Source organism: Zonotrichia leucophrys, chromosome 2, assembly GCF_028769735.1.
Source record: "Zonotrichia leucophrys gambelii isolate GWCS_2022_RI chromosome 2, RI_Zleu_2.0, whole genome shotgun sequence".
NCBI lineage: Eukaryota > Metazoa > Chordata > Aves > Passeriformes > Passerellidae > Zonotrichia > Zonotrichia leucophrys.
The window spans coordinates 126,514,046-126,658,224 of NC_088171.1; the positions used below are offsets into that span (position 1 = coordinate 126,514,046).

General features: G+C 38.9%; 1 protein-coding gene across 2 annotated transcripts; it reads left to right on the forward strand.

The window, feature by feature from the left end:
- The first annotated feature begins 10,694 nt into the window (after window positions 1–10,694).
- Window positions 10,695–114,209, forward strand: RSPO2 (R-spondin 2). 2 transcript variants are annotated; one of them, XM_064703564.1, is made up of 5 exons: window positions 10,695–11,387; window positions 66,755–66,943; window positions 72,707–72,850; window positions 73,549–73,737; window positions 112,112–114,209. In XM_064703564.1, exons 1-5 carry the CDS (start codon window positions 11,294–11,296, stop codon window positions 112,219–112,221), a joined length of 726 nt encoding a protein of 241 aa, XP_064559634.1. In that variant the 5' UTR covers window positions 10,695–11,293; the 3' UTR covers window positions 112,222–114,209. The 2 variants fall into 2 exon arrangements, with proteins under 2 accessions (XP_064559634.1, XP_064559635.1); XM_064703565.1 differs by having other exon boundaries at window positions 73,552–73,737.
- The last annotated feature ends 29,970 nt before the right edge of the window (window positions 114,210–144,179 follow it).

Below are 144,179 nucleotides of genomic sequence, written 5' to 3' on the forward strand. Positions count from 1 at the left end.
GGTCGCTGTAAGCCAGTGATCATACACCTCTGCTCCCATCACATGTGCTCAAAAGCTGACACACGTCCAAGGCATCACATGGAGCTACTAAGGAAACTGTTAGGGGAGCTGGGTTCCTGCACCTCTCCAAAAAGCCACCATTAGGGAGATGCTGCTTTAACCAATGAAGAGGGTTGAAAAATATAGTCACAATGTGCACTTAGCTACAGCCATTTTGTCAAAGAACACACCCAAATCCACAATTTTCTTTTTAAAAAGCCCTTGTTAGGTCATGTCTCTCTTTGATACTGTCTCACACAGCTGGATAAACACATCATGTGATGGGCGAACAACTGGCTCACAGGTTGGGTACAAAGGGTTACAGAGAATGGGGTGACATCAGACTGGAGACCTGTCCCTAGTGGGTCTGCAGGGCTCCATCCTTGGCCCTGTGCTCTTCAACACCTTCATAAATTATTGGAAGGGACACTGAGCCAGTTCATAGACAATGCAAAACTGGAAGGAGCTGTTGAGACCCATGAAGGCAGGGAGGCCCACAGAGAGACCTCAAAAAATTACAGAACTGGGCAATCACCAACCACATGCTGTTCAACAAGGGACAATGCTGGATTCTGCTCCTGGGATGCAACTCCAGATGTATGGACAGGCTGGAGATTGAGATGCTAGAAAGCAGTGCCATGGAAAGGAATCTGGGGGTCCTGGTCAATGGCAAGATGAACATGAGCCAGCAGTGCCCTGGCAGCCAGAAGGGTCAAGAGTGTCCTGGGGGCACCAGGCACAGCATCACCAGCCAGGCAAGGGAGGGGATTGTCCTGCTCTGCTCTGCTCTGCTCTGGGCAGCCTCACCTCGAGTGCTGGGGGCAGTTTTGGGTGCCACAATATAAGACATTAAACCATTAGTGTCCAAGGGAGGGCAACAAAGATGGTGAAGGGCCTTGAGGGGAAGCTGTATGAGGAGCAGCTGAGGTCACTTGGTCTGTTCAACCTGGTGAAGAGGACATTGAGGAGAGACCTCACTGTGGTTACAACTTCTTCATGAGGGGAAGTGGAGGGACAGGCACTGTTCTCTGTGGTGCCCAGTGACAGGACCCGAGGGAATGGCCTGAAGCTGTGTCAGGGGAGGTTTAGGTTGGATATTAAAAAAGGTTCTTCACCCAGAGGGTGTCTGGGCGCTGGAACAGGATCCCCAGGGAAGTAGCCACAGCACTAGCCTGACAGAGTTCAAGAAAAGGGAAAGCATTGGACAATGCTCTCAGGTACATAGTGTGACTTTTGGGGATGGTGCTGTGCAAGGCTGGGAGCTGGACTCAGTGATCCTTGTGGGTTCCTTCCAACTCACCTTATTCTGTGATTCTGTGCAGTCATTTACAGGCTGAGCCATTCAGCTGAGAGGTGTGATATTGATACTCAAGAATGTCTTCAGCCTCAATGTACATTCAGATCCACATCTACTGCTCCCCATGCACTGGTAGATGTGTGCTTCCCTAGATGGAATCATCAAGAGATGCTTGATGGACAATGTTTGTGGACAGAGCTTGTCATGGGCTGATTGCTCCAAAGGCAATTTATAGGTGAAGGCTCTCAGCCCCCCATTCCAAGGTGGTTTTCTGTAGTGGGACACATGTCATATTTTAGGCAGTAATGGATGAATGCAAACATAAATCTTCTGGGGGACAGAAAACAGGGAGCCATGCATGGATCTTTCCTAGAATGCGGGCTTCTTTCTCCTGCTTCCTTCTGATTTCCTGGAATTGTTTAGATCACTTCATCCCCATTCTGTCTTCCACTACTAATTACTTAGGATACATTCAGAGATGTAGGTTTTGATATCATGAAGCAAATGGGAAATAGTCAGTTGTGAATGTTAGGGTACTGTTGCTGTCTAACAAAGTCACCACAGCTGTGTTTTGCAAGGACGCTGTTCCTGGATATTTTCTCAGAATGCATCTGATAAACTACACTGGGAGGCCTAGGGGCATAGATGGAAAATAATAATGCATATTTCATGTTTGCTTTGCAATTAAGGTTTGAGAATATGTTTGCTGAAGAGGATCCTACACTTCCATATTTACCATTTTGAGGTAGAAGCAGTTTCCAGGATCTTTGAAATCAAGCTAAATGATGCTATGGCATTTAAAATCTCCAGCTGAGAAGCAAGCCAAGCTTTATTTTATTTTATTTTATTTTATTTTTTGTTATTTCTATTTTGTATTTAGGTGCAGCAATTCAGGTAAAATTTAGTTGCAGACAATCAAATATGTTCTTCAGGGATTTAGCCCCTAGTTTCTATCCCATATGTATAAGGGGTATGAGACAAGGTACCTTATCTTCCCCTAATATTAAAAAAACATTTTAAGTTTTGAAGGTGACACTTTGTAAGGGGCCAGCAGTAACACAACACAAATTCCCTTTTAAAAATCCCTTGCCTGAAACTGTCCCAGCTACATCGCTCTGCATCCCTCAAGAGAGGCAGATAAAATGTGGATTTTGATACTTCAGCAATTGCTTACTATGCAAGATGCTGTTCCCCAGAAGTACAAAACAGCAGGGAGTGGACTTGGGCCCAGGGATATTATTAGTTGTACTCACCAAGCCAGCTATCAGTCAGAAGATATTCAGCTGCCAGCTGTGTGCCAAACCAGCACTGGCGTAAAAGAAGGTTTGGGACAGTCATGAGGGCATTGAAGATGATCAGTAGCTGTTTTTAGACTAAACCATGTGATTTGTAATATTCCCTTTGTTAATTTTCATGCTAGTTAAAAAAAACCCCTAACTTAGTATTTTCCCCAAGGAGATAAATCGACATTAAATAGTGAAAATCAACACAGAGGTTCAGCTGATCTGAAAATATCCCTCAAAGTGATGATAAAAAACTTCAGGATTGAGTTCAGGGAAAGGAGAGTGAAATATCTGCATTTGGCATGGCCTCACATACTCCTCTGCTTTAAAGGGCTCAGTGGACAGAGAAAAATGTCCAAAATAAAGTAGAAATGAAATCCTCCAGATTATCATATGTATTATTCTGCCAGTGCATGACTGAGCCCTTTAATACTTATTTAAGCCTTTCAGTCCCTAAGGAGCATGATTTATGGGCTTTGTGCTGATCATGAGAAGATAGGCATGGTTATAGGCTACAGCTCCTTATGTACTGTGGTTCATGCTTTTGGCTCCAGTAACCCTCTCAGCCCCTGGGGTGCTGTTGAAATGGCTGCCATCACAGTTTCTCTGCCCTATTCTCTAATTTAATTTTACTTTGAAGAATCGTTCTGAAGAATGATGACCTCAAATTTTCACTTTTTCCCCCTTATGGTTTATCTCTATTTTTTTTTAAGGAAAGAAATCAATCTAATTTTGGTTCCACAAGATAGATATGGTACACTTCTTCAAAACTTGCAATGAAGTAAAAGCTGACATTCAGCTCCCATCATGAGTGGCAGGGTATAAAGCTCAAACAAAACAATATTCTACAGTGGTTTATTGCACTTTTTTTAAATTAAAGGCTGTATTTTGTGGCTCTCACATTTTAAAAATATGTCTTCAGTTAAATCTGTACAATTCCTCTGAAAAAACTGAATGTAAGCTCTTTTGTTGCCCTTCCACCAAGACCCTTGGTTTCTGTATAGGTATTTGTACAAGGTCACGTAGGGGACTGGCACCCCAAGTGCACTGAGCTCATGCTCCCCCTTCCTGTTCCTGTCACTATTTGCTCCTTCAGTGCAGGATCACCTACTGCTCCAGATCTCTCCTGAGCTGGCCTAAAGGAGATGACAGTGTTCCAGAGGGAATGCTCATGAGTTCTCTTTTCATTTGTTTCCCTGAGCTGTTTGCTCAATTTATAAGACAAGGAGTAAGCAATGATGTGACAGTGGAAGAGTATAATATTTTGCAGATTATAAAACTGTCTTGAACACGTTTTTTTATTACTGGAGACAATTTTACTTTTGAAACTTGGTGTAGATTAACTTCACAAATTTCAGGATTTTATCTAAGAATTCTCAACTGTCCAAAATTCTTTAAAACTCCCTTCTTTATTATCATTTGGCAGAGATACTTCTTGTATATTCCAACAAGTATTGCAATCACTTTATTGCTAAATAGATATGCTGGAGAAAACATGCACTTACCATCACAACATTTAACACTTAGCCTTTATTAACATTAAATTAGAAATATCTCTAAATTATACTTGGAAGACATCTCCAAAGCCAGTTACTAAATTAGAAGGCTATTAAGAAAAGATGCTGAATACAACATGTATCTATGCTGAACAATGCTTCTGTTGCAACAAAATAAGTCACAAATTCTGACATTTCAATAAAAAAGTTTCCATCATATCACTTTTCTCATTTTGAAAGCCAGTTTTGATTGTCATTGCTTGTTGTGGTAACAATTCTGTGTTTACAGGTACACAATCATCTTTGCTCCCTTTCCTTCTGCAACCCACAGAAAGAGTGGGAAAACAAACTAGACATTTCAAGATGGTGGGGTTAGTCTCAGGGATATAATTTTTAAGAAATATCTTAAATATTTTCTCCATTAGATGCATAAGTGAAAAGAAAACAGAGGAAAAGCAAAGTAGAAATAAAAAGTAAACATACATTTAGAATATATTATAACTATATATAATTTTATACATATTTTATATATATAATTCAATATATATATATCTACAAACATATATATACATTCAGGTATAAGAGGGAGCTTATAGGAAGATGGGATTTGCAGAGAAAAGCAAAAGGGCAATAATTACAACTTTCAATGAGGAAAGTTTTCTCTGGAGATATGGCAAAAATTTTCACTATGAGGATGGTCAAGCACTGGAAGAAGTCACCCAGAGAACCGGTGGAATCTTCCACCTTGAACTCTTTCAACCCTCAGCTAGATAAGGCTCTCAGTAACCTGACCTAACTTTGAAGTTAGCTCTGCTTTGAGCAAGAGATGATCTTCCATGGTCCCTTCCAAATTCAGCTACTCTAAGATTTTTTGTGGAGGGAGGGGTGAGATAAAGCAGTGATTGCATAAATCTTAGGGTACATGATGTAAAATCTTTGTAAAAAAACTATGCAAATACCAGCTCACCATTTCATCTTTGCATTCCAGATCCTTGTGAAGCCATTTTGTTGAGGTCACATTAGAGCAAATTTAAACCCATATATGTGTGTTGCAAACAACCTCTGTAGCTGTAGTGCCATGAAAAGCATTGCAAAACAGAAAGCCTGAACTTTGGTATACAATAATTTTTCAGTAATTTTCTGACCTATATGTTGGCAAACTAAAATCACCATTCTCCAAAAGAAGTGGATTTTCTGCAGCTGCCAGGCTGGAATTTGAACTCTCACCTTTAGAATGCAGCATCCACACAGGAGGACACTGGCTCTTGCACACTCCAAGAGAAACACTGTGTCCAAAGCTGGCGGGCAGGAACTGTTCTGTGGTGCCAGTCCAAACTGAGAAAGGAGGGTACACACCATTTAGAATATATTTTTCTTACTATTTTTAGTATTTCTTTCTTTTTTTTTTTTCAGAAAGAACTGAAAATTATATTTGAGAGGCACAGAAGAGATGTTGGTATTTTAGAGATGTTGACCCCTTTTCTCCATCTTTTCTTCTCTGAGCCCTTAATAAAAACATACAGCTTTGATGACTTGAAGAATTTGTTCTTTAGGCAAAACACTCATGGACACTGTTGGAAGTTCTGCAAGAGCAAAGTCTGCATAAGGAGGTTAAAAATCCAGGAGTTTGATCATGTTTCAGGAGGGTGACAATGTTTGGATCTCCCCAGGGTTTGGATGGAAGGGATGTGGGTGTTCAGAGGTGGGCAGGGCAGTCCTCTCAGCCTGTTTTGGGAGCCCGTGGGTTTCATAGGACTGACAGATCATGAACCCTGGCAGGGACATTGGGGGGTCCTGAGTACAAGCCCTTGCTAAAAGCAAGCACAATCAGCAGAGGCCAGACCGGGCTGCTTAAGGCCTTGCTGTAGCAAGGACAGTCCACAACTTGTCTGGGCAAACTGCTTCCAGTTCTTGCTCATCCTCGGAAAAAATAATTTTCTATTATATCCAGCACAAATCTCCCCTGTTTCAGTGCATGACCACTGTCTCCTGTTCTTCTGTCCAGCATCTCCATAGGGATCCTGGCACTTCCTGCTCAGTAACCTCCTCATAGGTGTGGAAAGGCACTGTTTGGTCTCCTCTAAATCCTCTCCTTTAGGGTGAACAAGCCCAGCTTCTTCAGCTCTCCTTCACAGGACTAGTGCTCCAGCCCCCAAACATTGTGGTTCTCCAATTGTCTTGCTCTGATTTGGGGAGACAATATTCCATTATTGTTATTATTATTTCAGATGACATTTTGAAGAACTAATGAATTAAGTGTATTTTAAGAATTTAAAGAAGGTAAAAAATGACTTAGAAATAAAAAGTTTGAAGCTGGGTTTTATATATTATATAATTTCTTTTGGAAGGTTAGATATAAAGCTTGTCAGATTCGTTCATTTCTTTCACTGAAAATAAAGATATGTCTTCTCTACTGCAATTAAGGCTGCTAAGACTTATATGTTATTGCTGAGATTCTGGTCTTAGGAAAGATCATGACTTTCACATAGCAATGAGTTGCCCAGATATAAGAATATGGAGAAATTTCTTCTAAAGTAAACCTTAGTGTTGCTCATTTTGAGATGATGAAGTTAGAATACTTACAGATCAAATCTTAGGGAGCCAAATAAAGAATGGAAAGATTCAATTACAATTACTTTACATCACAAAAGCAGCAGTGCTTTGGCTTTAATACAGCTGAAATGTAGAAGGTAAGATATTTTACAGTCAGTGAAAACTCTGTGGAGCACAACACATAAAAATTAAAATTTTTTTATTATCTGAAATTTAGTTCTAGAAAATAATATGATTTCTGAACAGTGTGTAATGAATCATCTCAGCACTATTCAAATGCATTAATTTGGCTGCTTAGAGTTTTGACTGATCTATGTAAAATACACCTGTTCTTAGCTATCCCCATTGCTAAAGCTGTTGCCCAGACTGTCATCATCTGATATTTCAATCATTGCCACATCATCCACTTGGGCCTTGACTAAAGCATTCTTTCTATGACTGTTAATTGAACATGCTCAGATAATTCTCCCAGTTCCTGCCTGTGACAAAGCTGGCCTCAGAGTGAGTGCAGGGATCACTAGAGCTGCAGTACACAAGGTGCCATTGACCTACACTCAATTCCTCTCTGCTAACTGGCGTGAAGCTGCAGAGACAGAGGTCTACCATGCCCTACAGAACTCATCCCAGCACTCTTCTTTCCTCTGATTTTTAATCTCTTGGAGCCCCTGACTTTTTTTTTCCCTCTGACTGTGAAAGTGTTCTGGGCTCTGCAGACTCTGGTTTGGCTTCCAGGCCACTGACACCACACTTTGACAGACATCAGTCACCTTCAGTGCCAGCAGGACACCTGTCATAAAGTCCTTTCATGCTATTGTTTCAGACTCTTCCAGAAGTGGAGCTGTGTTAGTGAGGAGATCCTGATATCACTGTTTGCAAAAAGGACTCCAAAACTCTAGAAAGCTGTTGTAGAGTCAAAGACACATAATTACGGGTTTGTAGACATGAAACAGTAAAGGAGATTACTTCCTGGAGTCCTCACAAAAGTGTAGTTAACACCTATGTTTTGTTTCCCCCTCTTGTACTTTGATATCTCTCTCCTTGGCATTAAAACTTGGGAGATCTCTTGGGTTCTGGTACAATTCTTATTACTGCATCATAAAATTGCAAGCACATACTCTAAAGATAGTACTAGAGCAAAAAGGCTCACTTTTAGCTGTCTAGGGTACACAACATGTCACATGAAACATGAGTGGATACAGGGACTGCACATCTTGGAGAGCTCCAGCTGACACTAAACACACTTGACTGAAATAAATTATGGCATCAGTTGTGAAAGGTTTTACAGAAAAGTTTCTTTGTGTAAGCAGATTGGGGAGAATAAAGACCATAAACCACACATACACATGCCTTTTTTTGGCATTCTTGCCCTTACCATCCACTCCAAACCAGCTTGGATACCACTGACACTGAGCTAGACTGACCTTCACTGACAGAGTTCTTAGATCCGTGTTAATTAGTTGACAGGTCACATCTTTGTAATTCTTACATTATGACAACACTGAAAGATGTGGTGTTCTGCATAGCACAATGGAATCTCACACATTGTAACCCCATCATGACATTATAATAAATAAATATTTTGCATCAGAAAATACTCATATCATAGAATCAAAAAATGGCTTGGATTGGAAGGGACCTAAAAGAACATTTAGTTCCAACCTTTCTGCCATGAGCAGGGACACTAGACCAGGTTGATCAGAGTTCCATCCAACCTTGAGCATTTCCAGGGATGGGGCAGCCACAGTTTCTCTGGGCAATCTGTGTCAGTGTCTCACCACCCTCACAGTAAAAAATTTCTTCCTAATAACTAATATAGAACTACTATCTTTCAGTTTGAAGACATCCCTTCTTGTGTCACTACAGCCCCTTGTAAAAATTCTCTCTTTTCTTGTAGGCTCCCTTCAGGTATTGGAAGGCTGCAATTAGGTCACCCCAAAGCCTTCTCTCTTCTGGACTGAATAATTCCAATTCTCCTGGGGTTTCCTCAAAAAGTGCTCCATCCCTCTAATCATCGTGGTGGCCTCCTCTGGACTCACTCCAACAGGTCCATGTCTTTCCTGTGCTGAGGACCCCACAGCATTCCAGGTGAGTTCTCTTGAGAGCAGAGTAGAGGGATAAAATTGCCTCTGTTGCCCCGCTGCCCATGCTGCTTTTGATGCAGCCCAGGGCATGTTTGGCTTTCTGGGCTGCAAGTGCACATTGCTGTTGGATGTCCAGCCTCTCATCTGCCAGCACCCCCAAGTCCTTCTTGGCAGGACTGCTCTCATATTGGTACTGCCAATCCAGGGGGCACATTGCACTTGGTCTTGTTAAATCCCACGAGATTCCCATGTGCCCGCTTATTGAGCTTGTTCAAGTCCCTTTGGATGGATCCCATCCTTTAGGTGTGTCAGCTGCATCACTCAGCTTGGTATCTTCTGCAAAACTGCTGAGGATTAACTCAATTCCTACTGGAATGTGACTTTAAAAAATCTTTATAATTTATACTAGTGATTAAACTAATGTAGTGCTACTATTCTACACTAGAAAAATATAAAAAGTGTAGCACAGGGATTACAGAAATATCTGAGAACTTGGGAAATTCGGGGCTCAGTGTCATATGACCATTTTGATTTCAGTCAAGTCATTTATCCCCTTTGTAAACCAGTCTTCTGTATGGAAACTGATGATACTGATCCTTCTCTGCTCCAGAGGAATATTATACAATAAATGCAGTAAAAAATTCTGAGGTCTCAGGATGGTATGGCAAACACCATATAGTCAGACTTCACTTGTCTATGCTTAGACAGTTCCGGCCATGGATGAAAAACCAGCTTGGATCTAACACGGCGTATTAGCTCAGGCACAGTGCCACATGAATGCAGCTCTGCTCTTTCTAAGGCCAGCTGTGCTGTGGAAAGAGTACATCTGCTTTTGTGAGAACCTAGCTGGCTCCATCCCGAGGCAGCTCAGGTATTTCAGCACCAGAATTATCGGCGCGGGGTTTGGGGGGAGGGAGCAAGAAAGAGGAGCAGAAACACCCAGCACAGACCCAGCCTCCATCCCGGATCTAGCTGGGTTTATTGGACCTGGCTTTGCACCAGCCACACCAGATCCACGCTGCCTCCCAGCTTTTGCACCTGCTCCACAGAGCCCCAGGTCCTACGGGGCTCATTAGGTCAGGCGCAACGGGATGGGAACCACGAGCAAAGAGTCACGGTCTGTCCACACCTGGCTGGGGAACCGGCTGTGAGTGAGGAGCAGAGAAATAAATGGCACAGTGTAGTGGCTGTTATGAGGAATTAACAGATCTTCTTGTATCAAAACTAAATTAACTTGGAAAATCTTAGTTTCCCTCATTTCAGCCTTCCTTATCTGTACTATTGGGATTTCCATTTTACTAACTTTACAATACCTTTGCCAAGTAGAGATTTGGCTAGAACAAGTACAAATCTCTTACTGAAGTCATACTTTAGGACTTCCAGAGCTGTCTTGGCAACACAATGAAAGTGGTGTTTCAAGGAAGAGACTTCGAAATGTGTGAGATCAGACTTAACGAAGTCAGAAACAAGGAGGGGTGGGCAGAATAAATCAATCAAGGTCTTAAATCCAGGTTTGAAACACATAGTTAGCAAGAAGTAAAGAAAAGGGAAAGGAAAAATAAAAAAAAAAAAAAGAGAAAGAGCAGCGCGAGAAGTGAGGAGGACTAGGTTTCCCCAGGCTGTGAGCAGGGCAGAGAAAGAGAAAGGACGAGGAGGCTTTGCGGGCAGAGGGAGAAACCCGCTGAGGAAGAGCCTCCAGGCGAAAGCATCAGCGGCTCCGGGGCCGGCCGGCGTTAGGGCCCGGCGGAGGCGGGGGCGCGGGCCGGGCGGCGCCGGGGCCGTGCGGCGGGAGGGCCGGGCCGGCACCACCCACGTACCGGGCCCCGCGCCGCCGCCGCGCATCCCCGCGGAGCCCGCACGGCCCCGCCGCGCCGCATAAAGGGAGCGGGCGGAGGCGGGCGGCCGGGGGCCCGGCGCGGACACCGCCTGCATGTGCCCGGGAGCCCCCGCCGCCCGCCCCGCCGAACCCGCCCGGGGCTGCCCCGCGGCGCGGAGCCGCGCTCGGGAGCCGGCGGCGGGACGGGGCGGCCGCGGGAGGCAGGGGGGACGGCTTCGCCCCGCCGTGCCGCGACCTGAGCGCGTGTGGGCGGGGAGCGCCCCGCGCCGGGATAAATAGCGCTGTGCCCCGGCTGACAGCCCGTCCCGGGGAGCGCGGGGCCGGCGGCAGCGTTCGCTCTCCGCCGTGGGACGGGCTTGGGGCTCTCGGTGACTGCGCTCCGCGGTCCCGCTCCTGCCCCGACACGGGCTGTGATTTTTCTCTGTCTGTCTGTTTGTTTGTTTTTGGGGAGAGCCAGAGCAGTGGAGGACTAGGAGAGCCCGGGTCCAGGCTTTTCACCTCTCTCTCCCCGCAGCACAGGGGAGATGCTGGAAGCGGCGGTGAGTTTGCAGCGCCCGAGAAGGGCGGCGAGAAGCGTGTAAACTCCTGCGGTCCCCAGCGGCAGCCGCTGCCCCGCGACCCTCCGCCGGCCCCTCCTCGCCCCGCACGCCGCCGGCCTCGCCGCCCCTCGCTGCCGCCGGAGGAGGCTGCCCACCCAGCGGCCCAGGATGCAGTTTCGCCTCTTCTCCTTTGCCTTGGTCATCCTGAACTGCATGGATTACGGCCACTGCCAGCCCGGCCGCTGGAGACGCAGCAAAAGAGGTGAGTGAGTGGCGCCGGCGACTCAGCCGGGACGCCGGCCGGGGCAGCCGCGGGGCAGGGCCGCTCTCCGGCAGGTGAGCCGCGCTCCGGCTCCGCGGGCACCGGGCGGGCACGTGGGGCGGCGGCGGGGCCGAGCCGGGGCGCGGGGCCGTGCCCGCCTGGCCACCGCTCCGCGGGGCTGCTCGCCGCCGTCCTGTGCGGAGGGCGAGCCGGGAGCGGGAGGAGCGGCGTGGACGCGAGCTCCGATGGGAAGAGACCGGCCGGAGCCCGGGGCAGCCACGGACGAGAGTGCCGAGCGGTAGGCGCGCTGCCCCGGGCCCCGCGGCGTGTCCTCGCCCGGGGCCGGTGGAGCCGGGGTCTCGCTGGGAGCTGCCCGAGGCGGGCAGGGCACATCGCTGATGTCGCCGTCGCTCCTGGTCCAGCGGCTCGCGGCTGCCGGCGATCGCTGTTAGCCCGCGCAGTTAGAGTGGTGTGTCCACGGGACGGACTTGGAAGCTGCTTTCCGTGGACATTTCCAGGCAGAGAGGCGGCTTCTCCCCTCCATCCTCCGGTACCGCTCCCGCGGGGCTTGGAGAGCACCGCGCCGTGCCCAGCGCCCGGGGCAGTGCTGTGCCGCCAGCTCCGCTGAAAACGTGCGGATGCCTTTGAGGAAAAGACATAAACGGTGCGTTGGGGCTCCATCTGTTTCCCTAAACGCTGATGTCGGGATGCCGGAGCTTTGAGCCGGAGCGGTGCAATATGCCAGTACAGCTCCCGTGTGGACGGAGAGGTTACTGCAGCGCCTTCCGGCTGGCAGCCTGGCCGAAGCTTCGTCTGTTTCTTTTTTACTTTTTTTTTTTTTTTTTTTTTTGAGTGGTGGGGAGGTTCACCTTATTATAAAATGTTTCATTATCCACATATTATGTATTAATATTTTCTGTCCCTTTTGCTGCTATTTTCTTGGCCATGCATCCTCTTCACATTTCTAAAGTTCACTGAAAATCAGGTGGCTCAAGCTGCTGAGAAATTTCTGAAAGAATTGCACTTTTAGTGGTATTATTTGGAAGGGGAGGGACTTAACATCTCCAGTGTTAAGCTGCTACAAATAGTAATAAAACTGTGTGAAGAAAATAGTTTGCGCTTTTGTGCATATATCTCTTTCAGAGTAGGTGCAAATAAAATCGTAAGGCAGTTTGGTTTTGATGGTTTCCAGAGTTTAATTTATGTGTGTGTGGCTAAAACGATAGCAGTCCTTTAAAGTGACCAGACTATCTGTGCTAACAAAGGGTATACTGTGTCTTTAATTAAATGTGGAACTACTTAGAGTGCTGGCTAGACAGCGGAGGGTGATAGTGGTATTTCTGCTTTACAACAGAGCTTAAGGGCTGCATTGTGGGAGCACTGAAATGAATAGACATCTAACTCAAGTTGTGTGAATTGTCCTCTTACAAAAACTTAAGCTGGTTTTAATTGATCTCATGTTCACTGATTGATCCTAGACCAATTGTTGTGCTTGTTGAACAGTTGGCTTTTTCAAAGGAGATTGATTTAAATTAGTTTTTAGTTTAATTATTGGATAAATACGATCAGTATTGACAGTTGACTTACTGGCTCTATTTTGTGCTATCACCTATGGGTTTTGTTTTGGGCTTTGAAGAATGCAGACCTTTTCAGTTAATAAGTATAAAGAAGAAAGCATAGCTAGTTCTAAGCACTGAAAGCACAATCTAAGAATGTATTCAAATTATAATAGGTATTTGTCATGACACATCCAGTCTGAAGTAATGCTTTCGTACATGACTCAAAATTCCAATAATTTCACAATTTTTCCGTATCCCATCTGCAAATAATCAGGCAGTCACTGTGGGGTACTGGCAGTTAAAAGTTCTCTGGCATTCTGTTTTGTCTGTTACATGATCTCAGATGCTCCATAATATAGTTTTCTTAATGAAATACAATTTTTGGCATAGACTAGGTCTCGTGTGTGGTAGGAATCAATTACATTCAGTCTGGAATTATGGGCAAATATCATGTGTAGCTGATTTTTTTAAAGCAGCTAAATGTACAATAAAGTTTAAGTGTATATGCCTGTATTGACGTTTGCTTGGATTTGTTGCTGGTGTAGAATACTCAAGTAAAGAAGACTTAAGTAAAATTGGGGAGATGTTCCCAGGATTCCTCATTTTCCATCTGCTTGCAACCTTTTCCCAAATCAAGGCTTGCAACATTGCAGTAGAAGCAGTATAATAAAATAAGGTTTAGAAAGTGGTTCCTGCCTTGCACTGATTCGCGTTTTGTTAGTTAATGTCACTTCACTAAATTTTTTCTGATAAATACGTAGTAATCAACAGGCTCTACTTATTCCACTGCTGTTCTTAGTTACTTTTTCAGCTCGTTAGAATATTGCTTTGAATAGTTGGTCAGAACAGAACCTTACTTTCCTTAAAACACCTCACCAAATTCTCACTCTCGAAGTCGCTGCCCTGAGCAGAATTGAGGCCTTTTTGCCTTTCCTGCAGAAGATATTTGAAAAGCCATTTAAGGGTTGCCTAGCTGAAAGCTGGGTGGTGTAATATCACAGCTGGTTTAGCCTAATCTTTCCTTTTCTTCTTGAATTGTATAACTTGGCTTTTTGTTTCTCTTGTAAGCCTTCTTCAATGAAAATTTATATTTATTTTTCAGATTTCTCTTTAGCAATCATTATAAGATGGGCAGCTTCGTGTCTTAGCATTTCACTGAATATTACAGGGTACATGAAAGACCAGTGTTTTTTCCCTTTGAGATGTAATGAAAACAACTTTTCCAAAGAGTACCGCAGGGTAAAAGGGGGTACATGGAAATGGAGACTCTCAGGGAGGCATGATGGTATTCTGCTAAAGTTTTGACAGAAGAGAATATAGGGATCATTATAAACGGCCATCAAACACCAGATCCTAACAAGATTCACCAAGGGGGAAAAAGTCAATATGATAGCAGTCAGTGCCTGCATTGATGGGGAAACTCAGGAGTCCACAGAGAGGCTCTCTACAGTTTGTAAGACCAATGTTGGAGTAATAAAAAATGTGAATGGGACACATTCACACAGTTAAACCATAAGTTGTTTCTATCCAAGTGCTCAAAACCTGTGGCTGTAAAACCACAGTATCCAAGTACTCAAAACCTGTCTTTCCATTCAGTTCCTATTCATGGAGTGTCATGAGGGCTAAGGTGAATACTTATCTCCTACATGCTTACATCTCCTACATGCTTACACTCTGTGTTAGAGGTACATAAAAGTGGAACACCTGTGGCAATGAGTGACAGGGGTGATGGCAAAATATCCACAGGTGGAAACAGGAGGAGTACCTGGGGCAGGAAATTTCCCAAGTGTTTCTCAGACCTCAATACAGCTTTGTGCACAGCATTTATTGAAGAATATGAATATGTGGAGGGGTACATTCACTGAGTTCAAAATTATGTCAATTAAATTTTTATCATCTTAATATAAGATGGGAATCCTGACTACAAACCTTTTATTATTATAGGAAATTGTTACATGGATTTTCAGCTAGAAGAAAAACCTGCTTGGATATTGGGGATTGTGATTTATCTTTCCTATCAAGGTATCTACCTGAGATAATCTTGGAACCTGTCTCAGCTGGATTGTATGATCAGGCTTTGGGAAAGATAGATGATTTAAGCATTAGAGAAAAAGAAACTCTCTTGGATATACTTGACTGAAATAAATACCACATCTACTTTTACAAGGACTGTACTAACTCCTAAAGAGAAATTTATCTCAAAAATGTCATACTACATGACTTTTAATGTCTAGCATTATCCAAATATCCTAGCTGTTACTAGATATCTCCTCTCTTTGAGGTTGAAACATGTTTTATGTTTGAAGGACAGTTAACTTTTTCATCTCCAGGTTAAGACTTAAAATTCTATGTGGAAGCAGTACTTTGAGATACTTTTTTTTTCTCAGGTGTGACATTAAGCAGTTGTAACAGAACCTGTGAAAGAACTGAGTTGTGCTAACACAGGTGGTAATTTACCAGGCACTCATGGTCTGGAGAAACGCTTTGGAACATAGCTTCTGTTCCTCAGGCCTGTACTTAGGATAGTTACCGATCATTCTTTATGCATACATTGTTACTACAGCAATAGAATATCCGAACTCTGTAACCATTGAAAAGTTACAACTTTTAAACCTTTGGCTATTTACACTTATTACTGTCTTAAACTGACAGAAATCAAAATTTCTGTGTGAATGACTGAATACTAAACTAGCTAATGATGCAGTCAGTGTTACTGAGGATAAGCAATGCTCAAACAGATTGTGAAGATTTGCAGGAGAATGCTCAAAGCACCAAGAGCAGGATTCACTGTCAAAATAGACATCTAAGGTTAGGTGTTTCAGCTTCCCAAAGTTAGTTTTTAGTGCTGCTTATAATATTTAAAACATCTCCTTCTGGGCTTGGTATGTACATGACGCTCTTTAGCCAGCAGAGGCTGGGCAGGACATCTTGGGGCAGGTCCTGTGCATTTGGCACCTTTGGGTGTCCCAATACCTGTTACTGGGGGAGCTAGAATTGGGGAACATGTTCTGGCACAGTGTTGGGCTGTGTGTGCTTTTCCTTGCCTGCATCCACCCCTTTAGGTCCCATTATGGGTCACTTGGCTTTAGGATGCTGGGCTAGATGGGTGTGTCTGATCAGACCTTGAGGTCTGTGTCCATGCTTTTGTGTTAAAACCTGCTGTAAGATTTACACTTTGATAAAGAACTTAGATTTGTATGCTTGATAAACTTGTCTTAATTGTATATTTTCCCCTTTTAGGGGATGGAAGGGATTTTCTAAGGCTTGGATGAAAACTCTCACTAAAGCAGCTCAAAATGCATGACAGATACTGAAAGGGAGTTTTTACACTAATATGGGGACATTATGATGATAGAAGCAAGAATGCAGTTTCTCAATTCAATGTGTCATTTACAATATACAGGCCAGCATAATTACTGTGTTAAAGTATATTAGTATGGTGTTGTTTACATAAGCTGCTTTTAAAAATATGGAAATATGAAATTATTTAAAAGGTAGAAAGTGGAAGAGGTGTTTGGTATTAAAATTCAAAGAAAAAAAAATAAAGGACTGTTTGTTGGATTTTTTCTTTCTCTTGCTCTTTCTGCCAAGACTGATTACCCCATGGAGGCCTGCATTTCATTTCTGATAATCTAGCTTTTTTTAATAACAAAACCTTAAGCTAACTAGAGGGATTGTCTAGTCAAACCTGCAAATCATCACTGGCTGAAAACATTGCCCTACTTACCATATCTCCAACTTGAAAGCTTATAACTTACCATAACATCCTTTCCAAAAATGCATCCTTGATTTTGAATTCTGGGATGGGATTCATGTGACTACAGGTAACTATCTGGAACATGAAGGTCTATGTGTTCTTTTATGATTGATCTAGTTGGTGCGGTCCATCAAACCATTGGTACAATTTAACTTATACAATGGTAGATGCCTGCCTTTGATCAGATAAAGCATACCCCTAACTAAATAAAGTTGCATAATTACCTTTATCTGTAATTGAAGTGTAGTTCAGCTGTATGCATCTTCATTGTTAGCCCCTGAACGAAACTGAAATCAGCCTTTAATGAGAAAGGATCCACTACCTATATTAAAATTAAATGTTGGTGCAGCTCTTAACTTTAACAGATACAGTCCCTGAAAATTCTTATCTCCCCTGTGTTAGAGATTGATTTAGTTTCAGGTATTTTTTAATAAATTCAGTTCCTCAAGCATGCCTTTTCTTTTCACCTCAAAGTTTTGTTCAGGCACAGTTGGAGAACCTTCTGTATTTGTCTAGGCTCCAAGTGTTTGCTAATCCTTTTCTTAGTGAAGAGCATGACTTCATAAGTATTGGCTGTTGGTAAGGCACAAATGTAACAGCTTGATCCTTTCATCATGGACTGCTTTAGAAACTGAAATTAGGTGCTGCCATGGTTTGTATACTTGTTGTATTTGTAGTAATGCAGATGTAATGCTTTGGTGTCAGTGTGGTGCTGCAAAGCAATTTTGTGCAAGAGGAGTAAATCTATCACTTTTTGGGACAGCAGTGGTGGGTTTAAACCTGTTCCCAAGTTATTTTTGGTGTAGAAGATGGAATAGACTTGGTAGCACATTTTGATACTTGGATTCTAACAAATACATCTTAGGGAGGGAGGTGTTGAAGTGTCACTTGGATCTTGCTGCTGGTGAGCACCACAGGGCAGATGCAGAGCTCTCTTTCCTGCCTACTCGATGGCTTTGTCCGGGCAGCTCCACCCATGAAGAGCACTTACTGGTCAGACTTCCGTGTTACACTTGTTGAGCTTTGCACATCTGTGGGCAGTGAGGTCCCTTGTAAGTATGACTTGAATTCCAGCTGTGCCACTTTACTCTCTCTGTGTGGGGTTCCTGTCCATTTCTGCTAATACTTTTCAAAACTCTAAGGAGAAATGAAGTTGAAATGGATCAGGGTGGTGGTCTCTGCTGTGTTTGCCCCAAAAAGGCAGATGGTGATACAGCACAGTGTCAAGCACAGGAAAGGCAAGAGTGAAAGCATAAGTTTGCCAATTCTCTAATGTCACTTTTCTGATGAAGTTGCTGCAGTGGAGGGGGTGGGTGGGATGGAGGAATTAAAATAAATTGGTATTTATACATAATACTATTTCAAAATACCTAATTGGTGTGAAGCCTGTGTTCTGAACATGGAATGGAGATGACAAGTGTAACTCCTGTGAAATGATGGAATATGATATTTTCCTCTGTAGATTTTCCTCTGAGCCTAAAAGGATTTGAGACTTTAGTTGTATGTCCTTACTTTGGGATTTCTATGCCTTAGCACTTTGGTTTCAAAGAGCTGCACACATCTTTGACCTTTGTCTGTCAAACTGTGGTCCATGGAGCAGCTGCTAGCATCTTCTGGATATGTAGAGATGACACTGTCTCATCCATGTGTTTCTACCTAAATACCTTTGAATGAAACACTCCAGTGAACTTGTAGAGCTCTGCTTTAATCTTATCCTATCTTGATGCAAGTGCTTGTTACTTAAATTTGAATTTAAGCTTAAAGTTTTTTTTAGTGGACAGCATATGAAAGATTGGCAGTTAAATTTTCTGAAATTTCCTCTTGTTTGCGGACTTGAATGTGAAACAGGATATAAAAGAAGGAATAGAACTATAGTGTGGGGAAGAGATTAATTTTTATGGGAAAGCAGAGAAGCAATTAGTATTTAAGGTATCTTGATTATCTGATCAATGGGTGGTTTTTAAGATCCCATCTGTTAAGATCTGGTGAGAAGTACAAAAACCCTTCATGCTCTTTGTTTCAGTAATTAATCTGTTATGTATTTCTTTTTGAAATACAAATTTCAGTAGAGCCAAGTACTTGATGTATCTCTAAGATTTTGTCCTTCTGTGAGGAAATGTTGTCTCCATTCCTTCCTTTTTTGTTGATATTATGGGATGGCTATAAGACTGTAACTAGGGAAATGTAAGGAATTGCAAGTTACACACAGAATATTTAGAAGAGGTGTGCAGTTCTGTAATTTTGTTTCAAACACCACCCTCCCCGCCCCTCACACTTCCAGTGGAGTTGTGTGTCATTTAATAAGGATAATGGCAAATCTCATGTACAATTAACATAGATCCAAAAATGAAAGTACTTTACTGTGATTTTCTGTTTGTAAAAATATTTTTTCTCTCTAGGATTTAAATCTAAAAATAATCAAAAGCATATGGTTTAGGGACTGAGTACAAAATTTACCTTGCAGAAAATTTTATCAATTTTTTTTTTTTGTGAGTATGGTCAAGATTTTCTCCATTGTGATGAAAATTGAACCCAAACATGGATGTAGTGAGGTGGAGGAAGGGACATGGAAGATAAGTAATGTTTGTGATATTGGCTTTTAGGGTTTGTTTTTTTTTTTTCGATCGCTGGACAGTTGCATGAGCACTAACTGCAAAGCAGACTATGTGCAGCAAGGAAGACAGTGTTTGTGCCTTTTTATCTTGGAAGACTTGCACTGCTTTTACACTGCAAAGGGACAAGTGTATTTGTGTTAGAGAATTGCAGTGCTGCCATAAAATAAAAACTTCCTGATCCAAGCACATTATTTTCTTTTTTGAGTTGAAATGCTGGCTGAAATATGTTGCACCCAAACATATGCTCTGCAGTAATGCATGGTCTTCCCAGCGTATGGTTGCCACCTTTGGAATACCAAAAAAACCCCAAACTGGCCACATCAGACAAATGGCTGTTGTGCATGCACAGATTCATCTGCACGTGTATAGCAGCACTGACAACACCCATCACATCCATACCAAAACATTATGGGCAAGATGGAGACAACTGAAACAGCAGCTGTGCTTATTAAAGATAGATGTTACTGATTTGCTCTTCTTTCTGGAATTACTCAAAAATTTTGGTAGATACCATATGTTTTTATAATAAACCTTCCAACTTAGACAGTGTTTCCACTGCCAAGCATGTGGCTGTGACTCTTTTGAATGGGCACTAAAGTTCCATCATCTTTTGCTTTATCTATATTGAGATGGTACTTGAGCAGCCCAGCTGAGCTGAGGCCCTGCAGTGCTGATCCTGCTGACATGACAGACTCTGAACTAAGGTCACCAGAGCAGAAATCAGAAATCTGCCTGGATTCCCTTCCCATAGCAGGCATGTTCTTTGTCCCTTCATGTGAGCTAGTTCAGACTTGGTTCACATCTCATTTTACACAATGCACACAAATAATGTGATGGGCACAGGTTCAGTTTTGACTCAGCAAGAGTAACTGTAAGCTGGCACAATCACTTTGCACACGAGGTTCTGTTCACAGCACAACACCACAGCTGCTGGGTTCAGTTTTAATAAAGCTTTTAGCAGTTATTGTACAATACTTACAACCAGCCTCTGATCTGTGATGTTTCAGTCTTGCAAGAAAGCTAAACCTAAAGAGCGTTTCAGAGAGCATTTGCTTATTTATTAGTTGGCGTCAGGTTATGTGTTTTATTTTCTCTGGGGACATTCTCAGGAGGGGATTCTACCTCTAAATTTGCTCTCCTGTCTTCTCCAAAATGGTCAGCGTTCTCTCCCCTACTTTGTTGAGTGCAAGGAAAGCTGACTCTCTGAGGGACATCTGAGGGAAGGCACCTTTTGGAGTAGGGTAGCTGTGTGCCTTTGCTGTTGTGATGTACTCCTGTGGCAGCAGGACAGTTCTTCAACTTAAGTTTCTTTCCTGGGCCATGCAAAATATGCCTGGCCTGCATGCATCTGTCTTGGTCTTTTTGAAGTTGTTCAGCAAATAATGACTGTACATGCATACAGTCATTATTATACATTATATGTTTGGTTTTACCTGACATGGTTCAGTGTTGGGAATTCTGCCTCCCTGGTAGGAGGGTACCTTCAGGATGTCAGAAGCAAATCTTTCTGTTTTCTTAGTCTTCCTACCTGTAAAGCTTGTGGCTCATATGTTCATATGTATATTCATATACATACTCATCATATGTATATACATCTATGAAAATGGTAACAGAAGATAAATTCTTCCTTTCTGTAAATGCTAAGCAGCTTTCCAGTGTGAAATTTTATGGCAGTAGGGATGTAAATAATGTCAGTATCTAATTGAAGTGGTGCTTCTAGACAGGTGCTTTAGTTTCCAGCTCTATTTCTTACAGCACTATTGCAATATGCTGGAATGCAGCATCTTTGCTGATGCTGAGCTCACGCTGGGTCATGATTTCTTTTTTTAGCTATAATGGAACTGCAGAATTCCAAGTAGTTATCATAATTCTTTTATTAGTTGCAGAGTTTGCTGAATTTTGTCTGTGGCCTTCAAAGTTGTTTTGGAATTTAGTTTTAGGAAATGCTTATGGCTGTAGTTAGGAATTAAAATGAGAGGGATCTCCAATATTTTTTGTAGTGTTTAAAGTTACTTTTTTTGGTTTTCTGTAAAGCTTACTTTACTCCACTTTACTCTGTTTTTTTTCCTTTTTTTTTTTTTTGCTTGGTTTGGTTTTTTAATGGAGATTCTTATAGAAGTAGCAATTATGACTTTCTTTGATGCAAAATGTGTGGTGTGAAACTGAGAAGAAAATCTGCAAAATCTTATATTTAGGTGAACAGAACTTGTAGACCACCTAGTCTAGTGCTGTACAGATGTGAAGTAGTAAAAATATATATACTCCTTTTGAAGGATTCAGATAAACAAAACTGACACATGGAGAAGAAGAAGAGGCATACAATAACCTTTTTTATTAGTGCACAAAGTTGGGCATCTGATCTGTAGTTTTGATTCTCAGATTCATACATATCCCCTGGATTATTTAGCCCCTCTGTGCTGAGGGCATGTACTTGCACAAAAAATAAGTATTTTCTCTATTTCAGATTAGTGTTCATCCTCATCCATATCTCTTTGAGCAAGAAAGACCATTTTTTCTGTTATTGTTCTGCATTTGTGCTGTATATGCTCTATCCATCTCTTTTGCGACCCAAGACAAGGACTTGTGTATTATATCAAAGGGAATCTAGTTTTGCTCAGCTTTGAGTGCAAGAAGAGGATTATACTGTCTGTTCTTCTGCGAAAAATGTCTTGTTAATTGCATTTTGTGCCAGCAGTGTTCTGGAAAATACCACCAGCCCAGGGGACATCAACAAGCTGGAGAAATCAAAAGAAACCTCACAAAGTTCAACAAGATGTTCAAAGCCCTGCACCTGGGAAACAGCAGCCCCAGGCATCACTGGAGCCTGGGGGGCAATCAGCAGGAAAGGAGCTTGGCAGGAAGAGCCCTGGGGAACATGGTGGTGATGTGCTGAACATGAGCCAGCAATGTTCCCCTGCTGCAAGGAAGGCTCCTGGTGTTCTGGATTGCCAGCAGGGCATCATTCCCCCTGAGTCAGCTACGGTGACTATTTTGTAACCCCAGGACTCCATTTCCACACCTGTGAGACGGCCATCACTTCAGAGGGAAAACACTCTGAGCACTCTAAAACACTATCACAAAACAGAAGAACACATGATTTTCCAAGTCAGCCCTTCTCCAGGCTCCTCAGCACTAGAGAGAGTTCAACAAAAGAACACGAAGATGATTAAGGGACTGGAGCATCTCTCCTGTGAGGAAAGGTTGAGAGAGCTGGGACTGTTCAGCCCTGAGAAGGCACAAAGGGGTTCTGGTTCTCATCAATGTAGCTGAATGGGAGGGTGCAATTAGGTCAGGGCCAGGCTCTTGCCTGGTGCTCAGTGACAGAACAAGAAACAATGAGCACAAACTGAAACACAGAAGGTACCCTCTGAACATCAGGAAAGACTTTTTTACAGTGAGGGTGACTGAGGACTGATACGTGTTGTCCAGAGAGGTTGTGGAGTCTCTGTCCTTGGAGATACTCAAAAGTCATCCACATGTGGTCCTGGGCAGCTGCATTTGTTGGGCCCTACTTGAATAGGACAATTGGACCAAATGGTTCTTTTTGCCTCCAGAAGTTCCTTCCAACTTCAGCCATTCTGAGAAAGATAGTTTGGAAATATATTGGGTACCTGGCTTGAGCCTGCTTTTTTCTTTTTAGTAATAGCCAGCTGTGGAGAGGAACCAGACAATTCATTCCCTTTAGGAATTCTTAGGATAAGTGACAGAATCATGAACAGTTGCAATCCCCTTTATGTTGTTGGAATACTAAAATCAACCCAGAGAAGATTCTTGGTATTTAGCAGTAGCACTGGTTGTCATAAAAATGGGATTCTATGTCCGGGTGGTTTTCTATCTCATGAGTTCCTTGTTCCCCCAGTTTTCTTCTCTCAAATACTTACAGATAACAAAGAGTGTATTGTGAATGTAATAATTAAGATACAAGACCTAACTCTGGTCTCCCTCATTTTGTTGTAAATCTGGGGGTGATGTTAATGGCTATTCCTGAGATGGTGCTTGCTCTGGGATATTGTTGCCAATTTGCTGATGCTATATTTGAGAACTCTTTAATTTAACTCTTTCATCAGACTCCTGGAAAAAGTCTTGCTGCTTTCAACTTTTATTTCAGTTATTGTTATTAGCAGTGGCATCAATATCTAGGGGTTTATTTCAGCTTTGGAAGAGGCTTTTCTCTAACTGCTTTCCAAGCAGTAACTAAGTGAAACTGCTGCATATTGAGCCTTATGTAACATGAGGCTCATTGGGTAAAATAACATTAGTCTGTGCTACTTAAACACACTCTGCAAGGCTTAAGGAGGAGAGGAAGGAAAATATTTGAAGAGATCAACTGGATGTGGTTGAATACATGTAATGTCACCTGAGAAGGATTAGAATTTGCCAAAGCTTGACCTGAACGAAGACCTCCATTTAGGCCTTGTGTTCCTACCAGATCAACTACAGTGGTTTTTCTATGCACAGTTCTCTACCAGCAGAGTGGACTGAAAGAGTCCAGTGATTTACTTGGCTTCTGTGTCTCAGATGTAGTAAGTTTAAAAAAAAAAAAATTAAAAGGTCTCAGTTTAACATTCCTTCTCCTTATTAGCTGCAGCTGGCTTCTCCTAATTACTAAAGTCAACATTTTTTTCATCTGCATTCTGTCGCTTTTATCTTTGCTGGGAACTCAGTGTATGCACTCTGGCTGATAAGCAGCTACACGTGTAGTTCATATCCATAGATGTGGATAACTTCAAAAAAATTCATGCACTGACACTTCCAATTCCAAGAGAAGACCCAACTACTCCAAGTGGAGTAGTTAGTAGCAATGGTACTTCATCCACCATGGTATTTGCTTTCTGATTATGTGGTGTTAGCAAACCCAGTGACCTTATTCTTAATAACAGGATTACTGTGATTGTGTCTTTGAAAAATCATGTGTTCTTCTGTTTTGTGATAGTGTTTTAGAGTGCTCAGAGTGCTTTCCCATGCACCTCTCTGAAGTGATGGGTGTCTCTCAGAGGTGTGGAAATGAAGTCCTGGGGTTACAAAATGAAATAAAAGAGAATGACAACTGGAGATGCTTAGTAACTCTGAAAAAACAAGTCACAAGTGATATTCTTGTTTTATTCAAGTCTGCTACAGAATTGAGATATGGGTTGAAGAAAATTAAATGACTGCTGTACCAATATTATGCAGCTAGACAGATGTTCTCTGCAGCAGGCCCCTACAGCCATTCCTGCTAAATCTGAAGTGTGACTGTTGAAAGGTAAAGTAGGTAATACTTCTACATAGCAGTAAAAAATTACAAATTTTAAAACTAAGATTATAGGGTTTTTAGAGGAATTACTTAATCTCATGCTTCTAGATATAGACTTGAGTATCACAGACTGGGAATACTCTTAGTTGGGAGATTAATTTGCCTTTACCAACAGGAGGTTTCTGATACCTTCCTCTAAAGCATTGACTGCTGCTGGAGTGAGCAATGCTTTTGCTCAGTATAAAGATTTCCATGTGAAATTTTTGTTGAAAAGTTTCTTTTTCTATACAAAATGTTAATTGAGTTTATATTTTTGGGGTTCAGCATAGCATGGGCTTGATTTTAAAAATACCTTAAGTCACAGTTAAGTTTGCTGGATATGTAATGAGAAAAAGCACACAATGAAATGCACTGCTGTGGAGGAATAGCATGTCTCTCAAGAGACTTAGATTGCAATGATTAAATGTCAGAACTATTTAGAGTTAACCTTCTTTTGCATTTGCATCTCATACCACTAAATTATGAAATTGTTACTATGATTTAACCATTTTGTTTAGCCACAAACAAGGTTATCACTGCTTTTTATATATTTGTTTCTTTTTTTTTATTCATTTTTCATTTGTAACAGAAACACTGTCCTTGTAGTAATCATGTAGAGATCCCCATGATACTCTACTGTGTGGAATAATTTTTCTTTTGTTTATGTATTTTTAGCTAAGAAGAAATCTGATTAGTTGAATGCTCTCGATAATATTCAAGTACATCCTAGAGCTTTGCATTTGCTGTTTGATGTTCCATTTTACAGCTTTACTTAAATGCTCTGCAGGGATTGTGGTTTAGTGGTGAGAGCATGAAATTTGAATCCAAGGTGCCTGGTTCTCTTACCAACAGAGCTGGTCAGTGTGTTTAAAACCAGATTCTTCTACCCCACCACCCCACAACAGATTTGCATGTGTGGGTACAAGTTTTTTTCCTCTCTCTGTTTTTCTTAAATAAATGTTGATCAGCTCAAGCAGGCACTGCAGGTCTGTCTTTCCCTTCAGTGCCTCAGTACCTCTGGTGTAGAGGGTAGTGTTTTATCACAGTGCAGTTTAAATTATATCAGTGATGTGCATGGCTAACAGGTCCTAGAGTGTTAATCTCTAGGCATTTATATGGTTATTATGAAGGATAATAAGCACATAAATAAGTTTCCTGCCTCCGAGTTTATTGACTGAATAAACAGTTGACACACTCCAGCATGTAGAACATTGTAAAGATTTAGGAGCTTTAGAAAGTGCTTGCTCTATCTAATATGAAGTCTTTTGTGCTGTCATGTCTATCAGAACTGAGATAGCAAAATCTGTTTGACTCTGCATCAGCGCTCTGCAGGGTGCAGAAACTACTTCTGCCTCTCTTCATTACTAGGTAAGTGTCTGCAAGTACTTAATGGGGTTTTATCCTGACATTTAAACTTTCAGATACAAAGGATGGAGCTCTTCAGTTGAAGGTAGGTATTTCCAGTAGTCTGATTTAATTGCTATATGAAGAATCTATTCTCAAAAAATCCCCCAAATTATATTTTACTTCATTCCAAACTGAGGTAACTGTATTATCAGATACCTCAGAACTGGGCTGTGAAATGAAGATATCTCAAAGAGGCCCACAGTTAGAGTTACTAAGCTGAACACTTAAATTTATCTTATCTTAAAGTGGAAATATAGCTTTAAAAATTTCAGGTACTCCCAAAATTAAGAAATGTGTATTTCTTGTATTAAGAATATAAGGAGATACCATTTTTGTCTTTGCCTCCTCAGAGCCTCCACTATCTTTTCTTTAATTCTCCATTCTCTCACTATTCACATTGCAAACATAAGCTGTGTAATGTCAGCCAAGTAGCTTTTAGATTTTTAGAAACATATCACCTGTTTTTAAGACAGTATTTGCATTTCTATGGAATCATGAAAAAAAATCAATAGGCCCTTGCCAAATACTAAATCTAATTGGAAGGTACTGAATGGTAAACACTTGGAGTACATAGGTAAATATAACACATTTTTATCTTCTTTACGAGGGAATTCTCATTTCAATTTAAAAAAGCCCAGTAGTCATTAAGTGTCATTTTTCAGGATGACACCCAGCCTGCTGTGATTTAAGTGGATCTAAAATACAGCAGCTAGTACATTTAATTTCATTTTTAATAGTATTCCTGCAAGATGTGGAGATAGCAATATGAATATATCTGAAAAGCAAATATGCTCCATCTGTTCTAGTTCAAGATTTCTAAGTCTGGTCCATCATCTTTGAAGTTTCAGACTCTGGTGCCTGGGGTTGACAACAGGGAGGATGACAGAAGGTTTGGTGGATGTTTTGAATGTGGCAAGTACAAGCAGGGCATAAAGCTCAGGGATGTTGGATTGAATTAAAGTGATGTCCTGCAGCTAAGTGTAGGTTTGTATCATGTGGAAACATTCAGTTTGAGTTGTATTTTTCATATATCTTCTTCTAAATCAGATACTTTCATATTTTCAGAGTTCTAATTTTTCAATCCGGTGTTTCTCTACTGTGTTTAAAGACACCTATTCTGCTCTTCTACCTTCCCCTTTCTAGTTAAATTGTCTTCTGCTCCTCTTCTCAGCCATGTGTGGCTATGGCAGCATAAATAGCATTTATTCTTCCTTCTCCATTTGTCCAAGTGTCTAGGAACTCTTTTGTTTGCCTGAAAATCCAGAATTTTCTCAGAGCATATCACTAAAATTTCCATATTTACTTGAAATATCACCATCTTCTCTCCCAACATCTAAAAAAACCTGTCCTTTTTGAGAGTGGTTTCATTGGTTCATTTTTGTCTTGGAATATAACTTTGTAGGAATTTTTGAAGTTTTTAAATCTAATAATTTGAGTTTTTTAAAGAGTTCTATGAATTATGGTTTTGCAATGATTGTTTGGTTTTGCTAAATATTCAGAGCAGGATGACTGCAGTGATAAGGAACTCTCTCAGGTGCACAGAAGGTATAGTTTAATTTCCTGATTCTCAGCATATGTGACCTTGGTGAAGTTGTTCAGAAAATGTCCTGTATCCACATTTCTTTTTCTAGAAAATGGAATATTTACTCCTTGCATAGTCTTGCAGCAGCTCTACAGTGGTGAGGACTCTGCACATCTGAGAAATAAATTAAATTCTGTTGGTTTTGCTTGCATTCTGCTACATGCTTTTTTTTTGTTCGCATATTTATGACTTGGAAGATCTTTTCCTCAGCACTAAGTGTTTTCTTCTTTTAGTGCTTTTATCTGGCATGTTCTTTGGAAGCTTTCTTCCTAGAAGCACCACAATGGTCAGAATCTCACGCTCAGACTTTAGTGCACAGTATTTCAATTTGCTTAAATTAAAAAAAGTAAGTTTCTTAGGGCAAAGATATAGGGAGAATTCTGGCCCTGTGAGATGAATTGCTCATTTTATGCTGACCTGGGTGGAATGAGAATACCACCATTGGTTTACAAGCGTCAGATGAAATGTTACAACAGTTGGATGTGTTTGCTTATCCAGTGCTTTTCCTGGGTTCTGGTAGGACTGTTCTCCTTTGCTGATTTGCCCAGTAGTTTTCACATTTTTCATAGATTATAGATTACCTTAGCCTTAGGTGCCTTAGGTGTAGCTGAAGTGAGCTGGAAAACAGGCTATTTCCAGTGCAGAGGCAAGCTTGTTACTAATGCTCAATAAAAAAAGGAGAATGGGATTTCCTTCAAGTTTCTGAATTTTATTTATTCAGCTTAGACTTAGCATGTAAAATCTTATGGGCATGAATGAGATTAGGTAACACACGCTCTAGTTAGCATTGTTTCAGACTTGGCAATAAACAAACTTTGCTCTTTTCAGCCTTTCAGTAGATAAATGCTTCATATTTTATTAGAACAATTTGGCTCCCGACATGAACTGTAAGCCTGTTAAGCCTGTAATATAGTGATTAAAACTGGAAAAATACAGGATGCAAATATGTTCTTCATTATGCACTTTAATGCCAACCAGATATGTAGTGTGCAGCCTAGAACATGATGGTTGGAGTGTACTAAGCAACTAGCAAATTGTTGACAAGGCTCATCTGCTATTGGTTTGTGTTGGGGTTAAGAGCAAAAGACCTTAAGAAATTTCAACTGTTTGACGTTAGATGTTGATGCCTGTTGCATCTGACTGAATGCAGCTTAAGCAGACAGGGCCAGTACCTTTATTAACTTCAGCTCAGTATTCTTCATTGAAGCAAGCAACAGGGCAAACTAAAGAATATGGGAAGAATTATTCAGTAAATCTTACAGAAAAAAAAAGACTCCTCGGTTATGAGAATGGCTACTTTTTGTACATTGGGAGTAATAATAAAAAGTAATTCTAGTCTATGAAGCAGTAAATCCAAGCTGTTCTATTTTGCCATGATCTTTTAATATGGGATTGGTTTTCCTTCTCACATTTAATCTGAGAGTTGCTCAGATCACTTAAAAAGTGAGAAAGAATGGATTCTTAATGATACCATAGCATCTGCCATGAGGATTTTGGAAGTGATGGTAGTGATCTCAGTTGCCAATGAATGAGCTACTCAGCAGGGAAAATCAGCCTCCAAACCCTGGTCTCCACACTGGAATGTGTGTATCTTATCTGTGGGGAGCATGCACGTGGAAAGGAAGATTGGAAGTCTTTGAATACAGTTTTAATTTTCCCATGAACTGTTTTCCTCTTGGATTGTCAAGATATTAGACTTCTGCTTGAAATTTGTGAAAGAGAGAATATTGATCAAGAGTCCTCATTATATAATGGAGTCATAAAGTTATTCACCTTGGGAAAGACCTCTAAGATAGTGAGTCAAGCTGTTAATCCAACACTGTCGTGTCCACCAATAAACCACACCCCTAAATACACCATCTGCACGTTCTCTAAATTCCTGCAGGGATGGGGACTCAGATGCTTCCTTGGGCAGCCAGTATCAGTTCTTCCTTACCATGGATACGAGAAATATGCAAGTTTTCATTGGTATTAGTGGTTCTTCCATTCCTGTTGCTAAACTCAGCAATACATTTCTGCACTTGCTTGGATTTCCCTGTGTAAGCCATTGTCCAGCAGCTCCCCAGCCTTTTTCCATCTCATCTGGCACAGCCTCACCATGGAGAGCTTGGAAACATAGCCAACATGGACCAACCCTCAACAAACTTTTCACTGGGTGCCAAGGACAGCTTAGACCCCTTTTTAGATCCTCTTTTCCAGATTAAATCAATTCAAGCTCCCACATGGTGCACAAAATGTGTGGGCTGCACTCACAGTTCACAGCTGCTTTCAGGAGATGTTCACTCCTCCAGAAATCCCATTCTATTGAGCTGGACTTGCCCCAGGAGATGACAACCTGTCCCTCAGCACTTGCTCCTGGACAGGCTCTTCCTCTGGCACAGGCCAGGATGCAGAGAGGGCTCAGCTCAGCCACTGCCCCACTCCAACCCTGCAGGAACCTGGAGCTCCTTGCTGGATGCAGAGAGGGCTCAGCTCAGTCACTGCCCCACTCCAACCCTGCAGGAACCTGGAGCTCCTTGCTGGGTCCCACCAGGGTCTCTGCACCAGGTGCCCCAGGACCAGACCGCCTGCTCACACAACTGCTTACAGTGGTGATTTGTGGTGTTTCAAAAGTTTTTGAAGTCCATAAATGGACCCGTTGTCCTGAAATCAGTTCTTTCACCCAGAGTACATCAAGCCCACTGTGTGCTGTAGAGGTTTGTATTGTTTATACTGAAAGTCATTATGGTTTTTTTTATAAAGTTTCCCTTTCTAGTCCATGGAGTTTGTCCTGAAGATATTTCTGTGTGTTGGCTTCTAAGCCAGACATATTTTTAATACATTTGCATAAGTGAAAGAACAGTCCTTTTATAAATGGAGGAGACATTCTTTTGAAATCACCAAATTAATGAGAAATTAATTAGTGATTTAATAATGCAGAAAAATTAGTGTATTGCATTAGTGTGCTGCTATATTATTTTCTTTCTTTTAAGAGACAGCATAGCAGAAATTTCAGTTCTTCATTAATGGCTTTTGTAAGAATCAGACAAGCTCCATGGCACTGGCAATTGAGCAGTAAGAGGTACAGTGAATCTGTATCTCTTAATTTGTCCCTTTCTTAATCCTCAGACCTCTCTGTTTCAGGACCAAGAACACTATGGTTCCACAGGACAGAATGTGGAAAAAGAGTGAAGGAATCAGTGTACTTGGTGAAGAAAAACAAAAAGGTGCTTTCTATTGGTGGTCAAGGTTTGGCAAAGAAGTAGGAAAAAAAAAAAAGCAAACCTTTTTCATGAAAAGCAGACAACTATCATAGAAAGTATCATTCAGTGAAAAGAAAAATAATTGCCAAACAAGATGTCAGTCTAGAAACTTACAAGCAGCCCCAGAAAACAGTACCAAGTTCACTGGTGTGGGATTTTGGGGTGCAGTTTTTATTGCATCTTGACAAAGTGTGCTGTGATCTCTTTGGAATGAGACTTCATAAAACCATATTAACAGCCTGCACACAGATTCAGAAAACATTCCCCTGTTTGAAGTGGTTTAGCAAAATTCATTTATCCATTAAATCAAGAACTGTGTTTAGGCTGCAGGACCTGATGGTCCACATAATGTGCGCTGGGCTCCTACCAGTCATATGTAAACTGTCTAATTGCTCTCAGCTGTGTTGTAACAAATAATTGGAAACCAAATATCCACCAGCAGCCCTACCTGTAGCTGTGACAGTAGCAGATTCCTCTTACAGTTCCTTAAAAAAAAAGATGAGAACCCTCAGAAAAACATTTAGGGTTCTTTTTATTTCCCTGGTACTTTTAAAAGCTGCTGTTGCAGCATGACTTGCCTGCCTGTTGTCTGTGTTGCATTGCTTTCCTTGAACAAAAGCCAGTTGCCTTTTTGGCAAGTGCTCTTGCCAAATGCACCATTTGAACAACTGTCAGTGGGGAGAGATACATTTCTGTGTTGATACAATGATGATTTTAGCAGCTTGCTGATGCAGTGGAGGACACTCCAGAAAGTTTCCTGGGTATGGAGATCTCGTCTATGAATCCCAGGCTGCTGTATGGTGGCCAGCTCTGTTCTGTCCACCAGGTAGACTTTCATGTCTAAAAGACCAGTAAACAGCCGTGGTAGCATCTGATGTTATTCCTTGATCGATTTATGTGTGTGGGATGCAAAAGCAATGAAAAATGTCATACCAAATAATCTGTAGAAGGGTTTTTTCTGTTTTTGTAATGTTACCTGATCTATTGGAATTTTCCAGATATTGAACTGGGGAATCCAAAGCTGCTCAAATGTATTACAAGTCCTGGGAGAGTACCCTGGAGGTAGGGTTATGGCATTACTTAATAGAGCTGTGAAGTCCTCCCAAAAACATAAAGGACATACTTGTGTCAAAAATTGAGAATAGCTGAAACAAAGTTGTAATGAGATCTCTTGAAAGCTATCATTACATACACTTTCATTTAACTCAAGTATGAAATGAGAAATCTTTTCTTTCCTTCGTGGCTATGTCTGAGCAGATGTAACTATTTTGGTGTTCTATAGTTAGCCCAGTAATTAGCTGATGATTGCTCAGCAAAGAAACCAACAAATCAAGAATGTAGAAAGTACAGTGACTCATCTGAGAATATTTGCTCTGTGTTATATTTGATTGTTAATTCTTGGTTATGTGATTGCTGTATGAAATATCCAAGGTTTCATAACTGGAGAAAGGAGATAAAATATAAGAACTGGTTTTCAAAGGAAAGTATTCTCTTGGGTTCGTTCTCTTGAGTGGAGAGAATCTTTCTCCTTCATATTCAGGATAAGCCAATGAGGTCAAAACAGGAATGAAAAAGCTGCAAAAGTGTCACTATGAAGTTGCAGGTGATAGTATGATTTAAACACTTAATTGGGAACCTTACATTCATCTAAGTTTAGCTGTGTTTGTAATGTTTATTGCTGATGTGTATTAACCACCAACATCTTCTGGGATATGATCACCTGCTCTTGGTCTCCTCCTGACGTGAACTGAGCAGATGATGGGCTCAGTGGGACGTGGATCTGTCCAGTAAAGAACCTTGCATGTCCTCACCTTTGTGGCCTTGGAACACTTCACAGGCTGCAGGCTGGTATGTGAGGAAAAGAGTCAGTCTTGAATCATGGAAAGGCTTGGGTTGGAAGGACCTCAAAGATCATCTAGTTTAACCCCCCTGCCATGGGCAGGGACACCTTTCAGAAGGTGCTCAGAGCTCTGTCCACCCTGGCCTTGAACGCTTTTAGGGATGGTCCATCTGTAAATTCTCTGGGCAGCCTCTCTGTTCCAGTGCCAGGAATGTGTGGTCTTCTCTTCTCTCCTATTTTCTTCAATGGATCTGCCAGCATCTGTGTGAAATTATTTTTATTTGGGGACTTTCAGATTCTCTTGGAGCTGCTAGCAAAAGCTCAAACTTCTTAGTATTCAATGTATGTTAAGTTGAATTTGGTGGCTGTATGGACTTGAAAATTTGTGGTTGTCAGTAGCAGAGTTAGTTCCTTTACTTCCATTTATAACTTTGAAAAGATTCTTTCTTAACTGCTTGAGCAATTTACTAAATCTTAGCATTTTAACTATATTTCATAGCAATAAAAGGATGAATAAAAATAAGGAAGTTTTCCTGTGCTTATCTCTTTTAGTTACCCTCTGCTGTAATTTTGGTTGGCATACATTTTGATTGATATAGATAGTCCATATCTATATATATGTATGCATACAGATGCAGTGCAGCTATATTTTTCTAAATATTTCTTAAACTTTACTTCCATGCTGTTCCTTGTTGGGGTAGGATGCTTTACAAGAACAGAGTCCCTTGATTCTTGAGCATGCCCTTTCTTCCCTGCTTCTTGGGTTTGCTTATTAAAACCCTTATCTTGAAGTAAGGTATAGTGCAAGGTATTTTGTAGGTCTGTGATGAACTCCACTGAATTCAGGAACCACATGTAAGATCAAGGCCTAAATACTTTAATCAGGACCCTAAAGAGTACAAATAAGGAAATGAAGGTGGTAAAAGATAATGCTAAAGTAAGGGAGGAGAATGTGGCAGCAAGTGGAAGAAACAGTGAAGAAGGCAGTTTTTATTGTGGAAGGGAAATCAGTTGAGTTGATTAGTTTCATATGTGAGATTCTTTTTTTTAAATATTTGTTTAAGAGCTAAATGGAAATTCTTTACTTGGGAATATTGTGGTTGAGAATGATTATGCATGTGTGACAGAGGATAACAATGTATACATTTGAAAAAAAAACAAACTTAAAACTACTCAAAATATCAGGGGATTTACAGGAGAAGCACCTATTCATTGAATTTAACAGCAACAAAATTGTGTGTCCCTGACTTAATCAGTGTCAAAGTTACTTGGCTCTCATCATGTTAACCTTCTATTTGTAACAGTTAACTGAAATGCAGTTCTCAAGAGTGTTTAAATTTTAGGTGCTGATGGACAAAGTTTGTGCATCTTATAAATTGCATGCACTGTGTAGAACTCTTATTAATTGGTGGTGGAAGTTACAATCCATATTTTAAATAAGTAGTATAATACAGCCATTCAGAATTACACCACAAAAAAGAGAGGGGTTTAATGGACTCCATATGTCTGCTTTTAGAACTGGTTAAGTAAAACTTTGTTATACCACATAATGGTAAACCATCAGTGCTATAATGTCCTTAGGGTCTTTTAAGAACCTCCTTTATAGACACTCTTCTGACAAAGATTAATTCATTAATGGATTCAAACTAACAGGAATATAGTTTATATTGCTACAATGAACAGGCATCAGTGTTGGATGCATTGTCCCTTTAAATTCCTGTGAACTGAAATGCAATATCCTTGCTCATGAGGAAGAACTAATTTTGAACAAGCAGCAGCTTTTCAAGTACGTCACTTGCATTTTAAAACAATAGCTTCAACGCATACCTTACTTTATGCTCTTTCATAATAAAGACTAGAATAGTAGATGTATCCAGGAACACAGGAACATAGAATGCAATCTTCCTGTATCAGTGATAATTTGTGGTACGGAAATATTAATGACTATTTCCTAAAAGTTGTTTCATGTTTAAGCATTTTAATAAAACAGCTCTGTTTATAACTTCTAAGTTATAAATAGCTAATACTAATGGGTAGCTAGCCTAGGGCCACATTATTTAAATGGTTTGATGGCCTGCATCTCCTTCCCCCCACTGTTTCCCCTCCCTCTCCCCTTGCACCAAAACTGTACTTCTGCTTGGGAGTATTTCCAAACCCAGCGACTGTACATGTGTGCTGCCTGGCCTAGTCTATGGTCTTCTTGCATATTGAAAATCAGATCCCTGGACTCTTGATCAATATTGACAATGGGAGCATGTTAAAAAGCGTAGCAGTTTGCCCTCCTTCATTTGCACTCCTGGGCACAGGCTGGTGAGAAATGCGCACACCCAGATCACACCAGGATATTCTGTTTCTCCATTCACACCTGTCTGGGTCTGCTGCTCTGTGGATCAAAACTGCCCAGTGGCACCAACACATCTTCTAGGGGGCAGGCAGAAACCATTGATGGAAGTTGATTGCAGGAATTCTGGATGTTCTCATAGGTGAACACTAATGAGACAAGCGTGTTTTGGTAGAATAAAAAGGCCATGGCTCTATTATAAGGGCCTAGACAGGAAGCTAATAATCTGTTTTTGAATTAAAATGATTTGTGCTTTTCAGAATAGTGTATGTAAATGTGTAAGTTTGTAAGTATGTGACCACATATAAGGGAGTTGCTGCATACTTTTGAAGTTCTTATTATGTTCTGTTGAGCTGTCAAAATTAAAAAGTTTACAAAACAAGCACGTAAAAATTGTCTTTTCCAAGATTCTTTTGAAAAACTAACAAATATCAATCTTTTTGTTATTTTCATTCAAAATCTCTTTAATATTGAATTATTAATTCTATGAAATGCTAAGTTTTTTTTTTCAAAAAAAAAGGTAGACTGACTTTGAAAGGAACTGTTTTACTACACGTAGTTGACCTTCTCAGAGTCATAGTCAGAGCATTTAGTTCTTCTTTTCAAAGCAACTGCCCCATGTTCAGGTGCATCTCCCACATCCATAGTCCACATGGATATTGACACTCCATCCCAGGATGGCTGTGTGTGTCTGAGCACGGTGGGCTGACCTTGGCTGGAGGTCAGATGCCTGCCCAGCCACTCTCTGCTCCTCGTCAGCAAAACAGCGTGGGGGAAATGGGATGATAAAGCTCACAGGCAGAGATCAAGACAGGGAGATCACTTACCAAACTAAATGTTCTTTTGCTACATGGGAGTAACAGCACCGAGGGTCTATTTTTAAATCCTGGAGAGACAGAGAGGCATATGGACCACTTCTTGAGTGATATCACAGTGTTGCCTTGTGATAATGAAGTAAAACAGTTTCCTCAAAACTTACTGGAATTGCTGATATTTCTATAAAGCAAGGGAAATAAAGCAAAAAAATTCGAAAAGTTCTTGCTCTGTGAAGTCACCCATGCATTTCAAGGCTGTTATACAGACTGGCTACAAACTTAGACATTGCTTAATCTATTTTTCCTTCATAGTTTTTTGTTTTTTTAAAGAAAGAAATGCTATTGCTGTTTTTTTTATTTATCACTGGAACACAGGACCTGTATATTTAGGGTCCCATTCTCCCATATCTTAAGTGTTGGCAATACCTTTGGAGGTTCTGCATTTCAGCAAAAAACCAGTTTGATGCTGGAAGGGAACGATATAGCTATCAGAGAAGGACGGGAGAGATCTCCTCTCATGAAAGCTTATAAATAAAGTCATCATTTCTCCTTTCAAAAAGGGCTGAGTATTAATTAGTTTAGTTATTTGTAAATTCACTTTTTTCATGAAGCAGTAGTTACTGTAGTATCAAACATAATACATTAGTTATTTCAGATCTTGGGATTGAATACATGCTCACAATTACCTTCTGCACATATGTAATGCATTCTAGCTTTTTATAAGGCTGTTGGTTACAAATGGCTTTGAAATAACTACCATGCCTTCCAGCTATAAAATCCTATAATAATTATTCATTATATCATCATCATTTTTATTATGTTAAAAGGGATTCTTCCACACCCCCTCCCACAGCAGAATGTAGTAGAAGAGATTTCTTTTGCCCACATTAATTCAGGATTGTTCAGCACTGCAATACAGCCGTATCATCTTTGTTTTAGGGAAAACTGAATGGAGTGAGACAGCTGCTCCATGAAACTTCAGTAATTGGATTCATGTTTAAATAACTTGGGCAAAAAACCCCTTCAGCTTCCTAGCTTAATTCTTTTTATTATCTGCATGTAATCTGAGTAGGTTCTAACTAGAAGTTCTCTAACAACTAGGCTAGCTGGCTTTATAGCTATAATTTAGGCATAGTTGAACATACCTCTGACAATTCCCACTTCCTGTTACATATTCAGAACATAAAAGACAAGGATGTTGAGATGGTAATTTGTTTCTGAAAATGAAGTCTGATTATTTTAACCCCTCTTCCTTAAATTTTAAAGTGATTTCTGGAGCTTAAGATCATTTAGTTTTGTTTTTAGTTTTGTTTTCTTCTCTTTTATATTTAAGACTACAGAAAAAATCTGATTTTAACTTAATTTTAATGTGGTATATGCTGTTATAACATGCAAGCGTATTTTAGGCTATAAAATACACTCATTTAAACTGTTTTGCTTCCAGAGCATCTGATTTAGATACTTGTGCATTCACTTCTTAAATAAAGTGAAAGCATATTGTGTCATACAAGATTATTTTTTTCTTCATTATCTGATCCTTATGCATTTGAACTTGGTCTTCTGTGACAAAGGCACAGTTGTTTGTCTGCTGATTGAATTTAACAAGAAGCTGGTGTTCTCTAAGTACAAGTCCCTCATTTCCTATAGCATAACAGTACAGCAATGCTAAGGGCACATATGTACAAAAAAGCATTAAACTCCAGAAAATCCCCTTAAATCTCAAAGCTGGAAATTCAACCACTGAAAGGTAATTGTACTGAAATTTAAGCCCAAAGTAATTTTCTTACATGGTTAAGGAGTTTTAAATGTGATTAATAAATTGCAATAAAAGGGGTATTTAGAGGTAACTTCAGGGAGATGTTATGAACTCATGTGCTGATCAGTGATCATAGTTCCCAGCCAAATGTACAGAAAAAAGATATTTTAAAACCTCTAGGGAAATAGTAATAATCCACATTTTACTGCAGCTTCTCAATTTCTTCAGTTAGATATTTATGTAGATGAGGTACTTTTGGAGCTGCTGCCTAATCTGCACCTACCCCTGAAGTGTAGCCCCCTTTGTACGGCAAGGTACAACACTGGCTTAGATTGAAATTTAGAGGGGAGCACATTTCATTTAACTGCAGCCATCTGAAGGTCAGGCTCTGTCTGATGTAGCCACTAGTCAGTGAAGTAAAGCTCATCAGGGATGCTCATCCCCTTTAGCTTTTAGGTTCCCCTCCAGTCAGTGGAACGTGATGAGCGTCTCCAAGTGTAGTTTGGCTTATCTCAAAGGGCCAACCTAAGAACGAATCCTTGAAGTTTTAGCTGGTTAAGTTAGGTGAGGTGGAATTTCATCCCCAGCTCACTAAATATTGTTACTAGGGTGTACTTGTTTGTGACTTGAAAATGACCCAGGATGTCTGTGCTGGAAATTAAATCACCTTACAAACGTTCGCAAAGCAGAATATTGTTTTAATATCATAGAGCAACAAAAAATTTAGAATTGTGAATTTCTGAAAAGAAATACCTTTGTCAAGGCTTGGGGTCCCAATGGATGGGCTCTTGTCTGGGAAGTTTTGATAGAGTCTAAAGACTGAAATTTCAGTGATTTTCTTTTCTTGAAGTATGATTCCATTACAATAAAGGGCTATGGTAGAAAAATACTTTTAAGATGAAACCTAAGCATGTATTTTACATTGTATAACCTGCATAGGTCTTGTCCTGTTCTTCATTCCTGTATATTCTAAACCCAACCTTCACAAAAGTTGCAATCAATATACCCTGCAAGCCTTCAAGTGCACAAAGCTAACACACTTCTGTGAGTGGCATCCTTTTTCTCACAACTATCAATGAGCTGACAAAAATACCTAAACAAATGAAGAAAACTGCTTGTCTCCATTTCTGTCAAAGCAACTTGAAAGTTTCAAATTATTCAGCAGTATTGTTTGTGGAGCATCTTGTCATAGTATGTTAAATTTCTGTATTGCTTAGAAAGATGTTCTGCTAAGCTTCTAATCTTAGTGTGTTCACTTGCACAGCAGTATTAACCTCTCCACAGTATTCTGGAGTATGTGTAAATAGGTTATTGTTTTTCTCTGATTCCTGTCTGGCTCTATATAGTTACCACCCTGGGCTTTTTTTGGTAGATGGGTGGGGCAATGAGTTGGCTCTTAAATTATTTTGCTGTTGGGACTGGTGTCTGACAGGCTTCTGCCTTCTGTTAACTCCTATTTTTTTATTTTGATTGTAGTCACCGCTCTTTATCTCTAGTACTTACATTGTGATGTGTTTGTTTCAGAGTTTCCACAGTGTGTGATAGTTTGTTCTTTGCATAATCCCATATGTTCACCTACTGACTTGGACAGCAAAGAGGAAAAAGGAAAAAAATAAAAAGGAAAGATCATATGTACTTTTTTCCAACATTTGTAGTCAACACAAAATACACTATGGAAAACACAGTTATTTCAACAAACTCAAAGCTGAGGCCTGGGTAAAGTTTATAGTTGCAATGAGACTCAAGGGAACATGTATTTTTCTGCCAACTCTAAAAAGACTTGAAAATGTGTTGAAATCTTATATGTGTTGTATTTGTTTTGTCTGTGGAGGCAAGTGCTTCTGTGTGGCCCCTGTATTTCTTGATGCTCCCTACAGCTGACCTTGTAGGTGGGTTTTATGTCTCCAGTGTTGATCAAAGGGAGTTTGTAAAGTGCTTTTTAAAAGTTCTTTGAGAGTTGGTGTGACTTGTGTTTCATGGGTTTGAAGGATTTATTGAAAATATATTCAGCAAAAAATTTTTATTTCTATGAGGATTCTTAATTTAGTTTCTCGAGTGTTAGGATTTTTTCCCCTCTACTACAAAAAATAGGGATTTCCAATGGTGTTTGAGTGGAAAACTGAGAATTCCCATTTTATGATCTGATTCCATATAACTGAGTGTGTAATTTTGCTCATGACAAAGTTACTGGTCACATGCAGGTGAACATATTAGACTTGTATGCACCTGTACATTAAGGTAAGATTTTTAGAGTTGGCATGTGTTGTAACTTCTTACGCATCCTTAAATTAATTAGTTCTCTTTCAAACACCTACTATTCCTGTTAGCAATTGTTAATAAATATTACTCAGTGCAGCTAGGGAAGGGTTGGGGTGTTCTGCTGTGCCACTTCAGTTGTTGAGGAGGGAACAGGTACCTGCTGTTTGAGGTCAAATGAAAGAACAGATCTCTGGGATGTGGCTTAATTGATTGATTTATTGTCCCAAGCATGCTTGTTAGGTACCATCTATTGCCTAAACTCTGCTATAACTTTGAAAGCTACTTTTTATACTCATGTTTCCAAACAAATTCTAATGTGTACAGACATAACTGATTTTAAATATCCAGTCAAACAAGGCTGGTTTCAAGGCTGGAAGTAAGGAATGTTGGTACACTTTCAATTTTGACCATGTTCGAACTGTTTTCATGAAATTGCTTGGTGGGTGGATTAAGTTGGTAGTGAATTCCTCCAACTACCATTGGAGCTGAGCAGAATTTAGCCTTGACTCTCCATCATGATGCTTTCTTCAGAAAATTGCTGTTCTTAATCTGTGGAAAAGCTCTGCACAATAAGTATGTAAAGATGGGAGCTCTCACAGGAACATATTCGAAACTGCACCACATATGTAAGCAGATGTTATTTTGTGGTTTAGAAACATTAAGTTCTTTTTTTTTTTTTTTCTCCAGCTGTATACCAGGATCTTCCATTTGTGCACTTTCTGGATACAGTCAGAAGTTTATGTATCAGTTTATCAAAAACCAGTCTGTTCTCTCTTGAATTTGTGCCTGATATTTCCGAAGACTCTTAGATATATTTGGATGTGCTTTTTCACTTTTGGATGCATTTTTATTTGTTTATGTTGATACATGATATTTTGAGATTGCTGCTCTGCAAGAGCAGCAGCCAAAAGGAGATGAGACTAATCCTTTGTTTAAACAGTTCAAAGACTAAACTGATATAGTAATTGCTTTTAGACTCTCCAAACTACTTTGTAACAAAAATAATATATTTAAATCTGGCCCTGTTTTACTAAATGCAGTTTTATTTAATTATCTTCTCTATTTGAGAATGAAGTGATTTGGGGTATTGCAGTAGGGGCCCATGTCAGTCTGGGTTTTTGTCTGCCTTTTTTTCCTCCTTAGTCCCACTGAGTCGTGGTCTCCCCTTTTCTTAGAAGAGCGGGTCTCTGCTGCCAATAGTGGACCTCTTCAGCCACAGAGATTGTGTGTGTGTGTGTGTACAGCTTTCCTTTCTGGGCATTGTTTTCTGAAATTTGTATTAATTTCCGTTTCCAAGGTGAGGTACTTTTCATTGCAATATCTTGTATTGGAGCGTCGAAATATACCTACTGCCAGCAGGTGGAGATTGGTTAAAAAAAGGAATCACTTGGTTGATCAATCCTCTTTATCAAAAGTGACATATTCAAATGTGTTCAGGATATCTAACTTCTTTTTTCCTGTTAAAAATCCCACTTCACCGTAACCTGTTAATTTCTGCTGGTGAAACAGTTTAAGCCCAAAGGGCATTTGGAGGGAGATCTCCTGAGCTGCAGAGGCCTTTGAATGCAGAGGCTGATGAATGGGCAGAAATATTGCAGCTGCCCAGCAGGACTCCAGTAAAACTTTCTGTGCCTCAGAGAACACTGGCATTTCCCTGCCTTTCCAGCTGAGTGCCACTGTGAGACTCCTCTGCAAAGGGATGAAAAACATTCAAGATATCTCTAAGCTGTGTGAAGTGCCATCTATCTATTTGCTAATACAAAGCAATAGGGAAGGTTTGAGGATTTGCATTATGAGTTAATAATTTCAGCCTTTTTGGTCTGATTCCAATGAGCTTTTTTCTTGATCTTCCATTTTGAGGACTTCACAGGTAACATACTACCACAGGAGATCTCATGGTCAAGTTTCTTTTTAGCCTAAGATGGTCTGGTCTTGACTACTGGGTATATGAAATAGGTTTGGGTTCCTTCTCGGGAGACAGCAGAATCAGAAGCTCAGGGCAACCCTGAGCTATGTTGGAGGCCAAGCTCTGCTGCTTCTCTCCTCATTGCCCCTCTGATAAACAGCAGCTTGTAGCTCTGCTGACTCCCTTCCTCCACTTGAGAAAAGTGCAGCGCTCAGGTTTCTCCCAGGCTGTGATGTTGTGGGGTGGCAGATGCTCCCAGCCCAGCTGTGCGAGAGGCAGCTGGCTGGTTTGCCTCCTCCAGGGAAAAGGCACAGAGCCAGATTCAGCTTGTTAACTTCCAGCTGGATCCTACTAGCTAGTCTGCCCCAACATCATGCACAAATGGCAGCTGACATTTGGGAAGTTAGCATAGAACTGCAGACTGTCAGAGAACATACTTTGACAAAATTTGAAGCATATCTAAAAGCATTGAGGGCTTTTGTAGTAGAAGAATTCATCCAATAATCCAATTTTCAGTTGTGAATCTGAGCTGAGATAGGTCAGGCCTGAACTCAACAAGCACTGTGAAACAGACTGTTAACAAACTCCTTTACTGGCTTTGCCTTAGCATTTATTTTATCTTCCTTTTTGCATGGGAATTTTGGTCTACATCCACTCCTCTGCACACCACTTTCTTCAAGAACCTTTCCTTGAAGCCTGAGGAAGTGGTTTAGCATTGGATACAGACGCAGGCACACACACACACAAGCACAAAATCCCACTGATAGAAAAGGAGTGTGACTTCCTGTACACAGCGGGACTGATGGGGGTGGGAATGGCACAGTTTCTAAAATGTAAGCAGCGGAAAGGCAATCCCCAAAGTATATAAAATTCCTATGATTTAAATGACTAAATCAGCTGAATGCTGGTAAATGCTCTACTGGTTCAGTACAGAGTTTTAACGCGTAACCCGCAGCCTCTCCATCAAACAAACTTGGGCTGTGGAGCCAAGCAAAGACCATGGGGGTGGGTTATAAAAGAAGGTAGTAAGAATGGTTTTAAGCATCTTACTACACAAACTTATTTCCCACTTTATTGTCAAGTAGAATTAAGATAAGGAAAATATCTGCAGCATACAAAACTTCTTTGTTGAACTGTAACCTCGGCTTCCCTGTTACTGAATTTCTACTTCTCATTTAATATGCATCTCATACAGTAAAGAACTGAAGTAAAGATCTCAAGTCAAATGCATCCTGGCCTGGAGTAAGATTGCTTGCGATATATTCAAGGTGGAATAGCAGGAAAATGGTGGATGTGATGGCGTAATTTTTATTTTTGAAATTTTTGTCTATTTCCCCCATATGTGTTCTCCTCCGGTAAAATTGTTGCACATCCATCTCCCTACAAACTTGTTGAAACTCCTTCTGAATGCCCTTGATGTTTCCATGAGCCCTCAGAGCAGCCAAGCTTATGGCCCAGTGGGGTAAAAAGTTGAAGTGACCTGCTTCTCTGCTACAGAACCCATTTAATTGGGCACTTGGAAATGTAAATGCCTGAGTGTCTTGCTTCCTAACTTACATATTCCTAATTCTTTGTGCACCTAATTAGAGAATGCAGGCTGTTCCACAGAGATCCATGCTAGGTGGTAGTACAGGGGCTGCAGGAGGACCTGGTAAGACAGCATTTGTCTGGAACTTTCCTTTATGAGGAAAAGAGAAGTGGATGCTGGTACAATAAGGAGGTTTGTGATTGACCAGTTGAAGGCTTTAGGGGTGCTTGTGTCTGCGAAAGACTCTAGCAGTACCTGTGCCATCAGTAGGAACAAAGCTATGAGGAAGATCATACTCATTTTTAAGTAGAAATGAAAAGCAATCAGAATAAACTCAGAAAAACTCTTCAGCTTGCACATTACCAGCCAAGGCTTTTCTTGCTTCTTAAGCATCTATTGTGGGGAAGAAATCCATTCTTGAAAAGAAGTGATGTTGAAGAGATCATCTCTTTAGCTGAGACTCCTTCTAAGCCTCGTGGTGGTACAGATTTCTAAGGGCACAGCTTGGACTGAGAGAGTCATGACAAGCTTTTCTTTCTCTCCTAATCACCAGATTCTTCAAAAAGACTGTCCCAGTATCACTTATTGTTCTCTATTCCTTTTCTCTCGTGTTTTTGGATATGATAAACTGTAGATAACCTTGTGTCCCTACAAAATTTTATTTAGATGTCTACATTCCTAAAAATAATACTTGAATTATGCGTTCCAAGCAGCAAACCACAGCTTCCTGAGGTATCAGTGTCTGTAATGCAGCTTCTACTTCAAGGATTTTGTTTTATAAGTGATATAACATTGCAGAATCTATGTCCAGTATTGCTTTCCTGTATGCTGTTTGTGGTTTCTTTTAACCATTTTTGGGTGCAAAGCATATGTCATTTAGTTGATTAACATAAACAGAAGACTGCTAAGGTATGTTTTCTGTGATATGTGTGCCCACTCCTCTACTTAACAAGGTTTTTAACTATATAATGCTTCTCGGCTGCAATCAAAACACTCCCCACAAGTTTTAGTCATATATTTTATCACATATTAATGAAAATCCATTTACTTTTGCAGAGGATTTCAGTATATTACTCTGATTCTTGGTATAAATTGTTTTCCTGGTGTCTAAAGCCATGTTTGCTCAAGCAAACTCTTGTGGAAGGGAATCTGACTGGGATTCAGTAGCCAAATGTTTTTTGAAAAGGCATCATAAATGGTAAATTATGATTTCAAGTTGATTTGTCTGGGACAAAGCCAAGCACGATAGGTGTTATGTTCCAAAATTAGTTCAGCGACATAGAGTGGGGAGAGTTGAAGGGGAGGGGGAAGTGATAATTTGGCAATAGCAAAGTTCTTAATTTTCTTGACAAAGTTCTTGTATTTTTACACAATTCCATAGTTTGGACACTAACCATACACTTTTTAATTACTGGCAGTAAAACTATAGATTTAAGAGTTAAGGGTGTTACAGTTGAAGGAAGCTATAAGTAAGGCTCTGTTTTCTTAAGGAAAACAGAGAGTTCAGGCAACTTTTCAAAGAAGATGGTAGTTGTATGTGATCTTCTGTGTAGAGTATGTATTGATAAATACATGTTCTCTAGTCTTACTCCAATAAGTTCAGCAGTAAAGCATATCCTAAGTAACTTCTTAATTTGTGTCTCCCAATGTGCTGTTTCAGGTCTAAGGTGATTTATCTAGTAATAGTTATAATTTCTTCCAATTGTAAGTCAGAATTCCTTAATTCTATACCTTTTATTGTGGACTGAGAGAGGTGTAGAATGAAGTAAAATTTAATGGATATGGTTAAGAAGTAAGCTGGTTCTAAAATATGCACTATGCTTGTATTTGCACTCTATTGCAGCCTGTCTTCTTCCAGAGAGTCAGGGAGACACAGCTACTAATGAGCACAATGGCTGGAAGACTGTTAGTCGACAAATAAATGTGGGTGTGCTTAAGTATTGTCAGTCAGCAGGTCATTACATTCAACTCAGTCTAGACCATCTTGGAATCACTGCAGAAACCACTGCCATATAAATCCCTCCTAGTCTGATGGGCTTCCCTGGGGCAATATTTTTTAGTCGGGAAAGATGCTGCGGAGGCCGGAGCTTGGAGTGGTGATTGCGGCTGCTCCTGTGCGCTGCCGCTCTCGCTTTACCACAGCGTTCCATGGCTGTCAGGATTTTGGCTGCCCTTTCCACTGGCTTCCCAGGCACTGTGGGGAGAGCAGACTGGTGTGTCTTGGTGCTGAGCCATGTGGGCTTTCCCTTAGCCTTAAATATATGCTGGAAGGGCATGAGTACCTGGGAAGCCCTGTGATACCAGCTCCCAAGTGCCTGCGTTTCTGCTCTTGGTGCAATGAAATACTCCTGCCAGATGGGCAGCACCAGAACTTGGCTTATCTTTGAATTATTTATTCCTATGTTATTCTACACTGGAATGAAGACTGATTTTGAAACAGGAAGATCTGTAAAGTGGAATAATATTTTCTGAACATTCCTGCAAATGAGAATGACTGTTTTTGTATCACAGGATTTTGAAGTATTAGGTAGATTCAGGTAAATAGTTATGTAGTTAGGGAACAGGATACCTTCGATAACTTTGTTTAGAAAGTCATCACACTAGTGGTGTAGAAGGATAGCGTGACATAAAAAATTCTCTTCTACTTTATAATTTTTTTCAAATCAATTCTCCAGTTAGCAATTGTTGTTGAATTGGCAGATTAGTTGTTGCTTTCAGAGTCAACAACTCTGTGTTCTGGTGATTTTATTTGAATTTTAGTGGGGCAGAGTTCATGTCTCTAGCATTAAGGTTTATTTTATGAGTGAGTTAGAGTAACCAGAACATTTTGTGTGATTTTGTGTAAACAGATAATTTTGCATGTGAGATAGTTTGGTTTTGAGGCAAATTCTTCTGACTCTAGTTAGAGCTGTCTATAGATAAACCGCAGCACTGCTGTGAAGAGGATGTGTGGTCCACAAATGAATGTCCTGATAGACAGTGGTGGCAAGTGGTGTCCCTCAGGGGCCCACACTGGGCCCAGTACTGTTCAATATCTTCAATATTGACACAGTAATGGGGTCAAGTACAGTTTCAACAGGTTTGTGGAAGACACCACCACACACTGAGTGGTGTGGATGATGTGCCTGAGGGAAGGGGTGCCATCCATATGGACCTGGACAAACTTGAGACATGGACCCATGGGGACCTCATGAGGCTCAGCAAGGCCAAGTGCTGGTGCTGCACCTGGATTTGGGCCACCCCAAGTATCAATCCAGGCTGAGGGATGAGCAGATTGAGAGCAGCCCTGCCCAATAGGACTTGGGGGTACTGGTGAACGAGAGGCTGGACATGACCCAGCAATGTGCACTTGCAGCCAGAAAGACAAACAAATCCTGGGCTGCAGCAAAAGCAGCGTGGGCAGCAAGGAAGGGATTTCTGCTCCTCTGCTCTGCTGAGATCCCACCTGGAGTGTTACATGCAGCTCTGGGGCCACCAACATATGAATAGTGTTTGTAATAGAACAAGGGATAATGGTTTTAAACTAAAAGAGGGTAGATTCAGGATAGGTATAAGGAAGAAGTTTTTTACAATGAGGGTGGTGAAATACTAGAACCTGTTGCCCAGAGAAGCTATGGATGCCCCATCCCTGGGAACACAGATCTAACAGGGCTCTGAGGAACCTGCTCTACTTGATGTCTCCCCTTATTGCAGGGGGTTGGAATTACAAGGCCTTTGAATGTCTCTTCCAACTCAAATTGTTCTGTGAAATTGTTCATGCACCCTTCTGTCTTTTTCATATATGAATAATTTTGAAAACTCAAAGTAAAATGAATATGTTTTACAGTGCTTGCAGCAAAGCAGAGCTAAGCATAGCACCATGTTTTTGTGGAGGTATATGCTGCAATTATGTTTTTCTCTCCAGCTTTGGAGAGGAAGGAAGCAGCTGTTCAATGAGGACCATAGTGGAGAGTGAGGGAAAACTGTTCTTTTGGCACCTGGGATTCTTTTTCAGTTTCTAATTTTTACATTTAACCAACCCTGAAAAAGCACACAAAATGTTGAAACACAAAGTGTTAAGAATTACTTTCTAGGTCACAGGTTATGTTTTAAAGCAGACTCATGTTTTTATGGCTCCTGATAATATTTTTGGAATTAGAAACCTGTCAGTGTTTCCATTTGGAGATAGGGAGCTATAACTGGCTATAAAAATATGTTCCCAGCCAAGGCATGCCATATGAGGTTGTTGCTGAAAAGCAATTAAAGTCTGTCAGCTTTGAAATAAGAGGCACATCAACAAGATTGGGAAATCTGCTGTTTTGTGTTGGTGCTGCATTTCTAGAAGTCAGGAAATGTGTGATGATAGGTGTGACTGTTCGGGGTCTGCTTTTATGGGTCACTGTGCAGAATCAGGTCTGGGTGGATGATTTTGGTTTCTCTTAATGTTAGATTTTCTTGTGCTCTGGATGTCATTTCACAAATTAAGTTCTTGATAGATATTTTAACACCTTCTATCCATTTCCTAAATCTTTTGTGAAATTGGTCCTTTTCCTTTGGTTCACCACAACTTTAAGTAGCTCCAGCACATTCTTCCAATTTACAATGTCTCCCTGACTTGCCAGCTGGACTCCACACATAGCCTTGGTGCTCCAGGAAGGAAGACTTGGCATCAAGTGAGTCTGGGGTTAATGAAAGCCTGGAGTGGGAAGTTATAAAAATCAGATGGTTATAGTAATTTTAAGGGGCTGTACTGAGTTTAATAGCTCCATGGGGAATGGTGTATATATGAGGAGTGGAGAAGGAGAGAACGGGCATAGCAAGGTGCCATTATTTATATATATTAATGTGTGTATATATAAATCCCTCATCCCTCTCCCCTTTCATTCCCTCTTTTCAGGAGATTTGATATGTTTTGGCCAGAATCCTAGTCTGACCTGAGTGCACTGCATCATCAAACAATCCCTACAGAAAGCTTGCAGAGAGGGGAAGTTGTTTTCAAGATTCAGTTTTCTCCTCTGGTTGCAATGAAATATTTGACTCTGATAATCACACATGAGTATCTCCCCTGCATTTGCCATGGTAATTCTAAATCATCTACTTTATCTTTTATTATGATCAGATTAAACTTATCGGTTTCATTTTTTGTTCAGGCAAATGTAAGATAAGTCTCTTCAAAAGGAAAACAGCCCCAAAGTTAACTTGGATCTTGGTTTGTCCCAAATTCAGAGTCAGAATCACATGGGCCAATGCTCCTGCTGAGGTGGAAGGAGATAGCAGCTGGGGGCAGGTGAAGGGCTGGCTGTAATCACAAACTTCCCATGGCTGGCTGTAATGCCCAGTGTGGAGGCAGAGGGGCAGGCTCGGGAGCTCAGCTCCAAGTGGAGGCACCGGGAGCTGCTGTTTGCACAGGGCTTGGTGCTCCATCCTTGTCCCTTTGTGGAGCAGATGCCAAGTGCTTGATCTCAGTGAGCTGGACTGCTGAATCTTCTCCCATGACCCAGAGATAGTGATGTTACTTATTAAGCATAAGAGGACATGAAAATTAGGTGTTGCCCCATGTTTATTTAGGGTTATGCTAGGGATTGCAATCATTGTATCTTAATCATTGCAATCTGCAGAAAATGAATGTTTAGGTAACAGTGAAGAGTACTATGTTGAGGCATGATGATTTCAAAACAAAAAATATATAATATAACCTTGTGAATGTAAAAAATCTTTTATAAGATATTCTGTGGGATTGTCTTGCATTCATTCTCTGTCATTCTAATTGCACAGTGTTAAAAGGTGATTGTTTGTCTTGTTGGCTTTGCAAAGCCAGCATTGTGATGAAAAATTCTTGTATATTTAAGAACAATGAAATAAAATTGTAACCTATATTCTGCTTTTACTTACATCTTTTAATTATGAAGGCCATGTTTTTTAATGTAGTTTGAAAGAAGGCTTAGGGAGTACAAAACCTTTGAGGGAAATACAAGCCCCTTTTATGACATTGTTTAATTAGTTGTTTTGTAGGGATGGTTTTGGCAGGGAGTGTAAATGCATCTGTATATGTGGGCATGTACATAGATGCACACACATGCTCATAACTTGAGCAAATAATTCTGGCAAGTGCTTGAGACTCAGCTGTGGAACACCACTTTGTTGGTTTAGCAGTCATGTTTTGGAGAGGAGCTGTACTTTGAAGAATATTCTCACAGCACCATTTATTCCATTTTTAAAAAATATAGTTGAGGTTATTAGGATAGCTTGTTTTCTGTATGCTTCGCAATGTCAGAAAAATAATAAAAGCAAGCAAACAAAACCCCAATACTATAGAGATTATGTATCTTGAGGTTTCATTTTAAGTAAAGTGTTCAAATAGACATTTGAATACAAATGTGTTTTATGATGTTTTTGCAGAAGGAAGAAATGTGTTATGACTTCCTAAAAATATACCTCTGGTGGTAGAAATGAAAATGTTCTTATGATTCTCAGCTGCAGCTTTATATATTACAAATACCCTCTAAAAATCTTAGAAACTAAAAACTCAACTAAGTCTGAGCTAAAAAGTGAGAAATGAATTTAAATATATTGCTTTCTTCCTATGAAATAACTCTGAAGAAAAGAGGTTTATTAGGAGTCATTTGAGTGCACTCTCCTTCCCAGGACACGAGCTTTCATTCCACATGCAATGAAGTAAATTTGTTCTCAGTCATTTTGACTCTCATTTTAGAGCCCAGACTTACCTACACTAAGGCTTTTTTTATTACACATAGCTTTGTGAATGAAGACCATTACTTTTTTTTTTGTTTTAGGTCTTAATGTGTGACTTTGGATAAATAAATAGGAGAGCATGTTTATTACTATTAATTTTTAGGCTTCTTTTTTTCAGTAACAGTAGGGCCAGGATTTTCTTTTCAGGTGTTGTTACTTGGGCTCCCCACAGGCTTTCTTGAGAGAGAGTTTTTGCCTGTCTTTACAGAAAACTCTGCTCATCTTCTTTCACTGGAAAGAGAATTTTTCTTTCTTCCAGTTAATTACTTTGAGTCAAAATATCTCAGAATGGAGTTGTACTCATGAGCAGGTTGAGTTAAAGACCATAGCTGCACCAAGGCTGTACTGCACCATCCTTTCTTTCTGGAAAACTACCAGCAAACAATTGTCATTCAGAAAAAACTGTACCAGGGACTTACAACTGGAGCATTCCTGATTGCTGCTGTTTTGGTTGAAATGATTGAAGTCTGTTCACGTACAGCTACCAAGTTTTCAGTGCCTCTTTGGAAAATTTTTCTGCATTTTTCAATAGCTGTTTATTTCAGTGGCTTATGTAATTTTTATATCTGGTGGTCTCTAGAATGAAATATTTTGAGAACTCATAGGAGAACTTTGGCAGATTAATTTCTCTTTTATGAAGTGCTCCAGAAATTATATTGTTCCATTTTTAATAGATTGGACTCTTCTCTCTCTCTCTTTTTAAAAGAAAATACAAGCCAATGTAGCTTCTTACTTTAAGTTACTGACCTTCTTTCCATCCAGAGATAGTGAAGTCCCATTATCTCTCTTTTAAGAAAGAGGGAAGAGTAAGAAAGGCTAAAGTTCTTCACCCAAGTCATAAAACAGCTATGCCCAAATTATTGCTTGAACTTAGGTGTGTCCTATCTTAAACTGAGGGCTCACTGAGCTAGTTTAGTCTTCCTTCCACAGGTACAGCCTTTTAATAAACAGGAATAAAAAATAAAGTGATTTATTTAGCATATTTTGTTTTGTTACGACCAGGAAGAACTGTTTCTAAAATACAGTGACAAGTATTATTACCTTTTACTCAGATGTATGCAGACTAAAGATGCAAATTGGCATAAAGCACTTCAATTCAAAGGTTACATAACTATGTGTCGCAGACTACAGCAGTGACCAAGCAGCCAAAAACCACTTCTGGTCCTTGGAAAAGTGGGAATTAACTAAAATGGAAATTGCCCAGATAGTCCCAGCTAGTAAACCATGCCACATGCTGCAAGTCTGAGCTGATTTGATGGAAGAAAATTCCTTTCTGTATGTAATCTATGTAATCTGAAAACTAGCTTGACTCTGAGTATGTTGGAGATATATATGAATTAGACACAAGTTTTGATCTAGCACATTATTTCCTCCTCATTATGGTCAGTCTCTGATCATTCAGAGGAAGAAAAATAATTTTCTTTTGTTCTTGGGAAGCTGTATCTTCTGGTTGCATGTTAAAATTGGCAACCTTTCAATGTTATTGGCTGAGCCCTGAAGTGTGAGACTATGTGTAATTAATAAATTAATTTGTCTCTGCTCTTTTCAAGAGGTATCTCTGAGGGGAATTGTTAGCAGGTTATTGGCCAGTACTGGATATTTTCTTGTTCTTTCCTGAATTTTACGTCACTTGAACTGAGCTGCATTGCTCCCTATAGGTCTTTTGCTCTGGTAAGCAATTTTTGTCTCTTAAGACTCACTTTGTGTGTGAAGATACCATTTTTGTTACCTTATTTGCAGTTACAAGACATTTCTAAAATGCTTTGTTTCTATTTCATTCACTGATACTTGTTGTCTCTCTCCATGGGAACCCCTGTGTAAAGGAACATACCTGGACATCCAGAAAACTTTGCATATCCTCATGTGCTTTGTTATCTATTCCTCTTCCATCATGTAGCTCAAGCTGCCTCCTTCTTCAGGCAAGAAGAGAAATCTGATACTTCACACACAGGTTGTGGGATGGCAGGGTGAGTCCTGTGGAACTGACTTCTCTGGCAGGATTTTGGATTTCCTTCAGCAATTTCCTGCTCTAAGCAGGGTCAGGTGTGATGGCAGACCATTTTAATTGAGATTTATCTGTTTGGGGCTTGAAATGGCTGTGCCTTTGTTAAACTGCTGTGACACCACTTGGAGTCCTGGACTTACTCAAACTGAGTAACTTTTGGAGTAACCACAGCATCCATGTTACTTTGAATTTCCTTCCTGGGCAAGGATAAGACAGTATTTCCTCTCTGCCTAGTGCTTCAGGTAAATTTTGACAAAATTCAACTTTAATTGTAATGGATTCAGCCCAAGAAGACAGCATGGAACCTTAAGTGCTCTCAGTTTTCTAGTGCAAACATAATCATTATCTACTCTTTGCCAGCTGCCATACTGAGGAAATGCAGTGCTCATCTACACAGTACCCAGCTCAGTTTCTCTTCAGACAAATCTACCAGAAAACGATCAGCTTAGTCCTCCACAATATTCTGAGGAGCAACTTCCTTCTGTGTGGTCAGAGCATCATTCTCAACATATGATGCCTAGCCTGAAACCCTGGTGCCCTCCATCAGGCTTGGACAAATCTACTTGTACAGACCCTCACTGAAGCCTAGATCAGAGTTTTGCTCAACGTAAAGAGTTGTGCAACATTCCTTCTGCAAAACTTCTGATACTGTGAATATAACCTTACACAAAGTTTCTTACTTAGCTACTTATATCTGAGGACATTGAATCTTCCAGACTATTCACAGCTATCTAAACCTTGAATTTCTTCATTCTTAGAGTGCTCACTGCTGTATAATCTGGAGAACTAAGGCAAGTTCTTCACTGTTACAGATTTACAGTTGCAATCAAGCTTTTTTTTTTTTTTTTTTTTGTTTCCTTTGTCATCTCCTTTATGTGCCAGTTCTGTTGAACAACAGTATCAATAGTTAAGGTGCGATCATTAGTTTACTGGTACCTAATATAACTGCAAATAACTACTTAGTTTTTGCTTCTGTTTATTTCTGCTGGAATTTCTGTATGAGTCCAGATTTGGTATCTATGAATTTTAAAATATGTTTCATTTCATCTTCTGGGAAGTGAAAAGAAAGACTTTGTTTAAACTCCTTCTCTAACTACATTTTTTTTCTGTTCATCAGTCTCTTTTACCTTTTTAGGAAATTTTTGGTAGAAGTATGAAAAAGAAAAGTGAAATATCACCCATCATGCATAAAGTCTTGTATGTCATTTTACTTTGTGTCTTAAACAGAGTGTTCTGGATCTTCACATCTATAGCTTCAGTGCTGCCAATAATGTTTTGTCTTCTGTGGTTTGGGTGGATCTGGATTTGGAACTGTGTTTTTGTTGGAATGCCTCTATGTTGGATCCCTGCAGTTTTCAGTGCTTGCAAAAGTTATAACTTACAATGGAAGACAAAGTAAACCCACCATCAAAGGAGAAAAATTAAATCTCTGTTTATTCACCTGCATGCTAAGATAAATCTTATTGACAGCAGCTAGCTGAAATATTCTAGATATTAAAAGACTTGGAAAAAAGTGAATTTTTAAAAATGCCTGGGACTTTGTTTCAATAGGATTTGTGTCCCAGATGTTGATTTGCACCAGCAATATGCTGGATGATATTTGTGTTGAATGTGCTATCAGATAGTGGCACAGAATATGTGCATGGGAAAAATGCATTTCTGTGCAATTTTGTAATCATGGAATAGACTGTGACAGTCTCTGCCTTTCTGAGTGACTATAGCATGGGAATCTGAAATGGAAAATCTGAGAATGGTGTCCAAGTGACTTTTAACCATCTGAGAGGTGAAAAAACACTGCCTTGTGGACTCCACTGGCCAGGCCTCTCCACTGTCATGGTGTTATGAGGAAAGAGTAAAGGAGGGTTTGTTGGTTTAAGTTTTGTTTCCCTTTGCAGCTTTCACAGCAGCGCTATCTATAAAGAGTTGGTCCAAGGTATAGTAACTGTAGCTTCTAGACTTCTTCTAGCTTCCAGAAGAAGCATGACTATTTTTCTGTATTAGAAATGTAACTATCAGCCTTGGTTTGAGCATCTGCTCATGCTTCCCAATGAAATTTATTTCCAATGGAAGGCAAATAAAACATCCACTTGAAATAAGCTGGGGAACATAGTGGTTTTTATTTACTGTCTTCCCTGCATATCTCTTCCCACACACAAAGCCTAGGAGTTCCTGTGCCTCATATGTGAGTAAGACATAGTAGATTAGATGTAAATGAAATAGAGGTAAAGCCTCAGCTGAGGAATGTGATTTTTCAAAAACCTGTTTGGGAGAACCCAGCAATTGGTTTGGAAACCCCACAACTTCTGCTGTAGATGTTTTAAGGTCAGCTCTGTGCAGGCTCCCTGTCTGAGCAGGCTCTTCAGCAGACACGCTCCTGGTGAGACACACACTGTCTGCAGCAGAGCTCAGACGGGTCAGTTACCGTGTGGTGGCCTGATGGAAGGCAGCTCTAGCTGGCCCTTCACTCAAACCAGCCTGCTGGCCCACTGCCCTGAGAAAAGAGGAGATTTCCTCAGCCCTTAATGTGGGGAGATTTCCTCAACCCTTGGTATTTAATTTGTCTGGCAGTGTTCCAGGAAAGCTGAGACCCTTGTGCCCAGCCAGTTTGTCAGCATCCCATTTCAGGGACCCTTCACTGAGCACTCCTGGGTCAGAGGATGGATTGACTGGCTGAGGCAGGGACACCCACCAACAGCATAAAGGAGGGCCCTCAGTGGATCTTCCCACTCTGCGTTACCTGCTGCCAGTGCCTGCTTGTGCCTGTGAACGATTCAACACTAACAGTTTACAGAATAACACTTTTTATTAGTATAAAATTGTCACAGATTAAGGTTCAAGAATTGCCAGGGATAGTATCTGACTGCAAAAATGTGTTCAAATACAATATTGCTGATCCTCAATAAAGGTATTCAGTGTGCATAAAGTATGGTTCTTATCCCTGTGGGAAGGGGAAAACAGGTTCAGCCCATTGGCTGCTCCCACCAGTTACAATGGAGACTTCCCTAGCATTTCCCCATTCTCACTTACTTACTATTTCTTTCTGCTTAGGTAGAACTTGAGTGGCTCTAGTCATACCTACTTTTGTTACTGAGTGGTGTAAAATTATCTTGCTTTGCTCTTAAGAATATTGCCAAAAAATGTAGAGCACATGTGTCAAAATATAGAGTGATGGACGATCATATCTTGGAGTCAGGAAAATTTGGATGGAGATTAATATTATAATTAAGTTACAATGAACTGAGTTCATCTGAGGAGAGCAATTTCACCACTCTTGCTGACTCAGCAGCTGGACACCTTCTCCTTTCTGCCCTGGCTGACAGGTGCTGTGCAGTTTATCAGCTGCAAAGTACCATTGAGTTCCCCTCCCTCCAAGGATTTCTACAGAGCCTGGCTGTGGTGTCTCCATCCTCTCCACCATCCATTCCATCCCTCTTGGTTGCAGATTGTGTGTAAGTGGAGCCATTGTGGAGCATTCCAGCCAGGGAGCAGCAGCTGTATTTTACCCTGTAATTTCCACAGCATTACAATTTATGTTAGGGTATGAATGTAACTTCCAGTTTCCACTTATTTTACCCCTAACCCTTTTTCTAATAAGACAGAAGAGCCCTGTCATTTCTTGAAGTGCATTTCAGAGAGAGCTAAACATTGGGGTAGATCTGAGGGGTAGAGCAGACTGGCTGTCTGCCTCTGTCGCATCACTTGATTTGTGCAGTCTTCATCAGATATGAATAATCTGTGCTGTGGCCAAAGTCAATGATTGTGGTGCTCTTCCTCCCTGTCTGAATTGCTGGGGTTTGAGGAAGAACAGGAGCTTCTCTTTAAGGAGCTGTTTTGGGGGATTTCTACATTTTACTCTACAGACATAGAAAAAGGAGGAAGTGTAACTAATGCAAAATCTAAATAACAGCATTTGAGAGACAAGTTATCTTTAAAAAGTACTGCATGTTAAAAGTCCTCTTGAGTTTTGTGATTGGAATTTCTTAAGGTTACTATACGTGAAACCACTGACATTTGATCACATTATCTGGGGCTTATAAAGTATCCTAAAACCCAATGGAAGTTTATGCATAGCTTATATCATGAATATTTTTACAGAGACTGAAGATGCCGTAAAAGAAAAAGACTTTTGAGATTTGGAGTAGATAAAACTGCCCAGAGCTGTGCAAATAGTATGCAACTGGCAGATATTGTCTGTGCTTCAGTACTGTTAGACTTACAGGGTTGCTAGAAAAGCATCAATCTATCAACTCATAAGGAGATGAAAGAGAAGTCATCTTGGAAAGACTCTTCTCAGTGTGATGAAAACTAAAGCAGCCACTTTACAAATCAGCAACTTCGGTTGATTAAAAGAAGTGGCTAGTTCATCTGTTGGAGTAATGTAATTTCTTACTGTATGTGAAATGGATTGGCCTATAAACTAAAACTCAGAAATGGGATTGGCAACATACACATGAATGTGTGTCATGTAAGACTTCTGAGTACCAAAATGAGTACTTGGTGGGGAACGGGTGGGGAACTAGGCTTTGAAAGAAATGACCTGTGAGTGGTGTTTGTGAATCAGTTGGTTGGTAAGGCTTGGTTGTTGTGTCGCTCTTTTTTTTCTGGACAGGCACTTTAGCTGTCCTGTTTGTACAAACACAATGGAGCAGGGCTTTTTTACTTTATCTTTTTTTTTTTTTGTCTGTGATTGTGATACTTGGACTTTTTATCACCAGTGTTTCCAGTGTGTATGCTGAATTACTCTCAGTTGTAACATGAAGACCTAGAATAAAACTGGTGAATCTGTGAACAGAAAATATCAGTAAAAGCTAGCATTTCCTAGGACATTGCAACAGGGAGTATGCCACTTTCCTCTCTCTGTCTATTTCTGTACTTGTTTTTAGGAAGGCAGGTGATGGGGTGGTGTTTGTGACCTGCTACAGATGTTCTGTATTTTTTTTTTTCCATCCTGTAGACAGAATGAACTTTCCATGGATAAAATGTAAATTGGTGACAGCTCTAGATTTCCATACTGGAAAGACAAGTAGGGGGAAACACTGGGGAAATGCAAGAGGTCTGATCAACCAGACGGCTCCATTTTCAGGGGAAGAGGAAATGTCTAGGAACTAAGCAGAGAAATTGTGGAGGAAAATTCGCATGCCAAGTAGAAGAAGGAAACAGTATTCAGTAGAGCTAAGGCAAGTGAGGATTGGTAGGCTGAACAGTGAACAGAGGAGGACAAGAAGAGTTAAATGTTTCCAGATGACAATAGGTATCCAGAAAGTGAACTATGAGAGATACCTTTAAAAGCTCCAGATGTTCAAATGAAGAAAAACGGCTGAGATACCTCTGTTAGTAGCAGTTTATCCCAGCTGGAAAGAAAATCAGTAATGTTCTCAAAACATCTTAGTAACCAAGCATCCTGAAACCAACATACATGTAATTTTATTGGAAGACTTCTGAACTTGGTAGTCAGTATGCAATGAGTCACTAAATATTGCAAAATATCTCAATATGTTGGTAATTTCTTGCGACTTGTCAGGGTGCTGCAGGAGAATAATAGCAAACTGATCCTCATAGTGATTCTCCATGTCATGGTGGTGGGGAAAACCGTACAGAAAATTCTGTAAGTATTCAGTTGGATAGATGTGTAGCAACAGTAAAATGTTTTGATTTGGAATAAAATGGCACTGTCTTTTGAGTATGGATGGAATGAAGACAAGTCTCTTGGAAGCTTACACTAGAATAACCAGAAAGATATTATATCAAAAATGGGATAATGAAATGAGCTGAAAAGTGAAAGTAGTTTAAGCATAAAAATGTGATATTGAAAATATAATGAAGACCTCCAAAGGAAGTGAAGGAATAAAAACCAGGTAAAATTGCTCACTTACAAGCAACATTTGATGAGATTTATACCAAACTCATTGAAGTGAAGTTCTTCTCTACAGTTAATCTGTCTTCAAGGGAAGAGTGGGGAAAGTGCGTTTTCTCAGCTGTGGAAAACTTTAGAGAAGATAATCCTGAGAGGTGAAGGCCTGGTGGCCTGAGAAGGAACACTGGGTGATCTCCTGTATAACAAAAAAAAATGGCTGTATGCTACCCAGAGCAACATGGTACTTGGGAAATGGTATCTTCTTAGTAAAAAAAAAATACATAACACAAGATTGTTTCAGGAGAGTAAAATCTAGGAAAAGTTGAGAAGTTATGTCACTTCTTTATTTGGCATTGGTACAGTTGCTTTTCCAATGCTGAACTTTTTTGAGTATCCATAAGCCTGCTGATAAAATTTTAAGGGATTGATCAAAGGACTGGATACTTTGCCTCGTGGTGAGACATTCTAGAATCTTGCTCTGTTTATCTTACCCATGAGAAAGCTGGGACTTGACTTGATCAGAGGATCTGCATTTGGAAAAAAATAATTGAAAAACTGTTAACAAACTGGCAGGCAAAGATATAAAAAGGTCCAGTGGTTGGTCCTTGAAGTTCAAAATTCCACTGCACATTTTCAACTGTGTGAGTAATTAGCCCCTATGATATCTTAACAAAGGTTGTGGTGGTTTCCTTACCACTAACAATTTAAAAATTAACATTGAATGGTTTCTTAAATGATATGTTTCAGTAAAGCAAAAGTTCTGTGGCTTCTTTGTACAGGGCATTGGCCTAATTGTTCATAAAAATTCTCTCTGACCTTGAATTTTTAAATTCTCTTAAAGATAATTACTAGAAACAATTAGTATTTTTTTAAGCTGAAGTTTTCTGCCTAGAACTTACTTTTGTTTTTACAAAGTTCTAATGAAAAATAGATATTTTTCATGGCCAGCTTCTGTTCATACCCAGTCAGATGTTTTTCTGCTGTAGTGGACTTGCAGTGTTACAGTCTCAGTGTCTTGATATACTATGTAGTATTGGTTTATCTATAAGGCTGTATTTTTTGTTCAGTTCCTTGGCACTTCTGAAGACATAAGCCAAGCACAAATGTACTTTACTGAGATATGTATGGGATGTCTTCAAAGCATTAATTGATTTCAGGATTATGAAATCTACTATTTTGCAATAAATGCAGCTTTCAGTGGTCTTTTAGTTCCTCATCTCCTCTGAGTCCCATCTGCACGTCTTGTGTTTGCAGTGATAAGTGTCTTGGAGACATTTCTGCTAGATCTGTACTAAAATCCAGTCACCAGCATTCCTGTGGCTGCAGTCCCAGTTAGGGTGAGAGTGTCATTAAGCTGGCCATTGTATCAGCAAGCTCAGTTTCTGACTTCAGAGAGCTCAAAGAACCAAAGATTGCCAAAGAGAGACACAGTGACCAGATACAGAGTGATATTAGGGACATAGAGAGCATTTTAGTCTGGCTCTCTAAAGAAATGTTTAGGGAATGACTTTAGTGCTTGTTTCTCTGCCAGGATCTCCTCTTTCTCTAACTGGTTTTGGATTCATTTGTCCATTTCAGCCTGGTTTTTCAGAAGCATAAAAATACCAGATCCTTGTGGTGAGCTGAAACACCAGGTTCAAAAGAGCTTTGTGACACCCAACAAATGGGTATACAAGAAAGACACAAATTAGAAGCAGTTGTAGTATGGGCTGCAGGACAGTAAGTTCACAGAAATCAAATATTCTTAAGTTCTCTTGCTTACAGAACAACTTGTATTCTTGTGGGGAACAGGCTAGACTCATTTTGATTCTCTTGTGATTTCAAATAGTCATAACAACTCACTTAAAACTGCTTCAGCAATGTGGCTTAAATACATTTGATCTAGACAAGAGTTAAAGTAATTAGCTGATATTTGATTTTACTTGATATGGATCCAAACCATGAAACTTTGAACACCCTTAGGGTTCAGAAGTGTTTCATTCAGTGTGCTTGGGTATTAGTCTGTGTTCTCAAGTAACCTTTTGAAACTTGGCAAATTTAATACCAGATTTAAAATAAAGGCACTACAAGGGGAATCAAGTTTGTAAATGTTTTTTCTTTAATTATGGAGGTGCTCTAGACTATAGTTGTAGAAGCAGAAGGAATAGAAAATGCATAACCTTGCATTAAGGTGTGTGCTTGTGTTTATATGCAGTGTTCACACCTGTGTACACACTTACGTGCTTGTACAAAACATTACTCCTGCTGCAGAGAGCTTACAGTCTTAACAGAGAATGAGGGCAATCATGTGCTTTGAGAGCCAGAGGATGGTGCTAACTTACAGCATGTGTGCATGTGTGCATTTCCAGATTTGTGATGTGATGACAGCAGCACTCTGACACTGGTTAACATTTGTGGGCCGTGTGGAAGGAGCAAGTTTCCATGAGGGATTTGGCCGGAGGAGACCTGCCTGCCTGGCACACACAGATGAGGAGGGTGCTCCTGGCAGGGTTGAAATAAGGATGAGTAGCATAAAGTTTTACATTGCATGTGATGCAGTCACTAATCTGGAATGTGATAGACCATGTTTTATGAGCTTTTTATTTTTTTATTGAAGACAAATATAGAGGGGGGAAAAATGAAGTTATGAAGAAATTAAAAAGGAAGTGTATAGATGTTTCTGTTAAAGGCAAAGGTGTTCACTTCCTCCACAAAGAACGATTATATGTGAACTGGAGAAGATATACGTGATAACAATACATCCAATTTGCTGTGTTAAGAAACTGAGATGGGAAGGGAAGAATTGGAGGCAAGGAGGATTTCATAGGATTTAATTATGGCCTATGTATATAGGGTCAAAAGAGGCACAGTTAAGTGGGTATCTTCAAGATGGCATCCTTCCGTGACCCTAAAACCAGTGCTATGGTATTTGAATGTGTATGTTCATTGTCAAAGTAATTTGTTGGTAGATCATGTCACAGTTTTCCCTGGCTCTGCGAGAAACTGAAATAATGGAAAGGTTGCAGAATTCAGACCTTCTCATGAAACTCTGAAAAGAAAACAAGCAACAAAAATGAGGAAGAAGGTCAATTCAGTGGTACACACTTTACAGTAATTTACTATATGCAAATTACACAGAAATTATTCAGTGTAATTATTCTAATGCCTAAGCAGTACAGTGGGAAGTTTTCAAATTCCTTCACAAAGTTTTCTCTTTGTAAAGCAACATAAAAATCATATTATCTTCCCTTTACCATTCATATTATCTTCCCTTTACCATTATAATTCTTCAGTGATTTTTAATGTTTTAATGGGCTAAAGAAAGAAAAAAGCTAGGAGACCTACGGGAAAATTCATCAATATGTGACCATTAATTAAGTGATGATTTTGAACACTGTCCAAATTCAATGTGTGAATTAAATAATTGTTCATTTAAGTAACTATAAATACAATATATCTGAGGATTTCAGAGCAGTTTACAAGTTCTGAATGTCAGTGCATTTCTATAAGAAGTTAAAAACATACAGCTATAGAAATTAGAAAAATAAATTTTTAAGTCTGCTTAGCAGATGAAGAAGGAGGAAGGTCCAGATTTCATGGTTTGAGAAACCTATACAATTTACAGAATTAATATATTACTGAAGTCTTTAATATATTTTGAATTGACCTAAAGCTGTGAAAGATGTGCCATCCATTTCCTGAACAAATATTAGCATAGGATAATGGAAGATCATTTTATATACTGTTGGCTCCTTTTCTATGGAGGTGAAGCCAAGAGGAGTCAGCATAGTTAAATTTGCCTGAAGAAAGAAAGGGTTATCAATAAAGACATCTTACCACAGTCACAGAAAGGGTGAAGAAGGCTTAGGAAGAGTAACATGTGGCAGTAATAAAGGAAAGTTGGACAGTAGAGTCAAACTCAGACATATTTTGTGGCAAAGAAATCAGAATTTTCATGGAGATCCATGAGAGAAGATGGCAAACAAACCTACATGGAGCCTTGATTTGTGTCTGCTCCAGAGCTTAATTCTTGCTCCACAAGATCATAGAATTGTTTAAGTTGGAAAAGACCTTTAAGATCATTGAATACAGCCATTAACCCAGCACTGCCAAGTCTACCACTAAACCATGTCCCTAATCACCACATCTACACATTTTTTTAATAACTCCAGGGATGGTGATTCAACCACTTCCCTGGGGAGCCCTTTCCATGGCTTGACAACCCTTTCCATGGAAAAACATTTTCCTTATATCCAGTCTAAACCTCCCTGGCACAACTTGAGGCCATTTTCTCTCATCCTATTGCTTCCTACTTGGGAGAAAAGACTGAACTCCACCTTGTTAGACTGTTCTTTCAGGTATTTGTAGAGAATTTTGTGCTTCGTGACCCTCCTTTTCTCCAGGCTAAACAACCCCAGCTCCCTCAGCAGCTCCTCATAAAACTTGTGCCCCAGACCCTTCCCCAGCAACACGGCCCTTCCCTGGACATGCTCCAGCTCCTCAGTGTCTTTCTTGTAAGAAGGGGCCAAAAACCCAACTCAGGTTTTGAGGTGTGGCCTCACCAGTGCTCAGTACTGAGGTACAGTCACTGTCCTGGTCCTGTTGGTCACACTGTTTGTGACGCAGGCCAGGATGCCATTGGCCTTCTTGGCCACCTGGGCACACACTGGCTCCTGTTCAGCCACTGGGCAGCTTTCCAGCCACTCTTTCCCCATTGCAGGGGTTGTACTTGTGACCCAAGTGCAGGACCCAGCACTTGACCTCACTGAAACTTGTACTCTTAGCCTTGGTCCATAAATCCCTCTGCAGAGCCCTTCTGCTCTCCATCAGATCAACACTCCTGCCCAACTTATGTCATCTGCAAGCTGACAGAGGGCACCCTCCATCCCGTGGTCCAGATCATTGATAAAGACATTAGACAGGACTGGCCCCAGTGCTCAGCCCTGGGGAGCACCACTGGTGACCAGTTCCCAGCTCTGTTGGCCACCACTCTAAGCCTGGTCATCCAGCCTGGCTTTTTCCTGAATGAAGAGCACAGCCATCCCAGCCATGAGCAGCCAGGTTTCCCAGGACAGTGCTGTGGGAAACGGTGTCTAAGTCTTTACTAAAGTCCATGTAGAAATATCCACAGCCTTTCCTTCATCTATAATGTTGTTCATCTTGTCACAGAGGAGGGTGAGGTCAGTCAGGCAGGACCTGCCTTTCATATCATGCTGGCTGGATCTGATAACATTCTGGTCTTGTGTGTGCTGCATGATGGCACTTCAGATGATTTGCTCCATGACCTTCCCCAGCACTGAGGTCAGACTAATGGGCCTGTAGCTACCTCCTCCCTTTTCTGACTCATCTTCTACACAGTGTCTCATTGGCCAACCTCCAGTCTGCTGGGACCTCCCTGGCTGACCAGTAAATGATCCTCTACCAGCTCCCCCAGTGTCCTTGTGTGGATTTCATCCACATAAATTTGGATGGGTCTAAGTGGTATTGCTGACCATTCCCCATGGATTATGAAGGCTTTATTCTGCTGTCTGTCCCTGTCATTCAGCTCAGGGGTATGGGTACCAGAAAAAGACTGGTCTTATTACTATTACAGACTGAAGAAAGAAGACATTATGTAGCTCAGCCTTTTCCTTATCCTTTGTCACTTTGTTTGCCTCCATGTTCAGTAAGAATGGAGATTCTCCTTAGCTCTACTGCTGTTGCTAATGTATTTATAGAAATGTTACTCTTTATGGAAGTGGCAGATGCAGTTCTTATTGGACTTTGTCCCTTGTAATTTTTTCCCCGCATAACCTCATGATATCCATGGAGTCCTCCTGAATTGTCTGCCTCTTCTTCCAATAGTTATAAACTCTGTTTTTTTTCCTGAGTTCCTGCCAAAACTCTCTGTTCAGCTAGTCTTCTTTCCCCCTGGGTCCTCTTTCAGCATGTGGCACCTGCCTGCTCCTGTGTCTGTAGGATTTCCTTCTTGAAGGCCTTCTTGGACTCTGTTGCCCCAAGGCAGATGTTTTGGTGACCCTCTTTCTTACTTCACCAAGAATCCATAACTTAGCATTTGGTGATCACTACGCCCAGGATGGGCACAGTGACCTCCAACCATCACATCCTCCACAAGTCTTTCTCCATTCCCAAAAAACAGGTCTAGCAGATACCTTCCCTAGTTTGCTCCCTCACTAGCCTTGTCAGGAAGTTATGTGCCCCCATGTTCCAGAAATGTCCTAGGCTCTTTCCTCTTTGCTGTGCTGTGTTTCAAACAGACATCTGGTAAGTTGAAGCTCCCCATGAAAACAAGGGTGAGTGATTGTTAGAGTTCTCCCAGCTACTTAGAGAGTATTTTATCTGCCTCTTTCTCCTGGTTTGGGGTCTGTTGCAAACTCCCACTAAGATACTTGCCTTGCTGGCCTTGCCACAGTTCTTACTCAAAACCATTGAACCCTATCCATCACTAAGCTCTAGAGAACCAAAATACCCCTACCTCCACTGAGACACCAGACTGACAGACCCTGCTAGTACCCTGTCTCTCAGGCACTGGCTCACTGCTCTCAGACTTCAGTGTGCCTTGTTTTATCCCTTTCTCCCTTCAAATCTCTTTAAAGCTCTTTCAGTGAGCCCTGCTAAATGCTGTGGAAAGATGTTTTTCTCCCTTTGAGACACTTTTGCCCTGTCTGTTGCCAGCAGGCCTTTGGTTTTGTTCCCTTTAGCTATATCCATATGTATAACATTTATCTGTATGTATATGTATATGTATATGTATATGTATATGTATATGTATATGTATATGTATCTATATTGATGCTGTTCAGCAATTGGGCTGGCTCTAAGTCAAAAATCATATACATTATATCAGCTATTCTAAACTCCAAAAAACACTCTGAGTAGTGAGTAAGTTCAGGCATCTTGCATCGTTGCTTTTGCTTTATTCCTTTTAACTCTTTTGTTATAGTACAGGCTTCTCTGGGGAACCTTGAATAAGCTGGAGGTAAAGATTTACTGAGAGTGACATCCAAGGAGACTAAAAGAGAAGTCACAAGTCTACAGGATTGCCCACTATGTGTTAAGCAACAATTGCTTTTGTGTACATGGTCACATATTATTTGATGTGGTTACAGCAAGGCAATCCCTGCCCACAGCGAGAGGGGGGATGCAGCCATGCCTAATTCATAATTTGTTTGTCTTGCATGGCTTTGAAGAAGTTGGTTGGGAATGAAAATAGTTACAAGATGAAGTGTAGGAAAAGTTATATCTCAAGTCTTTTAGGCAACAGGAGGTGGGAACTGCTTTAGGAGTGTAGGCAGTTGGTCTGTTAGGGTGTATCATTACAAAAGGGTTAACAGAGTGCTGAAGAATCATACATATCCCATGATGGGAAGGGTTCTTTTCCCTTCAAGAGGATCTCACCTGGTGTGACTGATACCAGGGGATTCCAAACTCACAAAGTGTCCCACTGACTGAGCTGTTTCACACCAGATTGCTTCACTTCTTGTCCTGCCTGCCACCCACTGGGATTATTTGTCCAAGATCGGCGTTGAATGCTGTCATGCTGAACTTAGTGAGTCCTGTGTGGGGGATGGGAGCAGAGAGGGAATTGGAATGTGGTGTGCAGATGTGTGAAGGTGAGAGTAAAGCTTATCAGCTACTGGTTCCAGAGGGTGGTGGGCTTTTCCTTGGTTTTTTTTCCTGACTCTGCTGGTGAAGTCATCAGTTGAGCAACCTCAATTATCCAGCCATGCGAGGTAAAAGTACCAGATCACTACATAAGGGTGTAAATAATTTTAAATATTTAAAAATATGACAATTAAACATAGGTCTTTTTGGTGAGCTGCTGTCTGGGTGGCCTCTATTAAAAACCTCTTGAGACCCCAAAGACACTTTCCTTTGTTGCATAATATTTTTCTTTTGTTTTTGGTAAAACAGGTTTGAACTGACAAATTTCTGTGAAGTCCTGTAGGCAATTTATTATTTAAAACAGACCTGTAAAGTTGTGCTTGTTTCAGGAATGTCTTGAGTAATCCTCCCTCTGCTGACCTACTGTGCTGACCCAGCACCTGAGAAGGACTTGACAGCCCATGGGGACAAAGGAGTGTTTTGCAACTCTGCAGAAAGGCAGGATAATAAAAGCTCATAAGAACAAAGAGTGATGTGACTGAAGTTTGTGTTGCAGTTATCAGCCAAGCAATTTAAAAGAAAAAAAGAAAATAATCCAACAAAATCAGAGCATAGACTTGAATGCACAGCAGCTGGTGACCTAAAATGGTAACCTGCACTAATTGTGCTCCTTTGGTAATGGCATATGATTTTCAGCTCAGAGAAGAAGGCTCCTAAAACTGCTTCTGTTTTTTTGAAAAATTTGTCTTGATACTCAGGTCAGGAAGAGCCTGTAAGAAGACAGCTGTTCTAGGACCCTGAGAGTGAGGGGCAGCACACATTGCTAGTGCTGTACCTGCTCTGCAGAGGCTTCTGTACTCTGAATATCGCTTCCTTCACAAATCAGAAATTGCATTAGTGGTGTTGATCAATTTCCATGGGCATACCATTCCATATGCATATGTCAGGGCGCTGAAGTTCTTATATTTTGATGCTATTGTGTGCTATGTCCCCAGCTTCACAGAATGCAGCACTGCATTTTTAGCCAGCTTTATACTGTGAGCTTTATAGAGCTTGGTCTCTGCTTGCCTCTGCCTGTATTTTAAATTTGTGTAAAATCCTTAAACTGCCGTACATGCAACTGAAAATGTAGAGATTGCAGTTCTTTTTATTCAGTGCCCGTGCAGATGTCTGAAAGTGAGTGCACTGTCAGAACCCTCCTTTCAAAACTGTTTGTAGTCATGCAAAAGATGAGTAACACTTTGGAGGATAGAGGACCTCCAGCCAAAAAACTTTCCAAATGACCTTACAGTGTAATTTATCTTATTTTGCAGCTAACTATGGACCAAATCCAATTTGCAAAGGTTGCTTATCTTGTTCAAAGGATAATGGGTGCATCAGATGCCAGCACAAGTTATTCTTCTTCCTGCGAAGAGAAGGGATGAGGCAGTACGGGGAATGCCTGCACTCCTGCCCGTCGGGCTACTACGGACTGAGAACGCCAGACATGAACAGATGCTCAAGTGAGTTATTTCTTCAACCCTTAAATGCACTTTTGTTGAGTGTAATAATTCATGGTCAGTTTTTAAGATGGTATGTTGTGAAACACATTTGTATTTTCACCGATATCTTAAGATCATCTTAAACTTCTTTGCTAAAGAAGGTCCCAGCTCATTTTGAGATATTTAACATTCATCAGATTAACTAGTTGATGAATTGACCTATTTTTCATTGTTATTATTATTAGTTTAATTAGAGAGGTAATTTAGGGGAAAAATATATGATTCACACAGATACTCCTAGTTTTAAGAAACAGATTCCCACTATATGAAAATATAAAGGATTCAGAATAAATTTAACATGTAGGTACAGGTCAGTATAAACACTAATATATGGGTGGGCTTTTTTGTCATATTTTTTGTTCCCACACGAATTTCAGGTGACCAGACACCTCACACCAGACATGCTTTAATACCTAAGTGTTGCTAATTTAATATAACAGATGTACCATTAAAAACAAACAAACAACCTTTCACTTTTAGTGAAACATTTTATTTGGAAATTTACAACCTGCTAATGTGCAACAAGATTCCCTGTTTGCATGTTTGTGCCTAGAAGCACAACTGTTAAAATCCACGAGTGCTCTGGTATCTCACATTATTTCACCTCTGTCTGGCAGTTGTGCTGATTTGTATCGATTTTTCCATATGCTCATATGTGGAGTATTACCCATATGGATTATTAATCACTGCTGTTAACTCTTATTCCTATTTAGGAGGAGAACGTTTTTGTCATAGTCTAACCAGAATCAGGTCACCTGACATAAGAACCTAAAGTGAGAAATAGCTTTTCTTTTTTTCCTGCAATAATCAAGTGTCTGCTAAATGTGTGGCACCTTTCCCCTGGTGCTGTGCTGTGTCATTGGGAGCACAGAGCTGTGAGAAAGCGTGTGCTGGTTTTCACATCACACATCATCTCGAGACTCACATGAGGTCACTCAGTGGCAGTCTGGCTGGATGAGGAGCACTTATGGCCATGCTTGGACCTGTCCCAAGCTATCCCACCTCTTTCTCCCCATTCCCTGCGTGGGCTCCATGGATATAGTGTTCCCAACTGCTGTGTAGTATTGCAGAGTGCTGCCTAATCTGTACCAGGTGGTTAAGTTTTGATCAAAAATTAAATGAGACAGTATATGGTTTATGAATCCATTCTGTAAAGTAATTTAGAATCTTGGCCTTAGTTTTCCTAACACATTTTTGAATTCAACTTCTGCACTTGAAATCTTTCAAAACTTGGCTGTAAATACTTCCCCATGTAAAAATGTTTTTTATTATATTCGTAGGTTTAGGAAATAGATTGATTTATTTCTATTAGCCTGTACTGTGCTTGTGAGAAAGGCAAAGTAGTCTTATTGGCAGTATTCTTTAGTTTCTTGAAAAGAAAAAAATAGAGAATTTAATTGCAGAAGGTTGAGGGTGAATTCAAAACAATATTTATTTTGGTTTTACCACTTATGGAACGGGGCTTTCCCCCTGAACTACAGAATTGATTTTGAAAAGCATAAATGCAAGTTCTGTCTAACCCATACTGACATGTGTTGAGCACTTGATGTTTATCTCATCCTCATGCCTTTCACAGTCTCCCCGTGTGAGAATGATGCACTTGCATTTATGGCCCAGTCCTGGTTCCCCTCTGATGATTTTTGTATTGCATATTTTTATGTTAGTGTAACTGCTAACTATTTACACATCACTTCTCTTTTTTTCCTTGATTTGGTGATCTCGGTTTGCACATATGAAGCATTGTGGACATACATACATTTTGTTGACTGAAGTTGAGTTGAAATAAACATCCTTAAAAATTGAATAGGTTTCTTCCTACTTGCTCTTCTTAGGTATGCTTACAGATTCCATTTCTCAGATACCATTGTCTCAGCTAAAAATAAAAAATTTTGGCTATGTTAAAATCCTTATGGGAGTTACAGGGCTTGAATTACATAAGCTGAAATAATTTCTGCCCTAATAATGTCTTCATAGGCACAAAAGCTTTTAAGCATTTTTTTTACTGGAACACTCCCATTTTTGTTAGAGAAGCTATAGAAAATATTTTTTATGGAAAATGTTGTCTTGATTTTAAAAGCCAAACATTGTCAGTGCCAAATGTAACACAATAAATACCACAGCCAAGTGTAGCAGCTCTAAAATGATGGAAATTTTGGATTTCAAGTCAAATTTTCTTTTCTACATGTAAGCAGTGTGTTCCCAGAATTTGCTAAATGGTTCTAGGCTATTTTTCTAGTAACAGTGAATCATGAAATTTGAGACTGCTTGTCTCTAGAAATCAATGTAGTTTCCTGCTGGATATGATTTCCACCTTGAACACTGCAGTATGAGAATGCAGTTCTTTTGGATATGAACTTGGAAAGTGTTGAATCTCTCCTGTAGAAAAATGCCCAAGAGATGAGTAACACTTTGTTAATTTTCCAATATTTTTTTAATAGTTAATGACTTTGGACTGTACTACTCCAACAAGACATAATCTCATGAGAAAAAATCAGAACTGAATTTAAAGAGTAAGATGAAACCTGTCAGTTTGGTGGTTGCGCTGATTAATGTATTAAGCCTTTCTTGAACCTTTCAACTTAGTCCATGGCCATAGTTACCTCTATAATTTTAGGAGGAGAAACCACTCAGAGATTAGAAATTACAGCTCCCTTCAGCTTTGGTTGACTGTTTGTTTAGGTTCTCCCTCTTTCTCCTAGGTGGACCCAACATTGTAACTTCCCCTTCCATTCACCTTCAGTAAAAGCAAGATAAAGGGAAACTTTTAGACAAATTGAGCATTTATTAAACACATGTAGTTAATTCAATGCATTAAGAAAGTAATGAATTTTTAAACAGTCTTACAAAATAGCAGGACTTCATGAATATGCTGTTGCTTGAACTATACTTATGTAGTATAGTAAAGCATATGACCCTTTGAGACAGTTGTAATTGCAACTGTAGCAGTCAGGAGGTTCAATTACCAGAAGAAATAGCGCAGAAGGTGTTGCTGGTCAATGACAGGTCAGTGCAGTGCCAGTGGACACTTCAGGATGGCGGTGTGAAACTGGATCTGTGGCACCAAAGCTGTTCTAGTGAATGGGAGCAGGAGTTGAAAGGAGTGAATGTCATGGAGATGGGGACAGTCTGGGCATTGGTGAAATTGTAAAGAGTCAGGTTGTTGTCACTCCTAGCTTGTCTTCATCTACAGTTAAATTATCATTATGATTAGCACTCAGTAACCCTAAGAATTATGATGAATGTCACTCTGATGAATTAATATATTTATTTCAGATTTCTTACAGTATTCCTAATACTCTTTCAGTATTTTCCCCTAAATTGCATCTGATACAGATTAAATAATATGTCTTTCATGTTTGGAGTAGTTTATTTTCATAGAAAAAAAGAAAATGAACTGTCTAAACTGTCTTGGTGGAAATCTCTACCCAACCTTCATCCAGCCTTCACTCCTCCCAACCTGCTAAAGCTTCTGAAAGATAGTTATCTCAAGGACTCTGCTGTGACACAAAAGGAAACTGGCATTGCAGGCAAAGCAGAAAATACAAACAAGATGGGAGTTTTGAACTATGATCAAAACTGAAAGAGGATTTATTCATTCATTGAATGAATGATAGTTTTATGGAGGGAATCCCCAGTGCAAAGTGAGGCCGGCTTCCACCCGCCAAGCATGTCTGTATCATGTCAAATGTTAACTTCTGTTGAAAGTTTTTACTTTAGTCCCTCTTGACACACACAGAGAAAATTTTAGCATGTTACTCCCAACATGTTTTTTGAAAGCAATGGTTAAAAATTTGTTTAAAAATTGTTGTGTCAATTGGATGTGAGGGAGGGTTGCAAGATGATTTTTCTTTCAATGTTCTGGTCTGCATCTTATATTGGGACTATATAATTTGTAAAAAACCTGATTTCTTTTCAAGTGTCTCAGGTGAGTGGGCAAGAGGCAAATGTTTTTTCTGAATATTTTTCAATACACAGGATGTTTGACACAAGCATTACATTTAATAAAATGCTTGCAGTACATCTTGAGTGTAACAAGCCAGATTAGCAATTAAGTGTTGTGGTACATCTCCAGAGCAGCTCACCTGGTTGGTTTTGCCTTACAATTCATTAATCTAGGAAAGTGATTTTGCAGAGTCACTGTGAAGACATTGACGAGGATCCTGTTCTTTAGGGGACAAGAAGCCCAAGTTGTTCTGCTTATATGAACTCGAGTTCTAAAACCCCTTTGGAGAATGCTGGACACAGGAGGTGGTACATTCAAGTTATGTGTGGTTGTGTTTAAATAGAGCCAGCAGAGCTTATCTTTGTCAGGGCAAGGCTTCAAACTGATGCTCACATTCCTTTTAACACCACTAGAAATATACATTTTTCTTTTCATTCAGTTTGCCTAATTTTTTGCCCAATGCCACAAGAAATCTGATTTAAAAGCCTCATATTTCCCTAATTGCTAATAAAGGATTTTACATGACCACACTCACTCACACACTGTTTAAGTATTGTGGGATGCCCTGTTTTAGCCTGCTGAAGTTCAAGAATAAATATTAAAATCTGTTTCATAAATAATGGCTAAATTTGAAGTGTTGATTGGCAATATTTACTAATTGCTATTTCAGAATAGTGACCTTATGGTTTGTGCTTATTTTTCCATTATAAAAGAATGAAGAATAAATGAGTGACAGAATTACCAAAATTATTATTATATTGTTGCATAACATGAATAAAAAATGCTTCTTGCTGTGGCTTCAGATAGCTGAAGAGAGGATACAGCTATTGTAGCTTATTTAATTTTGTTAGCTTAAGGATTAGATTTTTAAGAAATTAATTATAAAATGATCATCACTGTTCCAAATATAATGGCTTATCCTTCTTAATCTTTGGAATATTTTTCCCTGGTGTTTTTTGTAGGTATGTATGGTATACATATGATCATTAATAACTAGCTAATTTCAAAGTTGACATGTTTTAATATGGAATAGGATATTTCTAAAAAGCCTACACCTGAGTCTGTCATCTATTGCAGGTCATATTCCTCTTAAATTTTCTGAGAAATACAATATTTCATAAAGATAATAGTTGTTTGGTTTGGTTTGTTTGGTTTGTTTTTTTTTAATTTTTAATCTATGTATTATGGTGTTTGTCTCCTAGTCATTTGAGAATGGTTATTTTTTTGTGGAATAAGTGTCTCAATAATAGCGAGGAGATAAATCCAGCAAAATTGAGGTTCTTGCACATGCATATATGTAGACACAGACACCAGATACATCAGATACACTACATGAAAGCACCCACTCAGCTATTCATAGGGTCACCTCATAGAAAGAAAAAGTATCCTGCTTTCAGTGATAAATTATAAACTGAAGACAATACATATAAAACGTGCATACTTCCCAAAATAATTTGTTGCACTCAGTTTCATCGAAATTACTTACACGTGAAAATAATTTATACTGAACATTTTTCCTCCTAAGAGATATCATTAACTCAAATATAATTAAACTAGGGGTTTTATCTATGGTTTGATTTAGAAAAATAAGATTAGAAGGACATAGAGGAAAATGTGGGAAACATGGTTACCTCTAATTTTGTCCATATACCGGATGGATTTCAGGATGACAGTATTACAGCATTTCTGGCTTTGCTATTTTATTGCTTTGTAAGTCCCTTCATTTTCAGTCTTACCCTAACTTTGCTGTCTCATTGTTCCTTATGATCCTTTTGATTTAGGATGCAGAATAGAAAACTGTGACTCCTGCTTTAGCAGAGACTTTTGTACCAAATGCAAAAGTGGCTTTTACTCGCACAGAGGCCGCTGCTTTCGAGGATGTCCTGCTGGATTTGCAGCCTTGGAAGAGCTTATGGAATGTGTGGGTGAGTCAAGTAGCTCTTTGGCCAGGTGGCCATGTTTAAATATGGCACTACTTTATGATGATGCTTAGTATTTCTTATCAGGAAATATTCAGTAAGGAATTATTATTGATTTCTTTACTGATAAAACTAGTAAATTTTTCCAAACTTTAAAATACGCTTCCCTGGGAATGTCACTCTCTCTCCTGTGCATCACTAAGTTCTGTCCTCTTAACTTTAAAATCACCTTTATGAAGATTTTATGCTCAGAATTTGTAAGATTTTAGGACTTGTGTCAGAACAAACTCTTTCTTTCAAGAGTATTTCTTGCATTTCATGATGGAGAGGACTTGCAAATGTGAACTTCTGAAGTTTTCAAACCCAGGTGACAACTAAATAGGATCTATATATTAGATAGAAAAAAAAAGTCAGTCTCATTAGCTTAGGAGAGTTTTTGAATATTTGGGACTGTCATAACATATCAAACACACAGCTTTATATTCTGGGGTTTTTTTGGTTGTGTTGATGCTGGCTAAAAAGATTCAGATTCTGTAAGAGATGTTAATTTTGTTACTAGCTTTTTACCCGCTTATGGCAAAACTGTCAGGTGTTGCTTTCTACCAATATACATCGTATTCTAATAAAAAAAAAAGGAAAACAAAACAAAACAAAAAAAAAAACCCAGAAGGATTGCTCACTTGTGTTTTCTTTTGCTTTATCAGAAGGCTGTGAAGTGGGTCAATGGAGTGAGTGGGGAACTTGCAGCAGAAATAACAAAACTTGTGGATTTAAGTGGGGCCTGGAAACGAGAACAAGACAAATTGTGAAGAAGCCAGCAAAAGACACAATACCATGTCCAACCATTGCAGAATCCAGACGGTGTAAAATGGCCATGAGGCATTGTCCAGGAGGTAAGTGTAGCCCATGCCAGAAAAATCTTTATGAGCTGAAGGCTAAATTCTGTCTCTGTTCTGTCAGCCAAGGCTGAAAAGCAGTGATAGTACATCAGTCCTAGTCTGTATAGAGAGCCACCAGGGAAACACTCAGCAAGGGAGCAATCAGTCCTTCAGCAGACTGTGAAACTGTGTTTTTCCTGGTGTGGTCCTGAGGCTGTTTCAAAGAAGTGCCTTATGGAAGAATGGTTGCAGTTTTGAGCTTCAGTATGGAAATGATGCTGATGGTGGAAGAACTACTTACTCTTCACGTGGCAGGAAAGATTATGACTCTAAACCACTCTGCAGGTGGCACACACAGTGTTGGTGTGCTGGGTATTTAAATTAAAAGACGTTAGTTACACATGGCATTGCTAGCTGGAACATATTATTTGTTTTGAATATTCTGGAGCAAGGCCAAACTGTGATAGATGTGATACAAGCAGAACAGTGATAGATATCAAGATTTTCAGCTTGAGACCAGCCTATGGCAACTGCCCCAAGTAAATAAAATCCAATTTCTTTATCATGGTGTTGCAAGACTTAAGTAGTGATGCTGATGTGAGAAAGGAAATCAAGTTTCATATTTGGGCTTGGTTTTTGTAAACCCCAAACTGAAGACACATCACTGCTGGGGAGTTTTTGTTATCTTTTAAGTTGAAAAGTTTAACTTCTCAGGTATGGATTCTGACAACTTAAAGAAGTTTCAAAATTTGTAGGAGTGGTGGGTGATCAGCAGGTGATAAAGATGCCATTCCTTTCAGAGTCACAGGGTTAAATAAAGAATGGACTTCAAGAGATCTCAAGTCAAACCTCCTGCTGGTAGCTGAGTCAACTGTGAAATCAGACAAATAAAAAGAGAAATAAAGGGTTGAAGAATCCTGAGGAAAGACATAACATGATGAATAAGATAAACCTGAAACAGTCTTAGAAAATGTACATAAATAAGTTGCTTTGTATTCTGGGATTGTTGAAGGTGTCTATCTTGGCTTGAACATTCTGCCTACCAGTGTGTATGTATGTTATACATAGAGTTTTATCTTATGGATTCAGATTAAATATCTGTAAGCTTCATTTTTTGTCTCTAGGACTGCAAGTCAGTCTGGAAGGGTACATAAAGCTGATTCTCTGTTATCCAGGTTGACAGACTATGATGTACTTTCCTTCCTTATCCCACTCCCTGTATTCATACACACATGTAGGGCTCAGTCACAGCGGTACAGGGGGCATTGTACAGCACAGTTAATCTCAACATAAATAGAACTCTCAAAGGTATTGAAGAATGGAACCTACAAAATTAACATCTCTGTAGGAAAGAAGAAGAAAAGGCAAAAATGAAGGCTGATTTGGGCTTGGTATGTATGTCATGGTATCTTTGAATATTAGCCAGCTGCCTCTGCATCAAAGTAGTGGCATTTACCAGTGCTTGTAGCCTGCTGGGTGATCCAGTTCCTTGAAACAGACTCTGGATCCCAAACTGGGTTAGTAATCAGATCAGCTGAGGAAATGTTTTACTGCTGAAATGAAAGGAAATAAAAAGGGCCCATGCCAAGTTCTAGAAATCTCCAATCAGTGTTTTCTTTCTTCTCATTTGCCTTCAAATGCAGGCAGTTTAGCTTGCAGTGAAAAATTTGAGAAAATCGCAGAATTTTTTCATTTCAACATCATGTGGTAGAGATTTAGTTATTTATGTACTCACTGTGTACAAAGGCAGGATTTTATTGATGCAGCATCCAACTTCTATAAAAACTCCTAGCAAGTAGAAATATGGATTTGGTCTTGATAATTTAGTTAGGATACAAATTATTCAAATTGTTGTAAAAAGTTTGAGAAACGTGCTTAAGTGAACCATAATATTCAAGAAGGCTGTAGCATGCTCATGTAACTATGTTAATTTGGACATTCATACCTTTTTATGTCATATTCTCTTAGGTTGTTTCAAATTTTCTTGTCTAGAAATTCAGGTCACTGCTTAAAGATTTACATCTCAAATTTATGTTTTAAAAGGCACAGTGGCTTTCCTAAGTGTGAGGATATTTATTGGTGTCCATTGCCTAGTGTCCATATGTATTAATTGGTGCTCATTGCCTAGTGTCCATATTGTCTCTGTATTAAGATCCATGATCAAAACTTTGGTTTTTTTCCACCACGTATCAGGAAAGCTGTTGCTGCAAATACAATTTCAGCGTAGTACTTGTAGTGCTCTTTCATGGGCTTCAGTAAATCCTAAAGATTACAATCCTGTCCTCCCATGGTGTGGAATTCTTTGCATCTGTTTCCAGAGATAAAAATAAATGTGTACAACACTGCAGGTTTGAACTCTCCACACTGACTACAGTATTTAGTACTGCTTCTGTGCCATCATAGAAAACACCTCCCAGAGTATAAGCTCCTTTCTCTCTCCTAAGAAACTCCTGGGAGAGTGTTAGTAGTGTTTTAAGTGCCTAGGGTGAGTCTTCCCCAGACCTGGTTATCTCTGCAGGTGAGGAAGCCACAGGGGCTACTCTGTATAGAACTCCTGCTTTGTAGTATGTTTTAATTTATATTATATACAGGGCTGGTCTAAGACCCTGTTCCTTTATCATATTTTAGTATGGTTGCCACATTAGACACTCAAAATGTTTTATTGCCTATTTGATCACTGTGACATAGTGGGAGGCTCAGACACAGCTTACAGTTCTGGCTGCTGAGGAAGAGATCCTGAGTCTTTAAAAATATCGTGCTTTCCTAATGTTAGGAATTTTGTGACTGAACTTTTAAACTGAAGAAATAATAGAAAAAAATTGTAAGGTTAGCACTTCTGGGAGACTGAAGAACCATAATCTCCTGTAAATGTCAGTTGAGAAGCTATTAATAAATCCTTTCATCCTAATGTTCTCACTACATAAACTCACACAAATGTGGAGAATAAGTATTGGATTATACAGCTAAGATGATTGAAGATTGTGATGGATTAAGCTGAGCACAGGAAGTCAGGATATTTTTGGTAGAATAGGGTCAAATAAAGTGCTTTTGTCATGTGCTTTCTACTTCTGTACATTTTAAAGTTGCTATTTATGGTCCACACTACAGGGAAACATCCAAAACAGATTTTTATGCATTTGCAATAGAAGGAAAGTTAAAGAAGGAAAGTTAAATTCTATTTTCCTACTAACTATTTCAGTTTCATATTTTTAAAGTGCTACCCAGCTGGCCATATGGCAGTGGTACAACTTCAGTTTTTGATGAATGATCTGTCACTTTCTCCAGTGTCTGCAGAGCTGTAGAGATACAAACTTGAATGCAAGTGAAAGATCATTTAACATTTTTCCTACTGAAGCTAGCAACATAACAATAACTCTGATTTCATATTTGTTACTTAGAGATATTTCCTTAGTGTCAGTAGTTACTGATTTAACTATTACTGTATGGAAATGTCACATTTGTATATCTGTTAATGTTACGTAAGTTACCCTTCGGCTTTGACTGTAATGTGAATTCTACTTTGAGAGGTTGGATTTAGACAAAGGAGACTTGGCTTGTTCAGGCCACCTTCTATCCATGCTGGTCTCTTCCTGATAAGGAATTTTCTTCTCTTTTGTTCAAAAAGAGAGAAAACCAGAATTAAAAAAAAAAAAAAAGAGGAATTCAGCAGTCAGAAATGTAAAATAGACTGATAAATCTTGCTCTCTTCATGTTTTCCCATATATTTACTATAAATATAATATTTATATTATATTTAAATTTTATGTAAATGTTCGGTTTATCTCGGCTGTTTGAGGGGCCTGGAAAGCCCGATGTGGCCTTGGGGCAGCCCGCGTATCGAAAGACGAGAAGAGGCTTCAGTTCTTCTTTTTGGTTTTTATGTTTATTAATTGTTTATCTAAAAGATGTTCTTTCAGCCGAACAGAGATCTGCTCAGCAGTCAGCCATGGGCACACTGTCTCTGCCCTCCCGGGCAGCCACGTATCTTTATACCCATTGTGACTTATACAATATTTATCATTTTTCCCCAATACCATCTATTGTTATAACTCGGTGTACTCTTAGTAATAACCAATCCAAAGGTGCCACCGTGGCCAAAGAAGATGGAGGAGAGGAGGAAGAAGAAGGAGGGCAGGACACACCCCAATTCCTCCATCTTACTCCTCTAAACCCCCCTGTACATAAATCCTAAACCCTGTTTCTCACCCTCTAATTAGCTAATCTTTTCACCATTCACCCTGTGAAGCCCTCATCCTTGTCGTCTCCTGTGCAGGACCAAAGTCCAGCCACCAGACACTTCTGGCAACATCCCAGGAGTCCCGAGCCCCCCCCAGGGTCTCGGAGGCTCAGCATCTCAGGACTGAGATCTTGAGATCCGACATGTAAATATAATATTGTACCTCTTATTGGTATGTTGCTCATGTTTACCTCAGTAATTGCTCCTCTTTTGTTTGTACACTCCAGGAACCTGCAGACTGGTTTAATTACTCATATTAAGAGTTGCATAAGCAAGCAAAGCAGCTCTCTGCTATTTTAGTACTCATCAGACTTCAGTTCTTCAAGCTGTCTGAAACTTGAATATTACTCTGTGCCAAAGTAATACTTCTGCAAGTGCACATTGCTGGCCCATGTCCAGCCTCACCCACCAGCACCCCCACGTCCTTCTAGGTCACCAAAGCCTTCTATTTTCCAGGCTCAACAAACCCAGTTCCTTCAGTCTCTCTCCACAGGGTTGGTGATGCTGTGCCAAACTCTATCAATATTTTTCTTTTCTTGAGCTGAGGGACCCAAAGCTGCATATGGTGTTCTAGATGTGGTCCGATGAGTGTCAAATAAAGGGAGATGACCACTTCCCTTAATCTGCTGTCATGATGTACTAACAGGTCAGCAGATTGAAGGGAGTGATTGCTGCTGCTGTGGCTCAAAGTTGGCTCACATTTAGCTCAAATTTGATCAGGACCTTCCCAGGAGAGCTGTTCCCCAGATAGTCCATAGCCAGCCCATATTTTTTCAGGGAGTACTTCCTTCCCAGATGCTGGACTTTGCACTTTTTTGAATTTCATGAGGTTCCTTTCAGCTACAATGAATCTTTTCCTCATGAGTGAGATAAAAACCAGTCAAAATAAATATAACACCAGAACTCAGTGAATGATCAGGCAGTTGATCACATTCTTTTGAGCTTTTTTATACATCTACATTGTAGTATCCAATGTTGAAAAGTTTGTAAGCTATGTTGCCACAAGAACAGAGCTAAGTGGGAAAGGCTGGTCCAGGAGCAGGAAGAACTGCTGCCTCCTCCATGAGGACTATCAAGCATTTGGCTGGATTGGTCCAGTAGATTGTGTAGGCACCATCCTTGGAAGTTTCCAAGACCTGATTTGACAAACTCTTGAACAATCTAGTCTGAAATGTCTCAGTCTTACTGAGAGTGTTGGACTGGGGATCTCAGTCCTGCTGATGCTTGGACTGGGGACCAGTCTGAGTGATTCTGTCTGAATGGCAGCATCTCCTGTGGGCATGTGCTGAAAGGACACTCTTCTTCCTGTTTGAGTTTTGCAAAATTTCTGATAACTTCTGCTTTGAATTAGAGACAAGCTGGAATGACTGGTTATAGGGAATAGGAGCAAACCAAATCTTTATTGTGGCTGCTATAGTGCTGAAATGTCTTCATTTGGCCTATTTTATTCTGGTTGAAATTACATACAAATTATGTGTCATGTTTTGAATATAATGTTAACCATTGTTTCATGCATTTCCAAGTTTAGCCTTAACCAGGATAAAAACTTAGTTCAAAGTGCTGATTTCTTGATTTATTTGTTATTATTTGTCTGTGGCTGAATACTGCATACTTCTAAATTCAAAATCATGCATAGTATCTAAAAGATCCATTGTACAATGTACTTCTATTTTAAGTTAATGCACTGTGGAAGTCAAAGAAAACATTGGAAGACCAGCAGAACTATAGAAATGCAGCTATAAGATTGTTTTGGAGTTGCTGTGCCTTTTCACATCTTAAAAAAAAGTTTGATTTTTGGGACATTTTTAGTAAACTGATGATTTCATTCCATTGCTAGTTAAGTAATGACATAAATGTCTGTGTCAAGTTAGATATACAAGAAAGTGATCCCACTTAGAAAAGATTATCCTATAAGTTGAGGCGTGATCTGACTAGAGATGGTAGCAACCACAAACCACTGTACTTTAGGGAGAGATGATGACATTTACAAACACATTGTTCTACTTTGTTAGTATTGCATGGTTCTTTAAGACTTTGGAATATTATTTATCACTTTAAGACTAATATCAGGATTGATGAGACTTATCAGTATTTTAAACAAGACTGTAGTACATAGAATATACCACAATTATACTGTCATTGCCTGCTGCAGCTCTCTATTAATTTTGCAGTCGCACTGGACCAAATCTGCCCTCGTTTGCACTCACTAGACAAGTAAAAACTGCATTAAGTGTAGCTCCACCGAGTGATGGCTCTGCTAGAATCCTGGTGTCACCAAGAGGTTGCCCTCCTTGATGTGTTTTTTGCATGTCACCCTGGACGAGAAGACTTGTCCTTAGCTTGTCTGAAAATATAACTCATCATTTTCATTTACAAATCATGACTCAAAGCTTTTGAAGGACAGAAGAAAAACCTGCCTCAGCATCAGCTTACAAGATGCAAACTCCACCAAAAACACCTAATTGCACAGTGCAGGGTGGGAAGGCAACAGTAATGAGGAAATATTTTTGCGATTATTTTAGTTGATGGCCATTCTGTGAAGGACCAAATTAGTGGGAGCAAGAAAGGTCTGTTGTTTTTCGGAGGCTTTTCAGGAAACAACTGTTTTACAGTGTGGCTTAAACCTCAGAGCCTGGCATACTTGTTAGTACATTTGTTCAGGAAGCAGACCTTTGCCAGCTGCAGATTCTGCTCGTCTGGATTGTCAGCATCTACTTTGTACAGAGAATGCTGTTCTGCAAGTATTAAAATGTGGGTCTTTTTCCACCCTTTAGCTGATCACATTCAGAAGGGGCTACAGCCACTGAAAACTAATTGTAAAGCAAATATAGATCCTGAAGAAAATGAAACACATATTAGTGCTCATTTCAGTGGGAGCGCCTGCAACTAGACTATGTATTTTAATTAAGACACATAGGCAGGAGCTATAGTTATATCATAAATAGTCAATTAAGTTTATACAAGCTTCTAAGAAGAGCAGAAATTTTTAATCTCTGTTTGGTAACAATAAAAAAAAGTGAAAATCAAATCATAAGTAGTTTCAGGTTGGAAAGGAATATAGAAGGTAATTTAGTCCAGCCTCCTGCTTAAATCAGGTCAGTTTTGTGAGGAAACCAGGATTAGCTATTACTCTCACAACCCTCAGACATTAAATTGCCTCCATTTTTTGGTCTTAGTTATGTTCCTCTTCATATGCTTATTTCAGAGATGATGATTTACAACTTGCTGCTTTTTTTTTTTTCAAAGTGGAAAATATGGAAATGCACAGCAAATTTGTGGGTTTATTTTCAAGATATTTGCATTCATTGATAGATGTACATGCATGCATGTGCCTGTATTGGAGCACTTCTATACCTGATGCTTCTTAGATTTGCAGGTAAAAGTTAGGCACTGTACCTCTCAGGTGATAGCATACTATAAAGTCATTCAAATGAAGCAAGAAACTCTGATTTTTTCCTGCATTAAAATATCATGTTTTCTATAACCTTTCTTCTTAGAAACAAAAAATTACATGGATATCTTTGTGGGTTTTTTGGGGGGGGGCTGAGAGAGCAAATAACTCTCTGTACTATTCATGCATTTGATTCATATCCATTAAAATGAGTTCACAAATAAACTTACTGTGACTTTTAAACAATTGCTGTTATTTTTCTTTGGTACTGTTGGGAGCAATTCATTCCTGAGTTATTTTCCAAAGAGAAAATGCAATCCAATTGGACTCATATTTGAAAAGTAGAAAAGTTAGAAATAGTTTTTATAATCCACATAAACTTGAACGTCAGTTTGAGTAGCAGTCATGTTCAATTCTGAAACCAAGTACTATCCACCAAGGACCAGCAGGCAGATTTTGCAGGAATGCCTCCTCCTTGCTGCTAATAGATTGCATCACATTGCTTGAAGGTTGAGGTACTTCTTAAAGCTCTGTGAACAAGATATAGGTGTTGACTGATCCTCCTTTTTCTACGTGTTTGAAATCAGGTCAGTTAAAGTAAGCAGTTAATTAAGTGCTCTGAAACAATATCAACACATTGAAAATAACCCTTCTGAGATTTAGGTCATTTAGCTAACTGCTCAGTGTTTGGGTTTGCATTTTCCTTGAAAATGGGATGGTTCTTGCATGGGAGTTGAGACAGCTTGTGACTGTGTCACTGTGCTCGTACAAAACTTTTTTGCTGTTTTTGTCTGGATAAATAGTACTATGGGTTGCAATTACAATTATTTAAATTTGTGGGTTTGTGTGAATGTGATGGAATAATGCATTACTTGTATTGAAACCTGTAACTTAGATAGACATAGCTAACCTAAACTTCCTTGAAGTGCTGTTTTTGGTGAAGTGTGGTTTTGGTTTTTTTTTTTTAACCGATGGATTACATTTTAAAGCTTTTAAGCGCCTTCAGTCTGTTTGAATGAAGCAGAATTTAAAAATGCATAAACCAGAAGTTAAATCTGTCTAAAGTGATCTGTAGAGGGTACCTTTCATGACAGTAGCAAAACAGCTGTGTAGAAAAGCATTGTTGTAGTTTGATTTCTGTTTTAGTTTTCCTCTTCAGTACCACTGCCCAAAGCAAATCTTATAATGGACTATATATACTGAGCACAAGGTTTTAACTCTCCATACTTTATCAGGATGATACAGGCGGTGGAAATTTATGTGTTGTTTTATCATATTGGCAGGCTACTATTTCAGCTTATTTTAAAAGGCTTTTGAGGGAATTACTGGCATTGCAGAAAGACCAACTCAAGTACATTTTTCCCTTCCTTCTGAATATAAATTATCCTTCAATCCTCCTTTTTAATTTAAGTAATAGGAACTATTTTCTTGGGAAGACATTAACAGAGTTTTCCCAAACATTAAAAGGTAATATGCACAATTTATTTATTTATTGCCATTATTATATCTTAGACCAGATAAGTACTTTTAACATGTGTGTTTCTTTAAGTACACCATATTTCAGAAGTAGCATGAGTATTGAGTGATGCAGTGTCTCCTGTGGGAGTTATCTGTTTTTAATGAATAACTGAGTGTACCAGAGTGTAAATCCTCGTAAATGACCAGAGTATGAGTTAGAATGGTCCCATGGCAATTATACAATTCAGGGTTATTTAAAAATACTGAAGGAGAGCCAGCTGCTAATCCACATGGAAATACAAATTCTGAAAAGCACTGTGGCTGATCCAAGTGCACAGATTGAATTTGTCCATAAAAGGCACTTGATGGATTTTATTGTGCATACCCTTGTGAAGTAACTCCTGTTGGTTTTTGTCTCTTGCTCATTCTGAAACCACAATCCACTAGTAGGAGGAAAAGTCATATACATACCCATTTCTAATTCTTGACCAAAGAGCTATTTTTGTACATTATGGTGTCAGCCATTTCAGTCACAGCAGAGAAGCCAGCAAATGTTCACCTGCCTGAGATTACATGTTTCTCCCTTAGGATCAATCAGTTATGCACATTTTTATGCATATCCTCTGCCAAACCACAAGCCTGGGTATGGCAGGTCTGGAGAGCCATCTGCCTCAGGTGTGGCATGACTAGAGAGCAATCAGCCTTTCTCAGTTTTTAAAGGTTCAATAAGGCTTTCTTTGCACAGAAGTCTCTTCTTAAGTAATAAACCTATTGGGGTATACAGAGTATATTTGTATTCACAGGATTGATACAAGGGCTACATCCTGACTTTGGTATCCTCAGGCACATAGGTAAAGCTGACAGGTCTGTATTTCCCAGGATTCTGCCTCCTGCACTTTTGAAAAGTGGGTATAGTGTTTCCCTTTCTTCAGTCACCTGATATTTCACCTGATTGCCATGATTTTTCAAACATCAAAGAGAGGGACTTGGCGACTACATCAGCCAGTTCCCTCAGGATTCTGGGATGCATCTCATCAGACTCCATAGGTTTATGTACATTCAGGTTCTTCAGGCAGTCATGAACCTGAACTTGCAGGATGGATTTTGCTCCCCTTGTCTTCCAGTCTGTTCTCTCAAGTGGTGTGGGAAGAGAGTTGGCTGGTGAAGACTGAGGCAAAGAAAGTTGTTGAGTTCCTCAGTGTTCTTCTCATCTGTTGTTACCAGTGTTGTCAGTTTTGCTCATCAGGGGGGTACACTTTCTTTGACCTTCTCTTTCCGGCTGACACACCTATAGACGCCCTTCCTGTTATTCTTTGTGTCCCTTGCCAAGTTTGAGTCCAGCTGTACCTTGGCCTTCCTGACTGCACCTCCACACAACCAGACAGAGAGCCCACATTGTTCCCAGAATACCTGGCCCTGCTTCCATTGCTTGTGGATTTCCTTCTTGTCCTTTAGATTGACCATTAGCTCTTGACTCAGCCATACTGCTCTCTTGCCTTACTTTCCTGATTTCTTACATCTGGGAATAGAGAGCTCTTGTGCTCTATGGAAAGCATCCTTAAAGTTCTACCAGTTCTTGTCCCTGAGGGCAGTTTCCTGGGGGGAAACCAGGGGTTTCTATTTACTAACAGAAGTAGGACCAGGGGGTCCTATTGACCAGTTCCTTCACCAGCTGGAATTTTGCTTTCCTAAAATTCAAGGTCACAACTTTTCTCTTTGCCTGACCTATATCCATTAGGACTACAAACTCCACCAGGGCATGATCACAGTAGCCCAGGTTTCCTCCAGTCTTGGTGTCACTGATGTCAATGATCATTTGTGTTAGTGATCATCGGGTGCAGTACTCCTTGTGCAGTACCAATGCAAATTACCTACATCACCCTCCCATGTGCAGTAGACAGCAGTGTATACAAGGTAAGTGCAGGTGTTTGACTGCTAAGATAGAAACTCATTACACTGCTGTAATTGTGATTGTGATGTCTCATCTCTAACCTTTCTAATACCTTTGTTATTCTGGAGTATCGTTTTGAATGCTCTGTGGCCTGATTGCTTGACAGCTTGTGGCAGGCTAAGGTAGCCTAAGACAGGAGCCTCACAGCTTCAGGCTAAATTCAGAGAAGTGGTTCACTTCTTATCCTGCAGCGCAAATGTGGAGGATAAGGAATCCAGGAAAGAGAAGGAGGGGGAAAGAATCTGAGAAATAGAGTCAATGCCTCTTCCTCTTGGGTTCTTTAGAAAAAAATCATGAAGGTACAGACATATGGTTCCTAATTAATGGTTTTGTTAGCCAACAGGAAAAGGTAAACCCTGTTCACACATGATGATTTGCTGAATGGTTTCCAATGCCTTTCAAAATGAAACAAAGAGTGTGCAATTCTACAGTGATGTGTAGTTCAGAGACTCCTAAGCCAATGCTGCATAAAGTAGCTCAAGAAACAGAGAGTTTAGAAGTGTCAGCAGAGTGCTGTGCAGGAGTTAATGTTCCCTGCTGAGACACACGATTTATTAGATCTGGCATGGTGCTGTGCAGATAAAATGTTCTCAGGTCATGAGGTACTATGTTTGGGATGAAGAATTGTGATTTGCTCTACGGGTGCATAGATCACTTGGGGGACTCATTCTCTTGTGGGATTTATTCCTGTCTAATTATTACAGAGAGTCTCACAATAACTCTGGAAGGGCACACTGCTCGATGCATAAATGCAGCAGGTTCCAGTACTCTGCTGCAGGCCAGATTTAATTTAATTAACTTGCAGCAGACAGCTAGAGGAGTGAAGGGAGAGTGCCAAGAGGGAATATGCGAAGGAACAATCTCCCCAGCTGCTCTCATTTGAGTGACCACCAGTGCTAGAACTAGGCTGGAGTCAACGGCTCTGATTTTTAAGGCTGTAATGCAAGTTCTTCACAGAAAGCTTCTAGATATGTTTTCAACTTTACCTCTTGTGCACAGCAGAAAAAGGGCAATAGAAGAAGGGAAAAAGAAGAACAGATCTGCTACTCATTTTTTTAAATTGTAGCTTGGTTCTGCCTTTGGTGTTGTTGTTGTCTTTCTAGAGCTTTTTGAGATAATTTGAGATAATTTTATTTCAGATTGGAAAGTTTGGGCATCACTGATTCCTGTAGTACATTTTGCTTTACACTTCAAAGGTGAATGCAAAGAACTGCTTCTCGAACACTTTGAATTTCTGGTTCATTCTGAAGAACTACAAAAATTACTGCAGACAGTGTTTGGTAAAGGAATAGGAACCTGAGCATAGGAAAAGAGTAATAGAAAACAAGAATTTCTCACGATGGACGGGGCATCCCCACTCTGCATTGATGTTACATGGTATTGTACCCATTAAAAATGAGTAGTTTAAATAATTTTCTGAGCACAGTTTTAAGAATAAATTAGCCTAAATTTAATAGTAGCATGTAAAGATGCAGTACCATGGAGATATCTCAATACTTTCCCTTTGTCAGTATAAACATTCTGTACCACATGATCAAACACAGAAGCAGTATTAATTATGATGGACACAATGCAGGGCCCTTTTGTGCAATAAATCCTCTATCATAAACATATTTATTTTGTGTATCAAGGTTTAGATTTTGAAGGGGCCCCAAAAGTAAGTTTTAATGTGCCCCCCCCCGAGTTAGTATCTAACATTATCTTTGCCATTTAATGTGAGAGTTTATCAGTTTGTGTTTCTTTATAAAGTGTGTACCAGGTAGAAGACTACTGAGGTTCAAATGAGGCTTAGCTTATACTTTCTTAAATAGCACCTTCAAGTTTGACACCAGTCATATGTTGCACACATATATTTACTGTGTAGCATACTGCAGACAGGATAGCAAGCTTTTAAATCACGTTTTAAGACTATTCTGCTTACACACCTGCATTAGCTTGGCTGTTCCTATATTTGTCTATTTTAGGCCTTTTATTGGTTTCATGTGAGCATTCCTTGGTGTTCTTACCTACATGTATATAAGTGTGATGACTTTTGCAAACCTGGTGCCAAGTCAGAGGCATCTAGTTGCAAAGAGCAGCAGCAGCAGCAGCAGGACACCAAAGCAGGTGCTTTACATCATGTCAGATTTATTAAAAACTACAAGAAGTTCAAACAAGGGACATGACTTGCAACTCTAACATAGCTGCTTGAGCTATCATGGAGCATAAAGATCACAGGTATTTCCAATGACGTCAATATCCCATGTTAACACCATGGCACTTGCTAGAGTAACTCCTGATGAAAATGGCAGCCAGCTCTTAAATTATTCTGTTTTTCTGTCAGATACAAACGTGAACATTTTGAATGGGTTGCCAACTGTACTTTTACAGAAAGTTCAGCACAGTAGAAAGAGTACTATAAAAACTGTCACACTCTTTTAATTCATTGCTTTTAATGTTGCACAATGAAGCCTTAGCTGTTGACTAGAGGCAAGTGCCAAGCAGCTTTGATTAGATCTAGCATAGCTGCCCTGAAGCTAGATTGCATCTATACTATAGTTTCTTCAATACTGACAAAGTTTCTACATCTATCTGCTACTTGACATGACAAATGTTTAAAGGGTTTCTAAAACAAAGCCAGTTATAAGCTACCAAAAAGATGGGTAAATTCTGGCTTTTTATTTTTTCTCTGAATTTATGGACCAGATTATTTTGTTACCTCCTCATTTACCATCTCTTCCTTGTAACTTCTAAACAAGAAGAAAAAATTTCTGTTAGGGTTTGCCGAGAAAAACCACAATTTGGTCAAATATAGAGGATAATCTTAAGCATTGCAAAACATTGTGCAGGGGATACACACTAAAAATCGGTTTGCAGCTCTGCCATATAGCACTAAGAGTGATATATGAGTAGGACTCTGAGTGTATTTGCAACAGGAAAAAAAGACTTTGCATTTGATAACTGATGGCTGAAGAAATTTCTAGGCTATAAAAACTTGACAGATGAAAAATATCTACTGAGCAAATCCTGTGTCAGGCTTCAGGTCATTGCTCTGGTTAGGCAACTGGAGTAAGTGGTGGGAGGTTTCTAGCTAAAAGAAAGTACTGTGGCAGAATAAAGGGAGGCTAGTCTGAAGAAAAAGGAAGTTGTTTCAAGATCATTACAGATTGTGTCAGTGCAATAATACAAATTACTGACATTCTGATGTAAGGTCAGAATCAGGTTTTCATAGTCACTGAAGGTGATTCCATGTATGTTCTCTGTGGGATGAATAGATGCTATCAGCTCTAATTCCCAGCACTCAGCACACGATTACTCTGCCACCAGACTTTGTTAATCGTGTCTGCAGTCCACTGCCAGATTGAATATATGCTGCAATAATTCCTCTTTTGAGAACAGGGGACGCCAGTGGATGATGAGCCTTAGACATATAAATGGAAAAATCCTGGGAGATAAAGTTCATTTTTTTTCCTTGCAGCTGTGGCAAGGAAAAAGAGAAGAGAATTTATTATTTCTGCTGAACTCAGAAATAGAGATGACCCAAAAAACAGCACAGTGTTTTGAGAGAAGTTTTATAACATGGTGAACAGTTCTTTCAAGTGGAGTTTTTTAATTATATAAGTAATTGTTCTTCAAATTTCAAGCTCAAAAAAAAAACCCAAAAGAGTTGATTCATATGTCTTTTCCAGAACAATGTTTTTTTGGGTGGAGTATGTTGTGAAATAATAATATTTTACTTTTCTCTTAGTTTTCTTCCAAACATCTCAATTATTTTTTAGAGAGATAAAAGAAATTAAATTTCTTTGGAGGGGAACTTTTCCCCCCTTTTATTACAGTATCACAGGTTTACAGTATCTCAAACTGTAACAGAAGCTTATAAAGCATTCACCTCCCAGTTCTTTGGGTGAGATGCTTATCTGGAATAAGTTGGTGATGTTTTACAGAGGAGTTGCTATTAATCTCTCATAGCATTGATAAATGTGAACTTCTTGATGGTTATTGCCAAGAATCAGAAGTTCCATCAAAGCTAGCAAAGCCAGCAAAGTTTAATTGCTTGCTTAGTTTAAATGAGAAGCAAATCTATCTGTTTTGTAATTATTACTTGTTTCATGAAGTAATTGGACCTCAGAACTTAAAAGTGAATGTAAAATAGGAACCAAAATATAACTAGAGTCCTTCTCACTTCATTGAGCAATTTCAGAACCTCTCTCTATTTCAGTGAAGGTTGTCCTAGAAGAAATAATTAAAAAAACCCAAAAAGTGATACAGTTTCCTCAGTTGAGTATACAATAAGAGTTTAAACAGCATTGCTGGACTTGGAGTTATAACTGTCTGCATCAGTAAATGCACTTCAAAGCTGGCAGCAGCATGCTTCAAAACAACCACTTAAAAATTATTATTCCTTTTTAGACAGTTGTTCAAGTCAGCATCTCTGTATCATCTTTCATGGCTATTAAAGAAAGATGTGGATCTATTGATAGGAGTTTCATTTTTCTATGTGAACTAAAATTTTATCTAGGTGGACAATTATCTGTGTAACTTCACTAGAATTGGCAGAGGCTTCATGTCACCTCAATAGCAATTGAATCGGTGTGTTTACCTTTTGTACCACTTACAGTAATTTTTCTAATTGTCTTGCAATAGCAGGCAACAGAGTAGTGGATGCCTTCTGAGAACAGTGTCATGTGCAAAATTTTTCTTCTCCCTCAACGAAAAATGAGTGATTTTGGAAAGACACCTGTTTTAGGGAGTGAAACTCCAATGCTGTCAGTGTGGCAACGCTTCAGGTACAAAGGAAAGGTACAAATGCCCTGAAATCTGTGAGAGTATTTCTTCCTTGTGGACACTTTGAGGAATCTCAGGTACTTCCTTCAGCAGAACTCATTGAACTGTGAAGGTTACCATGTATCCTTGCAGAAGTTGTTATAAAAAGGTTTTACCTTATTACTTCCTAAAGCGATTTAGAGAATAAAGCAGTAGTGAGGACATTAATGTAGTAGTGAGGACATTAATTCCCTGTATTGCTTTCTTGTGTAATTTTTGTCACCAGTTTCCTCATTTCTTAAAGCTCAGCTGCTGGAACCACCACATAATACTTTTAATGTTTTAGCTGTTTTTCCAGTCTTTATAGCTGCAGGCAAAAGTTGGAGAAAATGGACACTTTGAATGTTTCAACACCAGAAATTAAATGAAAAGCACTGGAAATTAATTATTCCACTAAAAGCCAGTGGTTTTAAATTTTACTTGGAACTGGCTTATGATTTTTGACTCCATATGGTTGTCAACTTTAACCTGACATCCCCCCCAAAGGGAACATGTTTAGAGGTGGTGGTTTTCAATGTTTGCTAAAACACTGTCTCACTTAGGTATGCGTGAAAACTGATGTATTTCTATGTGAAAACATTTGGTTTTCATTTATGTATTTCATTTTACGTATTTACGTAAAACCTAGTCAGCAGCAAAAAATCAAGTGTTATTAGTGAAGGAACACTTCAATGCACTATCTGGCATGCTAATTTGAGAAGATTAGGAATTCATATTCTCTACTAAGCTCTAAAAAATGAGCTAATGCAATGCATTGTGACTGAGCAAAATAATAGCTGGTAATTTACTTCCTTGGTTCCTGTCAGCAGTTTCATTTGTCTTGAATAGGTATAATTGTGTGTCCAAAAAGAGATTGCTCTAAACCCAGTTGTGATATAGCCAGACTTTCCAAATCCTGGATTAAGCACAGCAATTTCCTGCTTCAGATAAAAATACTTCAGTTATATTTATGTTCTGCTAGTAAAACATGGCTTTCTTTTAAAATGTGGAAAAGAAACATTTCTTCAAAGCTGAGTTGATTGAAGTTGTCCTATTACAGCAGTGTTCACGTGAATATGGTGTTCAGCTGGGCATAAGTTAAAATCAAAAAACTTATTTTAAAGGGCTGTTGAAGGGTAGAGATGTCACCATGCTACCTCTGGTATGAGATTTGGAAAGCAAGCACTTGCTGATAATTTAACAGTTATGAGTTATCACAAAGGTCAAATATGGGAGGTTTCAAGACTAAGTCATTTTATAGAAAATGAAGTGATAATAGTTACTGCCATTAGCCATATGAGTCAGTAGTAACTCAGAGAAACATTGCTTATGCTTGGCAGAAGTTAATACTAAACAAGCTACATAATCTCATTTTAGCTAGCAAACATATTTTCCCATTAAAAAGGAGCTGAATTGTACTTAGGGTGATCTTACACTTCTGAAGATAAATGCAAGAGGTACTTTGCCTAGTTTGGAAGTTTTGGAGTGTTTTTCTACCAAATTTACAAAGATAATAATAATAAAAATCAGATCTGGATCTTCCTTGCTTCAAACAGTTCTTATTACAGTCTAGCTTTATTTTGATGGAAAAATAGCAGGAAATTGAGTATCTAATTGTGTATATAATAAGAAAATGTAGAAACATTTTTGACTGAGTGACTGTGCCTCAAGACCCAACATTTATTATTCTACCTGTATTTTTCTACCATTCAACACATTTAGCCATGATATGGGAATTTAGATTTTGTGTGTGCTTGATTAATTTTGCTATATATGTCATAGTTTTCATTTATACCTAAAGCTTACTGGCTTATGCCAAAAAGGTAACATCCTCACATTACAGAGACTGGGACATAGTCATCTGTTTGGATATAATATTAATACTAAAATACAAGCACAGAACTAAAAGTATTTGCGTGCTCCCAGGCTTCCTGGTATTTCCTAACTCCAGAAGATGTTTGTAGCTAGAATAATTTTAATCTTTAACTATTGGTGTTTCTTTTAATACACAGCTGCTGTTGTTTAGGCTTTCAAAAATTTGTTCCATAGCAATTTTGTTATTGTCATGCCCTAAGGAGTGCTGAGCACTTTTGAACATTTGCTGCTGAATAGTACTCTTTCTGAGGGATGAATGTGTTCAAAGTTTCCTTCAGCTTTTATAAAAATGCTTCGCTGACTTCTAGATGGACTTGCTGCTCTAAATCCCTCAGAGGCTTGTGAAAATGTTCATCATAAAGCTGGTCTTTTCTGCCCACAGTAATCGTATTGCAGAGAGTGCTGGGAGATTTTTGTAGTCTTGTACTTGTTCACACTAAACTTCAAGATTATAAAATGCTAGATTGTAAATAGTGCCATAAAATCACATTCTCTTGTTTTCCTCAGAAACAGTGTCCTGATTTATGAATATTTCTGACTATGTTACAATTACACATATCAGCCCAAACGAGACACATAACTGAGTGGTCAGATCTGCTGAACACTTCACAAGGAGCCCTCCCTGACTGGTTTAGAAATGGGAATTTTAAGCAGTTTATCAATAAAAATGTTGTTGCACTATTCTTGGAATTGCTTGATATCAGTGAAAATATACATAATTTGTTTTCAACTATTTAAGACCCTATTTTTACAAGGCTTAAATCAAGGGATGGAATGGAAGGATAGAGATTTTTGTGTTGTATCTACCTGTGAATTACATATTAGTTTGGAATAGTGGTTGCACAGAATGTCTTTGAATATAATCTGGATATTAACCCACAGCCCTAGAATCCTAACCATGACCTCAAGAATATTTAGCTTTCTATATTATTGCAAAAAATCTTGATCATGATTTGATTTATCTTACCATTATAAAGGAATGAAAAATTCTGAAAATCATGCCATAGGAACAAACTTTCTTCCAAGGTTTGGAGCTTCCAGAACTGGCTAAAAGTAGAAATTGCAGAAGTATATGAAAATATTCAAATTGTGGTTAATGGATGGTGTTTTGTTTTGTATGATTATATTGCTATTGTACTGTGTATAATTGTGATACTTGATATACAGCTATTTTTCTGAATGTCAAGATGTGGCTACTGAATAACCCTAGAACTCCAATTCTTGGTTACTAAAATAAATGATTTTCAATGGAATAATGCAGTTTGCAGAGGAGACATAGCTGTTGCTCACACTGTGCATTTTTGTTGGGACATTTCTACTTCTGGGTATTTTTTTTTATTTAGCTCTCTAACATAACCACAAAAAAATTTGATATGTTTTCTTAAGTCCCTTGAAGAAAAAAGAAAATTCATAGTATTTCATAATATTCCACTCAAATAATGTGTATTTTTTCAGTCCTGACTGAGATGAGATTTGATATTCCTGTTGATGGAGTGGCTCTCCACTCAGGATGCTTGTACAGAGATAGATCCACTCTCATACAGTACATATTGAAAATCACAATTTCAAGTATTCATGAAATTGTTCACCAAAACCTCCATCTCTTAAGCTGCTGAGCTTATCAGATATGCATAGTGATGTGAGTTTTCTGCCCTTCATAAAATGATTGCAATATTTAATTTTAAAAGCATTAAATTAAGTTATTAATTACTTTATTAATTGGTGGATAACTACAAAAAGCATCACTAAACATAAATTCACAAAAATGTCAATATTTCAGCATTTCTTCTGTCATGGTGTTGTTTGTGTCTAGTGACTGCCAGCCTTCTAGCACTTTTGCACCTTCCAAAACTGTTTCTGGGCCCCTGCGTGTTTTCTTCTTCCTTCAGTTTTTGACACATTTCTCCCTGTTTAACCATATTCCTCCCCACTTCCGTGGTTTACTTCTGCTTCCTGTGTTTGTACTTTATTTTTCTTCAATAAACAAGGGTTTCTACTCTGTATGTCTTTTCTATTTACTCATTAATGCTGTAATTCACTCATTCCATTTTGCAAGCTCTTTCAATCTGTGTAAAATAAATTAATTGATGTAACTAATCTAGAGTGATAATTTTTATCAGCCTGCCCAATAATTGTGATACCACTTTGTATTTAGTGGGTAATCTAAGTGAGTGGGATATATTTATCTAACCTTTAAATAAGAAATCTCAATTTAATTGTGTATTTGAGCCAGCAAAATGGCATTACAGCCCTTACAGCCTAGAAGGTGACTGGTGTCCTTTGCTGCACTAGGAGAGGTGCAGCCCATGGGATGAGAGACATCCTTCCCCTCTACTCAGCAGTGGTGAGGCCACAGCTGGAGTGGTGTCCCCACCTCTGGGCTCCCCAGAGCAAGAAAGACATGGACATACTGGAGAGAGCTCAGTGAAGGGTTCAGCGAGGATGATTGAAGGGACTGGATTGTCTCTGCTGTGAGGAAAAGCTGAGAGAGAGAGGCAAAGCTGTTCAACCCAGAGAGAAGGCTTGGGAGGATCTTACTAATGTGTTTAAATACCTGAAGAGAGGGTGGAAACAAGATAATGAGCATGAATTGAGACCCAGCAGGTTCCTTCTGAATATCAGAAAACACTTTTTCATTGTGAGGAAGCCAAGTGCTGGCACAGGTTGCTTGAAAAAGTTGAGGAGTCTTTCACCTTGGAGGTGTTCCAAGGCCATTTGAACATAGTCTGGAGCAAATGGCTCCTGCTTGAGCCGAAGATGTTGGACCAGATGACATCTCTTTCTAAGCTTGAAGTCCTTTCCAACTTCAACCATTTTCTGCTCTGCATAGTTCAATTTCAAATTTGAAGTGGTGGTATATATGTCAAAACTGTTATACTAGCTATCTTAAATGTAAGCATATTGCCAGAGGTAAAAAGTTCATGGCTTTTTTATGAATTACATGGTTCTCCATTATTCATAAAAAAACCCCAAAATGTGATGTAACATGTGCTTTCATACTATGTAATTTAGAGAACCTGACATTTTAGTCCACCTGACATTCTCAGTCTGTTGCTTTACCAGGGAAGGGCAATTTATGTGACTGATGACTGATGGGAAGCTGTGCACCTCACTGGAACACTGAGGGTGATTGTAGAGAAAATTTCTGAAATTAGCAGAGCACGATGGAAAAAAATAGTGAGAACTTATGTGAGTTATATAATGCCAGCAAGATATCTGCAGTTTACTTGATGTAGCTGAAAGCAGAAGGTAGTTCTTTACTATACTGTAGATGCTTTTTTTTTTACAACTGAGACATTAGCACCATTTGTGTCTCTTTCTTACTATCCTAAAATAATTCCCCTATTTTAGACTCTATGCTACAATAATATTTAAAATCAATATAATAAGTGACTAGAACCTAAAAAGATTCTGTCTGCCTTGAAATGTCAACACAGAAGCCTGAAATCCCTTAGCCACTTGGACTTTGATTTCTGAATTGACTTACATTTTCATTTCCTCAAAATAACATTTACAACTGAACATTTGCAGTGTTGGTGGTTGAAGCAAAGGGCACCGTGCTTAAAATTCTCTTTTATAATGGTTATTAAACACACCAATGTCTTCTGTGTATAGTTTCTTACTTCAAAAAGCCCAGAGGATCTGGTTGTATTGTGTTCCACTGCACATCTGCAACAAACTGTTACCATTTGCATTAGCACAATAGTTGGCTGAATAGGCTTGCCTCACAACAGAATATTAACAGATGCCTTTCTCTTTTCTGACCCCATTTAATCACAGTGAAAATAATTTTCTGTTTTCTTTCCCAAAGGTGATAGAAGTTTTATTTCAGTGTGTTGTCTGATGTAGTCAGCTTGTAACAGAAGTCTTAACCATTTATTTTATCAGAAATTAGTTTCCACATGCTTTCATGTTTTGTAACTACCATCTTGGGCCAATCTTTCCAAACTGTGGTACTTGAAAGCCGTATGCAAAAAATGCAATTATTTTTTATAGTAGGAAACTTCAGATAACTGAAATGCAGGCACTGTGTGTCTGATTTGTAAGGAGTTTAAATTAGAGACGGAGTCATGCACATTTTTTTGCATGACACTGTGGATCTGCAAGTTTTAAGTGGCAGCATCTTGATGGCTACATGATGCTATAGGTTAGCATTGAAAAAGGAGTAGATTCATGACCTATCATATCACAAATGGACCTGGTGTTCAGGGCATAAGGTAATAAATATCATGATTTTAGCATGAAAACACGGTTATGGTGAGCTGTACCTCCGCTCTTTCTTTTACTCTGTCTTAGTGGAATCTTATACAGCAGTTCACATTTTCCCTTATTGTTTCTGACCTCTCATGTCTCAGGCAGTACATATGAGACTTGCAGGTTCAATCCATGTCTTGTGCTTTTTTATTAAGCCTAGATTTCATACATTTTCAGTTTCATGCAAAGCCAGCTGTCCCTTCTGTGCAAAAAAGTTTGTCCTGATCTATTGTCAGCTGAAAACCTGTAAGTCAGAATGCGATGGTTACCTGGTCCCAACCAGATCTGCAGGATTAGCATAATGAAGTGGCAAAGTTCCTTGAGTGGCGAAAGGTCAGGCTGAGGCTTTCAGGACAGGACAAATGTTCTCCAGCAGAAACCTGTTTCCAAGCCCTTCTGCAGTGGGAGCCTCCATATGGCCATGGACATGCCAGGCCTCATGTGTGCTAGGGAAGCTTCTTGTGAGAGGGAGTACATGCCTTTGTCTGCTTTTATACTGTTACTGACAAGTTAGTTTTGGGCTACTGCTGCAGTAGTGGTTTTGGTGGATCCTCGGTTCACCCAGAGCCGCCACTTTCATGTTTTTGTATTCTGATGCCACCAACTGAATCTTGCAGACCATAACATTATGCACATAGGCTTTTAAGGATTTGTGAAATTTGAGTTTCAGTGATTGTTCAAGACTTATGGCCAGTATGGAATGAACAAAGTTTTGCTAGTAATAGTAACTTATATCTGGTCTGTTGTTTGAAAGCTCAATTATGTTTCCAAGTAGTAATTCTTGCGTATAAGAAGAGAATAAATCAGTTCTTCAAAGATGACCAAAATTTCATTGCCAGATGAAATTTCAGAAGAGAATCATTTATCAAAACAACGTTTTTGAGAAATGATGAGATCGGGCTAGTTAAGTTGTTCATTATGTAAATTATGGATGAAATCAATCCCATCTATTATAATTTAAAAAAAAAGAAAACCCTATCTTCCCATTTAGTAACATATTGTATTGTTCAGTGTTAGTTTTAGCTTCTGTACTTGGCCTATTCATAGATCTGCAGCCCATTACAGTGGCGCCTGTTAGGGCAAATACTGTGAAAGTTTTGCCAATTTTTCTATGATAAACCATGTTTTCCAGGAATTCATACTTAATCATAAAAAATCCCCCACAGTTTAGACTTGGCTTGGAAAGTCTTGATTCGCAAAAATTTTACTTGTATGTTTATCCAGATATTTAAAAATAAATCAGTCATCTAATTTATAGAATCAGAGGTATTTAAAAATAATAAATTGTTTAAAGATTAGAGAATTGTATTTGTTGGAAACAAATAATATTATGATCACTTAATCCAAATAGACACATTTCCTGACAATGAATAATTGATTTCTTGCTCTTACCTTACTAAGCACTTTTAAATGTTTCTGTGTGTTTTGTCTGTTGTGCAGATCCATAGTTTAAAATCGTATATTTTTTTCCAGTATTCTAGAAATATTCAAATGCCTAAAATATTTTCCTTTGAAAAACTCACTGTGTATCAATGAAAATATAAATATATAAATAACTCTAACTTGTGGTATGATGTTGGTATTATATCCTAATGTGCATTTTACAGCTTTTTTTTTCTAGATGTCATGCTTACAGTGCTGGTGGCAGGATTTTTTTTGTTAAGTTAATTACATATGAATAATGATTAAAGCAAATTGTGAATGTTCATCATGGAGACATGAGAGTTAATCTGCCTTGCTATTCTTACCTGCAATGTTTCCATAGCTCTGATAGAGACAGGCTTTAACACTGTCAATTTCTAACTAATAATCCAAATGATTGTTCAGATTTAAATTGCCTGTAATAGACAGACAAACTAGTGAGAAATGCTTGTTCTGTAGTACAAACATTTCTTTTCAACTGTGTTAGTGCTTTACATTTCCTGTTGAAATCAGGTTTGAGGAAAGAGCTATTACCTAAAGTTTATTTACACAGAATGAGCAGCAACAGAAATCACATGTTCAAAGCCTGTGTATGTGGAAAGAAGTTTAAAGAAGAACAACTAGTTAGCATTAGGGAGTAAGTAATTATTTGGCTACACAGAAGGAAACTGGAAGATATTACCCATAACTGGAAAGATAATAAATTCAGACAGGATTTTGAAAGGATTTTTGTGAAGTCAGTAAATGAGGAGAAGAAAATGCTTCCAGTCTCAGAGAGAAGGAAACTGGCTGTAATAGTGGTTTAATTGTCTCAGTAGGGAAAATAAACAATTGAGAGGATGCTTGTAACTAATTTGATAAGTATGTCACACCCTAAATGATCCAGTTGTCATCCACAATTAATCTTACAGGACAGTTTAAATCAACATATGGAATAGATTGTGATGAATGTTTGGCCAAGAAATGAGTATTTGCTGACATGATGAAATAATTAGCATTTGGTAGAGATCAGTCATACCTCAATGTGAGGAGCTGATAATCACTTAGCTGAGCTTGGTCCAAATTAATAGTTCCTTCTAGCACTTAAAACGATATCAGCCAGTCCAAGTATGCAGCTGGAGACATAAATTTGTATTAATTTTCTTCCTAGTAGCTGGTACAGTGCTTGGATTTAGGATGAGAATAATGTTGATAACACACATGTGCTGGCTGTTGCTGAACAGTGCTTACACTAAGGCAAGGACTTCTCAGCTTCTCCTGCTGCCCTGCCAGCAAGGAGTTGGAGGGGGCCCAAAAAGCTGGGAGGGGACACAGCCAGGACAGCTGAGCCCACCTGAACAAAGGGATACTCCAGACCATATGGCATCATGCTGAACAACAAAACTGGGATGAATTGGCTGGTGGCTAGCAGCTATGTCTCAGGGACTGGCTGGGAAATTGCACTGTGCATCACTTGTTCTCCGTATTCTATCATCATCATGGGTGTTGTTGTTGTTGTTGTTATTTTCCCTTCCTTTTCTGTCCCATGAAATTGTCTTTATCACCATGAATGTCTTTAACCCATGAATGTCAGCTCTTTCCAAATTCTCCTCCCCCATCCTGTTGAAGAGGAGTGAGCAAATGGCTGCACAGTGTTTAGCTGCCTGTTGGGTCAAACTACAACTTGCATGTCTGGTTTTTAGAACCATGCATTCCAGTCCAGGCATTTATCACTCATGCATCTAATCTGTAAAAATTGTTCAGCTTGAAAAACTGTTGTAAATTTGAAGTTAGTCAGGTCTCAAGGGTTTGGGTAAATGTTTCATCATCTCTTAATCTTTTGCAAAGAACAGACAAACAGGAAGGTAGCATTCTTGGAAGACAGTTGGCACAAGAAACATGCCAGGAAACCTGCTAGTGTTTCAGGACGGTGTTCAAACTTGTGCTCTTGCTCTGTTTGTTTTCATATAAACATAGAATTGTTTGAATTGGCAAGGACCTTAATGGCCCTCTAGTTCCAGCCCTCCTGCCATGGCCAGGGATGCCAGCCACCACATCAGGTTACTGATTTTATTCATAAAGTGTAGCACTTGCAGCTGGCCACCAGTTTAGCAAGGATTGAGGTTTGTGCTGCTGTACTGTATTCCAGTCTCTGACTGCCAGCCTCAATATCTACTGGTGGAAATACCTCTGGTGCACAAAGAATTAGTAGCACCAGGCATTTCTAAGCAAAAAAAATCTTGAACAGTTTCAGAATTTCAGCTAATACTGTCACAAAATAATAAAGGCAAGATCTCACATACATTAGAAGCTCACCAAAGTAGCCATAAGAATCTGATGATGTGGAGCTGGAATAGCACATGCATTTATATTTTTCATATGGTTAATTAAACCCATAGAATCATTCTGTACATACTAGGGTTTTATTGGTATTAGAATAAAGAATTTCTTTTTTTAAAAAAATGAAACTGATAATTACTTCTCTCTGTGCTTCTAATCAACAGTCTTTGATGTACATCTGTTTTTTAAGCACATCTGTACTGTAACTTCCAGTCAGGAAAAGCCTTTTATGGCAAGTAGCCTTTAAGCTGCATGCTGTGTTTATTTCATGTATTCTTTTTCCTTTTCTTCTTAAGAAATTATGCATGCATTTTCCTTCAATTCAATATCAGTTGAATTTTCAGTGAATATTTACCTTAAAATGTTTTATACAAGAAAAACTTCAGTTTTAGTTTTGACATGTTGTTGAAACTGATGGTAAAGGTTATAGTACTATCTTGCAGATGTATCTCAGAATAAGAAAAGAACCTATTTGTCCACTCCACATGTATATGGACACCATATTATATTGCTTCTTATATGATGTGATGCCAAGCGTGTCTCCAGCTGCTGTGTATATGAGGGGGATCTGAGGGGAAAGACAGCCTGCTGTGGTGCTGAGAGCATCTACAGTGCTAGGCTGCTGCAGCAGGGATGCTGCAGACCATTTATTGATTCCCATTCTCTTAGCTCTGGAAGGGGAAAAAAGGCATTTTTTAGTTGTGTTCCTCTGGACAGTGCTGAATGTAAAAAGTACATGCTTTTAAGTACAATGTGCTTAAACACTGATACACTTGGGTTGAAATACACAGTCATTATTTAGCATATTTAAACTTGTGAATAAATGTGGATAAATTTATTGACATGGACTTATTTCAGTTTAGTGAAAAGATGTTCAGATAAGCCTTTGTTCAATTTGGGGTGGTTGCTGTACATGAGGCCAGCACTGCCTTGATGAAGGTGTTCCTGCAGCTGTCCAGAGGAAGGGACATGGGAGTGCACAGCTGTCCAGAGGAAGGGACATGGGAGTGCACAGCTGTCTGGAGAAGGGACACACACGTGCACAGGTGTTTGGAGAAGAGACACACACGTGCACAGCTGTCCATCCAGTCTCCAGCAGCATGGGTGGAGCTGAGCCTTCCTGCAGGCACACTTTGCTTCCATGAGCTGACAATTTTAGTGCATCCTCTTCTGCCTGCAAAGCTGTGAGTAGTAGTTCCTGGGTTGGTGGGCACTGAGGAAGAGCTCGGACAAAAGTGTCCCCAGCAGCTGCAGCTGGGTTCAGAAAAAGGGCATTCCCTGTAATTGTAATTGTAATACTGATTTCATTCCAAAAATACTCAAGTTATGTTTCTGATGGCTTTTCCTAGACATACACTTCAAAAGTGAAGATAAATAACAGACCTGTGCTCTGTAGCACCACTCTGACAGATCACATTTTCTTATTGCAGCTTCTGATGTGAAAGGTGTTAAAGGCATACTGTTAAGTCCAGCCCAGGTTGTTTTGGTTTTCTTTGTTTGGTGTCATGCCATGAGGGGAGTTTAACCAAGCATAATTACTTTAAAAGTGGAATTTCTTGTTGTGAGACTAAGCCTGTACAATTATATACGGAAAGCTCCTGCAAAGTTTGTTCCTTTTGGATTAATATTTGCAGCTGTAGAAATGAAGCTAACAGGGGCATCACAGGAATCATGTCCAGGTCTACCTACCATGCTTGAATGTGTTCAGACTCGGGAAATTAATAGATCTATTGAATTTTTTTTTTTATCTTTACCACAAAATAAAATTAAAACATTTGCTGACTGGATGTCTAGGAAAAAGTGGTGATGGCCTCTAGATGTATCTGTAAGCATTCCTTACTGTTTTAGTCAGTTACATAAACATCTTTAAAAAAAGAAATAACCTGAGGATAATGGTAAACTGTAGTATAGGGTAGACCCAAGGAAAAATGTAGGTTACTTCATAAAGCAATCACAGTTGCTTTTCATATAGTTAAATGTAAAGCTATTCTGAAGAATCAAGGAGTTATAGAACTAGGAAAACATAGCTGCAGGATGAGGAATGGCATCCAAAAAATGGTGTTTCTCAAAAGAGATCATTTGAATCCACTACGATATATAGAGAAAAATTTCAAATGCAATTTCTTTCTGTATAACTTTAGTAAAAAGGAAGAAGCAAAATAAATAAATTTCAGAATTTTAACATCCAGACTGAGACCTGTATTTTATAGAAAAGATTGGAGAAACGGTTCAGTTGGAAAATGTAGTTACAAATAAAAAAGAATTATATCAAGGCTACAAAATAAACTTAAAAGAAATGTGCACAGAATCTGCCATATGTTTAACTTCTCAGGTGATGAACAAATATTAATCTAAAGTCTGATCTAGGACAGAAAGGAATAATGAGAAATAACATCTGCATAATACAGTTCAAGTTAGGAATTGGACAGGAATTCTGGTGATAGAATGATTAATTACTGGAACAATTATCATCAAAGTATTGGACCCTCCATCTCTCTGGTCTTTGGATTTAGATTGGACAAATTTCTTCAGCAATTTAGTAGCCTCAACAGCATATGAAACTAATGTTTCATTTCTCACATTTATGTAAGAAATCCTACTAAAGGTTCTCTTGACCCCAATTCTCATTTGTAATCACTGCATCATCTTAATTTTTAAGCAATAAAGCATGTTTTCAATTAAATTAAGTGTAGGCATTCTGAAAGAGACAAATATCTAATTGGCCTATGTATTTATTATTTAATCTACAGACTTTGAAAAAGTGCGCAGGTGTGAATTATTGGGTCCTCATAGTCTTGGCAAAGTGCTTCTCATTGAGCAAGCAGGAAAGGTATTGTAACCCATTTGGGGATAAAGCCATGTAACTCAGAACATCCTGTAACTCCTTCCTGGCCACAGCTGAAGGACAGTCCCTCTCTCTACTGGGGTTGCTGGGCTGTGACCTGGCGCTGCACTGGGGGACATCCATCCAGCTCAGGGCTCCCAAGGCAGGGAGGTGGGGAGAACACCTTCCTCTGGGAAGGACAGTGCTGCCCCAGAGCAAAGGTCAGACCGTGGAGGTGGGGTCTGGAGATGTTCTCTAGCTCTGCTGGATTTAATAATGCAGGCCTAGCGCTATTAGGGAGAAATCTGCGGCCGCAGTGTGTGGGATCCTCAAAGCTAAATTTGGATCATTGGTCTGATCAGATGTCTGGGGAGAAGGGAAAGGTGTGCACTGCATTCAGGGGTATGGATAAGCAGAGACTGCCTGACCAAATTCAGGCTGGCACAGGAACATCCTGAGCACCCTGACAACAGAAATCCCGTGAGTGCAGGGAGCAGGGCAGGTGCACAGCTCACGTGGTACCCTCTGCACTACATGAGAAGGATGAGGCAATAATTTTACACCATATTAGAAATAATACATTCATATTCACTTTCAGTTATTATTCAGAAGGAGTCTTTCTGCTGGACTATACTTTTGTTTGTTGTCAGATGTTTAATTTAGCCTCCTCCTGAACATCTGTAAGATTTACTGTGCAATATTAAGGAGGGGCGTGAGGGATAATAAAAATAATTTCTGAGCTGTGTCAGTTATAAAAAAGGAATAAAAAGGAATAAAAAGGAATAAAATAAAATAAAATAAAATAAAATAAAATAATCCTGAAACAAATTTATTCCTCAGTTCTTGACCTGAATCCTTGCAGGGAATTTAAAAAGGACTAACTCTTCATACCTAAACAGTATTCCACAGAAGAAAATATATCTCTAAAAAAAATTAGCTTCTCAGTATAATCTTCCTCTCTGTAAGAAACCCTTAATTGAATAAAATTCAATTTCCAGTATGAAATTAAACCTTGGGAGTGCCAAAAATAAATGTTGCTTCAATAAAATTAATTTTTTATCCGAAATATGTTAAGATAAAAATACAATTAATTAAATTCACTGGAAACAGGAAGAAAAATAAGGAATATATTTTGAAATAGTGAACAGAAGGAGTTTAAAGTCAGATTAGTATCCAATCGAGCCTAGAGAAGTTCAAGCCAATTAGTTTTTAGCTATAAATGTTGCCTGTAGGTTTAGAATGTATTTACATGTGTTTGCATACTCTTGATGGTATATAAATTTTTTTTATTATTTTGAAATTTGCTTTATATTTCTCCGTAAAAGGAGGGAAAATAAAAAATCCCAAACTTTCAATTGTAAGTATTTTGCTTGGCTGTGCTTGCAAAGTGTCTGATCTGACATGGTGTTGATTAAGATAAGAATAGTGAGTACCATGCATGCAACTGATATTGGTATTGTTTGAATTCTGAGCTAAATTTACGTTAGACAAACAGTTTGGCTGCAGTGGAAACTTGCCTGTTTTCATGGAACTGTGACTGAGGGGACAGTGGCACCCAACATTTCAACATCTGTTTATTCAGTTAAACGTGGGGTCTTCTATGAGAGTTTTGTAGTTTCCATGTCCCCTTGAGGTTACTGGATTTCCTCTACCCCAAGAGTGCTTATTCTTGCTTTCTTCTCTGAAAATGTTTGTGAAGTTTTTAGTCTTTCACTTTCCATATTCTTTCATGAATATATACTTCTACAAATAACAAATAATATTCCTGGAAATGCTGTGACAGCAAGCCAGTTTTCATTCATATCTGACTGCCATCTACTGTATATGCTGGAAAACTGCACTGTGGGAAGTTCATTGCATTTCAGCTGTGTAAGATGGCTCTTTTCCCAGTTAATTTGCCCTAAAGTTGAGGAAAAAGACTACTGAACTTTCAGTAGGCTATGACATGGGAATTCATTCTTTATGTAGGAATCAGTATTTCTTTAACAGATGACAATGTCTGATTACACCATATTGTCCAGAAAAGAATATCAGCAGGAAAGAACATCAGATTATATAGTATTGCTTAGTTAGTTTGTATTCAGGCCAGATGAAAAATAGATGGGCAATTTGGGAGAAAAAGACTACCTCGCTCAGCTTATTCCTGTCCTAAGTAGTAATTTGTTTAATTTCTTAATGGAAATGCCAAAACAAAAACCTAACAGGATTTAGATGCAGGAACTTGAGATATTTTAATATTCCTTTTAGTTGAAGAATTAGTCTTTGAATCTTTTAAATTTGCTTTCATCTCAGTAGCTGATGTCTAATTATGCAAGCATCAAGTTAAGTGCTGGTTGGGATAGATACAATAATTTACCTAAAGTTGTGACATTATTAAGTTGTAAATAAACTATCAGGGTTCTGAGTGTAAGGAACTGAGTAAGATATCACTCAAATCAGCTTTGCACCGAGTGCTTTTGTAATGGTTTGCTTAGAAATTGCAAAGTTTACTCAAGAGAGAAATTTTTCTGATTTCATCAGGAAAGCTGGCATCAAATAGACAAGAATGCATGCAAAACATCAAACTCTGTGTTTGCGTAAGTGAATTCCAATTCTTAGCCTATTATTAATTTCATTAGACTTGGAATATATATTTATACAATTAGCTACCAGTATTACACCAAAAAGAATAAAAGAAGACCAGTAAGCTTGCAAACTCAGACATTGCAAAGCTGAAGAAGTGCCTTCATTTGCTTCTTATTTTTATCTGTTTCGATGATGGCTATAATTATTTTATGGGTTTTTTTGTATTCTTATTCAGTAATTGTTGTAAGACCTAACTTGCTGAACATTATTTAACCCTTGCAAATGAAGAAAGAATGATTAAAGGATTCCTTACTTTTTGTGATGCCCGTTGTTACCATGTTTCATTGCTTTGCAAATGTTTGTTAATCCACCTTTACTCATTCTGGTCCTTGGGGATTTGAAACGGTATTGTGGGCAGCTGATGTACTCTGTGTGATCATTCCATCCCTTCTGCTGCCTTCAGAGGCAAATACATGTTCACAAGACTTTGTCAAATGACATCACAAATTCGCCCAGGAAAATGAGGAAGTGGTTTCTGACACTTGACCCTTTCTGTTGCATCTCTTAAACCTTCGTTTTTTTCCTGTGTCACCATCCAAGACAAAATGTCTTTCACTCTTTGTCCAAAAAGATATTTTACTTTGGCTGATTTTCTCCAAATCATATTCCTCCTAAAGCACATATTGAGCACAGACAATTTCAGCCTAAATGCTATGGCATTAAAAAAATCCACAACTGCAAGCTAGTTTAGGAAAACTATCATGAATTCAGTAGCAGGTGAGATTGGTAGAGATGTCCATGGGTTGTGGTTTGCAAAGGTACTAAAGCTCTCTATGTCCCCTTCTTCTGAGCCACTTGTCAGTGTTGGTTTGGAAATCATGCTTTAGGAAGAGGATGACTCTGTAGCAGTGAGGATTTTTTTTTTTCCATTGAGTGTGTGTTTATAAGATTTCTTAACAATTTGTGCATTTCTCTGCCAGTTTCAGTATCCAGAATTTTTAACTGAAAGCCTTGGGAAATAAATTATTTCTGGGAATAATTTTTGTACTCAATTCTTTGTTTGCTTGGGTTTTGGATTTTTGCAGTCAGTGTTTATGTGTTGCTTGATGTGTGGCGCAAATGCAAAGTAAGTGATGAGGCATTTGTGTGTCTGTGCACGACCAGTGTTCTACCAGAGGGGTCTCCTCCAGAGGCTGACATGAGGAATGGCTGAGGCGTCTGGGAGTGTTTCCCCTGAAGAAGGGGAGGATCAGGGCAGACCTTATTGCTCTCTGCAACTACCTGGAAGGAGGCTGGAGCCAGGTGGAAGTCGAGCTCTTCTCCCCGGCAGCGAGACAGGATTAGATGGCATCGCCTCAAGCTGGGCCAGGGGAGGTTCAGGCTGGACATCAGAAAGAATTTATTCACAGAAAAGGTTGTTAAACCAGGGAGGTGGTGGAGTCACCATTCCTGGAAGTGTTCAGGAAAAGACTGGACATGGCACTTAGTGCCATGATCTAGTTGGCAAGCTGGTGATTGATTATACTCAATTTTAGAGGTCTTTTCCAGTGCCTCAATGGTTCTGTGATTCTGTGACTGGGACATGTTTTAGTGGCAAACATGGTGGTGGTGCTTTACTGGTGATTGGGCTTGATGATCTTAGATGACCTTTCCAACCTTAATTATTCTATTCTATGATTCTGTGATTTGCCATCTTTCTCTTAGGATTACATCATTTATTAATCATTGAGTATCCATCATCTTTCCTCTGCTGTCATTAGTTCCCTAATGTTGCCATCCTTCAGTGATATGTCTTGCTAATAACTTTTCTAGCTTTCCATATGGATGAAATGCTGCCATACATGAGGTCTGTGGTAGAGCTGTGTCTGTAGGAGCATGATGTACAAACATGCAGCATTTTTCTCCTTAAAGGACAAGTGAAAGGGGGGGAAAGACTAAAAGGTGTATTTAGCAGGGTCTGCTCTTACCTTAGGATTCCTCTGCGCCTTGCTACTAGTAGTGAAAGTTCTGTGCATGAAAATCCAGAAGGGAATAAGGCCCACGCATGTAAATCCCATAATTCAGTAATCATCAATAGAAGAGAAAAACATTTTAAATAAGGAAGGGAATATGAAGTATTCTGGTTGCTCTATTATGATGATTTATTTGTACGTAAGACTGCTGAAATTACACAGTGAAATAAAACTGCAGATGGTTGTTTTTTCCTTGCCTTTTATTAAAAGTTTTAAATTTGCTGCCCTCATGTGGCTGCACACTGTACTTTCTCTGCTGAAACTCCCAATGGACGGGATTCCTTACGGCAGCAGTACGTGCAGCAGTGTTTACACACCAGATGGACAGTTCAGGCACTGAACTGGTGCTCTCTGGCTGAGTCAAGAATCTCAAGAAATATGGCTGGGAGTCCCTGTGAATACATTTGCTGCCTTTTAACTCTGGAGGGCCAGGACTGCCCTGGGTGTTAGCAATCTGCTGCTCAAATTCCGTCTGGAGAAAGCTGCCTTTGCTGAAAGCTGTCAGAAGGTGATAAAGGCTCCTTCTGAACCAGGTAATGTGTATCCCCAGTTGGCCAGGTGGGTCCATGCAAAAAGGATACCCAGTATTTCCAAGCATCTTTCAACTTGGGGTATGAGACAAACCAGAAAACTGAACACGAGTGCATGACTTGTAGGAGGAGTGCTGATAAAATGGTACAAAAGCAACATGAAATGAAAAAAAAATAACCCAGCAAGATCCAGTTTAAGGTTCTTTTTGTTTTGTTTTGTTTTTTTGTAGCTGTTACTCTTTGGTGTATGGACAGTTGCTGGGCAAAAATAATGCGTTTTTTTTTCAAGTAATGCATGTTCTAATTGCATGATAACCTATGTTAGACCATTACCATTTAATATTGCCATTAAAATACGTTGTAATATTTCATTGCATAGCATATTAGTTGCCTAGATACCTACCAGAACTAAGTGGTCAAAACAAAAGTTTAATGAATAACACTGTAAAGACACCACCCATTGGGATAAGTTACTTAAAAGATAAAGATTTACTCATTGGTAATTTATAAAGCAAATTGCAAAACTGAATTTTAAAAAATTGGAATAAATAGTTTAAATTACAGTATTGCTTCTACAGAAATAACCTGCGCAGAAATGCAAGATATAGAATGATACATTGGGCTTTCAAGACTTCTTTTTAGTAGAAAGTTGAACACTGAATTCAGCTACATTTCACATCTTTCTTGGGCCCTATAGATTTCAGTGTAAACATATGACTTTACAGAGAACTAAACAAATGATGTAAATCATGTTCAGAGCTGACTTTGATACAGAAATTGAGGAGCCTGTTTTTGGACAGTCAGAGATAAAAAAAATGCCTTCCAACAAAAAGCTAGTTACCTAGTTTGTATGCAAGGGAAAACACAGCTAAAATAAATATAAGAATACAGCATGCTGTATATCTGGACAGTGCTCAGATATCCTGCTCTTAGCATGATTTATTTGTATTTGTTCCCTTTGCTGCTAGCATTAAAGTCTTAAAAATAAAAGACAGCAGTCATAAAAGAAAGATTGAAGATGAAACCTGGAGACCTATAACTCAGGAAGCAGTAGCAAGGTGCACTGCCATCTGCCAGACAACAAGCAGATGAGCATCCTTCCACCAGGAAAGATGTAATGTCACTTAAAAGATCAGTGCTGACTGTGGATTCTAGGCAGTTGCAATGGATTGTTTGCTTGCTTGGATACTGCTTCTGATCAGGAGAGGTTCATAGGGTAATTGGATCAGACTTAAGCATGGTTTGGGTTGGACCTTACACATCATTTACTTCCAAACTCCCTGCCATGGGCAGGGACACCTTCCACTAGACTGGGTTGCTCAAAGCCTCATCCATCCTTGGCCATGAACATTTCCAGGGGTGGGGCAGGCACAACTTCTCTGGGCAACCTGTTCCTCACTACCCTCACAGTAAAGAATTCCTTCCTGATATCTAATCTTAACCAACCCACCTTCAGTTTGAAGCAATTTTTTCCTGCCCTATCACCACATGCCCCTCCTTGTAAGAAATCCCTCTCCAGTTCTCTTATATTGTCACTTTCTGTTCTGTACAATAATATTGTAGCCTGGTTTTGGTGGTGATAAACCCCCTCTGGTTTGATGGTGATAAAACCCCTCTAAAGAGGCAGAGTCCCTTTGCTCACTCTCCTCATTTGCTTCAATCAGGAATTACCTTTTCTGTGCCACAGCAGGTTCTGGACTGTAATACAGTGTGGCTAAAAAATTCCACTCCTTTTCAACTGCACAACAGAGCCAAGCATGGCAGAGCCCTGCTGCTTCCTATGGAGAGACAAACCTGGGGTCAGGCTCTTGCTCTAAGGAGCAGGAACTGAGCATGGCAAGGTGTGGGGAAGGTTCTGCACCCAACTGCACCCAGCCTGACCCATGGCACAGAGCAGAGGTGGCTGCTGCCATCCTGGCCCCAGGGGACAGTCTCCTCCATTGCCTGTCCTCGTCCCACTGCCCTCCAGCTGGGGAAATGGGATAGCTTGGCTCACAGATCCTCTCAGAGGATAAACATCATGTTCTTCAAAAGATGTCTGTAGCGAGATGTTCAGGAGATACTTCTGTTCAGTTGCTATGCATGGGGACTTCAGCAGCATACTTTGTTTGAACTCTAGTTCTCATAATCAGTTTTTTCTTGCTAATCTCTAATCTCTGTTATGTTCTACTAACAGTATGGGAACTGATGGTTACCCAAGAAATACCTTTTATATTCAGTTTTCTGGTTAAAATGACGTTTGGAATTTGGAACTCTCAGCATCACCAAATCATCTAGATTTTCTCTTTGTGGTTTAATATTGTCCTGAAAATAATGAAACTTAATCTGCATAACAGGACAATTTGAGATATGGTGAGCAGCCAAAAAGCTCCTAACAAAAGAACAAGCTATCATTTATCAGTGGCTCAGGGATGCTGCCTCTACATGGGTAGCTAGTCCACAGCACAGGTAGAAGTTATTTAGCCTTTGTTGTCCCTTGGAATAAGAAAGCAGGTAGGGAGACAATTGCTGCAGAGCAGCAGAAGCATTGCAATGTGCTTGTTGCACAGTGATGCCAAATCATTGAGCTCTAGACCGATTCATTTCTATTTTAAAGATTTCATATGGGGAGTGTGCTGGCAATTTGGTTTGATGTTTGTATTGCAGGAGCTACTTTCTAAGGCTTAGATAGAGAAACCAACTGTGTTTTATCAGCTCAAGTCACAGTTTTTAGAGGAAAAATAATAGAATCTTTCACTACCTTTAACTTATAGTAAGCAATTAATCTAGTTCTCTGGAGGAGGTCATAGAGAAACTAGATGAGACACTGAAGTTTATATTTCTTTTACTGATTAGTCTATTTAGTGAAAAACCCCAGAGGGTAAGATCACTGAGCAAACTGGGTAGGAAATTTCCAGTAAAGCTCCTGTAGATTCTGCTTGTCTTGTGAGAATCAATTGACCAGCAGAATTGGTCATTTCTCTCATATTATTTCCCCTCATCTACTCCTCCTTAATAAGCACTTCAAAGATTTGGGTAAAAATATTTATCATATTGAAAGTGCAAGTGAGAATACAGGGTTGAGAAATACATTAATCCAAGTTGTGATGTCTTAAAATATACCAACCAGTAGAATTCCATAAAAAAATATTGTATTGAAATTTCTGTAATTCAAACCACCTTATTGTAATGCCACTTTGTGTCAAGTGTTCCTTCCCTCTGACCTCATTAGGTGCCCCTCGTCATTAGATACACTGTTACTAAAGAGTTTTAACTTAAAAGCTGCTTTGATTAATGCTTGGTTGGACTGGGGATTTATTGTGTAGGATTAACTAGATTTAAAAATGGCAAAATGCCATAGTAACTTTAATGCCAGACTTTAATGAGAAGCAGAAGTAAACCCCAAGGACACTTATGATTTTTAATATGGACTAAACTCATGTGCTTGTTACCTTAATGTCCTGTCCTGTTTTATACACAAGTACTCCAATAATTCCTAGAGAACAGTAGCCTAGAAAGTGTATTACGAATGTGTAATCTGAAGTATGTACATATTTTTAATGAATCATAAATTTTGATAATTTTATAATCAGATTTATTCAGTATTATTATCAAATAGAGAAAAACTCTTTGCACAGGTTTGGGCCTTTTAAATTAAGAAACAATATGGAAATAAGACAAAACCAGACTGGCAAACATTTTTTCCTATAAATAAAATACTGACAATGTAGATTAAAAGTGCATTTTCACATTTTTGTGTAATCTGCTATTTGAATTTCTTTTTACTGTCTTCTTAAGTTCATTAAGTGCTCCTGAAAGTTTATAAAGTTGGCGCTTCTAGAGTTTAATAACCTTATTTTTTTACCATTGATCACATATTTTAGTATATGATACTGCCAAGAAAATCCAGACCATTCTCACATCCGACAACATTTGGTCGTCTCCTTAAATCCTACTAGACTTGATAGGATTTAAGCATATACTTAAAAGGTAATACACTGCTCAATGAGGGCCTTTGTATCTGACATTTTTTCTGTCCATGCTATCTTTGCTGAGATAACCAAAGGGCACTGATTTATTATTAGAGCTAAACAGGAAAATCTTTCTTATTCAAAAAGCTTTTAAACATTTTTTTTTTTCTGAATTGATGGTGATTTCCCAGTTTTGTTTATTTTTCAATGAACTTTCAATAGTAGAAGCATGTAATTATTTTTTTTTTCTGCACAGTTATATACTGTGAGAATTAGGCACAATGTACTAATAAGCAATATCAAGAGTTCTGGTACTGTCTCTGCCAAAGCAGGTAGGATGGCACCCAACCAGATTCTTGGGCTGTAATGCCAAATTTCTCATTGAAATCACAGATGTGTTGGACATGACTTAAATAGGATTACTCACTCAAACAAATTTACACAAGGGTCTAAGGCGTATATCCAGCTTCCAGTGGGTAAGGAGCCTGCATTCTCATTTGGCTCTGGGCCTTGGGCACTTGCATAACGTTGCTTGTGCAACTTACCCTGCCAAAAATGAAACCTGCATCAACATGGTTACTCATACCAGAAAAATTGTGCCTGTGGACAAGTGATGACAGTCAGGGATCCTGCTTCCTTTTGTAACACACTGAAAACTTCTGTTTTCACTGATGATTGAAGCTCTTTAGCCAGCATTACCATTGCAGTCCCTACTGATAATTTCTCTTCCACTGAGTTGTTTTTGTTGGGTTTTTTGTCACTTCTGGATTCTTTACTTGACTCATTGCTATTTTTTGTTTTTCCTTTTTTTTTCTTTAGGGAGAAAGCCAGCAAAAACGAAGGACAAAAAAAAGAAGAAAAAGAATTTGATGGAAAGGGCTCAGAAGCAGCACAGCATCTTTTTAGCAACAGATAAAACAAGCCAGTAAAGACTTGAATTTCCTTAATGTATTTTTTTTTGCAAAGTGCACAAAAGCTGCTATATGCTCCTGCCCATGGATGCACTACAATTCAGCTGCTTTGACAGTATTGGTGGCAAATAACTTGTGAAAATAAAGCCCACAAGCTTGTTTGCTTTATTTATATATTTTTTATTTTATATTTTCCTCTCATTTTTGACCTGAAGACTTCAAGGTCAGGAGTGCACTGAGTTGGATCAGTGGAAGTTGTCCTGAAGTGCATCAGCAACATTGTTCTGAGTGCCTGGTCAACATGTTGGCAAGGAAAGAAACCTACACAGCACTAGGAGGTGGACTTGTGCATATTTAAATAAACAGGGGGAAAAGGAAGTCTTGGAGGTACAATTGGATTTATGGCCTTTGTTTCCTATATTTGTACATTTCAAGAGTAAATGGATATGACTTACCTACGGAGTGGTAATGTACATTGTTCTCACATCTGCTACGTTGACACAGTTGTGAAATAAAACTGCTTTAAGACAACGTGCTGCAGGATTCACTGCTCAGACTCACCCAAGCACAACAGACTGTGTGTACATATTACTCTGTCTACATATAAATGAACATATTTACTGTACATCTATGCATTTTTATGTATAATACTTTATACATGTTTAAAGGTATGTTCTGTTGGTTCTAGTAATGTACTTTAAATAATCCAGTAAATGTTTACTTTTTGCTATGTTTTAACTATCTTATCATGTTTCTCAATAGTTACAAACTGGATTTTTTTTCTCATTTGCAAGGCACACATTTGCAGAGCTACCTTGCACTGACCCACACAATGGAGTGTCAACTCTGAAGTATAATTGCCAGACTAGTAATCCACAAATTCTTTCTGAAATTCAGTACTTCTGTCTCTGCCCCCATGTATTTTTTCTCAGAAAAAGAAGTTTAATGTTTTTTAAGACGAGGCATGATGATGATAGAAGTTTTGAGTGTCAGCAGAGAAATTACTTGTAAAGTTCTTGGTATCTAAGACTGTATATGTAGTTTGGGATATGTTTTTTTTCCCCCAATGTAATGCAGTGTTTTATTTCAGTTAGTCCTGATGCAATCAGATAAGAAAACAAATAATTTTTCTCCCTGAATAAGAGAGAAACAAAATAAAGGTCATGTAAGGTCAACCATTCAAAAGTACAGAAAACACTAGTTCCCCAGTATTGCCAATTATTTGTAGAAGCTTAACAAATTTATTCTGCAGCTGTTGTTTGCTTTGGGATATTTTTTGGGGGGGAGAAGTAGAGACAATTTTCTGTGTAGGACATTAAAATGGCACAGGATATGTAATTTGGTAATCTAGCATCATTGGGCTAGCATTCAAGGTGATTTTTGGAAACCTGACAGGGAAGGCCTACACTGAAATGACTGTCACTTAAGAGAAATTATTTCACTTTTAGAACTAAAACTTACATATGACCTACACAAAAAAAATGGAGCAGCAGAACAGACCCCAGACCTTCACAAACCTCTTTTTGACATATGCTTTAGAAAAATCCCACAAATTCTGGTTTTAGTTTTATGGGGTATATGTTTTTCAAATAAATTAGGGAAATAAAGCATCTGTAAGCACAAATATATCTGCATTTATCTATGACAAGTGTTACTACCAAAATGTACATATGTTAGACACATATGAATGTTCCATCAAACTGCTTGTGGACTTCCACTCAGCCGTGAGGTTTTCACTGTATGTTCATATTTACCTAGAGCATAATAAAGTTACAGACAGTGAGATTGCTCTAATCCTGGGATGCTATTTTGGACATAAAATGCTCACTTAAAAAAAAAAAAAAGAAAATGAGAACTGTAGCTGTCTGTCTGCTTATTGGTTATCAAATTTGGCTGTAAGTTCAGTTAATGCCCTCATACAAGCCTTTCAGTAGTGGTTACAAATATTGTATTAGGCATGTCATGGAAAGAATGCTACAAAATACAATAAAATGGTGTCACAAGCTCCTGAGTAAAATATTTTTGGTCCTTTTTAATTCAAATAGCATATTCTTTTGGAATTTCATACATGTAGAAAAATTGCAGAAGGTGGGGAGATGAAGATTTCCTTCCACTGGAGTAAAAAATGTGAGGGTTTTCCATACAACTGTTTTGTTTGAAAGGACCCTGAGCATTAGATGTACATTGATTTCTCCTGTCCCAGTCACCTTCACACCAAGAGTTTTCTTGGGAGTGTAGAATGAAAAAAATTATCCCTAAGTATCCCTCTGTAGCTCCTTCTTTGTCCTGGACATCCTGCCTTTGCTTGGAGGACCCTGTCAGTGAGTTCACAGCCCTGGGGTTTTGTAGGATCACACTTTGAAGGTTGGAAAGGACGGGTCCTTGGACATTAAGAAAATGCTTTGCACTGAGAAGGTGTTTGGTTACAGGCTCCTCAGGGAAGTGGTCATGGCACCCAGCCTGTCAGAGTCCAAGGAGCGTCTGGACAGTGCTCTTAGTAATATGGTTTAGTTTCAGCTACTCCTGTGGGGAGCAGGGGTTGGACTCAGTGATGCATATGGGTCTTTTCCATCTCGAGATATTCTATGATTTGATGAATCTATGGCCTTGAGAGATCAGCTAGTCAAAATATTTGCTTGAAACAGGGCTACCTTGAAGTTATCTTCAGATACTGTTTCTTGATAAAGTGCAGAAGATCAGGTTTTCAAAGCTGGATAGTGTAAAAACAGACTGTGCCCACTGTGGCTTATTTCATTTAAATTTGATCAGAAGTGGACTCACAAAGATAATATTTCTTTTCCAGTATGCAATGGACCAAGTACAAATGCCACCTTTTCCCTCCTTTCATAACTGTTACTGCTTTTTGAATCTTTTTCTCTCAAACAGCAGAAGGTTTCAGAGCAGTGTCACTTTTGTGTTCACAAGGCCTTAATACCCTAGTTTAACAATTCACTATTAGGAAATTATTTTAGACTACAAAAAATTCAAATTAGGAGGACAAAGAACTTCATATGCTATAGTCATTAGTTTTAAAATGCTGTTACGTTGCTATGATGAGTAGAAAGTGCTTTTTCAAAACCATACATTATTTTATATCTTATTCACATGTCCCAGAAAAGACAATTGCCTAGTGCACTGTGCATTTAGGAACTCTCTATTCTCAGTTTGCCTAAGTATATCCTGGCCTCCTAATGTCTGTCTCTAAATTAAAAATAAAAAAAAAAACAAAACAAAAACAAAGCAAAACAGGCAAAGAAAAATAATAAATAAAAAAATACCCAGGTGTATCTTTAAAGTAATTATTTTGTGGCTGACTCGTCTTTATTGCATCTCAGCTACTCTTGTTAGTGAGAAATTATTGTTATATGTCTCTTTGTTTATTCCTGGGGGAAAAAAACAATGTTGCATTCCACATTATGGTAATGCAAACCTTCCATATTCCGAACATCAGTGTAAGGAAATTGTTCTCTTACACCTGTATGCTCAATATAAAGATGTCAGCAAAGGAATAATGAATAGTTATAGAGCTTACATGATGTGTCTTCATTTATCAGAATGAGTTACAGGAAACTGCAGAGCAGAAAAAAAAGTAGATTTTCATCCATGTTAGCTAAAAACAAACCAAAGATCAATTGAGTGCCATGTTAATTTTTTAAAACAAAAATGTTGCTAAAATCCGGATTGAAACCTCATAAAATGAGAAGACAGATCTTTTCCAGACAGATTAAAATCAAATTCAGTGCTTCAGCTTCTTTATGCTGATGAAATAGAATATAGAATAAAAATAGCCAGATATTTCTGGCACAAGTGCCATGCTTTTTTAAGTGGGTGATGCTACTGAAGGCTGATGCTACCACTTAGCAGAGGATATGAGAGTTTTGAATTCAAACTTTATATCTTCACCAACAAAATGTATTTGTCTTTGGACACCAGTCCACTTTCACGTCCGATGGTGTAAGCCAGCATGAATTCCTGTAAGCTCTAGACTGAAGTTATTTTGGACACCAAGAAGAACAAAATGTACCCTTCTGAAAGTGTAACCCAGAAACCACTGTCAGCTTTTTGTTTAGTCCTTTACCGAAAGCTCTGTGCTGAACCTGGCATTGTTTCTTTTATGAGAAGACTCAGCCTCAGGACTGAGGAAAGGACATTAACTTTAGGAAGTATTAGAGCAGCCTGACCTGCAGGACATCTGGGAGAAGAGCAGCCCAGTATTTGAAGTGCAGTTCCTCTCAGAAGAGAAAAACTTTAAGAAAAGTGTGACTACAGAGAGCGTCCAAAGTGAGCCCAGCCTTTAGTCCATTGCCAAACTCTTTCAGACTTCAACTGATTTTTTTAAATGCAAGCTAGTTCTGTTTATGTCTAATAAACATATGTCTTCAACCTCAGTGAAGCTGTATACTTTCTTAAAGGGCCAGTAATAGATCTGTGGTTGTGCCAGCTGCAAAAATGCTCCCAGCCTCCTTGTTTTCAAATTGTGTCTTCAGTGACTCTCGTGTCACATTTGATTTTGATTGGGCAATACTGATGAAGCTAACTAACAGTTTGTAGACCACAAATGAATAAACACTAAAAATGAGACTGCTTTGTTCTACCCCTGCTAATTTCTATTTTCAAAACAGAAATTCAGCTCAAGAAAGCAAACATGTCTTGGCTTGCAACTGTTTCTTAGCTTCCCTTCAGACTTTAAGGAGGTTTATGAGAAAAGAGTTTTGGGGGTTTAGTTGGGGCTGTTTGGTTTTATTTTTTTTCCCTGATATCCTCTTTTTAAAAAAAAAATATTTATTTTAAATTTTTTTTCTCAGAAACTGCAGTGAGACTTTGTCTTTGCTTTCTGTTTCTGAGTGGACTTGGTTCATCTGCAGAAGCTAAGGGCCACAACTGCAAGGGGGCTCCTGATATTTTCTCTGGAATTATTTCAGTCTTTTATTTAATTGTCTTGTGGTAGGTACATGAAAAGTCACAGGCACATGGAGTGCAGCCACAGGATTTCTCTATCACGGCCTGGTGCTCTCCTTTTGGCCTCATGTTCCTCGTTATGCTGCAGCCTGGCTTCAGCAGGAGCAGTGAACAGTTTTCTACCATAAATGTCTTCTAGTCTGAATATTCTCTTGGCCACGGCATTTGATATCTAACTCTAAGGCTGATCCTAGTAATTTATTTTGTGGTCAGATATTTCTCTCTAGAGAGAGTTAAAGAGAAATTCAAGGACTAAAGGTCTATAAACAGATGACGAGAGGCATGTAACCTCTTACAGCTATAATCTAATACATAAAGAGGTAAGTGTACAGGTAAATATCGCGACCATCCCTGATCCAGTGATTGCAGATGCTGAGGGAAAATGAGATCAATGGACAGCAGATAATGGCTCAGGTATTACACAGTATTGCCCATTGCCACTGTTGGAGGCAGAATATTAAACTGTTGGTTTGACTTGGCAGACCTTCTCTTTTAGGTTTTTGTGGAAAAGTATGCTGTGTTTGGTGCTCTACTAAGATAGTTTAGATAATGGGGTTTCTGACTTTTTTAAAGGTTCATAATGAATTTATGAACCAGAATAATATAATTCAAATCAGTTTGATCCCAGGTCAATGGGATTGTTTAAAATCCAAGTCTTCAATCAGTTCTCCTGGGATTGCTGATGAAGGCAGTCAGTGATCTCAGCAGGGAAGGTAAAAGGTCTTTATCCTCTAAAGGTATATTTGACTTTGAACTAAAACTGCGACAGTTAATGACAAGGTGATAGCTTGTAGAAACTTGGCAACAGGAAGAAAGATGTGGAAGAAAGATTTTTCAGTCTTAATTTTATATGTAGTAATGATAGATATGTGTGAATGCTGAATGATAGCATTTTAAAGATCTGTAATGAGATTAACAAAATTGTTTCTTCTGTATGTAACTGCAGTTCTGATTATTTGAATGAAGCGATATATCTTCATTTCTACTCTAATTTTGGGTTTATTTTTTTCTTTCATGCTAACAGTGCAGCACAAGGATTTGGGGGTTTTGCCTACTCTTTCTTCCCCTCCCCTCCTGCTCCCTGGTGCTCCATCTGCCATAACTCAAGGGATTCCCACAAGCCCAAAGCTGCAGATGCTTTGCAATGAACAGCTGACTTGGATATTTTTTGGCATGTATTTTCTAGTGACACAGCCAGGCACTCTGAAGAAAATCCAGATGTTATTCTGAGAGGGAAAATAGGTAGCATGTGCATTCTAGATAAGTATGTTTATTCTTATTCTTTCCTTGGTCAGTTTCATTCTTTTAGGTGTGATGCAAGAAGAAAGAGCAGATATATTTTCTGGGAAGCCTTCAAATCAACTTAGAAAAGTAAAGATTTTTTACCATACTAGAATTGAAAAATATTGATATTGGTGTTGTATTAAGCAGAATGCTACTATTGTTGTACTGAATAGACAGAGGAGATGAAGAACTCAGCCCCACAAGAGAACTTCATGCCACAAATAATCTGATCATAAAATTACCTTTGCCCTATTAAAATGGCAAATAACTGATAAAAATATAGATAAAGGCTTCTTGAGCAAATAAAAATCATTTAACGCTCATGGGCTCTTTGCTAACAATGAAGAAAATGTGTGCATTTTAGCCTGGACTACTGTACTACCAAGGCATTATTCAAGACCACTCTTGAATCCTAGGATCAATTTTTTTAAGACCTGGAATAGGACTTGAAACATAGAGCAGGCCAATTTTAATTTCTTTAGCGCAATATCATGGAATCATAAAATGGTTTGGGTCAGAAGGAACCTTAAAGATCATCTAGATTTTTAGAAATAAACTCTCCAACCAGTTTGATAGGTTAGAAAGTCAGCATTATTTTATTCAGCATTGTGAGTGCATGAGGATAACTCCACCGAACATACACAAGCACTTTTAAAACTTTTCATTATTTATACATTTTACAAAACAAGTTAATGATCAATGGCTCATTAATGTTCATGAATTATGTAATTTTCTTCATTAATTAGCATTCTGTCTTCTATTGGTTATTGATTTCTCACTTCTTATGCTAATTAGTCCACCCAGACTGGATTTCAGGACAATTGCTGAATTGTCTTAGTTAATTTCCTTTTTATCTCAGGGCTCTGAAAAATATCCTTGTCGTCCATGAATTCTGCGTTTCTTGTGCCCCATTTTAGCAATCTAGATCTCTCCCAGGGCTTTATTAACCTCCTTCCAGGTCCAGAAGCATATCAAGTTGATTACAACTGCTTTAGTAAAGCTTAGAGTTTCATTAATTTTCCCAAACTGTGTTCCCACAATAGCAGCTTATCACAAACCTTGCTAAATGCTGGCTACAGTGGTATGTGACAGAGTGGATAATTGCACTGCTTATTATTATTTAAAGCAATTAATTAGAAAATTGATCAAAACAATTAATTATAAAAGTTATTAGGAATGTTATATCATTTACTGTGCACGGTATGGTAGAAAACAAAGAATTAATCATGGCAAGAGATGAAAAACTATTGTGTTAAGATTAAAAGGATTTTCCAAGGTCTTCACCCACTGCTGCATAGATGCCTTTGTAAAGAAATACGGCTTGTTCTGTAACATCCTGAGGGACTAGGTGAGCATATGCCAGAAAGAAGGGCAGTGCACAGCTGGCAGTTTTTAATTCTTGTGTCTATATGTGTCTTTAAAGTTGAGAAAGCATGGCTGAGGACTGAGTCACAAGCCTTTTTGACGTAACTGTGGTAACCAGATGCTTTAGAGCTCCCACCCATCTTCTCCACAGATTCCAGGGATCATCACTATTAAGGAAACTTCCCCCTCTAACCATCCAGGACCCACCCTGGCAGTCACTGCCACACCAAACCAGCTGAGCTGGGACTCGGGCCCCTTCATGGCTACACACCCCACACTCCCACAGTCAGAACAGGTTTCCTGACCAGCTGGACCCTGTGTTCCCCAGAACAGAACAAATGATGTGGGGATCCTTTAAATAATTTAATCTTGGTGGAAAATTCAATAACAAATTAACAATTAAATAACAAATTAACAACCTGAGTTGGTGCCTCCCAGAAAGGACCTTGAACAAAGGCACCCCTGGGCTTTTATACCGTCTCAGTCCAAGTCCACAGAAGCCTGGGGGCCACTGGTGCCTGCTGGGTCTCTGAGTGTCTGGTGCCCTGGCCAGGCTGCAGTCCCCGTGGCATTTGTTTTGCGTGTGCTCCTCAGCAATTGTCACCAGCCTTTGTCCCCAGCTGTGCCCGCTGAGAGCCATGTGTAGTCACTGAAATGAAATGGATGGAAATGCATCTGTCTTCAGCAGTTTACAAATGGCAGCACCTCAGAAACAAATGCATACCATGTAGTGTACTGCTACACTGTATTAATCTTCAGAGTGGAACTGAGACTGACCCTAAGTGGAGGAGTTTTGTTAGATTTTGCAGCTGAATTTGTAGATCTTGCTGAGCTGAAGCTATCAGACACCACTGTCTTCATCTTGTTGGTGACCTCCTAGAAGGCACACAGAAACTTTAGTGAATTACCATGAGTCTGAGCAGGCACAAATCTGTAAAAATTCCGTCTTGTCCGGTGTCTTAAAATATTATCCCATTTTTGAGAAAATTCATACTGGATGCAGGTAAAGATAAAACCAAACATATTCCAAAGTTGTCATCCCAAGGTGAAAAACAGTAAGATTTTATAGTAGCAGGAATTCTTCTCTTAACCCTCTTGGAAGTTATCTGATTTAATCAGAAGCACAGACTCACAAGCACTATCAGTGAAGTCTCTCCATGGGTAGATACCATTTAACCCTCAGACTGAAGTATATCAAAAATGATATAGATATAAGTCTAAAATTATATAGATATAAGTGTTTTACTTATGTCTTTAACAACTGTTTAACAGCAGCAGTAAGACATGGTACGGTGCATGCATTGAAATAAAAAGTGGCAGTTGCACAGGACACAGATCCTGAGAGGAAAGGAGGATGTGTCACAGGCTGTGCCCAGCTGTGTTTGTAGACTTGCTCAGTTATACACCATACAGGGAAGCATATGACACGTTCAGATAATTAGTTGAAGGTTAGACACCTGGATGAATCGGGACAGTATTTTCTTTGTAAATGTGGTCACAAAGATACTATTTTATTTTTAAAACCAGGCCTTATCGATGAACTCTCCTTCCCATTTGGTGTGTGTAGATAAACCTGTTGCCTTCTTGGGGAATGAGTCCTTTCTCCTGACTTCATGAAAAAGAATAATTGGAAGGGCAGTTTTTCATTAGCGGGTGACAACAACAACTCAAAAACTAGTATAAGCTTAATAAGCCCTTGACTTTCTGAAAATCTCCACATTTTTTTCCAAGAGCATTATTTGAACCAATCCTGGATTTCAGGATCATGGAAGAGATAGAAAGCATATGTACAAACATGAACTTCTCAGCAGCATTGGAAAACATCAGCTTGGACTCAATGCTTTACATATTCAAAGCCATTTCAATGCCAATTATGCAAATTGCTGCCTAGAAGGCTGAGAGCTTCATACTTAGCTTGTTACTTAGCTTTTTAAAGAAAATGCCAGGTTTTTAATTTTTGTGGGTTTTTTAATTTGAAAAAAAGAAAACTATTTCTACTCTGAGTTCTTCATTTCAGTTAATAATTCAAGATACATGATTGCAAATTTCTAACCAGAATTAAGGTAAGATTGATATCTGTTAATTGGCAAAAGACATTTTAAATAAACCCTCCAAATGTACACACCCAGTTTATATAAATAACAAGTTAAAAGGATTCTTTTGATGAGAAAAATTTGGCAGTGTGAAGCATAAGAGTATGACATAAATATCAGAGCTGGTAGCAATTCAGTGCTGTTTTCACAATATTTTGTCAAAAGTTACCATTTTATTTTTCAGCACATACTAATTTAATCTGAATTTATTGTTGTCATGTTAATGGACATAAGTTGCAGGTTTTAGCTTTCAGAGGGATGTAGTGACCTGTGTGAGGAGACCATGAACTACACTGTGATGTTCACAGCTGTAATGTTCACAGCTTCTTCCAGCTGACTCTGAAGCCCTCAGGTGCTTCTGGGTTAAACTAAAGTTTTAGAAGGACAGCTGCAGCTCCTGGGGACCAGAGATGCACTCTTGGAGCAGGAGATATTCTGTGCTGAAGGGAGTGCAGACACTGCAGATCCTGTGAGCAGCTCAGACTGGTGCAGGTTCCTGTGAGGAGCTGTGGCTCTTCATCTCACTGGATGGATCTTGATGGATTTAATAGAATCCAGGGCAGAAGGAAGGAAAATACAGACTGAGAACAGAGTGGGGTAAGGGTTTATATGGAGGATTTTTTTTTTTTGGGTGCGTCCTTTTTCTCAACACCAGACTTGGTAAGCAGAGATTTGTGTTCATTGGCACTCTGGCAAAAGTTCCCAAATCTGTACTTTGCCCACAACCATGCAGGTTGAAGTAGACTGGTAGAATTGACAGGCCTGAGGTCCCAGTTTTGCAAGCAAAATTATTTTTTCAGTGTGGGTTTGTTTCGCAATATTCCTGAAAATTATTTTTCAAATTTGTTGAGTTCTTGTGGGAAATGTTGAAGGCATCCTACAGAGAAAAATTAGCACCCATCAGATGAAAAGTGATTCATAAACCTCTGGCTTGTGGAGTTGTGCCAGCCTGGGAGAGTTTTCAGGATTGGTGCTGATGTTCATGGTCTCTTACTTAGGATCAAAGAAAGAGAAATATATAGCAAAAAGTTTGTAGCAGTAGAAAAAAAGGCATGTTGAGCTAACATATGATGCTATAGAGAATAGTGGCAGCCTGTTTTAGTCATATTTCAAATGAGCACAGCTGCAGTTCTAATTTCAAAACTCTCCATATCCTCAGATGGTTGACATGACAAATAGTGCCAAGATGAGGGAACTGCTGACAGCACTCAGATTAGAGAAGTAATAAAAAGGTCCTGAGCAGATTGGGACTGTGGACAAGAATTTTTTTCCTACAATCTGAAAAAAACCATAAAGCTACCTTTATAAGGAGGCAGTAAAGGAAATGAACTGTGTTTGTTTTGTTGGCAGCTTAACATTTATTTTGGTTCTTTACTTCCTTGAAATTTTTCTGAGGCATGCAAATATTTCCAGGTAATTTATTGTCTAAAAGGATGCATTTGGCAAGAGTGTTGCAGAAACCAGTGAGTTCCAATCTTTGATTAAAATTGGAAAAACAGCATTTAAAAAGAAAATCATGAAACTACTTCTAATAAGGAATTTATTTGGTGTTTCCTTTTCTCTATCTCAACATTTGTGTCAACTGGTAGCTAGTAATATTTTTTGCAGAGTTGGATGGCAACCTAGAACAGAAACAGATGCTTCATTTCACAAAAATCGAAGCTTTTAAATGTTCCTGTGTTACAGGATCTCTGATGATACCCTTCTGTCTCTTTGGTAAGGTTCAATTTATAATCCATTTAACTCTAAGCCTGTTTTTAAGGGTGCCTTGGCTGAACATGCTGTCCTTGAGGCACATCCCTTAGCAGAGCCAGTGCAAACCATGGCTCCCACCGTCCACGAGGCAGTGCTTGAAGACATGAGGGGTGCTGCAGGTTTGCTGGCTCAGCAAGTGGGAATTCTTTTAACTTGTGGGATATTGCAGTGCTAATCCTCTTCTCCAGAATCTTCTCAGGTGAGTGCTGAGCCCACAGTGTTCTGCAAGGAAAAGTGTTTGCGCAGAGCTGGAGTTCAACCCATAAGTGTTGGAAGGCAGTCAGAGAGAGGTGTGTTGGTAGAGGGAAATGTATGAGCAAAGTGGTTCTCCCGTCAAGAAGATTTTTGTGTTTTGGTTTCTTCCTCAGATTTGTGGGTCAGATTTTGCAAAAAGACAAAAAAAAAAACCAAAAAACAAAAGGGGGGGAGGGGGGAAGATTCATGTGTCTGTGTCCCAAGCACTGTTCTCTAGCACTTTTCTTGCTCACTAGACATCTGTGTATAGATTGCTTTGACTAAATGAGATTATTATTCTTATAAAAAAAATAGTGATAAGAGAGGAATTTCTCTTCTTGATGTTGAGAAATAGTAACATCACACAGCTAGTGGTGGAGCCATTCTGCTGCTTTCTGCTACTTCTTTTAGGAGTCCTCTGGAGATCCTGAGCCTTTGAGGGAGAGACACATGTTCAGCTCCAGCTGGAAAACTGTCAGAGAAGGCCATATCTACTTAGCACGTTTTTGTCATGACCTTGAAAAGAGAAAGGAATTTGTCCCCAAAGCAAAAACAATTTAAATGGTCAGTGACAGAAATACCTTCATGAGAAGAAGCCAAAAGCTCTGGTCATGCTGCTGTCTGCCCAGACTACAGCAAATGGGAGTTCATCCATCCATGTCTGTGAAGAGGATGTGGGTGGTCATTGAAGTGTCACAGACAGTATACTTTTCATAACTGAATCTCTAACTCTCTCAATCCATGAGATCTGGAGATCTGGGAAGGTCAAGACGTTCCAAAACAACCAGGCCTGTTTAAGCAGACAGCAGTTTGCTTAGCACGCTGTGAAGGAGGAGCTTGGCCACCCTGAAAGTGCCCTTCTCAATTCACTTTTGCATGAGACATAAAACTGTGCTCTGCTGGATATCAGCTGCAATTGATTGTCTACTGCAACACTTAGAATAGCTGTGATCTTTGCTTAAGATTAATACTGCATGGTCAAGGAGCCGTCAAATTTGAAGAATTTAACATTTTCAAAATCTTCAGTTCCTGCATGAAATCCTCAGTCATGGCTCATAGTACTTGCTCTCCTGCATTTTTCCTGACTTGCTATCTGGTCATAAAATTGTCCTACCTCTGTCCTTTAATTCAGGCTCTCTGCGCAAAATAAGTGTAAGTATTGAGACATTGCACAACAAAAATGTTTATAATAGTGGGAAGATACCAAGACTTTAACTAAAACAATAGGAAAGATGTATTAGCTCAAAGATGCATTAATAAATGCAATATTAAATAAAGCTGAACATTACAGAGGTAAATATTTAAATCAAGCCAGAGATGGCTCAAATTGTATAAAGCTTTAAGAGAGTATGGAGTGTTTTCTTGAACACAGTTCTGCAATGTGAATGGTAAAATTTGCATTAAACTTTATGCAGATTTCTCTGAATAGAAATAAAAAAAAAGATGTTTCGCTCTGTTATGTAAACTGGAAGACAGCACAGCACTCAGAGAGTTTGACTAACTCTTGTTTGCCCTCCATGCCTGTAACAAGTGTTGCCAAGAGAATAGCAGCACTTCATTTCTTCCTAGTCTGTCCAGACCCTTCTGGATAAGACACTTGTGAAAAAAAAAAAGCCACCCAGAGGGGAAGGAGGGCAACAACATTCCAAAACTCTGAGGAGAAACATTTTCTTCCTTGTTAACATGAAAACTATGCCCAGCATGTCCTTCAGCTTATTATCATCATTTCCCTTAGAAACTACAGAACTACAGCCCGTGTGAAGAGGAGGCCTCTTACCCAGAGAAGGACTGGCAAGTCCTCAAAGAAAACTGAGAAGGAAACACAGGCTTCATGTCCATCCCTGCAGAAGGCCGTGGACTGTTTAGGGACTCCTGTGGAGCATTTCATTGGAGAGGGGCACAATGCAGATAGAGCAGCAGCAAAGAGCTGTGTTGGAGCCCCTTCTGTTACAGATGTCAAATATTGCCTTTAAAAGTGTGAAAATTATTCCTTTTTAATAACAGTCTTTTCCACACTCTTATTGCCTTCAAAAGACAGAGATAGGGGCTATTTCAAGCACGTCACCTCCTAAGACTTCCCGAACACCCCTTTGTCTGTTCTCCTGATTTTAATTTTTAGCATTTGTTTAATTGTCACTCTCTTGTTTCAAGAGTAATATCCCAGTTTTTTATTAATGCAATAGATCTCTGAAAGAGTTGTTTGGAAAGATCAATATTTTATTATTATTTTTCACTTTGAACAAGCAGATTCCCATTCAGCATGTTCCTTACTTTCAGCCATTTTTGTTCAGGTAGGAATAGAAATCCTTAGAACTTTTTTTGGTTGTCTGGGATTTCTTCTTCCTTAGTCTCAAGCCTTGTGAAAAAATACTGCTGCATTCATCTGTCATACAATGCTCTTAACTAGAAATGTATTAAATATTAATAATGTTATTATCTACACATTAATGAAGATACAATGATTAACTCTCTTCTGCACACTGTGATTCATGCACTTATGGGAGCTTGCTGAGGGAGGTAGCTTACGAAACTTTCTTATCCTGGAATATCATCCAGGTTGCCTAAGGCCTCTGGTCTGTGGTTTGTGAAGCCTTTGGGCTCTAATGCCAGCTCTGAGTTGCTCTTGAGCTGTCCCACCATTAGATCTAGTCCTGTCCAGTTAATTTTCAGCTACCAGACCTGCTTTTCTAACCATCATACACTTTTCTGGATGAACTGCTGTCCAGCTTCACTACACTGATTTGCTGTTATTTTCCACAAGAAGACATCAGGACTCTCAGCACTCCAGAGGAAGATTACTGCTAGTCTTTCATGCTTAGTCTAAAGGAGTCTTCATCTTCATCCCATCTGTAATCTCTAAACAGCCTGTCGCTCTTCAGCAGGGTATAATAGAACATTATTATCTAACAGGTACTATGTTCAGGTATGACTTTTTGCTAACAGCTTAACAGTTTTACATTAGAAGTTTAACAGATTAATTGTCACTAAGAACCCACATCACCCAAACCTTCAAAAGATCTTCTCAAAGGAACAAGATCAAAATAAACACTTTTTAAAATTGAGGCTGTTCATCAAAATTGATCACTGCTCCTTTTGAGAGTAATCAAATAAAAATTTGTGGATAAAAGGCATACCTTGTAGGTATGCCTTTTATCAAGGTTGCTTGATATTTTAAATGAAAATCTATCTATTGATAAAGAATTTTAATTCATTCTGCCTAAATTTGTATTATAAAAGAGCCCTTCCTGTGCAAGTAATAATGGGGAAAGAACACTTTATTCCTTGTCCATCACATTATAAAGATATAGTAAAGACAGCAGTTGCACGTGCCAAAGTTGGTTTGGACTTCAGAACTTTTGTGAATTTAGATTCAGTTTATGCACAAAATAAAACACAATTTCTACTTCCCTCATATTAAACATTGCCTGGCAAATCAAGTATTATTTGACTGAAGAAGCATTTTCTGCATCTTAAATACAGATGAGTAATTTTTCTGTCACAGTTTTAGTAAAAAAGCAGTGCCTTATTTACAAAACCACTCTGACACAGAAGAGTCAGATCCATTAAATCCAGAAAAAATCTCAAATAAATCTTACCAGATTGGGAGGGGATTGTATTAATAGAATACATACATACCTACATACATATATAAACATAAAATGCAAAAAAAAAAAAAATTAAAAAAATTTAGGAGACCTTCTCTAAGGAATTTTTTCCAAGAAACCAAAATGCTTAATAATGTTTCCCCGCAGCCATCCTCACCCTGTGGATTAGAGTAAGAAAATCTTTGAGAAGAAGGAGACTGACCCTTCAGATTTATCTCTGAAAAAAATCATAACAGTAACATGTGTGTATGCCTGTATGTTTATTTTAATATTCTTATGCAAAATTAGAAATTCTGAGTTACTATGGGAAGCTGTTCTCTTGGCACTTCCATCTCGGCCGGAGCCAAGCATAAGAGTTGCTGCATAGACATTGCGCAGCTCTTTTGTTTTCCATTAATTTTCCGGGGACAGTTCTAAGAGTCATTCTGATTTGATAACAGGATTAGCGTCTGATGGGAAATGGCCCTGCAGGGCGGGAATAATAGAGCTGTAAATCTCGGGAGCGCCCGGCGGTGGAGCGTGAGTGCCGCCCCGAGGCTGCGGGAGAGCCGAGTGCTGCTGATGCTGCTGACGCTGCTGCTGCTGCTGCTGTTGGTTCTGCTGGTGCTGCTGGTGCTGTTGGTTCTGCTCCTGATTCTGCTGCTGCTGGTTCTGCTGCTCCTGATTCTGCTGCTTCTGCTCCTGCTCCTGCTGCTGCTCCTCTCCTGCTCCTGGTTCTGCTGCTCCTGGTCCCAGTCCTGCCACCCCACCGCAGGAGCACTCCCACATACACCAGGCTATTCTGTTCTGCGCATCTCCCAAGAGGAGCACAGATTTATGGAGGCCTTTCCTCTCCTTAGACCCTTGCATATGCTTTGTGTTGGTGATGCAAAAAGGTTGAGGCTTTTAAACTTTTCATGTTTCTCCAACTTATCAGGCACCGAGGAAAAGAGTCCTGCAATTTTGTGCTTCTGCAGGCTGGGGAAAATGGTCTTTAAAGCAGTTTAAGGCAACATATGCAGGCATATAATTTTTTAATGAAGTATGAAATACTTCATGTGAGAAGAAAATTAGTTATCTTCCAGAAACTCTGGCTCACAGAATCACAGAATTTCTAGGTTGGAAGAGACCTTTAAGATCATCGAGTCCAACTCATGTTCTAACACCTTAACTAGATCATGGCACCAAGTGCCACATCCAGTCTTTTTTTAAACACATCCAGGGATGGTGACTCCACCACCTCCCTGGGTAGATGATTCCAGTGTTTGACCACTCTTTTTGTGAAAAACTTCTTCCTTAATTCTAGCCTGTATCTCCCTTTGCACAGCTTGAGGCTGTGTCCTCTTGTTCTGTCTGTTGCTGCCCGGAGAAAGAGACAGCTCACCACAGCCCCCCTTCAGGAAGTTGAAGAGAGTGATAAGGTCACCCCTGAGTCTCCTTTTCTCCAGGCTGAACAACCCCAGCTCCCTCAGTTGTTCTTCATATGGCTCCCTGATTTTCATACTCTTGTTTCCGATCTTAGCAGCACAACAGAAACATCAAAGTGACAAAACATCTACTACAAGTTCCTCACAACCCACATTTACAAGTGTATCTCTGCACCCCACCTAAGTTAACCAGAATTTAATATGCTAGATGTTGAACCTTGTTTCTAAATTATATTTCCTTTCTTAGTTGAATAATGTAAAATATGTGTGCAAATACTTCTACAAAACTGATTATAAATAGCTGAGAATACACAGCTATAAGAAAATCTAAATCATAAAACTATTTAAGCTGGAAAATACCTTTAAGATCATTGAGTCCAACCATATACCTAACACTGCCAAGTCCACCATTAAACTATGTCCCTAAGTACCTCGTCTACACTAATCCATGTCCCTAAAAGTTGCATCCACATGTGGTTCTTTGCAAAGGAAAAATGTAATCCTGAAAGGATGTTATATTTCACATGAGGAAATTTTTCATACTCTGTGTCATTAATATTTTTTATACCCCTGGAGAAAAACCTAGGAATCTTCCTTGAGCAGTATTTCTTCACTGAGGCATTTTTTGTTCTCTATGTCTGAATGGGGGCATATATCCTCCTACATTATAATACCTGTTTTGGAGAGACTGTGTATTCTTTTAATTGAAAAAGTAATCAGATCAGTACATAGATTTAGTTATTTTTCAAAAAATACAGAAATTTAGACTTGAAGATTGGTGTAGGTCTCTTCCAGCTGAAATAGTCTGTTCTATTCTACTCATTCTATTGTATTCTGTTCTGACTGAACTGAGCTGAATGTTCTTTGCAAGATAAACAGGTTTAATGTTAAAGAATATGGTAGTTAATACAGTATTTTAAAATTCAGTAAGATTAGATTTAAGGAGACCCTGAATCAATTTTGACTTGGATTTTTTTTTTGCCACTTTAATATTTTATTACCTGGTCTACATTGTGGGAAAGAAAGCCCTACAGCTAAAAAATATTTGCAAAAATCAAATATAAATTAAATTTAGCATATTTTCCTTTCTTTAGCAGCTTTTAGTTCAGCTATGAGCGTTTAACATAAGTTGCCATCATGTGTTCCTAAAGAAAAATTGTTTATACTGCAGCCAGGGCATCTGGGAGCTCACATTTGCCAGATATGTATTTAAAGAAGGGAAGCGTATTATCCCAGTTAGAAGTGCTGGTGAGAACATTTACTTTACAATTCTATCTTTTTTATCACTAGTTACTCTCAGCTGGCCATGAATTTTTAGTTTAGAAATCTTTTGCATTTCCAAGATTAAAATGGACGGAAAGATTTAAAATTTTCATTTGCAAAAGCAGGGACATAGGCTTATGAACAGAATCAAAGAACCAAGGAGTAGTTGAGGTTGGAAGGGATCTCTGGAGATCTTCTAATAGAACCACCTGCTTAAAGCATGGTCAGCTGGACCAGAGTGCCCAAGGCTGTGTCCAGCCAGGTTCTGAGTATTTCCAAACATTAAGAATCTACAATATCTCTATTGGAACAGGTTCTTAAAAATGTTCAGGAACATTTACAATAAAAAAAAAAAAAAAAAAAAAACAACAAACAAACAAAAAAAAAAACTCAACCCTTTTTCTAAGTCTAAATGGAATTTTCTTTATTTCTGTTTGCTCCTGCTGCTTCTTGTCCTTTTACTACACACCACTCAAGATTCTGGCTATGTCATTTTTATTCCCTCTCATTGAATATTTACTTATATTTACAAGATCCTTCTGAGCCTTCTCTTCTACAGGCTAAACAGCACAAGCTCTCTCAGCCTCTCCTTGTACAATAGATACTCCAGTCCCTTACTCATGGGATCATAGAATGTCCTGAGCTGGAAGGGACACAAAAGGATATCCAGTCCAACCCCTGGCATACATGGGACAACTCCCCAGATCACATAAATTTATTCCTATAAATGTCCTTTCACTGGACTCACACCTTGATGCTCATTTGCGCCTTTGCAGGGAAGGCCAGTGCCAGGACATGCCTCATAGTGCTGGGTAGAGGGGCAGAATTACCTCTGGCAATCAGTTGTTGATTCTTTTCCTGAGGTAGAACATGATGCTGTTGGCATCCTTTGGTGCAAAGGCACATTACTGAACTCATGCTCAACAAGTTTATCACCCTAACTAAAGTCAAAACAAAAAGCATCCATTGCTATCCTCTTGTCCATAGAACCACTCGTGGAAAGGTGTCAGGTTGGTCAAGCATGATTTTCACTTCATAGACCCAAGTTAACTTCTTCCCTTTATGTCCTTAAAATGTTTGGAAGCAGTTATAGGGTTTATTTTCTCCATCACCTCCTCAGTAACTGAGGTAAGTCTGAACAAGTTGTATGTCCCCAGACAGACCTTCTCATTGTTCTTTAAGAGAGGAATGACATTTATTTTCTTCAGAGCTGACATGTACTTTCTTCTGGTCCTCAGGAACCTCCCCCAGTTTCATCTATTAGTGAATCCCAGGGACTTGCACATACCATTTGATAAAATATTGTTTAACCTGGTCCTCCTCCATGGGTAAGTTTTCCTTGCTCCAGACTTTCCCATATGCCTCAGGGGGCTGAATTCCTGAAGGCTGGGCTTACCAGTGCAGTTCAAGGCAAATAAGGTATTAGGCACCTTGATGCCATGCCCATTGTCACCAGGACCTCTATGCCATTCAGAAGTGGGTCTATGTTTCTCCTAATCATATCTTCACTTTTTTACCAATAAATTGGTAGAAGCCTTTCTCCCTGCTCTTTACACAGCTCACCAGATTTAACTCTAGGAGTGTTTGTCTTGCCCATCTCTGAATGATCAGACTGTTTTTATATTCCTCCTGTTTCATCTGTTCTTGCTTCCACCTCCTCTATGATTTCCTTTAATACTTGCATTTTGTCAGGAAGTTCTTGTCCATCCATGTAGGACTCCTGTCTTTGCTTGATTTTCTGCACATGAGGATGATCCACCCTTGAGCTTGGAAGAGGTGATCCTCAAAAATCAACCAGCTCTCCTGGACTGCTCTTCTCTCCAGGACGGTATCACATGTTATTTCTCCAAGCAGATCCCTGAAGAGGCCAAAGTCTGCTCTCCTGAAGTTGAGGGTTGTGATCATACTATACTTCATTGTGTAATCCTGCTCTCTACCTTGATCTTTCTCCTATGGAAACAAATATACTTGGACCAGAGGATAGATGTATCTCATGCTGGTTACTGCATACATATATTGTATCAAAATGATAATATTTCCTTTTTTCCTGTTCTAGATTTGTCTATTTTGAAACCTTTGATTAATCTGCAATCCAACTACCTTTGCACTAGCTAATGAGATTTAGATACCGCTCTAATTAAGAAAAAAAATACATCTATGGTAAATGATGCAGGAAAGAAAAGTCTTTTGCATAATTTTTATGTTCCTCTTACTTAAATCTCAATTTAATTTCAAAACTCATAACCTAAACACAGGTATAAATCAATAAAAGACTGCCTTTCCCCTAAAGTACTGAGTGTGTTTTTGGCAGCCTGACACTGAGAACTGCCTACAGAAAGATGAAGCTGATGATTTTTCCTTGCTTTCTGTCCTCTTAACTTTTGCCACAACTTTGTTCATTCTGGTAACACAGAGTGAGTGCACAGGTGACACAGATATATGTCAGAAAAACTTGTCTTCAGAGCAGGGACATTGGCTGGTCTTAGTATTTAACAATAATTGCGCCATTAAGGATACCCCAGTAAGTAACAGGAAAAATGAAATTTTCATGTAGAAATGTACTTGAGAAAATAGAAAAGAGCCTGAGGAAAGTTAAATCCCTGTCTTTCCCTTTTTCAATGTCAAGAACATATGAAAGTCAACAGGGGAGAAAAAGTCTAGTATAAAACAATGAAAAAAGCTTTGTTTAAGGATGCTTCTTTTGTATTTTCCCTTTCAAAAATACTAGGCAAAACTGAGGAGAGAATGTCATTTCTCCTATCCCATGCCAGAAATAATCAAAAGCCAGAGCCCAGGGAGATCAGGAGTTTCAGAGCAGCTTGCCAAGGGAATTGTTATGAAAGTCACAGAAAGTCAAGAAGTTTTCCAGATCTATAGAACTTTCCTACAGAGGCGTGAAAGAAAAAAGAGATGGGAAGCAGCATGCCAGTAACAATGAGAGAAGAAACAGAAAATCTGGTTCTAAGCAAGAGAAAAGCTTTGTCAGGCTTCAAGAGAAGGAGGACAAACTTAAATGTTATGACTCAAGGCAGGATAAATCAAATATTCAGAATACTCTATCTGCTTCAGGGACAAGTTAGATATAATCTAGTGAGAGGATACTGTTCAAATTTGGAAATCCTTACAGATATGCAGTTCATGGATAGCAATGTTTCCAGAGAGAAACAATTGCTGGATGGATAGCACCAAGATGTAAAATCAAAGGATGTTTGTTATTCCTCTTTTTATCACAAGAGAAAGCATTCTGGAAGGTGGAAGGTCTCTTTTCTGCATATTTTGCTCCACATCTCATATCAAGAAAAATCTGTAGATATACTGGCTAGAATCATCTCAAGGTACTGGACTAAGTCAGAAGAGAGCCCTTAACCCATCTCCCCATTAAAAAGCACAGCTATGACCATCTCTTCATACTTTTCATTATTTCCTGATTGATTGATAAGAGAAATGTTTCCTGTCTCAGTTGGAAGTGTGGCTGGGCAGATGAGGGGGTAGGTTGGACAATGAAGTGACAGCTTTCCATTAGTTAGTGACAGGTGAGAGTCTCAGAGCCCTGAGCCTGCAGGAGGAGATGCATTGCAGGAATCAGACAGGCTCTTTTTTTCCTATGGCACTGTTGGGAATACAAGGGACAAACTTCATGGAATAGCCATGGGAGATACAATCTTACTGTAACTGGTAGATGTCGACAGAAAGTGTCCTGCAAACTCTTTGTATGAAAAGCTCAACTTTTGTCCCAAGTCATCAGAGAAAGGAATCAAAAATCCAAAGCCCCTGTTACTCACCAGAATTATGGTATGAGCCTCACAGTTTGGGAAGTGAGCCAACTCTCTCTTGCAAAGTGGTCATAAAACCACAGACATGTTCATTGGAGATCGTGTTTCACCCTCCCTTCCCCGGACATGCAGGGATCACTCCGTCCTGGTGTCCCGGGCAGGTGCCGGGGGCAGCGGAGCCTTTTCCCCTTTTCCTGCTGTGGGGAGCAGCCCAGCCACATTTCTGTGCCAGAGACCCCCTTGGAGCTGTGGAGGGGACAAACACCTGCTGGGGACAAAGAACACGCTGCTGAAAAGCACCGGGAGAAAGACAAGTCCTGTGGTGAGAGTAGGATTATTTTAAGGTGATTGAAAGAGGAACATGAGAAAACTCCAGAGCACAGATGGCTAAAGAGCCTTCACAGAGCCAGGGAAGGAAGGCACTGCTGCAGGCACAGCCTCGGTGACAGCTTGAATATCAGTGCTTTGGAGAAATTACCTCATTGCTAGAACACAGCCAGGGCTGGTGTGTACTCGGCTGCTATTACCACATTATACCAGCAAATATTTTCTCAATGAGGCAGCTACACGCAGAGGTGACAACATCCCAGCTGAATCCATCTGCACTTGTTTTGTTTAATTCTGTCTTCAATGATTTCATTCAGCTTTGCAAATCATTGTTTTGATGTTAAAAGTGCATCTGGTCTCACAAAACATTACCAAGCAGGGATTTTCTTAAGAGAAAAATCAAGATAAGAAAGAAAAATCTCAGAAAAATTTGTAAGAATAGTAGCATTGTATTTTAAACACAAGGTAAGGAAAACGGTGCTGTACCTACTAATAATAATGAAATATATTTAAAATGTTTGAGTTTAATTACTGGCAATCATATCAGCTTCAGAGACAAAGAGATAATTAAAGACACTTGTAGGTTTGGGGTGGATAATTAGCATCTGCCAAAATTAGCTGTATGAGAACTGAAACAATATATACTGCATCTTAGCTGTGGTTGCGTTGAATTAATTTGATTTGTGTATTTGCAATAAATCTTCCATAAAGTCCCCAAGGAATAACTTGCCACTTCTTTCTTTCTTTAAAACATAATCTGGTTTCATTTGTAACATAAAAGTGATACGCATCCTTTCAATTTCAACTAATCTGGCAGCTAACTCTAATTTTTTATTTTATAGGAGTAAATGAAAATCACAAAGTATGCTCTTCAATAGCCGTTCATGATATTAAGTGCTACTCTAGTTAAATCCTGAGATTAGCTCAGTTGTTTAGAGCATGGTGCTAATAACATCAAGGCTGTGGGTTTGTTCCCTGCATGAGTCATTCATTTAAGAGTTGGATTTGATTATTCTTGTGGGTCCCTTCCAACTCAGACTGTTCTATGAATCTACAGCAGAAAACTTGTTAGAGAAACTGATTCTTGCATAAACAATATTGTACTTACAATATAACTGGAGAATTGGTGATATTAGAGTAGACACCAAATGAACAAAATAATAAAGTGACACTTCTAGTGCTCCAGCCTCAGTGCAAATGCTGTTGATATAATACAACTCTTGCATGAGTGATGTAAGATTCATTTCCAACAGTGAACTGTAACTGCTCCACGTGAGAATATTTGTGACTTCTTGTTGGTGTGATGAATTTCAGAAATCAAATCTCTTGCTGGTCTGCTGGAGTCTGGCTCTTTTGATTTGGGATTTTCTTCAGCTCTGGTAATTTTCTCATTCTTTTTTTAATGTTTTTTTTTCATTTGTAAAAGCCAGCAGAACTTTTCAAGGACATCTCATTTTAATGAGATGTTACTCATAGGAAATCTTTTTTTTTTTCTTATGTAATTTGTTCAACAGTGGAAAAAGCTGGAAATATCCCATGTTAAATGAAAAGCATTTTAATTTCTGCGCATTGGTTAAAGGAACAGTTACACAATTTTCCCTCCTACTTCTTCTTGCTAGTTTTAAGAGAAAATATAAAAATATGCTATTATTTTACTACAAAGGGTTCTTTGCTGAGTTCTGTGAATGACTTAATGCCCAAATGGGAAAAGGCACATGGTTCAAGCTCCACAAACATTGGCAGTTATAGCATTTGAAACATGAATCTGATGTGAAAATGCAATGATCTTCCCCATTACATGAGTAAAAATTTTTTCTTTTTAAAGCAAAACCATTGTTCTTCTCAAGCATAATATGGAACACTAGAAAGAAGTCCACAGTTCCAAAGCTTGTTATCCTACAATTCAGTCATTGTCAGAATTTCATACCAGACAATAGAGGAAATTAAATAAAGCTGTTGTCACTTCTCAACTTGCCATGGAGTTAGAGCTTAAATAGATTTTTGATATTTCTATCAGAGATTTCTGTTGGAAAAAAAAAAAATCTATCTATTCATCCATCCACTCATTCATTTATCCTTTCATCCATCCCAGGATGGGATTTAACCTGGAAGTCTGCTGGTGAATGCTGGCTGAAATTTCTGTTAATTCCCTTTTGCCCTTAAACTGATACTGAGAGAAAATGCTGAAGTTTCTGTTAAGCTCTGGTCTGTCTTCATACATGTCCCTCTATCTTCCCCTTTCCTGTTGGGTCTTTGGAAATAGAGTGGTGATGCTGATGTTCAGGGTTAGGAAACAGCAAAACTTTTTCCAGATTGGAGCATATTTTGAAGCTACAGTTGTTGGAGTTGTTTGGGCAGTTTCCTCCCTCCCTAAGCAACAACTAATTCTTGTTGTTCCAGGCTCCGATTTACTATTGAAGTGAATGGAATTTTTTAATTAGGAAATGAAAACTTTCTCCTTTTCTTACATTACAGTTTTAACCTTCTTAGGGAAAATATAAAAACAAATTTTCACGCAAATGAAGAATTAAAGAGATTAGAATATCCAGTGCCTTTTAAAACTTCTTTGATCATAGGTAGTTGATTACCAGCTGTATGTCTTATAAAATCCTTTAAAAAGTATTAACCTTACAAAAGGCACAAAGAGTTGGGAAACAATGGGGAATATAACACTTACATGCAACACTGACAGCTGTGAATAGCAAGAATTTTTGAACCTCAAGTAACCAGACCATGCAGTCCACTGCAGCATCCCTGGGCTCTTTTAATTCCTCTCATGAAGCAACCATACACATTCTTTCTAATGCAGTGTTGTGTGAACAAGACTATCGTTTCTCCTCATGGTCTCATAAAAAATGACTGATTAAAGGGATCCCAGATGTACAGAAGAAACTGGAGCATGCAAATACTAATTTAAAACACTTACAGAGTTTTTTAAAAAGTGTATTTTAGAAGGAAACTAGTCCTCTCCACAAAAGAATAAAATTTAGAATACATTTTATATTGACACAGGGAAAGATCTTTATTAGTGGTGCTTTTCACCCATGTATTGTCTTTAAATATCCTTTATGGAATACCAATAAAAATAAATGTAGAATTAAAGAAGAAAAACATAGCAGCAGTTTTATCATTACTCATTAAATGACCTAAATGGTTTCATTGTTTAAGCATCTCAGTTTCCAGGGTGTAATCTGTCAGCAGTTGGCTTGGGATCCTGGTGTAGGTACCTTATAAAAGGTACTTGAAAGAGTAAAGTCAACCCTTTTTATGCCTGTATAGGGGCACCCTTAAAACTTAGACTGGATGCTGAACAATATAGCATCTAAGCACATTCTGGGTCTTCTTATGTTCCTCCAAATTATCAGTGAACTTTTGCAGAGAGGCAGACACACATGAATGTAGCCACTCCCTTTGGACATGTTTTCCAGAGAAGTGTATTCTGAATTCATAACTGTGCATGAGCACAGCGCATGACATGCACTTGGACACTTTTTTGCTCTCACAAATTTCCAAATTTGGAATAATTAGTAGTTTCATAAGTACCTGCCTAAATAAATTAGATTTATACAGCTATATGAATATTTCTGGAAATAAAGATTTTCAGGCTTTTATGTGTTCCTGCATTAGCCACTCATGTGTTAACTGTTTTGTTAATAATTATAGTGACCTCAACTGACTTATCAGTAGGTCATTAAAAGTGTTGTTCTCTTTTTTCTGTTTGTAGAACAGCAGACAAAGATTTTGATTTACTGTAACTTTTCAGGACCCAGGACTTCTGCTGACAAAAAGGATGCAAATGCAAAATACTTTGGCTATTTTTCAGCCTGACTTGCGCTCTCACAGGGACCTTTCAATAGAAGAGTCAGCATGCTCTTCAGACACTTTAGGGAAAGTATTGTAAAGGGGACTCACAAAAGGATAAGAAAACTCTCAAGTAATTCTGTCAAGATATGGCTAAGCTTTTTTTATGTAACTGATGATGATAAATATTTGCACTTTTACAAATTAAGGGAACTGGAGATGGAAAAGTCATTAGATTTACAGTAGGTTTTAGTAATACTGGTAGTGTAATTGATATATATAATTAATTGTATCTGTTTAAATCCTTGTTAGCTAGAGCTCTGGGAATAAATGTCATGCTTATGTAATGTTTGGAGACAATATATGAAAATTTTGTGACATACTGAGTTCAACTGCAAATTGATATAAAAGTTTAATTTGAAAACTCAGTATTTTGGGAAAAAAGAGTGGTGTTTTTTAACAGTTAAAGCCATCTTGGATGGTTAAAAAAAAAGAAAACGAAAATCAAGACATTCATTAAAAAAAGTAACGATAAATGAATTTTTTGAAGCACTTTCCCTTCAGTTCCACTTTCATTCAGTTCCTATATGAGACAAATAACTTTTCTTACTGGCATCAAGAAATCCATGAAATAAAAGCTCACCTAGTTCTAGTGCAAATGGCTATTTCATATTGGTGCTCACCAACAGGGGAAATGATCAAGAGGAAGGAATTTGTTTCAGGAATTATAAACATGTCCAGAGTGGATGGTGCAGCAAGACACCAGCAGATGGCTGGTTCAGAAAACTCCTACTGCCTCTGAACTCAGACATGCCAGGAGGACTGGCTCCCAAAATTAATAAACCACTGAAAATTGGTTAATTGCTCAGGAAGTGCCTGTGGCCAACACAGGACAAGGTGGTGATGAATTCACAATGTAGTGTACATGCATCACTTTCAGTTAGATATGTCCAGCATAATCCCACTGCAATATTTAAAATGTAGGCATTGTGTAAACTGGGAGTAAGATCCTTACTTCCACTGAAGTAATAGAATTCCAGTCACCAGGCTTTGGAAGAGAAAGCAAATGTGAAATCACCTACAGTTTTTTTCTGATGTGCATCATGCCAACATATCCTTTGTGATTTACAAGTCCAAAGAGAGTTTTCTTTTTTTATGGATTTTTTTTTTCAGTTTGTTCTGACATAAGAGAGGAGTTAAACTGTCACATTACAGGAACAGAAAAAAGCCCCACATGATTTACAAAACAATCCAAATAAAACAGTATCCCTATTAATCACAGCTCTTAAAAAATGTTGTTCTGTACTTCAAAGACTGTTGAAAAAATAAATGAACCTAATAAAATATTTTAAATTTTTGTGACAAATTGTTGGGGAACATCTGTTTTAACATCTTCTAATAGTAATACATTGCATATTTTGCCAGTAGTTCCTCCGAAGATTTAAACATGCTTTGAAAATAGCTGCTGAAGTAGTTAATGAGTGTATATTGCCTAGATTTTCTTTCTGTCTTTGTAATTTTTTGAAGTTGCATGGTATTTTAAAAAAATTCAGCTTTGTTTTGCTCAGCATGGGATGATTTCAGAGCCTCAGCGTTCATTTGTTAAAAAACAAGAAAATTTGGGGTTTTTGTGTTTTAAGTAGTAGAGCACATGAGATTTAAGTCTATAAATTTTACTGCTTTCATTATTTGTGTCTCAATACCTATGCACTTACTGAATACTTTTTGAATGGCATTTGTCTAGGTTGAATTAACATGTGTGTTCTCTTAGTCTCACAACTTGTTCCTGAACAGGAAATAAAACATTTTTGATGCTTGTTCTCCATGCATTTCTTATGACATTGATATAAAATTCCAAAATAACTGTATTGTCTCTGAACAGAATGAGCAAGTCTGTTCAGTTAGTAGCAAAGAAAGAGAGATCTCTTTCACATGAACTTCTTTATCTTACCAATTATCCTTAAGTACCAGATTTTTGTCCTACTAATTGCAGGAATACACTTCCCTGAAGTGGGATGCTCTTATGGCTCTTTCAGCGAAATGGGCTTTCTTTTATTATGAAGGGAAAAAATAATAAAACCATAAATATAACTCTAAACTTAGGCTTGGATTTAAATCCTGTGTGCAAAAGGCCTTCAATGCAGAGGCTCCTGTGAGTAGTATTCAACATAGGCTGAGTTTGTCACTGTCCCTCTCTGGGTTTAAATTTAGTCATTAGAGATGAAAGACAAGTTCTCAGATGGTTCACAAGATAGGGAGATAAGCTGCATTGGAATATTGTCTTTTTTTTTTTTTTTTCCTGTGTATCTATCTGAAGACTATCTTATATTCCTCCACAGTATGAGAATGAGTTGAAAAATATGAAATGAAAAGTAACATTAATTGTCTGACATACAATAAAATTTCATAGAATTGGTGAGCAGAATATTGAAAGTCTTTCACCCTTTCACCCTTTTTTTGTAGTTCAGTATTCAAATATGCCAGAAGAAAGATACTGGTTGAATATTCCTTTTTAGATTGCCTCTTTACCTTGTATATCTGTACTTTTGATATAAAAATCTTTGGTGAGTGTTTGTAAATAGATGTTGTTGGAAGACAGAGCTGAGTGGAAATTGCAAAATAAGTCATGCTTTGTGGCAATATTGCATAAAAACAGAACTAATATAAATTAAAAAATTCCTTATGAGTTTATAGCACTAAAGCTTACCTCAATGTGAAATTAGTTTAATTTGAAGTTTAAGAATAATCTGAATTTAAAGCAAAAGGAGTGATTCTCACAATAAAAATGATAGTATTAACATTGTCTTTTAACATCCCATTTAATAAACCAGTGTTATTTGCCTGGAAGAACTAGGTCTTTATTAAGTCCATGTACTCCCTGGTAGCTTTAGTTTAGAGGGTTCTTTAATAATTGTAATTCCTTATAACTTCTTATGTACATTTAAATCTCTAGAACTTTTCCAGATACAGTTTAATTTTTATCTGCAAAATGAAAGCCCAAGTTCTTTTTGACAAGTAGAACTCTTTCCTATTCCCATCAAAACATTGATTTTTCTGTCTCTGTGTCCAAATGTCCCATAGCAGGCCCTGGTTTGGAGGGCCAGATGGAATGCTGAGGCCATCCAGCAGTTTATAAATGAACATTTAGTGTATAATATGCTTACTTTTATCTTCAATTCCTGGAATTTCCTGTACCTCCAATTCAAACACTTCAATCACCTAGTGAACTTAACTAATACAGTTTGTGAATACAGAAAGATTGTCAGCAGCTATGTACAGTGAGGAAGATGATGTTGAGTGTTAAGTCATGTTGAAAATAAACTTGTGCAGTGGGAACTACTTGTATCTATTTGTAGCATTCCCCTCTTTCAGAGGGAAGGAACTGATAAAGTATACAGCAATAATGTGCTTGGGGATTCTCAGCTGTTTTTCAGCATAGACATTTTTATTATCAGCTCTAAAACAGAAAAAGCCTTTCATTATCTTCCTAAAAGAAACAGCTTTTTTATGCCTCTGACCAGTTGCACATTATTTCATTGCAGCAGTGATTGTTCTGTCTGTAATAACTCTGAGCTCTGAATGATTCTCTCCTGCAAGAGCAGCTTCCACACTCCTCAGATGAAATGCACAGCCTGTGTCAGTTCATCTTTCAGCACTCATTTTTGTGTAGATACTTTGAACTTGTCATCATGAGTGAAATAAATATACATTCTTTGGCTCTTAACTAAAGTTTTGTTAAGGAATTTTAACTCCTATGCCTTTGACAACTTCCCTAGCTATCTGCATGGTTTCGGTATTATAGCTCTTTTCTGTACTCCTGCATTTTATTTCTTGACTTCCATTTACATGTTTAGTTAGTTTGTACCCTCCACTTTTTTTTGAAAGTTATTTCAGTGTGTCTGGCAATGTCAGTATGAATCTTTCTGTTGGCTGCAGTGGGCACTGCACTGGCACCTTTCTAGTGTTCATATGGTGTAACTAGTCTGCCATGGCATTTTCCATTGGTGCAGTATCCTCAGAGTGCTTGACTAGTTTCTTCTAAGTCCTAAGAACAGGCATGGATGAAGTATAAGCAGAGCTTAAAGGTATTCAATCAAGTTTTCCTCCTTTTTGTAGGGGTAAACAGTTTGTGTGATGAAAAATTATATCCATGAAAGGAACTGAGAATCTAAGAGTCAATTCAAAAGGGACATTAGGGAACATGTCAGGCCACAATTTATTGCCAAATAACTAAATGTTCCTTTTTCTATACCCTATGCTATTCTCAAATCATTCTCAGATGTTTGAGAGAGTACTTTTTTGCAAAAAACTGCCAGAGAATTTCCAGTAAATAAACAATGTGAAGAGTTGTATGTTTGGTCCATAATAACAGCTCTCAAACAAAGAAGGTAAATTCATTCATAGAATATCCTGAGTTGGAAGGGACACAAAAGAGTCATCGAGTCCAAATCCAGGCTCTGTGTAGGTCAGTCCCAAGAATGGTAAATGAAATCCAGAACAACTGTATTTGTTTAGGGCAACCTATATCCTCATGTAAGGCACTGGAGAATTTAAAAGATTTAAAGGATAGTCAAGAAATCTTGAGTAACCATTGATTTTCAGAACTTACACAGACTTTTATAAAAACTGCGGACAGGTATTTTGCCCATTTAGTAACCAAAAAGCAATGGTGTCTCCTGGAACTGTACATCAGAATAAACTAATCCTTTATTATCTAGAGCAGTAGAGGCTGTGTTTCCTGACTGTAACACTAAAGCAGTTGGAGCTCTTGCTGGAATGTGGGATTCTTAAAATCAATATACTTTTCCAACCTGCTGGGATTCAAATCCACAGAAATATACCCAGGTTCTCAGACTATGGTAACAATAGTGGGTGAAGAACATCACCCACTGAATCACATAATTTATCGTGTTAGGGACCTCCAGAGGTCATCCAGTCTGATCCCTTGCTCAAAGCATTTCTATTTAGACCAAATTTCTGTGGGCTGTATTTAGAACATCTCCAAGTTGGAGATTCTACAATCTTTCTGGTCGACCTTTCCCAATATTTAATAGAAAAAAACAAGTTTTCTAATATCTAAGTGGATCATTCTATGTTCCTCACTTGTGTCTCTTGACTAACTTTCACTGTGCATTTGCAAGAGCTTGTCTTCATGGTGGTCCTATCCTCTACACAGAAACTTGCAAACAACAGTAAGGTCTTCCCTAATCTTCTTTAAAGGCTGAGCAGGCTCAGTTTCTCAGCCTCTGCTCATGGCCCTGTTGTCTGCCCTAATGGCTCAGTGCCCTCACTGGGCTTGTTCCCACTGTCCTCGTGCTGAGGAGCCTCCCAGCAGACACAGTGCTCCAGACGTGGCCTCACAACTCTTGGACTTAGTAAGGACATCCACTTTAATCTGTGGTGAGGTGTAAATGTTCCACGTCAGAAGTCACAATATTTTGGAACTTCATAAATCAATTTTTTTTCTCTTCCATGAAGCATAATGTCCCACAAAATTATATCTGAGAGCTATCATTATTACTATATCTGAGAGTCAGAATACACCAACAATGTTTAACAATGTTAAATGGCTCTAATCAATTTTATAATATCTCCAAGGTATGCTTAGAAGTTGCCTGATTGACTCTGTCCTCATCTTGGAAGATGGAAAAGTGGCTGTCTTCTCATTTGTAAAATAATTGAAAATGTAGAGCATCTGTTGAAATAATGACTAACATTTCAGGGATGCTGGTGTGGCAGAAATAAATACACTTTAAAGTATCCATGAAGGAGTCTCTGAACTAACCTTACAGTGTAAGACTATGACCATATCCACTTTGAACTGTTATAAAAAAATACGTGGAGTGGTTGTGAAGGGTCAGGTCCTAAATCTTATTCTAGACTTGCTATGGATTTCTACTCTGTCAGTTTTGCAGAAATTGTCTAAAGTAATTGTCTTCTAATTTTCTTGACAGACTAAAGGAATATTTGCAGTGTTGCTCAAGAGGTCTGTATCAGCTAGTCTATGAGTAATACTAAAGAAGTCAATTACTTACCTGTTTTCATTCAGATTTTCCAATAGCCTGAATAAAATCTGGAGATATTGCCACTTCCAATAAACAAGAATTTCTC

What these genes read in the sequence shown, in the direction of transcription:
- RSPO2 (XM_064703564.1), top strand. Translation starts at nt 11,294, where the DNA reads ATGCAGTTTCGCCTCTTCTCCTTTGCCTTGGTCATCCTGAACTGCATG. An exon ending in CTGGAGACGCAGCAAAAGAG is followed by an intron (nt 11,388 to 66,754) that starts GTGAGTGAGTGG and finishes CTTATTTTGCAG; the next exon opens with CTAACTATGGACCAAATCCA. An exon ending in CATGAGGCATTGTCCAGGAG is followed by an intron (nt 73,738 to 112,111) that starts GTAAGTGTAGCC and finishes TTTTTTCTTTAG; the next exon opens with GGAGAAAGCCAGCAAAAACG.